The 144179-nt window shown below is 35.8% G+C and overlaps 10 protein-coding genes, 2 long non-coding RNA genes, 1 other non-coding gene and 4 pseudogenes across 18 annotated transcripts; 7 read left to right on the top strand and 10 right to left on the bottom strand.

Annotated features, from left to right (window-relative positions):
• Window positions 1–15715: 15715 nt before the first annotated feature.
• On the bottom strand, window positions 15716–19357 carry LOC146913505 (uncharacterized). The gene is made up of 4 exons (XM_085720942.1): window positions 18645–19357; window positions 16493–18497; window positions 15786–16228; window positions 15716–15726 (listed from the first exon to the last, which is right to left on the bottom strand). The coding sequence occupies exons 1-4, from the start codon at window positions 19270–19272 to the stop codon at window positions 15716–15718; spliced, it is 3087 nt and encodes a 1028-aa protein (XP_085577068.1). The 5' UTR covers window positions 19273–19357.
• Window positions 19358–20466: 1109 nt separating this feature from the next.
• On the bottom strand, window positions 20467–21903 carry LOC146913504 (uncharacterized). The gene has a single exon (XM_085720941.1). It carries the CDS (start codon window positions 21901–21903, stop codon window positions 20467–20469), a length of 1437 nt encoding a protein of 478 aa, XP_085577067.1.
• An 18158-nt stretch (window positions 21904–40061) lies between these two features.
• LOC146913503 (uncharacterized) lies at window positions 40062–41415 on the top strand. Its single transcript, XM_085720939.1, has 2 exons — window positions 40062–40541; window positions 40651–41415. The coding sequence occupies exons 1-2, from the start codon at window positions 40062–40064 to the stop codon at window positions 41413–41415; spliced, it is 1245 nt and encodes a 414-aa protein (XP_085577065.1).
• Window positions 41416–48422: 7007 nt separating this feature from the next.
• Window positions 48423–49029, bottom strand: LOC146913502 (uncharacterized). The gene is made up of 2 exons (XR_015013606.1): window positions 48814–49029; window positions 48423–48714 (listed from the first exon to the last, which is right to left on the bottom strand). It is a non-coding gene; the product is annotated as an uncharacterized LOC146913502 (long non-coding RNA).
• Window positions 49030–50019: 990 nt separating this feature from the next.
• LOC146913501 (uncharacterized) lies at window positions 50020–51866 on the bottom strand. The gene is made up of 4 exons (XR_015013607.1): window positions 51770–51866; window positions 51386–51476; window positions 51171–51293; window positions 50020–51002 (listed from the first exon to the last, which is right to left on the bottom strand). It is a non-coding gene; the product is annotated as an uncharacterized LOC146913501 (long non-coding RNA).
• Window positions 51867–56850: 4984 nt separating this feature from the next.
• LOC146913500 (small nucleolar RNA R71) lies at window positions 56851–56957 on the bottom strand. Its single transcript, XR_015017108.1, has one exon. It is a non-coding gene; the product is annotated as a small nucleolar RNA R71 (small nucleolar RNA).
• A 12962-nt stretch (window positions 56958–69919) lies between these two features.
• On the top strand, window positions 69920–70393 carry LOC146913499 (70 kDa peptidyl-prolyl isomerase pseudogene; annotated as a pseudogene).
• Window positions 70394–73168: 2775 nt separating this feature from the next.
• On the bottom strand, window positions 73169–73669 carry LOC146913498 (S-protein homolog 29-like). The gene has a single exon (XM_085720937.1). It carries the CDS (start codon window positions 73667–73669, stop codon window positions 73169–73171), a length of 501 nt encoding a protein of 166 aa, XP_085577063.1.
• A 15418-nt stretch (window positions 73670–89087) lies between these two features.
• LOC146913497 (uncharacterized) lies at window positions 89088–90702 on the top strand. Its single transcript, XM_085720936.1, has 2 exons — window positions 89088–89096; window positions 89573–90702. Exons 1-2 carry the CDS (start codon window positions 89088–89090, stop codon window positions 90110–90112), a joined length of 549 nt encoding a protein of 182 aa, XP_085577062.1. The 3' UTR covers window positions 90113–90702.
• Window positions 90703–92310: 1608 nt separating this feature from the next.
• LOC146913496 (peroxisomal acyl-coenzyme A oxidase 1-like) lies at window positions 92311–96182 on the bottom strand. 4 transcript variants are annotated; one of them, XR_015013610.1, is made up of 5 exons: window positions 95675–96177; window positions 94055–94116; window positions 93457–93588; window positions 92626–92734; window positions 92311–92549 (listed from the first exon to the last, which is right to left on the bottom strand). XR_015013610.1 is itself a non-coding variant. In XM_085716711.1 (4 exons), the coding sequence occupies exons 2-4, from the start codon at window positions 93990–93992 to the stop codon at window positions 92690–92692; spliced, it is 306 nt and encodes a 101-aa protein (XP_085572837.1). In that variant the 5' UTR covers window positions 93993–94116; window positions 95675–96182; the 3' UTR covers window positions 92311–92689. The 4 variants fall into 4 exon arrangements, 2 of the variants coding, with proteins under 2 accessions (XP_085572837.1, XP_085572836.1); XR_015013611.1 differs by having other exon boundaries at window positions 93864–94116; window positions 95675–96175; XM_085716711.1 differs by having other exon boundaries at window positions 92311–92734; window positions 93864–94116; window positions 95675–96182.
• Window positions 96183–99560: 3378 nt separating this feature from the next.
• Window positions 99561–105488, top strand: LOC146913495 (disease resistance protein RPV1-like; annotated as a pseudogene). Its single transcript, XR_015013608.1, has 6 exons — window positions 99561–100014; window positions 100105–100654; window positions 101519–102623; window positions 102836–103111; window positions 103567–104346; window positions 104779–105488. The product of XR_015013608.1 is annotated as a disease resistance protein RPV1-like (transcript).
• Window positions 105489–107492: 2004 nt separating this feature from the next.
• LOC146913494 (uncharacterized) lies at window positions 107493–107960 on the bottom strand. The gene has a single exon (XM_085720935.1). It carries the CDS (start codon window positions 107958–107960, stop codon window positions 107493–107495), a length of 468 nt encoding a protein of 155 aa, XP_085577061.1.
• A 1932-nt stretch (window positions 107961–109892) lies between these two features.
• LOC146913493 (uncharacterized) lies at window positions 109893–114780 on the top strand (annotated as a pseudogene).
• Window positions 114781–115346: 566 nt separating this feature from the next.
• Window positions 115347–117851, top strand: LOC146913492 (uncharacterized). Its single transcript, XM_085720934.1, has 2 exons — window positions 115347–117081; window positions 117163–117851. Exons 1-2 carry the CDS (start codon window positions 115347–115349, stop codon window positions 117849–117851), a joined length of 2424 nt encoding a protein of 807 aa, XP_085577060.1.
• Window positions 117852–123544: 5693 nt separating this feature from the next.
• Window positions 123545–124861, top strand: LOC146913491 (peptidyl-prolyl cis-trans isomerase FKBP65 pseudogene; annotated as a pseudogene). Its single transcript, XR_015013609.1, has one exon. The product of XR_015013609.1 is annotated as a peptidyl-prolyl cis-trans isomerase FKBP65 pseudogene (transcript).
• A 2360-nt stretch (window positions 124862–127221) lies between these two features.
• LOC146913490 (S-protein homolog 29-like) lies at window positions 127222–127722 on the bottom strand. Its single transcript, XM_085720933.1, has one exon. The coding sequence runs from the start codon at window positions 127720–127722 to the stop codon at window positions 127222–127224; it is 501 nt and encodes a 166-aa protein (XP_085577059.1).
• Window positions 127723–131765: 4043 nt separating this feature from the next.
• Window positions 131766–134614, bottom strand: LOC146913489 (chaperone protein dnaJ 72-like). The gene is made up of 3 exons (XM_085716709.1): window positions 134183–134614; window positions 132764–132830; window positions 131766–132168 (listed from the first exon to the last, which is right to left on the bottom strand). Exons 1-3 carry the CDS (start codon window positions 134611–134613, stop codon window positions 131914–131916), a joined length of 753 nt encoding a protein of 250 aa, XP_085572835.1. The 5' UTR covers window position 134614; the 3' UTR covers window positions 131766–131913.
• Between the last annotated feature and the right edge of the window lie 9565 nt (window positions 134615–144179).

The following is a 144179-nucleotide window of genomic DNA, read 5'->3' as shown; positions in this document are numbered from 1 at the left end:
CCAAAAAACCTCTAAAAACCACCCAACCCAAAGAAAAACATCCCTCCAAACCAAACTTCATCTTGTCATCACCATAACTGAGCCCACTTTGACACCCACCAATGTCCTTTTCCAACGCTTTTTCGGATTCCACTGATGAGCAATCGGTTTAATTAAAAACCTAAATTCGATTAGCGTAATTGCGCAATGACAAGTGTACCAGTCGTTTTTACCGAGTAATAAAGTTAGTAAGTAGAGTATCGTATCCACATGGATTTTCCTTTCTTGAGAACAATTCTAGTTACTTATTTTTGTAAGTTTGACGGTATAAAAGTGAGTTGCAATTTTTATTTGTTTGCAATAGAGCGAATTTACCTGTGTTTGGTTGCAGAAAAGTAAGCAGCGGTTAGGATTCTTCGAATCCCCTCTGTATATTCGCTGTTGGATAACAAGTAATACAAATGTCGCGTTTATTTATCTTAAGTAGACTTTACAAGTGATGAGGCCGTTGGGAGTTTCCTAAATAGGTAGGGCACCACCTGACCTAATGGGTTTTAGCCACTAGGTACCTAATTAGGCTTTTCCCTCTGATGGCTAACTGCACCTGTTGATCGCACGGTGATCCTTACGTGCAGGGTCTTGCTAATTCAAAGGTAATTGAAACATAAACTTAAATTGGCTTTCTAGTGTTTTCCAAGGTAATGAAGGCCAAGGTTCCCTTAGGTCTGCCCATCTATGAATCTTAGGATACTCATAGCACACTCTCTCTAAACTTGCTTAGTAGTTCTACAAACGGGCAGCCCTAATCTACGTCTACCTTACTAAGGGTTTCAAGAGAATGGTCTTACTAGGTTATAGCTTTAAGTCGAATAGCTAGGGACTTGTTTCCCTAATTACTAACCAGTTAATTCCTAGCTTCGGTAATGCACCACACGACCCAATGGGTTCTAGCCACTGGATACCTATGTCTAGGGTCAACAATTCCTATGGTATCTTTGGCTAATTCATAATCACTTACTTCTTATACAGATAGTTATTAGTAAAAGGATATAAATATAAAGATATAAGCATCCAGTTAGTAATATCAATATTAGGCCCTGTCACAACCTAAGTACCTAATCTAGGGTTGCCCCTCTCACAGAAATAAAACTATATCCTAATAAAACTTAATAGCGAACAAAAGCATAAATAAATAAAATAAACGACAAATTATATTAAATAAATATCCAACAAAAATATACAGAGGTTCATCTCAGAACTCTAACCTAAAAAGATTTGGCTTAATATATCGTTTGGTCCCTTAACTTATGTTTGGTTTTTCACTTTGGTCCCTTAACTATAAAGTGTCTCAGTTTAGTCCCATAAATCTTCTGTCGTTTACTATTTTGGTCCTCTCCGTTAGTATTTTAATGTATACTATTCTTGATATCATTTTAACCATTTGATTGCAGGTCTATAGTATTTTAGAGTGAACCATCAACACTTGATTTCTGCAGTTTTCTTCATCTTCTCTTTTCATCATTCTTTGGTTAAATCAAATTCCTCCATAAAACAACACAATAAACTACTTTGGCCAAATTAATTTCTCCCTTATTATTTGTCCAGAAACCATTAATACTTTACATCAATCTTTCACCATTAGAAAACCATCAGGTTATTTCTCCCTCATCATATGGTTAGATTTCGATTCACGTAGCCCATACAAACTGAACATAAACTCCATTCACGAAGCCTTTAATTTTTTTGGGAGAAGGGCTCTTTGGCGTTGAGGATTCTCTTCACCCTTTTTGATTTCTTCTGTACCTTCCTTTTTTTAATTCCTTAAAATGGATTTAATTCCATAGCACTGATTGTTATTATTCCACCTGTTATTTAGGTTGTTGTTGTTTTCATTTCACTCCACCCTTACACGTTACAGAGGCGCGGTGCAAATTTGAAGGAATGCAGAGGAGTCCGAATTTATGGAAAATGGGTTAGGGTGAATTTGACAAAGGGGCTTTGGAGGGTGAATTTATGAGAGGGAGAAGAATTGGAAAGGAAGGTGATTTTTGGATTTTGGATTTTAATTTTGGGATTTATGTGATGAAGGAGATGAAGGTGATTTTTGGATTTATGTAATTTTTAGAGAACTGTTGTTGTTGCTGCAGCTATTGTTGATAAAGTTGTTGTTATTGTTGGAATTGAGATTGTAGAGTTGGTGCTTATGAATGAGTTTTGTATTTTTGATTTTTTGGTTTTTTTTTTTCTTTCAAGTTGATGAATAAAGATGTGAGTTTTATTTGGGGATGAAGAAGAACATATGAAAGAAGATGAAAAAAAAAATTAGGTGTTTGTGCTTCATTATAAGCTACAATAGATCCCTCCATGATCCAACGGTCTCCATTTAAAAAAAAAAGATCAAACTGTTAAAAATAAAAGATTTAATAAGGTCTATGGTAGACCTTCTATAAAGTTGGTTCACCTTAAACATTTAAGGTTAAAAACTAACGGAGAGGACCAAAATAGTAAACGGCAGAAGATTTATGGGACCAAATTGAGACAATTTATAGTTAGGGGACCAAAGATAAAACCAAAAATAAATTAAGGGATCAAATGATGTATTAAGCCAAAATATTTAGTTACACATGGTAACTAAAAACAAATTACTAAAGATAAAAACATACCCTAGAAAATCAAGGAGAATATAGAAACTCTCCCGAAGCTCCAAAGTAGCCTTCCTCTTGAACTGCTCCAGTTTTGAACAAGAAATTATGAATGATGAAAGCTGATATTTATAGTGAGAGTTTCTACCTGGGATTGGGCTAAAAGTGCGGGCTTTACCCATTCTGGAAGCAGGAAAAGACAGTTGCGCCCCGACTTTTTGCATGCATTGGGCGTATAGTGCATTTCCCTGTGCATGCCCTAGGCGCATAGATGATAAGTGTTTAAAAGTGATATATTTCATATAGGAGTTTAGGCATTTTAGTGACTTGTTTTGCAAGATTCTCTATGGAAAACTCCAATTATTGTGTAAATATGTCATTTATGCTTTTGAGCCTTATTCTACCCTTTTTGTGCAGGAAAATACAAGCAAGGAGCAAGAAACGTCAAAGTTCAATGTCCTACGCTATTAGCGTGTCCTACGCTATTAGCGTGAGAAGAAATGGCCAAGGTCAGAGAGATACGCCATTAGCGTACCTGGGGCGTAGGTTTTGGAGAACTCTTGAAGAGTACGCTAATAGCGTATTCTGAGCTATGAGCGTACAAGCTCCAGAGAGCTACGCTATTGGCGCACCTGGAGCGTAGCTAGTCAAGAAGAACTACGCTATTGGCGTAAACTACGCTATTAGCGTAAATACTCCAGAGAGATACGCTATTGGCGTGGCTGGAGCGTAGCAGCAGGGCAAGGCCAACGTGGCACTCTCCTATTGGCCAGATTATAGGCCGCCTTACCACGCTATTAGCGTGAGTTGCGCTATTAGCGCAGGTGTAAAAATGCAGGCCCATTTAAATAGCATTCTTCCCTCTCTCTACTATTATTCACTATTCCATTGAAACATTTTATACATTTCTAGAGAGAGGTTAGAGCTATTTCAAAGAGAGAAACACAAAGCAAGTGATTAAGGAGTAGATTCAACCCTAGATTCATTGAGACATCAAGGATCTTGTCATGGAATCTTCATCTTTCCTTCCTTCCTTGCATTAGTTTACATGTCTATATGTAACTATCACCTTCTATGTAGTATTGAGGTAACAATCAAGCTATTATGTAATCTTTTGATCTTTTAATATATAAGGTTCTAGCTTAATGATTCAATATTGTTGTTATTCTTGCTTTTAATACTTTCAAAGAGATTCAAGATGATTTGGACACAAACCCTTGAATCTAGAACTAGAATAACAATCTATCTTATGTTATATCACTCTTGACAAGTTTGTAAACCGTTGATAATTACTTTTAATCAAGCTTTTAATGCTTTCGGATACTTAATCAGGCTGGACACGGTCGATTAAGTCATCCGATCGACTTTGTTATCGTTTAAGGAATTTGGACACGAATGTTTAAACGCTAACTTAGAAATAACGATGTCGCTTTGGACACGAAGGATGTTGTAGAAATGATTGTAATAATATTGGTTATAAAGCTAGAGTCTGTTAATCGATCGAGAGATTGCTGCTGTTATGCTTGTTCGTTATCTTATACCGCAAGCGAAATAGTTCAATCTCCTCTCGTTTTTACTTTTGTAATCTATGGATATAGTGTTACAAACAAACAAATTATATCCAAACCCTTAATGTGAACTATTGCGAAAATGCTTATAAATAAACGTAACTCCCTGTGGAAACGATCCTATATATACTCACGTGTACATAGTTATATGACATGTAGGAAAAATCTTACATCAAAATGGCGCCGTTGCCGGGGAGTAACGGAAATTTTATTATAAGTATGGAAACAATTTTGTCATGTTAAGTCAATTTTGCACAAAATTCTTTCATGCATATACTTATACACATATATCATTCATTATTTTTTTTATGCTAACCACTTGGTATAGTCTTGGTGAACTTTGTTTATGCGAGGTACCGTTGCTCACGAAGACCTACAATTTGATCCAGAGATTGAGAAAACTGCTAGGTTACTTAGAAAGCAAGCAAAGGAAGCTAGGAGATTAGCCAGGCTGGCTCAGCCGGAATCTTTACTTTTTATTCCTTCTCCGTCAGGTTCGGTGCATACTATTTCACTTAGTGATTCTCCACATTCTTCACCACATTCATCTCCGAAGAGTGAACCAGAAGTAGTCATGGCTCAAGAAAATGATAATGATGCTCTACCTATGTGGATTAGTCCGAGGAGGCTAGCTAATCTTGGCAATCGTAATGCCAAATCAATTGAGCTGAAGTTGGGGTTGATAAACTTGATAACTCATAACCAGTTTACCGGTATGGATCATGAGGATCCATATAAACACCTTACCAACTTCTATGTTACCGCCGGTACACTTGGTATGAAGGAAGATGAGGAAGAGGGTGTGTTTGTGCAATTGTTTCCTCATTCTTTGATCGGGAAGGCTAAGGAGTGGTATCTTGATCAACCAACTTCTTTGATGGAAAATTGGGGTGGGCTAGAGAAAGCATTTCAAGAAAGGTTCTTTCCGGAGGATAGGCATCTTGAGGCTAAAACTTCAATTACAACTTTTGCTCAAGGCCAAAGTGAGACTCTTTGTGAAGCTTGGGAGCGTTATAAATCATTGCTAAGGAATTGTCCAAAGCATGGTTTTGATAGCCAAATGCAACTATATCTTTTTCGTCAAGGGCTACAAGACATGTCCAAGACGATGCTAGATGCAAGTGCTGGAGGTTCTATTGCTTTGAAAAACCCAGCTGAAGCTGTCAAAATCATTAATCAAATGGCTCTCAACACAAGAAAATCCTCTCACAACCGGAATCCTAATCAAAGGAAAGTCGGTATTCTGGAACTAGAAGCAAATGATGCGGTCTTAGCTCAAAATAAGCTCCTCACTCAACAAATAGAAGCTATGCAAAAGGAGATGAGAGCTATGCCTAAACAAATTCTTGAATCTCTCAAGCAAGAAGGAGGAACCGCTCAAGTCAATACTTGTGGACTTTGTACGGGGGATCATCCAACCGGCTATTGTCCCGAACCCGGTTCTTTTGAAGAGGAAGAGGTCAACTATGTGGGAAACCAACAAAGGCCTAACCAACCACAACAAGCCGGAACCTCACAACAAAATCCGGGTACTTCCAACTTCCAAGGAAGGTATCCGGCCAACCAAAACCAACAAAGACCGTGGAGAGCACCTTACAACAATAACTACCAATATCCTCAATCAAATTTTTACCAACAACCTTTCCCCTAATTCCAACAACCCTTCAATAATCAATACCAATTCCCACCACCAAATAACCCCCAACAACCTAACAATTCCCAAAGCACCGAGGAGGTCTTGAAACAATTCATGCAAGTGTCCATGGCTAACCAGAAAAACACCGACGCGTCGATCAAAGGCCTTGAGACACAAGTTGGTCAGTTAGCACAACAAATGGCTCAAGGTCCTCCGCAATTGGGAGCTTTCACCGCTAACACTCAACCAAATCCTAAGGAGCACCACAAGGCATAACAGTCAAAAGCTATAGCTACAAGGAGTGGGAGAGTAGTAGGTAAAGGGGTAGGTGATGATATTGTTGTTGAAGAGAAGGATGATGAAGTTGTTAACGTGGAGGAAAAAGAGGAGTTCGAGGAGGATAGTGTAGAGATAGAGGAGGAAGTGTATATAAAGAATAAAGAAGCATTAGTTGAAAAAGAAAAAAATCAAAAAAGAGATCTTGAGGTACAAGTGGAGATGGAGAGGAAGAATAAAGATGTGGGGAAAGATAAAGGGAAGAAACAAGTGGTTGAGAAGCAAGTGGTGGCTCAACACTTACCATACCCACATGCTCCATCGAAGAAAGACAAAGAGCGGCAATACGCAAGGTTTCTTGAACTCTTCAAGAAGTTGCAAATTGATATACCATTCTCAGAAGCCTTGGAGCAAATGCCGGTCTATGCGAAGTTCATGAAAGATATCCTTTCCAAGAAAAGAAGAATCAATGATGAAGAGACGATCCAAATCGATGCCAATTGTAGTGCTATTATTCAAAGAACAATGCCAAAGAAAGAGCAAGATCCGGGAAGAGTCACTCTACCGGTAGCTATTGGCACAACACATGTAGGTAAAGCACTACTTGATCTTGGATCAAGCATCAATCTCATGCCTTTGTCCGTTGCCAAAAGAGTTGGTGACCTTTGTATAAAGCGGACTAGGATGATGTTGAAATTGGCCGACAAATCCTTTGCAAAACCATTAGGTATGGCCGAAGATGTTCTTGTAAAAGTGGACAAATTTATTTTTCCGGCTGATTTTGTGGTTATGGATGTCGAAGAAGATGAGGATGTGCCTATCTTAATGGGAAGGAATTTCATGCAAACGGCTCGGATGATGATTGATCTTGATGATAATATCATGAAGGTCAAGGTAAATGATGAAGAGGTTACCTTCAACATCCGAGAAGCTTTGAAGTACTCGAAAGACAAGGGTGCATGTTTCAAAATGGATGCAACCGAAGAAGTCATCTTGACTACTCGGAAGCAAGTGCACAATAGAACACCCCTTGAGAGTGCTTTGGTGGACGCACTCAATGCTATTGATGAAGACGAAGCAAGTGCCATTGAAGAGTGTTTGAAGGAGCTAGATTCCTTGAAGGAGGTTCTTCCTAATCAAGCCATTCTTGAAGATTTGAAAGAAGAATCCAAGGAAGAAGCGAAAGTTGATGACACCAAGGTAGAATTAAATGTTTTACCATCTAATTTGAAGTATGTTTTTCTTGAGAAAGATGGTACAAAACCGGTGATCATTAGTAGCTCCTTGTCCATCAATGATGAAACCAAGTTGGTAGAGGTTCTCAAGGCCAACAAAGAAGCAATAGGGTGGAAGTTATCCGACTTGAAAGGGATAAGTCTATCTTATTGTATGCACAATGTCGCGTCATTTTTTGGAGGTCAAGGCTATTTAATTAGCTTTTGACTCACTAATTATTTCACGACTGAACATTTAATTTTTAAATGAAAAGGGGAAAAAGTTCAAACACCCCACATTTTGAAAAGATTTAGGGTTCGGGGGTTAGTTACATAAAGGGAAGGTATTAGCACCCTTTATGTCCGTAGTACTCTACAGGAACCTCTTAGTTTCATTTAATTAATGTGCTATAACTTGCTTATTTTTTGAAGAAAAAAGAATTTGAAATGATTTAATAAAGGAGGACCTAATTATCTACATTTTATTGATTTGGAAGGACAAAGTCCTCTGCCTACGTACCCGTGAGGGATCAAAACCTCGTAGTTCGGGGTTAAAAAAACTGACGTTTGATTGGTTGTGTGTTTTTTATTAGTTTGAAAAAGGTTTTAAAATGGAACAGCCAAATGGCAAAAATGATTATGTTTGTGTTTTTTAATATTAAAGAAAATGGACTCGAAGATATAATTAGATTGATTGATATTTGATTAAGAAAAAAACATAAAAAGACGTCACTTGATTTAAGATCAAGGTTTATTTTAGAAAAAAATATTTTTGTGTTTTTTTGTTATTTGCTATGTTTTTGTTGTTTTCAAATGAAATTAACCTAACGGAGCATAAAGAAATAAAAGCGTAGGGACCCCATGGTGGTGTTGGACCACCACAAGGGCCATTAACCTAAACTAGAAGAGAGATAAAGGCATACACACACGCACGCACACATGCACCTAAGCTATTACATAAAACCTATTAATACATTCTACGGTCTGCGATAAAAATAAATAAATTACATTAAGACCTACTTTACATTCTAAATTTTGTGCAAGAAACGAAAATAAATAAATTACATAAAAGGCCTATATACATTCTAAAATCCATGCCATGAACTACAAACTAAATTAAAATGTAAAGTGCAAACAGAACAAGAAAATGCATGAATTAGCTACATCCCAACCTAATGTACAAGCTAAAGGCTATGTAATGAAATAAAATGACTAAAATAAAAATAAGTATGCAATGAACAATAATGGAAACAGAATGGTAAACCTAAATAAAATGCACGAGAATAGATATAAATAAAAAAGAAATAACGAAAGGAAAAGAGAACGAAAAAAATGCATGAAATACAGCAGGTGGGGTGCAAACAGTAATCAGGAGGGTGTAGAAATGAAAAAAAACGAATTGGGGCCTAGTTAAAACCGAACCGGGTCGGCTCTGAGTTGGGTCGGTTCTGCTAATGAAATGGGTTTGGGTCCTGGGTGGCATATATATGGACTGTGGCAGATTTTTATTTCATTTTTTACCCATCTTTCTCTCTCTTAAGCTCCTCTCCTTCCCTCAACATTCTCGCCTCTCTGTTCTCTCTCTGTTAAAGCTGCTCCCTCCTATGTTCTTCCCCCATGAATTTCCCGGCGGCGGTTAGCCGGCCAGGGTGGCGGCGCCGCCGCCGGTAACTGTCAAACACTCTCTTTTTTTAAAATTTTTTCGGGTTTCTTCCTATATTCTCCTACTTTCTTCTTTTCTCAAACCAAAATCTCAAAAAAAAGAACAATACAACCTTAATCTAAAGAGAAAGAAAAAAAAAACCTTTTTGAATTATTGTTTTGGACCGGCTTTCTTCTCCTACTCTTTTCATCCCTGTTTTCGGTTTCAAACAACCTAAACCCTCATGATCCAGACTAAACCTACAACCAAAAAGGAATTGTTAAAAGAAAATACCTTAGCGTATCTCTGATTCGTCTGTACTACGACTGGATTTGTATTTGAACGGCTTGTTGTGTGATGCGTTGGATTGTTGGCTTTTGCGGTTCCGTTACGGCTGCCGCGTGCGTCCGTTGGTATCGGTTTCGAATGTTTGAACGGCTTGAGTTGGTTGTGCTTGAACGCCGGTTGGAGTCGTTTGGTTCTGCGTCTCCCCCTGAAATTTTCTGTCCTCCTTTGCTTTGCAGGTTTGGTTATTTATAATGCTAGGTTTTGGAGCCACTTAGGGAGTTTGTTGTAGAGTTTTGCGGCTGGATTAGGATGAGGCCAGCGTGCTTCTGTTCCTGAGTTTGGGTTGAGATAAGGCGTGAAACTGGATTGGGATGGATGAGAGAAGACGCGCATGAACCTGGACCGTATTCGGATGGGAGGAACGCGTGACTGGATTGAGACGAGATGATCACGCGCGTGACAGGCTGGTGTTTTGAACTTGGACTCATTTTTGGACATTAAAATAAAAAAATATATACAATAATAAAAAGAAATAAACAAAGGATAAATATACACAATTTTGATGTTATCACCTATTTAATAAGTAAAATAAAAAGAAAATAAAACTTGGATTAAAAAAAGAAAAAAAACAGAAGAATTAAAAAGAAATAATGACTATTTTTTTTTTTTTTAAGAAAACTAACACTAAAATTAATTAATTAATAAAAATAATTAAAAACAAATTAAAAGATGGAAGTAATAATTAAAAAAAAGAAAGAGAAGCTGGCCCGACTCGGAACAAAAATATGAGGTATTTTAAAATACCTCTCCGCCGAAACTTTCACTGAAAATCGGAGATCGATCAGGGTCGAGCGACACGTGTCGGTGTATGAATGTAGGATCCTTAGGTCAAAAATTGGGGTATGACAGATGCCCCTATTTAAGTTTCTTCGTCCGGAGATTTGAAGATGGAATCTTTGATTCGATCGGAGCGAAGAGACTTAAATATAAAGTACACCAATTTTGGACCTAAGATGCTATGAATGCTTGTGAAATGCTTGTATGAATGCAGGACGACAAAGTTGATTTGACTGAGACGAGAAACAACGACGGGATACCCAAATTCATTGAAGAATGGGATCCGACTCCGCTAGGAGGAATGTAGTTTTACTGGGGAAAATGATTGTCTACTACCGTATCGGTTTGGAACGATAGCTTAATGAAGAAAGAACTTTTTAGCGATATCACTTGAACAGCTAAACTGGGGATGACATTGAAGAAAATAAAATGTGATTCCAAACTAAAACATGACGAAAGGTAGACTCAAGCTGTCCGTTGTTTAGGACTTGCCACTTGAAACAAGATAAAGATAGACTCAAGCTGTCCGTTGTTTAGGACTCGCCACCTGAAACAAGATAAAGATAGACTCAAGATGTCCGTTGTTTAGGACTCGCCACTTGAAATAAGATAAATGTAGACTCAAGCTGTCCGTTGTTTAGGACTTGCCACTTGAAACAAGATAAATGTAGACTCAAGCTGTCCGTTGTTTTGTTTAGGACTTGCCACTTGAAACAAGATAAAAGGTAAACTCAAGCTATCCGTTGTTTAGGACTTGCCACTTGACCCAAGATAAAATGTAGACTCAAGCTGTCCGTTGTTTAGGACTTGCCACTTGAAACAAGATAAAAACATAGACTCAAGCTGTCCGTTGTTTAGGACTTGCCACTTGACACAAGATAAAATGTAGACTCAAGCTGTCCGTTGTTTAGGACTTGCCACTTGACACAAGATAAAAACATAGACTCAAGCTGTCCGTTGTTTAGGACTTGCCACTTGAAATAAGATAAATGTAGACTCAAGCTGTCCGTTGTTTAGGACTTGCCACTTGAAACAAGATAAATGTAGACTCAAGCTGTCCGTTGTTTTGTTTAGGACTTGCCACTTGAAACAAGATAAAAGGTAAACTCAAGCTATCCGTTGTTTAGGACTTGCCACTTGACCCAAGATAAAATGTAGACTCAAGCTGTCCGTTGTTTAGGACTTGCCACTTGAAACAAGATAAAAACATAGACTCAAGCTGTCCGTTGTTTAGGACTTGCCACTTGACACAAGATAAAATGTAGACTCAAGCTGTCCGTTGTTTAGGACTTGCCACTTGACACTGATGGGTGACATCTCTGGACCAGACACACTGGGGATGACACTCTTGATACTGAGAAGGTAAATGTTAGATGTTCATGTGTAGAAACCTGCGGCTTGACACAATGATAAGTAGAGACAGAATTGAAAAGACATGACCGAAACAAGATTTTAGTGACTAATGCAATCATGTATGACTTGACATTGCGTATATGATGTATGTATGAATGTACGAATAAGTGAAAGTACTAATGTATGATTGTATGGTTGTATGAATGGATGAATGTATGAATGTAACTTGTGTGATTGTATGACAGACGACTCGATGAAATGAGACAGGACTGGTAAGGTGGAAAATGGACCATGCAGTACTGAACACTCGGCAAACTTCCTTGGAGATGACCTCATTGGGGACAAAGTAATAACTAATGCCTTATAGGGGGAAGAACCCATTACAAGCCTGGAAAGAAGTCGCCATTTTGTAAGCCGACACAGAATGCTCTTCTATTGGCGTTTTTAGTCGTCGTGCCTTTTCCTTGTTTTTTTTTTTTTAATCCCTAACTTTTGCCTGGATCGCCCTTTCGGGTTTTCAATCCACCGGGAATATATTCTTTTTTGGTGCCCCCTAATTTTTGCCTGGACCGCCCTTTCGGGTTTTCAGTCCACCGGGACGCTCTCTATTGCCTAAGTCGCCTTTTCAGGTTTTCGACTTAGCGAGCTCGATTTTTTTTTTTTTTTTTTTTTTTGAATGCTTCCCACAGTGTCTAGCCATGCCCGTTTTAGTAGGATTTAACCACTCTTGAGGATAGTGTCGAGGCGCACTTCTTTTACTCTCGAGCTCTATAATGCACTTATTCGTTTGTGCTTTTTTAGAGATGTGAAAAAGTTTTAAGAATTTTGCTTCAAAATATTATCATCAAAGAAATAGGAGAAAATTTGGGAAGACAAAATAAATGAGAATTCCAAGTAAAAGGGCACAGGCTCAAATTTTATTGATTGAATGGTGGCCTGCCAAGGGCGAGACTCCATAGATTATTTACAAAATTTTGAAAAAATGGTAATTTAAAATGGGAGAGATACTTTGAACTTCATAACCCTATCTTCCCTAACAACTTTGAATTCCGCCGCTTTTGACGCTTCAGATTGGAGATTTTTGATAGCAGGTATGCCCCAAGTGGATGTGCCAGATCGGATGCAGTTACTTTGTCTTTCTTTTAATCCTTAACTTTTGCATAGACCGCCCTTTCGGGTTTTCAGCCTATCAGGATAATGATTTTCTGTTTATTGTCTCTAATTTTTGCCTGGACCGCCCTTTCGGGTTTTCAGTCCACCGAGACGCTCATTTTTGCCTAAGCCGCCCTTTTCGGGTTTTCGACTTACCGAGCTGTTCTTATATCTTTTAGACAAAGTATTTCTTGACTGCATCCGTGTTTACAGTACGTGGAAGTTCTTCACCATCCATGGTTTGAAGAGTCATGGCACCACCGGAGAAGGCTCTTTTGACGACATATGGACCTTCATAATTAGGCGTCCACTTGCCCCTGGAGTCTGGTTGGAACGTAAAAATCTTTTTGAGCACGAGATCACCTTCTTTGAATTCGCGGGGACGAACTTTCTTGTCAAAAGCCTGCTTCATCCTCTTCTGATACAGTTGACCGTGACATAAGGCGGTCATGCGCCTTTCCTCAATCAGATTCAATTGATCATATCTGCTTTGAACCCATTCAGCCTCTGATAACTCAGCTTCCATCAGAACTCTCATTGAAGGAATCTCAACTTCTATGGGGAGTACAGCCTCCATGCCATATACCAAAGAGAAGGGGGTTGCCCCTGTCGACGTGCGTACGGAAGTACGATATCCGTGTAATGCAAAGGGAAGCATCTCATGCCAATCTTTATAAGTCACCACCATCTTCTGGACGATCTTCTTTATGTTCTTATTTGCAGCTTCGACAGCACCATTCATTTGAGGTCTGTAAGGCGAAGAATTATGATGCTCGATCTTGAAATCATCACACAACTCTTTCATCATCTTGTTGTTCAGATTCGTCCCATTGTCTGTAATGATCCGGTTAGGGACACCATAGCGGCAGATAATATGATTCTTGATAAACTTGACCACTACTTGCTTGGTCACATTAGCATATGATGCTGCTTCAACCCACTTGGTGAAATAGTCAATAGCCACTAGAATGAAGCGGTGCCCGTTTGACGCTTTTGGTTCAATCCTTCCAATCATGTCAATGCCCCACATAGAGAAAGGCCAGGGGGACGAAAGAACATTGAGTGCAGTTGGAGGCACATGAATCTTATCGGCATAGATCTGACACTTATGACATTTTCTGGCGTGTTTGTAACAATCAGCTTCCATCGTCATCCAGTAATAACCCGCTCTCAATAACTTCTTAGCCATTGCATGCCCGCTTGAATGAGTTCCGAAGGAGCCTTCATGTATTTCATGCATCAATAAATCTGCCTCGTTCTTGTCCACACATCTGAGTAACACCATGTCAAAGTTTCTTTTATACAAAACGTCCCCGTTCAGGAAGAAATTGCCAGACAGTCTTCTTAGTGTCTTCCTGTCTTTATTGGAAGCTCCGAGCGGATACTCTTGACTCTGAAGGAAACACTTGATATCATGGAACCATGGCTTATCATCAACAACTTCTTCAGTAGCAAATACATGAGCAGGTCTCTCAAGATGTCTGATACGGATCAATGGCACTTCATTCCAACGATTTACTTGGTACATGGAAGACAAGGTAGCTAGAGCATCTGCCATCTGGTTCTCATCACGAGGAATGTGGTGCAGCTCGACTTTGTTGAAGAAGGTCAATAATCGTCTTGCATAGTCTTTGTAGGGGATCAAGCCAGGGTGGCGAGTTTCCCATTCTCCTGTGATTTGATTAATTACGAGGGCTGAGTCACCATAAATGTCGAGGATCTTGATTCTCAGATCAATAGCTTCTTCGAGGCCCATGATGCATGCTTCGTACTCTGCCATATTGTTTGTACAGTCAAATGTCAGCCTGGCAGTGAAGGGGATATGTGCACCTTTAGGAGTAATGATGATCGCCCCAATTCCGCTACCATACACATTAACAGCTCCGTCAAATATGAGACCCCATCTTGATTCAGGATCTGGACCCTCTCCGAATAACGGTTCATCACAATCTTTCATTTTCAGATACATGATCTCTTCATCAGGAAAGTCAAACTTGATAGGCTGATAATCCTCAACTGGTTGGTGAGCTAAATGATCTGCAATGATACTCCCTTTGATTGCTTTCTGGGTACGATACTCGATGTCATATTCAGATAACAACATCTGCCACCGGGCGATTCTTCCTGTTACTGCAGCCTTCTCGAAGATGTACTTGATCGGATCCATTTTAGAAATCAACCAAGTAGTATGATTAATCATATAGTGACGAAGGCGTTTGGCAGCCCAAGCTAGAGCACAACATGTCTTTTCAAGCATGGAATATCGAGACTCACAATCAGTAAACTTCTTGCTTAAGTAATAAATAGCGTGCTCCTTCCTTCCAGTTTCATCTTGTTGCCCGAGTACACAACCCATAGAATCTTCTAACACAGTCAGGTACATGATCAGAGGTCTTCCTTCAACAGGAGGGATAAGGATTGGAGGTTCTAGCAAATATTCTTTGATGCTGTCAAAGGCTTTCTGGCACTCTTCTGTCCACACAATACCTTGCTCTTTGCGGAGTAGCTTGAATATCGGTCCACATGTTGCAGTCATATGAGAAATAAAACGGGAAATGTAGTTCAGTCGTCCGAGAAACCCCCTTACTTGTTTTTCTGTTTGCGGAGCGGGCATCTCTCTGATAGCTCTGACCTTATCGGGATCTACTTCAATACCTTTCTGGCTGACAATGAAGCCCAAAAGCTTTCCGGATCTGACACCAAAGGTGCACTTGTTAGGATTCAGACGGAGTCGATACTTTCTCAGTCGTTGGAACATCTTCAGCAGATGCTCGACATGCTCATCTTCAGTACCTGACTTGACAATCATATCATCCACATAAACCTCAATCTCTTTGTGCATCATGTCGTGGAAAAGAGTAGTCATACCTCTCTGATAAGTAGCCCCTGCGTTTATTAACCCAAACGGCATTACTCTGTAACAAAAAGTGCCCCAAGGGGTAATGAAAGATGTCTTCTCTCTATCTTCTGGTGCCATTTTGATCTGATTGTAACCGGAGAAACCATCCATGAAGGAGAAAACTTTGGACTTTGCAGTGTTGTCAACTAATACATCAATGTGAGGTAGTGGAAAATCATCTTTGGGACTAGCTTTGTTCAAATCACGGTAATCAACACACATTCTGACTTTACCATCCTTCTTCGGAACAGGCACAATGTTGGCAAGCCACTGCGGGTATTCTGATGTGACAAGAAAACCTGCATCAATCTGTTTCTGTACTTCTTCTTTAATCTTGAGGGCCATATCAGGACGGGCTCTTCTCAACTTCTGCTTGACTGGTGGACATTCGGGCTTCAATGGCAGACGGTGCACCACAATATCAGTATCCAGGCCTGGCATGTCTTTGTACGACCAAGCAAATATATCAACATATTCTCTGAGAAGTTCTATCACCCGCTTCTTGACACTTGCTTCAAGTGATGCCCCAATCTTGACCTCTTTCTTGTCTTCTTCAGTACCCAAGTTGATGACCTCTATTGCTTCCCCATAAGGCTGAATGGCTCTTCTTTCTCGTTCAAGTAGCCGAGAGATTTCGTCGGGAATCTCTTCATTCTCTTCCTCTTCCGCCTCATACACAGGGGATTCAAAGTTGGGAGAGATCATAGGGGTATGTTGTTCAAAGGGTTCATTGATGTTTAATCTGCACATATGATTGATGATTTTAGAAAATAAGTAAATGCAGATTTTTCGAAGGTGATCATATTTTTTTGGTTTTTTTGTATTACCATTTTTCAGAAAAAAACACAAAAGAAAAAATAAAACAAAAGTCGGGAACAAAACGACATTTTTATTTAATTGATGATAATTTTTTTTGAAGCAAATGGCCCTTGATAGATTCACTTTCGCTTGGGGCGAGGCGAAAGGATTTTTTTTTGAAAAAACATAAAACGAACAAATGTATTACTTAGGCAAGTGAGTAACAAAAGGAACATCTACAGCAACCCAATTGTGGCTAGTCCCTCCGTGAGTCACGAAATTTTGTGGTATCCCCTCAGAGCTGTCTTCTATGATAGCATTGGCTTCTGACAGGGCATTGATAAAGCCAGCGCTGTGGAAAGTACCTCTTGTTGGCACGACGACGTTCCAGGGAAAATCAGTTGACAGGGAGAAACCCAGTCCTTCTCGGCGCTTGTTCTCTGGCAATTCTATCAATTTTCCCCAACTTGCAGACCCTCCAGCTTGTATCACATTCTGAGCATCTTTTAGAGAGGAAATAGATGCCCCACTCTTCCTGGTATTCTCTTCTTCCACAGCGAGTCCTTGGAATGATGTCCCCTCAACATTGTCAGCCCCGATGAAAGAGAAAGACGACAAATGGCTCACTAGCAAAGCTTCCTCACCATTCACAGTTACTAGCTTTCCATTCTGCACAAATTTTAACTTTTGATGCAATGTGGAGGTTACTGCCCCAGCTTCATGAATCCAGGGCCGGCCCAACAGACAACTGTACGATGCTTGGATGTCCATCACTTGAAAGGTAATTTGGAAAACATGTGGACCAATTGTAATAGGCAGATCCACCACCCCATGAACATTCTTCCTTGAACCGTCGAAAGCTTTTACCATTACATCACTCCGTCTCAAAGGTGTACCCTTGTAAGAAAGTTGATCATAAGTTGTTTTGGCCATTACGTTTAAGGACGACCCAGTATCTACTAGCACATTTGACAAAGCATCTGTCTTGCAGTTCACAGATATATGGAGAGCCAGATTATGGTTCCTTCCTTCTTTCGGAAGCTCTTCATCACTGAAACTCAGATTGTTGCATGCAGTGATGTTCCCCACTATCCCTCCAAATTGACCAACAGTCACATCGTAGTCCACAAAAGCTTGTTCCAGGACCTTCATTAAAGCCTCCTTATGAGCATCAGAATTCAACAGTAGAGACATTATGGATATCTTTGATGGAGTCTGCATCAATTGATCAACCACTTTATACTCACTCTTCTTGATTAGCTTAAGAACCTCATCAATCTCAGAATTTGCATTGGTCCCACTAGACTGACCAATATCTTTGACTGCACTGGGATCTTTAGCTTGGGTCTCCTTGATTACCGGAGCACTAGCTTTCTTTGGGGGCACCACAGGAACAATACGCCCATTCCTTAGCACTCTACTGACTTCAGCGACATTTCCTACAGACGGCAAAGGTGGTATCGGAACTTCACGACCATCCTCTATCATAGTGGCATTGTACTTATAAGGAATGGCTTTCTCAGAGGCATAAGGCATCGGCCCAGGCAAACAGATCACTAAAGGAGCAGCAACTGACTTCCGACTGTCGTAGAATATCTCCAAAGGCTCCTCCGACGTTATAACACATACATCATCACACTTTCTTTCAACAACAAGTTCTCCTTGGTCTAAAAGTCCTTGGATATCATCTTTTACTTTCTGACAACCTTGAGGATCTAGAAGACACACTTCACAGGCGGCATGATCATGTTCAAAGAGAGTCGCTTGACACATCTTGGCATGTATAGGGACCAAAGGTGTCCGGATGTGTTGGACGTTCAGGATGAAATGAGTCTTCTGGCAGTCTTCGACCATGTTGACAGTTGCGGCACCATGGTTTGGCAACGGATTGGTTCGAACATTTGGTGCTGAGTCCGTAAAGGTTATCTTTTTTTCATTGATTTGCCTCTGAACTGCATTCTTCATGGCATAACAATCTTCAATACTATGACCTGGGGACCCTTGATGGAAAGCACAAGTCTGGTTAGGTTTATACCATGCTGGCGGTTTCTCTGGCACTGGAAGAGGTGCTCTAAGTTGAATCAAATTTTTACTGAGCAACCCTGGGAGTAACTCTGCATATGTCACGGGAATTGGGTCAATTTGCAATTTGGCATTCTGTGGTCGAGGCTGTTGTTGTTGATATGGTCGTTGTGGGTATTGTTGGTATGGTTGTTGGGGATATTGTAGGAATTGTTGTTGTTGAGGATATGGTTGTGGATGATGGTATTGTTGGGGATATGGTTGTTGAAGATATGGTTGTTGAGGATATGGTTGTTGAGGATATGGTTGAGGATGTTGTTGAGGGTGTTGTGGTTGATGATATTGTTGGAATTGGAGTTGGCTATTTGGTGGTTGGATGGTATTGGCAGCAGGTGTAATGGCAGCAACGTGTTGGTAGGGTAAATAATTTGATTGAGGCCTCCCATGAGCCACCATACTAACCTCTTGTTCTTTCTTTTTCGGGAGGTGGTTCCCAGACTTCTTGGTTCCACTTGCAGATGTCCCTTCTTTTACTAAACGTCCTTCTCGGACTCCTTCTTCCAACCGTACACCCGTAGCAACCATCTCAGCAAAGTTATTGGGAGTACTTCCGACCATGTTTACATAATAGAACTGACTGAGAGTTTTTAAGAAGAGCTTGGTCATCTCCTTCTCTTCTACGCGCGGGCTGACTTGGGCAGCAGCATCTCTCCATCGCTGGGCATACTCTTTGAATGTTTCCTTGTCCCCTTGAGTCATAGCCTGGAGATCACTTCGGTCTGGGGCCATATCCACATTGTAACTGTATTGTTCCACGAAAGCATCACACAGGTCACGGAAGGTTTGAATCTTTGTTTTGTCCAGGTTCATGTACCACTTTGAGGCAGGACTAGCCAAACTTTCTTGGAAGAAATAGATAAGGACTTTGTCATCTTTGGCATAGGCAGACATCCTTCTCACATACATTGTTAGATGCTCCTCAGGACAGGAGTTCCCTTTATACTTCTCGAAATCTGGTACCTTGAACTTGTGAGGTACTTGGACGTTCGGCACTAAACAGAGATCGTAAGCAGTCTTCCCAAACATCTTCCTTCCATGGAGAGCTCTCATCTCTCGTTGCATTTCATCGTATTTTTCTTGCAAGTCATTCACTTTGTCATAGTTCTCCATGTTCCCTGAATGGTATATGGGTTCTTCATCTTGTGGAATGGTATGCATCACCGGAGCCGAATAGGTCATAGCGGCTGGAGGAGCTCCTACCAGAGGTGGAGGAACATGAGTTGCACTTTGACGAGTAGGCATCGGAACTTCAGTCATGATAGGGCGGAATACTTCACTGAGGCAAACTGGCACACCCCAAGAACGACCTTCTGGCATAGAACTTGAAACTTCACACACAATGGGACGGAGTATTTCGCCGGCAGTGAAAGGCGAGAACCGAGGCGCAGAACGTTGCGGAGCAGAGTGTATCGGAGTATCTGCACATATTGTCCATCCAGGGGTAGAGGCGGCAGCAGAGGCGGATGTTTCGGCCTGAGTTCTGACTGGAGGAGGTGGCGGTGGTGCTTGTGCCTGAGCTTGTGCTAGTGCTTGAGCTTGTGATTGAGCCAGTGCTTGAGCTTGAGCTTGTGCTTGAGCTAGTGCTTGAGCTTGCGCTTCAGCTTGTGCTTGAGCTCGAACCTGTGCTTCCGCCATTGTCTTCATCACTTCAGCCATTTCGTCCATCTTAGTCTGCATGGTTGTTATTTCTCCACGGAGCACTTGGTTTTCTTGTTCGAGAAAATCCATCTTCTTTTTCACGTTTGCTCGAGTGTAGATAGTGCGGGTAGGCTTGTAGAGGATACGTGGGGCCACCTTTTGAAACGAGCTGACCTTTTTCTGGAAAAGAAAATTTGTGTGAGACTTTGGATTTGAGACTGTGAAATGCAAAATGATGCATGATGTTATGCAAAAATAGACACATTTTTATTTATCGAAGGACTTATAAAAGCAAATTTGTAAACATCATAACTGAAAATTTATTGAATAATTAGAGTACTAAAATAATTCCCTTTTAACAAAACCGAGCCAAGGGATAGACTCCAAAGTACATCACAAAAAAGCTAGGAAATAACATAAAGTGGTGAAACAACTAAAATACTCTTGAACTCCTATAGCAGACTACTCTTCGAAATCTGGATGTGGACCGTCAAACAAATCCATGGAATCCATGCGCTGCTTCTTAGTGATATGCTTTTTAAGCAGCCTGTCCTTCTCCTGGAGTAGATCATTTCTCTCGATCATCTGTTGCCCTAATTTGAGAATCACACTTTCCTGCTTCCTTATTTCTTCATTCTTATCTTCTATCATGAGCATAGCCTCGTCATATTTCCTTTTCCAAGTGGCAATTTCTCGGTCTTTATCAGCCAATCGTTCTTGGTGCTCTCCCAGAGTCTTAGAGGGTAAAGGTAATGATGAAGATGGAATTGTTGCGGATACGAGCCTCGGTACCGTGTAAGGCATCTGATTCTGGATAGCTTTACTGATGACCCACTGAGTGTAAGATCCATGCAGAAAATTGTCCCTTTTTCCCAGTTGGTTCCTGTTAAGTCTGTGAATACTCCGCCAAGCTTGCACAAATTCCTCCCTTTTACCCAGGTGATTACCGTCATTGCAGTAGAACTCATTGGTTAAAGCAAGGTTACTTGGTTGTGTCTTCATCGGGTATCCCAATTGATGTCGGGCAAGGACGGGATTGTAGCTAATTCCTCCCTCCATACCAATGAGAGGTACATTGGGATAGTCACCACATCTGATAATGACTGTCCCATCATCCCAGGTTGGATGGTACCAAACTATATCAGCTGTTGTCAAGGCCATGATTTTTTTAGACCAGGGAGTACCTTCAAGGTTGGTTATGAAAGAGCGGGGTTGAGGTAGATGAGAGATGAACCATTTGTAGAGTAAAGGTGCACAACAAAGGATAGCTCCACGAGTTGCAAGAGTTCGATCATGGATGGAATGGTAGGTGTTTGCTAGAAGAGTAGGGACGGGGTTTTTGGTAAGAAAAACTTGGATGGCACGGATGTCAACAAAATTAGGAATGTTCGGGAAAAGCACAAGACCATAGATAAGTAAGGCTAAGACAGAGTAAAAGGCATGGTTGGCGCCAGACTGTTCAAAAATGGAAGCCTGATCGTAGAGGAAATCGGTGGAGAAACCTGAGGGACCCCCTTTGGTTTGGACAATAAGATTATCTCTTACGATGGAGGCTTCAAGATGGAGGGCTTTAGCAATGGTTGTGGCTTTGGGATTGGGTTCAAGGCCGCTGAAAGGTACTTTGTTAAGCACGGTTATACCTATCAAATGAGAGTACTCTTCTAGTGTAGGGACAAGCTGATAGTCTGGGAAAGTAAAACAGTGACAATGACGGTCATAAAATTGAACCAAAGTCTCCAAGACGCCTTTTGTAACATCTACCTTGAGGATATCCAGCAGTTTCCCATGAAGTTCGCGAAAATCATCCTGGCTAGCTACCTTCCTCCCTAGCTCCCTTAATTTAGCCACATCTGGCTTCTGGAAAGTATACTTCCTAGTGTTTCTTGAAGGAATTTCCATCTATGATGTTTACAAAAGAAAAAAAGTTCATATAAGTCCTTCGATATTTTGATGATGAAAAAGAAAGTTTTATGAATGAATGCATGTATGCATGAATATGCTACACAAACGGTGAAAACACAGTGAGGTTAGGCCCATAATGATGGAGTCAAGGGAAAAAACGCCATTGGTGAGGACTATGGTTTTCAAATGTACCTGTATCACGGGTTCTACCAAGTTCCCAGAGTTATCAACCACTTCCGAACACTGTCAGGTTACGGAAATACTTCCGTTCCAATAATATTCGTAAGAAAGTCTCGTCTGAGTGTGGTATCGCGTGTCAACTAAACCAAGATTACTCATGATTAGCCACTGCACCACGTCCTAAAAGGCCAAGAGGGGTTAAAGGTAACTAAAGGTCCTCAACTTTCGACGGTCACTTGAAAATAACATGTCAAACACGAATACTCATGCCAACATAGTATACTTCCAAGATTCCTAAGTTGAGTGGGGTTATCACATGTGTCACAAACCAAAATTCACTCTTGGCAAGGCACTATGATTATACCACCGTCCTATCTTAAATTTCTCTCAAGTCCGGGTGTAGGACTTATCTCACCACTCACGTTAGAAAGGAGAAAGAAGAAGGATGAACAGATATACACGTATTTCCATCTTTTATTTTTGTTTTTCAAAGCAAGTTATAGCACAATAGTTAAATAAGACCAAGTTAGGCTCAACCCTCTTAGGACATTCCCCAGTGAAGTCGCCATTTCTGTCGCGTCATTTTTTGGAGGTCAAGGCTATTTAATTAGCTTTTGACTCACTAATTATTTCACGACTGAACATTTAATTTTTAAATGAAAAGGGGAAAAAGTTCAAACACCCCACATTTTGAAAAGATTTAGGGTTCGGGGGTTAGTTACATAAAGGGAAGGTATTAGCACCCTTTATGTCCGTAGTACTCTACAGGAACCTCTTAGTTTCATTTAATTAATGTGCTATAACTTGCTTATTTTTTGAAGAAAAAAGAATTTGAAATGATTTAATAAAGGAGGACCTAATTATCTACATTTTATTGATTTGGAAGGACAAAGTCCTCTGCCTACGTACCCGTGAGGGATCAAAACCTCGTAGTTCGGGGTTAAAAAAACTGACGTTTGATTGGTTGTGTGTTTTTTATTAGTTTGAAAAAGGTTTTAAAATGGAACAGCCAAATGGCAAAAATGATTATGTTTGTGTTTTTTAATATTAAAGAAAATGGACTCGAAGATATAATTAGATTGATTGATATTTGATTAAGAAAAAAACATAAAAAGACGTCACTTGATTTAAGATCAAGGTTTATTTTAGAAAAAAAATATTTTTGTGTTGTTTTGTTGTTTGCTATGTTTTTGTTGTTTTCAAATGAAATTAACCTAACGGAGCATAAAGAAATAAAAGCGTAGGGACCCCATGGTGGTGTTGGACCACCACAAGGGCCATTAACCTAAACTAGAAGAGAGATAAAGGCATACACACACGCACGCACACATGCACCTAAGCTATTACATAAAACCTATTAATACATTCTACGGTCTGCGATAAAAATAAATAAATTACATTAAGACCTACTTTACATTCTAAATTTTGTGCAAGAAACGAAAATAAATAAATTACATAAAAGGCCTATATACATTCTAAAATCCATGCCATGAACTACAAACTAAATTAAAATGTAAAGTGCAAACAGAACAAGAAAATGCATGAATTAGCTACATCCCAACCTAATGTACAAGCTAAAGGCTATGTAATGAAATAAAATGACTAAAATAAAAATAAGTATGCAATGAACAATAATGGAAACAGAATGGTAAACCTAAATAAAATGCACGAGAATAGATATAAATAAAAAAGAAATAACGAAAGGAAAAGAGAACGAAAAAAATGCATGAAATACAGCAGGTGGGGTGCAAACAGTAATCAGGAGGGTGTAGAAATGAAAAAAAACGAATTGGGGCCTAGTTAAAACCGAACCGGGTCGGCTCTGAGTTGGGTCGGTTCTGCTAATGAAATGGGTTTGGGTCCTGGGTGGCATATATATGGACTGTGGCAGATTTTTATTTCATTTTTTACCCATCTTTCTCTCTCTTAAGCTCCTCTCCTTCCCTCAACATTCTCGCCTCTCTGTTCTCTCTCTGTTAAAGCTGCTCCCTCCTATGTTCTTCCCCCATGAATTTCCCGGCGGCGGTTAGCCGGCCAGGGTGGCGGCGCCGCCGCCGGTAACTGTCAAACACTCTCTTTTTTTAAAATTTTTTCGGGTTTCTTCCTATATTCTCCTACTTTCTTCTTTTCTCAAACCAAAATCTCAAAAAAAAGAACAATACAACCTTAATCTAAAGAGAAAGAAAAAAAAAACCTTTTTGAATTATTGTTTTGGATCGGCTTTCTTCTCCTACTCTTTTCATCCCTGTTTTCGGTTTCAAACAACCTAAACCCTCATGATCCAGACTAAACCTACAACCAAAAAGGAATTGTTAAAAGAAAATACCTTAGCGTATCTCTGATTCGTCTGTACTACGACTGGATTTGTATTTGAACGGCTTGCTGTGTGATGCGTTGGATTGTTGGCTTTTGCGGTTCCGTTACGGCTGCCGCGTGCGTCCGTTGGTATCGGTTTCGAATGTTTGAACGGCTTGAGTTGGTTGTGCTTGAACGCCGGTTGGAGTCGTTTGGTTCTGCGTCTCCCCCTGAAATTTTCTGTCCTCCTTTGCTTTGCAGGTTTGGTTATTTATAATGCTAGGTTTTGGAGCCACTTAGGGAGTTTGTTGTAGAGTTTTGCGGCTGGATTAGGATGAGGCCAGCGTGCTTCTGTTCCTGAGTTTGGGTTGAGATAAGGCGTGAAACTGGATTGGGATGGATGAGAGAAGACGCGCATGAACCTGGACCGTATTCGGATGGGAGGAACGCGTGACTGGATTGAGACGAGATGATCACGCGCGTGACAGGCTGGTGTTTTGAACTTGGACTCATTTTTGGACATTAAAATAAAAAAATATATACAATAATAAAAAGAAATAAACAAAGGATAAATATACACAATTTTGATGTTATCACCTATTTAATAAGTAAAATAAAAAGAAAATAAAACTTGGATTAAAAAAAGAAAAAAAACAGAAGAATTAAAAAGAAATAATGACTATTTTTTTTTTTTTTAAGAAAACTAACACTAAAATTAATTAATTAATAAAAATAATTAAAAACAAATTAAAAGATGGAAGTAATAATTAAAAAAAAGAAAGAGAAGCTGGCCCGACTCGGAACAAAAATATGAGGTATTTTAAAATACCTCTCCGCCGAAACTTTCACTGAAAATCGGAGATCGATCAGGGTCGAGCGACACGTGTCGGTGTATGAATGTAGGATCCTTAGGTCAAAAATTGGGGTATGACACACAAGATTATGATGGAAGAAAACTTCAAGCCGGTAGCACAACCGCAACGCCGCTTAAATCCAAATATGAAAGAGGTGGTGCGAAAGGAAGTAGTGAAGTTGCTTGAAGCCGGCATGATCTATCCTATCTCGGATAGTGCTTGGGTAAGCCCGGTTCAAGTAGTTCCTAAGAAAGGAGGAATGACGGTGATCACTAATGATAAAGATGAGTTGATCCCAACTAGAACCGTCACCGGATGGAGGATGTGTATAGATTATATAAGACTCAATCAAGCAACAAGGAAGGATCACTTTCCCTTGCCCTTCATGGATCAAATGCTTGAAAGACTCTCCGGTCAATCCTTTTATTGCTTCCTAGATGGTTACTCCGGTTACAATCAAATCGCCATGAACCCAGATGATCACGAGAAGACGGCTTTCACTTGCCCCTTTGGTATTTTTGCTTATCGAAGAATGCCATTTGGCTTGTGTAATGCACCCGCAACTTTTCAACGGTGTGTTCAAGCAATCTTCTCCAAACTTATTGGAAAATACATGGAGGTGTTCATGGATGATTTCTCGGTTTTCGGTTCGTCATTTGATACGTGTTTGAATAGCTTGGATACCGTGCTGAAGCGGTGTATTGAAACTAGCTTGGTGCTCAATTGGGAGAAATGTCACTTCATGGTTACCGAGGGTATTGTCCTTGGTCATAAGATTTCTGCTAAGGGTATTGAGGTAGACCAAGCAAAGGTCGATGTCATAGGAAAGCTTCCTCCACCGGTAAATGTCAAAGGTGTTCGGAGTTTTCTTGGTCATGCCGGGTTCTACCGGAGATTCATCAAAGACTTCTCAAAGATTGCAAAGCCTATGAGCAACTTGCTCAACAAAGATAAGTCTTTTGTTTTTGATAATGAATGTCTTGATGCATTTGAATCTTTAAAAGAAAAGTTGACCACCGCACCAATAATCATTGCTCCTAATTGGGATTTAAATTTTGAATTAATGTGTGATGCAAGTGATTATGCTGTTGGTGCGGTCTTGGGTCAACGTAAGGATAAAAATTTTCATGCTATTCACTATGCAAGTAAGGTTTTAAATGAGGCACAAATCAATTATGCCACAACTGAAAAAGAGTTACTTGCAATAGTTTATGCAATGGAGAAATTTCGTTCTTACTTTGTAGGTTCCAAAATTGTTGTTTACACTGACCATGCAGCTATCAAGTATCTCCTTACTAAGTCCGACTCAAAGCCAAGGCTCATCCGTTGGATGTTGTTGCTTCAAGAGTTTGACTTAGAGATCAAGGATAAGAAAAGCACGGAGAATCTTGTAGCTGATCACCTTTCAAGGTTGACAAACAATGAGGTAACCAAGAATGAACCGGAGGTTCGTGAAGAATTTCCAGATGAACGGTTGCTAGCAATCAATGTGAGACCGTGGTTTGCCGACATGGTGAACTACAAAGCAACCGGGTTCATTCCGGAAGATTTTGAATGGCAACAACGCAAGAAGTTCCTTCATGATGCTAACCACTTTGTGTGGGATGAGCCTTATTTGTTCAAAATTGGAGCGGACAATCTCTTGCGTAGGTGTGTGGATGATGAAGAGGCAAAGAAGATCCTATGGCAATGTCATAATTCGCCCTATGGAGGTCACTTCAACGGGGAGAGAACAGCCGCAAAGGTACTTCAATCCGGGTTCTATTGGCCAACTTTATTCAAAGATGCCAATTTACATTGCAAGTATTGTGATGAATGCCAAAGAACCGGATCAATGTCAAAAAGAAATGAGATGCCTCTACAACTCATCCTTGAAGTGGAAGTGTTTGATTGTTGGGGTATAGATTTTGTTGGCCCTTTTCCTTCATCATATTCAAATGAGTACATCTTGGTAGCTGTTGATTATGTTTCAAAGTGGGTGGAAGCCGTAGCATCGCCTAAAGCCGATAGCAAGACGGTAGTGAAGTTCCTAAAAAAGAATATTTTCACCCGGTTTGGTACACCAAGAGTTCTCATTAGTGATGGAGGGTCACACTTTTGCAACACACAACTTGCCAAGGCCCTAGATCATTATGGAGTCAAGCACAAAGTAGCATCACCGTATCATCCGCAAACGAATGGACAAGCCGAAGTTTCTAACCGGGAGGTCAAACGCATACTTGAGAAGACGGTCTCTACATCTCGGAAGGATTGGTCGGCTAAACTTGATGAAGCTTTGTGGGCATATAGGACTGCATACAAGTCTCCTATAGGCCTCACTCCTTTCCAAATGGTTTATGGCAAATCTTGTCACTTACCGGTCGAGCTCGAACATAAAGCATTTTGGGCATTGAAGTTCCTCAACTTTGATCAAGAGAAAGCCGATGAAAGAAGAAAAGTTCAAATGCATGAGCTTGAAGAATTGAGAAATCAAGCTTATGAATCTTCAAAGCTCTACAAAGAAAGGACCAAGAAGTATCATGACAAGAGGATCATTCTGAGACAATTCATGCCGGGGCAAATGGTATTACTTTTTAATTCAAGACTGAGATTGTTTCCGGGCAAATTGAAGTCTAAGTGGTCCGGACCTTTCATGGTTAAAGAGGTCAAACCGTATGGAGCTGTTGAACTTGAGGACCCAGTCACCAAAGCCAACTGGACTGTTAATGGGCAAAGGCTTAAGCCCTACTTCGGTGGTGAAATTGATCGGTGTTTGACGACGATTTCACTAATCGAGCCATGATTTCTTCAAAATGCGTCAAGCTAAGGACGTAAAACAAGCTCTTGCTGGGAGGCACACCCAGTTTTGTAAGTATTTTTATGTTTATTGCATATAGTAGTAGTACATATACATTTACAAGCAGAAATGAAAGACTTTGAAAAACTGATCCTGAAGCCTCACGCCAATAGCGAAATTTGCGCTATTAGCGTGAGAGCTCCAGAGAGCCACGCTATTAGCGTGAGTTTGGCGTGAGGGAAAAATTTTTGTGGGCCCAAGGGGAGTAACTCCCCTTAACTGCCCACAACCCACTCCCCTTATTCCTTTTACGGTTTCATTCTTCCCTTTTTCACTCTCACCCACAAAAACTTCTCTCACTCACACACTAACCCTAAAAATCAAAACCCTTTTCTTTTGGGTTAATTGGTTCCAAGCATTCATCTTTGCATCATTCATTCTATTGCTTGCATTCAATCACTGCACTAACAGGTTTGATTCTCTTTCCTTTCCTTGTCTTGAATTGAAAAATACATGTTTTGACATGATTAGCAATGGTTAGGGTTAGGGTTAGAATTTTGATTTGTGAATAGAGATTGTTCTTCATTGATAATAGTTGGAAAAGGAATAATAATCATAACCCACATGCAACAAACATTCATCTTTTGATTTTGACCCATTTTGTAAATTTGAAAAATAAGGGTTTTGAATGATTTGTGTACCAATGTTGTGATTCTGATTCCTTTTCATGATTCTATTGTGTTTTAGAGACATAGGATGAAACCTAGGGTTGAAATTTGCTGGTTGGTGTTGTGAAATTGCAGGAACAAAGATTTTGAAAATTTGAAAATTGCAGGTACGAAGAACTACGCTAATAGCGAAATATACGCTAATAGCGCAACTTTTCCAGAAAAATTTCGCTAATAGCGTACCCTACGCTAATAGCGAAAGTTTTCCAGAAAAATTTCGCTATTAGCGTGGCTGGCGCTAATAGCGTAGATCTTCATACTTGCCCAGATTTTCAAAAAATTTTGATGTTTTTAAATAACCAATTCTGCTTTGTGCTAATATTTTCTATGCAATATGTTGGTGTTTCCTGGTTTTGTTGCAGATGGCACCGAAAAATGTTGAAAAAACTACCGGGACCAAACGTCCAAGAGGCAAAGGTGCCTCTACCTCTGCTGCACCTGCAATCCCAAACCGTTTCCCCACCCCTGCCCACTCTGCCAGGTTTAAGAAGATGGCACAGTACAAAACCTGGCACGAGAAAACCTTTGACATTCACCCTAGTGGTGAGCATGCTGATATGCTCCACATTTTCACTGGTCGCAAATGGACCAAACTCCTTGTGCCCGCAACTGAGATTAACACCGACCTAATTAGGGAGTTCTATTGTAATGTTGTCCCTGATGCCTCACCCGCTACCTTTGCTGAGACTTTCTCGTGGACTTCTTATGTCCGAGGAAAGCAAATCCCATTTGATAGGGATGCAATCAATGATTTCCTTGAAAATGCCTTAAACCTTGAACCATCTGAGGACCCCACAATGCCCACCTTGTGTACCTATGCTAAGAGAAACGCTCAAGGCAATTGGAAATTTCAGCAAATTGAGCGTGATATCATGAACAAGGGTAGGTGCTTTGTAAAGAATGACAAGGGAGAGATTAGGCATGCACTTACCAAGGAGATGACCACTACTGCCCGCTTAGTTTTCCAATTCCTTGTCCACAATGCCCTTCCTAGAGCCCATACATCCGATGCCCCAAAAGCCGTTCTACCACTCATCTGGTGCATATTGAAAGAAGTACCTGTTGATATTGCTCACATCATAGCCAATGAGATGAAGGCTGTGGCTTTGAAAGTTGCCACGGGTGCTAAGAAGGTGGCATTGTTCTACCCGGGTTTGATTATGGGATTGCTTAAGGCTTATGGAGTGCCCATTTCTGGACCCTATGATGAAGATATTGAAGGGGCCATTACTGACACTCATATTCGCACCTGGGAGAAATCAGAGCAGAGGGCAGCCCAATACCATTTCTCTGATGATGAAGGTGGCCCATCTGAGGGTGCTGGTTCTTTTGACTTTTCAGGTTTGCAGACCTTTATGCTGGAGCAGCAGATGCATAACCAGTACGTGAGGGACCAGAACAGCTTCTTAATGGATCAGAATGAGGCAATTTGGAGGAGCAACATGGGCATACACCAGGACCTTTACAATGCTCACATGCATCCGGGAAATGCTGAGTACCCGGTTATGACTCCTGAGCAGTACCAGGCTTATGTTCATTGGCTTGAGGGCAGGCCAAATCCTTATGTGGGGGTGGCTGATGCTGTTGATGATGAGGCGACACCTGATGATGCTGGAGTTGTGGGTGATGATGATGTGTACCAGGATCTTGATATGGATGATGCTGGAGAGGATGATCAGTGATCTGGGTTTTTAGTGATGTTTTTCTTTCTGCTTTCTAACTCTATGTTTTTATTTCATGTTGGAACAGTTGTTTAATTGGTTGTATTTTGTACTCTTCAAGCACTGTGGTTTTAGTGCTTGATTTGTTACTTTGTTACTTTATATTTAGTTTAATAACTTAGCTTTTTGGTTTAATAACTTATGCTTTGGATGAAATTTTTTGTTTACATCTTGCTTGTGTCTCTCAAAAGAAATTGCTCATGAACAATAAATGTTAAAGTGCTCCATGGAGCCATGTTTGAGCAAAAGCAGGTGAGTGATAATGATATTACTTGTGAGAAAGAGTAAGGCCAAGGTATTGGTTTCCTGTTATTCTAGGTTTTTAATAAGAATTTGAAACTTGTACTTTGCACAAAATATATATCATGTAAGTCTTTTCATAAACATAAATATCTTTGAACCACTTAGTACTTAACCTAAATGTGAGGTAGCTTCAATCTGTTGTATATATGCTGGAGACCGATAATCATCGTCTAACTTGTTTTAGTTATGTTAAATCTGATAATTATTTTGAATTGTTTGAAAGCATGGAAAGGATCAAGGCACTTTTTGAATTGAGAATAACCTACTTGACCACATAAAGCCTACCTGTGAGAAGAGCGAGTATCCGATACCCCAATCTGAGCCAAATGAATCAAGTCCTCAAACATGAACTGTCAATATTCATAAGCACAATGCTTGTTGAATTTGCCTGAAATTTTTCAAAAATCCAGTTCATGGTTGAATCTTATAGGACTTTGATAATTTTACTTTGTTGAACCCTTAACCTTTTTGTACTTTGTCCCTTGCCTTAGGATAGGGGAACATTCAATTAGAGTTTTGTTGTATTCAAGTTGGGGAGGAAAAGGAGGCATTATATGTTAAGTTATGGTGAAGTTGTAAAATAACCTGACAACATTGAATCAAAGAAAAAATTGTACATTTGAAAAAGAAAAGAAAAGAAAAAGAAAGAGAAAAATCAAAAATAGAATAAGTTGTCAAGGTTATAAGTTTGATTGTTAATCACCAAAGGTTTTAATTCTTGGTAGGGAAGTATATGGATTTCAAGTTGTGATACAAAAAAATGTTCCTCTTTGATAGGCTTTCTGATCAATTGCCCCACATATGACATTTCTTTTGTAGCCCGGCCAAGTTATAACCCTTGCAAGACCTTTTGATCCATGCTTTTATGCTTTTTGAGACGATATTTGGATGGACACCTAACTTAAATAGGATGTTAGCATGATTGTTGGATGTGTGTTCATTACCTCATTCATTGTTATCATTATATTGCATTTACTTTCAAAGAAGTGTGTTAGGTGTGGTTCATAGATAGATATGTTTATGTTTTGAAGTTTATGATGTATAGTTTGTGCTTAGGACATTTTTCGCATTCTTAGTTTGAACCTAGAGTAGCGGAGGACCTCATGCTTATCCACGCGATCATATTTGAATCACCATTTGTTTATTTTTGTTTTGAATTGTTTGACACCATGTTGAAAACCTTGTCCAAAGCCTTGTTAGTTTCCTTTTCAATTGATTTGTTTGAGGACAAACAAAAAGCCAAGTTGGGGAGAGTTTGATAAGTGTTTAAAAGTGATATATTTCATATAGGAGTTTAGGCATTTTAGTGACTTGTTTTGCAAGATTCTCTATGGAAAACTCCAATTATTGTGTAAATATGTCATTTATGCTTTTGAGCCTTATTCTACCCTTTTTGTGCAGGAAAATACAAGCAAGGAGCAAGAAACGTCAAAGTTCAATGTCCTACGCTATTAGCGTGTCCTACGCTATTAGCGTGAGAAGAAATGGCCAAGGTCAGAGAGATACGCCATTAGCGTACCTGGGGCGTAGGTTTTGGAGAACTCTTGAAGAGTACGCTAATAGCGTATTCTGAGCTATTAGCGTACAAGCTCCAGAGAGCTACGCTATTGGCGCACCTGGAGCGTAGCTAGTCAAGAAGAACTACGCTATTGGCGTAAACTACGCTATTAGCGTAAATACTCCAGAGAGATACGCTATTGGCGTGGCTGGAGCGTAGCAGCAGGGCAAGGCCAACGTGGCACTCTCCTATTGGCCAGATTATAGGCCGCCTTACCACGCTATTAGCGTGAGTTGCGCTATTAGCGCAGGTGTAAAAATGCAGGCCCATTTAAATAGCATTCTTCCCTCTCTCTACTATTATTCACTATTCCATTGAAACATTTTATACATTTCTAGAGAGAGGTTAGAGCTATTTCAAAGAGAGAAACACAAAGCAAGTGATTAAGGAGTAGATTCAACCCTAGATTCATTGAGACATCAAGGATCTTGGCATGGAATCTTCATCTTTCCTTCCTTCCTTGCATTAGTTTACATGTCTATATGTAACTATCACCTTCTATGTAGTATTGAGGTAACAATCAAGCTATTATGTAATCTTTTGATCTTTTAATATATAAGGTTCTAGCTTAATGATTCAATATTGTTGTTATTCTTGCTTTTAATACTTTCAAAGAGATTCAAGATGATTTGGACACAAACCCTTGAATCTAGAACTAGAATAACAATCTATCTTATGTTATATCACTCTTGACAAGTTTGTAAACCTTTGATAATTACTTTTAATCAAGCTTTTAATGCTTTCGGATACTTAATCAGGCTGGACACGGTCGATTAAGTCATCCGATCGACTTTGTTATCGTTTAAGGAATTTGGACACGAATGTTTAAACGCTAACTTAGAAATAACGATGTCGCTTTGGACACGAAGGATGTTGTAGAAATGATTGTAATAATATTGGTTATAAAGCTAGAGTCTGTTAATCGATCGAGAGATTGCTGCTGTTATGCTTGTTCGTTATCTTATACCGCAAGCGAAATAGTTCAATCTCCTCTCGTTTTTACTTTTGTAATCTATGGATATAGTGTTACAAACAAACAAATTATATCCAAACCCTTAATGTGAACTATTGCGAAAATGCTTATAAATAAACGTAACTCCCTGTGGAAACGATCCTATATATACTCACGTGTACATAGTTATATGACATGTAGGAAAAATCTTACATCAATAGACAATGCCCTAGGCGCATGAAATGAATTTTTCATGCCCTAGGCACATTCTGCCTTCCTTCCGGGCCCAATCTCCGATTTTCCATCGTTTTTAGGTCTTCGTTTTCAAATAACTTGCCTCGGTACTTTGGGAAAAGAATTCCTCCCACTTGTAAGTCTTCTGAGGCTTCTTGAATCTTTATTCATGTCTCTTGAATGTTCAAAATTCTTCGGTTGTTCTTGATTTTCAGATTTGCATGATTTCTTCGTGAATTACTTCAAAAACCTCCTCAAATTGCTATGTTTCAGGAAAACTAGAATTACAGACTCAAATGTAGAAAACATTACAAAAGTCCCGAAATCATAGGCAATCGTTCTAATACTCCTCCTTTTTACTGCTATTTCCTACTAAAATAAACTGAAAAACATGTTAAGAATAACGTAAGATGACCTGTTATCATTCACCACCACTCTACTTCAAGTCCACCGAAGAAAACACCATAAAAACCTAAAACAAACTTGAGTCAAAGACCGACTCCCGATCTCGAATCAAAAGTGATCGACCCACCAGCATTCATACCCAAATTAGTATGGTACCCCACACCTCCAAACCACCGGAGAAGACACCATAACTAGTCAACAAACCTGAAAGACATTCGAAAGTGGGACGATGGAGAAAAATGAAAACCAAGTCAGAAAAGGAAAAGGCTCAGCTGCCCATAGACGGGGCACCTAAACATAAAACAACCCAAAAACTCAACAAGAGCTAGCAACGGTGGATATGAACCCAAAGCAGAGGCGCCTAGAAACCGAAAAACCCCACTACAATAACTCACCACACCAAGAGCTCACAACCACCCAAAAAACATTCTTAACACACCCACAACCCTATCTAAACAACACTTGAACCCCTCTTAATCAACTCCACTCCACCAAGAGATCCGACGTCATATCTGTTGGAACAAAATGTGTTTAACAATGAACCTTAAAGAGTTTTGATGATAACAAGGTATTAAAAATTGTAAATTGGACTAGCTAATATTTGTTCAAGTGTACAGGACCATAATTATAGAGTTACATCATCATTGGTTCTGAATGAGCAAATAAAGAGCAAAAGAAAATGAAGCTTAGATGATTCTGAAGGCAAAGCGCTCCTGAAGAAATACTGCTCCTGAAGAATAGTGCTTCTGAAGACAAGAGGTCCAGAAGCCACATCATCAGAAGCTGAAGAAGCTGCACCATCAGAAGCTGCAGAAGCTGCTTCATCAGAAGCTGCATCATCAGAAGCTGCCTCATCAGAAGTCATTTCACCAGAAGCTGAAGATCAACTGGATTTGCAAAACATTCAAAGATTGAAGAATATACATTGCAAAAGTTGTCTATTGGTTTCGAAAACACAGCAGAAAATCAGTGGAACATTGCAACGGTCATTTCAAAGGTGTTTGAAGGCATGTGCTTGCAATTTGGACGAAAGCGTTGACATTGTACTATTGTACGAATTGTACAGCCACGTTCTCCACTACTCTGTTTTGTGTCCACGCTTCAAGACAAGAAAACAGCTCCAGAATACGGTCTCGCCTGCATATATGTTCCTTTGGATAAGGAATGGATTTCAAATTGGTTCTTCATAGGACAACAACCAAATCAGGCAAAAGATCATTGGTGAAAGATCAAGCTTCAACAACGACTCTTTGGTGTGCTGGCAATTTCACAACGTCTCTTTCACACCTCTATATAAAGGAGTGAAGACCTAAAGATTTGGTAATGCAAGAACGCTGAACGAAAGACTCACAAGATTTTCACAAGTACCAAACCTCTGCTGAAATTGTTCTGCATTCACTTAGAATTTCTGTGTCTGAAAGTCATATCTTAGAAATTCTTAAGTCCATTGAGTCTGTATCTGATTTGTATTGAGAGCACCTCTGATTGTATATCAAGTGTTCAACCTTAAACAATTTTCTGTGTAATTTTGTTTAGTTAGGAAGTCTCTTGATTGTGTTCTTGAGCAAAGGAAGTCTCTAGCTTGTGTGCTTGAGCAAAGGAAGTCTCTTGCTTGTGTGCTTGAGCATTTGTAATCAGATATTACTCATAGTGAAATCTCCTTGGAAGTGCAAGGGGGACTGGACTACTTCCGGATTGTGGAAGGAACCAGTATAATTGCTTTGTGTCGTTCTTCTTCTCTCCCTCTGTTTTATTCCGCTGCATTTAGATTCTGATTATCACTTCAGAAGTTGTCTCACTTAGCTTCTGATCAGTGTGTTCAGTTTTTAGGAGAAACGAAGAATTTTTCAAAACACAATTCAACCCCCCTTCTTGTGTTTTTCTCACCTTCAATATCTGAGTCCAGAAATTCCACCATGATATCATCCAAACCACACCTCTACAACCACATGAGTCCAGAAATCTCTGAAGCACCCTTAGTTTTATAACAATGAAAATAACCAGACTTCATTGAATACAATCACATTCATTGCTTGAGTTATAATTCAATCTTCAAGGGAATAAAGTCCACTTTGGCCAACACCTTTTTAATCTCTAAAACATACCGTAAGTAAATTCATGCAATAAAACATGTTTGAGTTTTCTTGTTTTGCCTCCTTTTAATAATTACATTTTTTTTGGTTAGATCATGCGTGTGCTCAAACTTTTGGTTGAGTTCAGCATTACCATGAAATTCAATCCTGTAATGACTTTGATAACCCTAATTTGTGATTTTCAAAAAGATGAAAATTATAGGAAGAATCATTGTACAATTAAGAAATATAATGGAGGATAAATGGTGAAAGAGAAGAACAAGTTGGACTTGGAGGAGAAGAACGTTGATACAAGAGAAGAGAAAGGAAGGGTCGGTGATGGAACTAACAAAAGGGATATAGGAGAAGAGATGAGATAAAATTGTGTGTGGAAAGATGTAGATGTTCTTAATTTTGTTTCCAACAAATATGATCCATTGATTAAATCCAACTGTAATTTCTTCGTGGTCCACCGGTGAGGGACTTAATTGATCCCTCACCCTAGAATCCACCCATTTATATATAATTATAATCTTACAAGTTCTCCCTCAATTTCCCTCCAAAAATTCCCTCCAAAACATTATTAATTTAGTTAATTAAATTAAATTAAAAAACAACTATTTTGTCTGAATTCCATTAAATTTAATTAACCTAAATAAAACCCACTGAAAACCATAACCTCCACCTTTCCCATTTTGTTACTCATTCTAATAAATTAATTTAATTAATTTTTTTGACAAAAATTTAATTTAATTAATTAAAAAAGAGCATATTTGTAACACATGTTGATTTTGACTCATAAGTCATATACCACATCCCACTACGAGAGGGAACAACCGTAATTACCTCATAAACCAAATCCCACTACCACATTACCCATAACCCACCATCCATATAACATTAGTCATATTTAAAAAAATCTTTGTCATATTCCAATTGCAGTAAACGTTATTATAAATAGCATTCTCCATTCTAGTTAATTCATAGAGAAAAATGACCCTATGAAAAACATGAGAGAGCTATGACACTTCTCCCTTACTATTATCATGATAAACAAAATTAAATAAATTCAGTTTTTTTTTTCTTTCTAATTTCTAACTTCTTCAATTTTTTTATTTCAGATGTGCTAATCAAAGAAAACCCTAGGGTCGTATCCAATTCAATAAATTGGTTTACCATAAACATTTTAGCGATTTCATCACCTAAATAGAGGTATCCATTTTTTTGAAATTTTGTTGTCTATATAACTAAATGTATTTTTGATTTATAGTTCGGTTTTAATTGTAGTTTGATTTATGCTTAGGATTTAGTATATTGTAATATTGGCTTGAAACTATCTATCTTACCATCAACAGTGAATATTAGCATTGAAATAGTTCCACTTAAGGAAAAAGTACGGTCAATTTCATGCATTTCTAAAACTATGGAATATGAACGTTTAAGAACACACACTTAGAGCTAAAACCATAAGACTGGTGTTGCATAAATCTACTATTATTTAGGTTCGGTGACTTTTTTAGGATCTTGAAAAAATTATCTAATTCAACTGATATTTGTTAAGGATGGTTTCAACTTATTTTCTTACATTGGATTGAAGGTGGAGATAAATAATTTCACTATGTAATATAGTTCATCAATTATATTATGTTCATGTTTAAAATAAACATACTAAATATTAGAAACATCTGTCTTTCTCATATCATACTTCAAAGGGACTATTTTACGTGTTTTTAATTGTGTTACTAATTTTTTTCTTCCTCATATCATACATGAAGAGATTTGTCATGTTTGAACATGCAAATCTATGAATTTGATAATGGATAATATTTAGTTGAAAAAAAATTGCATATCAGATCTTAATGTTTAGTCAAAATGTGTTTTTATTTAATTTTTTATGGAAATTATTTTTAGGTTCAAGGTCCCAGATTTCCATTCAAATTTCAAAAGACGCAACTTTATTTGATAATTTCATTCGCAATGACTATTAAAAAGAGTAATGTTTAAGACATGTTGTATGGTACGGAGTGTTGGGCGGTTAAGAGCCAACACGAGAGTAAAGTAAGTGTAGCAGAGATGAGGATGTTGCATTGGATGAGTGGTAAGACTAGACAAGATAGGATTAGGAATGACACCATTAGAGAGAGTGGGGGTGGCACCTATAGTAGAAAAGTTGGTAGGAAATAGACTTAGATGGTTTGGACATGTAGAGAGAAGACCTGTAGATGTCGTTGTAAGAAGAGTAGATCAAATGGAGGAGAGTTAGGTTAAAAGAAGTAGAGGATGACCTAAGAAAACCATTAGAAAAGATTTAGAGGTCAATGAGTTGGATCCAAATATGGTTTTTGATAGAACACTATGGCGTCATTTGATCCATGTAGACGACCCTACTTAGTGGGATAAGACTTGATTATTGTTGTTGTTGTTGTAAGACATGATGGAGTTTATATTCTGCAGATTGTGTTCTAACGTGGAGGGGATAAATTGTGAAGGGAATTTTTTTTATAGTTGTGGTTAGGGCCGGCTCAACAGATTATGAGGCTTAAAACAAAAACTTTAATGTGGCCTTTAAAATTATTTTTTTAATAGAATATTTATATAAAATCAATTTTGTGGAGACCAAAATTTGAATTCATGACGAAAATTAATTGAGGCTTTTTTGGTAATCAGTTAAGCTATGCAAATATCAGTAATTTATAGGTCATATAATATATTTATAACCAAATTATTTTTTTAGAGACCTTTTTTTCACCCAAAATTTTGAGGCCTAAAGACCTTTTTATAGTGGTGGTTCCAATTTGTTTTCCCTAGACGTGGGGATCGTGCATATTTAAGTAATTAATTTAGTGTGCTAGAGAGAATTAAAAATAAAAATTAATGAATAGTTTGATGGTGGCTACAAATGTTTTTTGGTTGAACATAGTGGATATAATTTTTTTCTAAGAACAACATAGTGGATATAGTGGAATTATTAATACCATATACCCCTCCTTCTCGGATGACACGAATGATTCGTCCTATTTTCAAGACAGAGCTATACTAGCACCAAAGAATCAAATTGTCCATGACATTGATGAGTATATATTGTCATTAATTCCCTTTGAAGAAAAAGTTTATATAAGCTTTGATACTCTATACTCGGTAAGTCCAAATATTGAGGAACCAAATGAGTTCCACACATCTGAATTTTTTAACACAATTGTTGCTTCCAACCTTCCAAATCATAAGTTGACACTAAAGGTTGGAGTGCCGGTAATGTTGTTGAGAAATATACACCAATCTTTTGGGTTGTTCAATGGAACTCGACTAATCATTACAAAAATGGGAAAATTTGTTCTTGAAGAAAATATTATATCAAGAACAAATGTTTGCAGCAAGGTTTTTATACCTAGATTGTCGTTAACACATTCTGATCCCAGAATTCCAACCAAATTTCAAAGGAGACAATTTGCTTTGGTAATTTCATTCGCAATGAGTATTAAAAGTCAAGGGACAACTATATGTTGCCATTTCAAAAGTAACATCAAGTAAGTGATTGAAACTCTTAATAACTGATAATGAAGGTCAACATACAAACACTACTTATAATGTAGTTTACAATATTAAATTTTATAATTTTAACTACCACATCATAACCCACTAACCACTAGCTACATGATATTTAAAAACTAACCACTTCATTCAATAGAAATAGGATTACCAATTGAAATCTTCAACATAACATTTCTTAATCACGTTGAGCAATACATCAATCTTCCTTTTCAAAAAAATAAAAATGACACTACAAAAATTCGGTGGACTTTGAAGTTTGGATATGTTCTTTTTTGGTTAAAAGGTATAAAATTTATTACAATAAATATTTAATTTTGTGATAATAATTGTTTACTCATTCTCACTTGGGTAGAGAGAAACTACGAAAACAATTCAATTTGTAGAGAAATAAATCAAGGTATATACATAGAGATTGTGAGAGAAGAAGTGGTTGGAAGGAGTTTAGTGGGAAGTTATAGAGAAATTTAGGAGATTGTAGAACAATTGTTATTAGGAGACGCGGGGTTTGAAAGTTTGATTATTATTCCGATGGGAGCAGACCGAGTTCTTTTGAGATCGGCAGGGGATTCCAATGTTCACTCTATTCTTTCTAGTGCAGCTGATTTTTTCAAATCTTTTTTTCATTCCACTGCGCCATGGAAACTAGAAGATATTAAAGTCGAAAGAGGTGTGTGGTTACGTCTTTATGGTGCGCCTTTGCACGCTTGGAATGATTATTTTTTCCGGTTATGTTCTATGGATGTGGGTCGTTTTCTAAGAGTTGATAATTGTACGGCGGACAAAGAAAGGTTGGATTATGCTAGAATTTTGGTGGCTACTCCATCACTGAATATTATTAATGATGATATTGAGATTCTGGTTGATGATATGGTGTTGACTGTTAAAATTGTTGAAGAATGGGGACTTTCCATAGGGGAAGATGTATGTTTATTTGAAGAGGAGTCAACTTGTGATGAGAGTGAGAGAATGGAGGTGCCAGGTGATTTAGGAGTTAATAATGATGTCGAGGTCCTTCTTAATGAGATCGAGCAGGATTTTTTGGTGCAGGAACAAGGTCGAATTATGGAAATAGAACAGCAACAAACTCTTAAAAGATGATACATTTTTGCGGGACCAGGCAGAGGCTATAGGAAGGGCAACTGATTGTGCTGGTGTTAATTCACTAAAGTCTGGTCAAAGTGTGAATGTTGAGATGGGAAGGGAGCCTTCTGATGGCTGTTCAGCTGTCGTGAAGGAGAAGGCTGCTACTTTGGCAGCATCTGATCCATTGAAGGGGTGCAGTTTTGGTAAAGGAAAGAAGAAAGTTCAACGCACATTGTCTTGTCCGCTGGGTCGTACGCGTTCCGTGCTTTCGGGACCCTGGAGTTTGGAGTGGCTAGGGGATCAAAATCATGGAGCAGCTGGAGTTATTTCTTCTTCTAAGAAACAATTTCAATCAACAAATTATCGGTCACAAGATCAAAAAGTGATTAGGAAAAAAGTGGAAACAGTTTTGAAGCATACGGTGGTTAGTTTGAAGAAAGTGGCTAGAATGCCGTCTAAGGATAGGACGGTGGTACTTAAAGAGCTGAGACGGCAGGTTCGAAAACGTTGTGGAGACTTTGTTAATAAAGGTGTTAAGGTTACTAATAATGGAGCAAGTAATGTGTCAGCTTATTCTGAGGACTCGGTTTCTAATGATTGGCGGAACTGGGTTGTTTTACGTGGTAACGAGGAGGTGGCAGTAGAGGATGTGTGGGGTATTGGTAAGGCGATTGGTGTGAAGTTCAATGGTGATAAGGCGAATTCGTTTAATGTCTTGTCGAACCGGGGAAGAAGAAGTGGGATTGGAGGAGTGAGCTCGGTTGGAGAGGGTGTTGTGGGGAGGAAAGATGGGAAGTAAGGGAGATGAGGGTGTGTGATGGGGTGGGTATGTAGGTGTAGGTGGTTTTAATGAAGATAGTTTCTTGGAATGTAAGGGGTCTCGGAGGTTTTGAGAAGCGGAAAGAGGTGGGGAACATGGTGTGTGAAAAAAGGCCGTTTATTGTTTGTCTTCAGGAAACCAAATTACTGCAGATAGATAATTTTGTGTGTTCTTCTTTGTGGGGAAACACATCTGTTGATTTTTCTTTTCGTCCATCTGTTGGAACGTCTGGCGGGTTACTTATTATGTGGGATGTGGAGGAGGTTGTGATTCATGCGTCATTTTCCTTTGATCATGTTGTTGCTGTTCAGGGTAAATTTTTAAAGTCTCAAGATGCTTTTGTGTTATTTAATGTGTATGCTCCTTGTGATGGGCGGAGCCAGGCAGTGTTGTGGGAGTCTTTATCTGCTCGTTTGTCTAACTTTACTGGTAGTAATATTTGTGTGTGTGTGGAGATTTTAATGTGGTGCGTGGTGTAGATGAAAGAAAGAGTGTGGCTTCTGCAGTTCGGTCACATTATGTTGCTTCTAGTGAAAAATTTAATGATTTTATTGACAGAGATGCTTTGGTAGATCTTCCGTTGATTGGCCGTCGTTTTACCTGGTACCGTGGGGATGGTCAATCGATGAGCCGCATTGATAGATTTTTATTATCCGAGGCTTGGTGTTTAAGATGGCCGAATTGTCTCCAAGTGGCCCAACTTCGAAGTTTATCAGATCATTGTGCGTTGGTTCTCTCTGTAGATGAGCAAAATTGGGGTCTGAAACCTTTCCGGATGTTGAAATGTTGGGTTAATGTCCCAGGTTACAAAGACTTTGTGCGTTCTAGATGGCGACAGTTGCAAGTGGATGGTTGGGGTGGATATGTTTTGAAGGAAAAGCTCAAATTGATTAAAGTGGCTCTTAGGGAATGGCACCAAACACATTCTCAAAATCTTCCAGGCAAAATAGATAAAATTAAAAGTCGTATGGCTGAATTGGATGAGAAAGGGGAACATTCATTTTTAGGGGAGGAGGAGGTGGAGGAGTTACATGATATTTCAGATGAGTTACATTCTCTATCTCGTATACACTCAAGCATTTGTTGGCAACAGTCGAGAACTAGGTGGCTGCGGGAGGGGGATGCAAACTCAAAATTTTTTCATGGCATTATGGCAACAAGACGTCGCATCAATAATATTTCCTTTTTAGAGGTGGGTGGCGCCCTAGTGGAAGGTGTAGATAATGTCCGTGCTGCGGTGTTTAATCGTTTTTCAGATCATTTTAAGGCTCCTTTGGTGGTGCGTCCTTCTGTGTCCGATTTACATTTCCGGAAGCTATCTGTTTGTGATGGGGCGGCTTTGGTGAAACCGTTTAGTATTGAAGAGTTGAAAATTGCGGTGTGGGACTGTGATAGTTACAAAAGTCCTGGACCGGATGGAGTTAATCTTGGTTTCATCAAAGATTTTTGGGAGGATATAAAAGAAGACCTGCTGCGTTTTGTCTCTGATTTTCATCGTAATGGGAAACTTCTTAAAGGTATCAATAGCACTTTTATTACTCTTATTCCTAAAAAAGAATGCCCTCAGTCGTTGAATGATTACCATCCTATCTCTTTGGTGGGAAGTTTATATAAAGTTTTGGCTAAGCTGTTGGCTAACCGTCTGAGGTCTATTATTGGAAGTGTTATATCTGATACACAGTCAGCATTTGTTAAAGGTAGACAGATCCTTGACGGTATTTTGGTGGCAAATGAGGTGGTAGATGAGGCTAAAAAATTAAATAAAAATTTACTCCTATTCAAGGTTGATTTTGAGAAAGCGTACGACTCTGTGGACTGGAATTATTTGGATGAAGTTATGGGTAAAATGTCTTTTCTAACTCTATGGAGGAAATGGATGAGAGAGTGTGTTACTACGGCAACAGCGGCCGTATTGGTAAATGGAAGTCCAACAGATGAATTCTCTTTGGCTAGGGGTTTGAGGCAAGGGGATCCTTTGTCGCCTTTCTTGTTTCTTTTGGCGGCAGAGGGTTTTCATGTGATGATGGAGGCTATGGTTACTAATAATATTTTTACTGGTTATAGGGTGGGTCGGGATCAAAGCCTTACGGTCTCTCATCTTCAGTTTGCCGATGATACATTGATTTTGGGTGAAAAGAGTTGGGCGAATGTCAGAGCAATGCGGGTGGTTTTGCATCTTTTTGGGGCTCTGTCTAGTCTTAAAGTGAACTTCCACAAGAGTGAGTTGGTAGGGGTGAATGTAAATCAGTCCTGGCTTATTGAAGCGGCAAGGATGTTGAATTGTAGAGTCACATCCTTGCATATTATGTACCTCGGCCTTCCGGTGGGGGGTGATTTTCGTCGGTTGAATTTTTGGGATCCTGTGATTGCTCACATTAAGGCACGTCTGTCCAGTTGGAAGAGTAAATATTTATCGTTTGGTGGTCGTCTCATTCTATTGAAGTCTATCCTGACCTCGTTACCTGTCTACGCTCTTTCCTTCTTCAAAGCTCCCTCAGGTATCATCTCTTTTATCGAATCTCTTTTTATTCGTTTCTTTTGGGGGGGGGGGGGGGGGGGGTGGGGTGAGGATAGTAGGAAAATATCTTGGATTGATTGGAATACTATCTGTTTGGAGAAGGAGGTTGGTGGTTTGGGGGTAAGGAGAATTAGGGAGTTTAATTTAGCTCTGTTGGGGAAGTGGGTTTGGAGGGTGGTGACGGAGAGAAAAAGGTTATGGTTTAATGTGTTGGCTTCTAGGTATGGCACAATGGGGGGGGTGCATACAGGCTGGGGGTAGGGATGGTTCGGCGTGGTGGAAGGAAATTGCTAATATGCGGGATGGGGTCGGGTCGGAAGTGGGGACTTGGTTTTCTAATAATGTTAGATTACAGGTTGGGAATGGTGTAGATACTTTATTTTCGTTTGATAGGTGGGTTGGGGAAGTCCCTTTACAAGTCCGCTTTCGTCGGTTATTTGACTTGTCTGATAATAAATTTCTAACCGTAGCTCAAATGTATCAATTGGGGTGGGGTGATGGAGGTGAGGCGTGGAAGTGGCGGAGGAGATTATGGGCCTGGGAGGAGGAGCTATTGGTGGAGTGTAGGCTGTTTTTATTGTCTGTTGAACGGCAGGTTAACAAAAATGATGCTTGGTCTTGGGTACCGGATCCAGTAGCAGGTTACACAGTGAAAGGAGCATATCCTTCTCTCTTGGCCGACTTTACTGTCATGCCTTCAGTATCTACAGCGATTATGCCTAGTATTTGGAGGAAAGATATTCCGCTTAAGGTGTCTGTGTTCGCTTGGTGTCTGTTTAGGGACAGGTTGCCTACAAGGGATAACCTATTGCGGAGGAATATTATTCAGGAAGATGCTCAAGGATGTGTTTCAAGTTGCGGTACAACTGAATCTGCAAACCATCTTTTTTTACATTGTGAGGTGTTTGGGCAGGTTTGGCCTCTTGTCCGTCATTGGTTAGGTGTTGCATCGGTAAACCCGGCAACAATATCAGATCATTATCATCAGTTTCGTACTTCTTCAGGTTTTTCTATATCTAGATGCTCTTTTATTTATTATGGTTTGCAAGCATTTGGGTAATATGGAAGGAAAGAAATGCTAGACTTTTTCAAGCTAAAGAAAGTAATTTGCATCAGCTGTTAGATAATATTAAGCTTCTTTCCTTCTCGTGGTTTAAAGCTAATTCTGTTTCTTGTATTTATAAATTCCATGATTGGAGCCAGAACCCTTTTCATTGTTTGGGTACTGGTTAGATCTATTGCGGTCTTATTATAGACCGTAGAACTTTGTTGTAATTATTGTCTATTTCACTGGCACACCTTGTGCTGGTGGGATAGTTCCGGTGTTATCCTTATTTATTAATTTTGTTACGTCTGCAGCAACTTAACCTAATTTTTTCCCGCTCATTTGCTTTATTAGGTTTGCAATTATTTAACCTAACAAATTCCATTTAAAAAAATGCATTGCACACCAATTTCATTCCTATCCGCTTGCCTTTTTTTTTTTGAAGAAAATATTTTCTACCATGTCAATGATCACGTATGATCCTTCTATTTTATAAATTTTTTTTTGTCAAGAATTTTACAATTTTTTTTTGGTTTTTTTTTAATTTCATGCCTTTTTTTTTTTACATCCTTATTTATTAATTTTGTTACGTCTGCAACAACTTAACCTAATTTTTTCCCGCTCATTTGCTTTATTAGGTTTTCAATTTTTTAACTTAACAAATTCAATCTAAAAAAAATGCATCGCACCAATTTCATTCATATCCTCTTGCCTTTTTTTTAAGAAAATATTTTCTACACTTATTTGATGTTGCACGTTTGTTCTAGAAACTATGAACATATCAATAATCATGTTTGATGCCTTCTATTTTATACTTTTTTTTCGGCTACCCTAATTTCCATGTAGACTTGGTTATATATACCTGAATTATTGATAGGATTACCGAATTTTCTTTTATAATATTTTCAGATTTCATACATTTTATGAAGTGTTTTATTTTGTCTACTATGGATTATCACGTGTTATTTTTTCACCGTTACCTATTATATATTGCATTTTATTATTCGTATGTCAATCCCTTTACAATAAACCCGAGCGGAGCACGGGTAAAAAATCTATTTTAACCTAATTTTTTCCCGCTCATTTTCTTTATTAGGTTTGCAATTATTTAACCTAACAAATCCCATCTAAAAAAATGCATCGCACCAATTTCAATCCTATCCTCTTGCCTTTTTTTTTTTTTTGAAAAAAATATTTTCTACACTTATTTGATGATGCACGTTTGTTCTAGAAACTATGAGCATATCAATGATCACGTTTGATGCCTTCTATTTTATACTTTTTTTTGGCTACCCTAATTTCCATGTAAACTTGGTTATATATACCTGAATTATTGATAGGATTACCGAATTTTCTTTTATAATATTTTCAGATTTCATACATTTTATGAAGTGTTTTATTTTGTCTACTATAGATTATCATCCGTTATTTTTTCACCGTTATATATTATTGTATATTGCATTTTATTATTTGTATGTCAATCCCTTTACAATAAACCCGAGCGGAGCACGGGTCAAAAATCTAGTTATATTCCATTTTGATGTCGATAATTATTTAGGAGTTTGAAATACAATGATAATTTCTAATATTATGCGAGTAATTAAGAATCAAAATTGCATAAACCCAAATTGTAAACACGTTCATTTAATTTTCATAAGGATATGAACGATCAAAATTCATTCATAAACTTCATCCCACTACCAAAACCACACGTTAAAAAAATTTCTCTTCATCTTATTCCCTTTTTTATTACTAAACATTCTTTTTCTTATAAACAGTATAGCATGCCATTGTTATTATTTATTCAACTTATTCAACTTAAATTATTATTTTTTCTTCCAATTTTCAAATTTTTATTCAAGTATTGCATTTTTCTTATTCCTATGCAATTGACATTGGATTCAATGAACAAATTGTTTCAATTTATAATTTTCAAATTGATGTTGATGTAATTCCTTTAAATTTCACGTTGAGGCTACCCAAACATCCAACAACAAAATTCAGAAGATTGCAAATATCCTCATCCTCTAAATTTATGGTTTTTCTTTTCTTTCTCCCATCTTATATCATCTAATTCACAACTATAAATTACCAACAATCCCCTCAAAAAACTATAGTTTCCAAGAATAATACAAAAAAAAAAAAAAAAAAACATACGTTCATCGCACACTTTCTAAATTGAACTCACAACTAATATCATAAATATTTCTACCAATATATTAAAAAACTATATTTTTTTTTAGCAAATATTAAAAAACTATATGTTTAAAGTATATCTACTATTAGAAATAACTCTACAATATTGCCGTGTGTCGCACGGGTAGAGGTCTAGTATTATATATTGATGGTTGCTTTTTTGACATCCAATGTTTTCTAGTTATAAGTCAGCGGTAGTTAACTACCGCTAAGGACATTTAAGTATTTTACATGTGTTTTTAGGAAGTTTTTGGTGTTAGAAAAACAATTTTCTTATATATTTATTTTTCGAAGGAGAAACCATAGATATATTGTTACCTTTTTTTTTGGACAGAAGATATTATTTTTACCTATACGGCTAATAAATAGGATATATGAATTTGTAGTAAAAAAAAGGGATATATGAACTTTTTGATATACCAAATTTACCTAATTAGATTTACTTTTAAATCTTTTACTTATAACTAGTAAAAGATTTGTGTTTTCCCACAAATTATGTAATATTGCGGTAATTATATAAATAATAATTAGATTTTTTTTTTGTAGTGAAATAATAATTAGATTGTTAATATGGTCGAATGTTTAAAAATATTAAATGAAAATTATCAGTATTAATATAATGTTTCTATTAAATTGTTTGCTCTTATATATTTAAAAATTGTTAATTAGTTGAATCGTGTTATGTATATATAAGAAAGTCGACATGATAAAATTTTGAAAACTCATGACTATTTTTAAAATATAAAAATTAATGTAGTGCTTCTATTAAATAACTTTTTATTGTATATGCAAAATATTTTTCAATGTTTGCACCTCATCCGTTGCAGATTTATGTGCTTATATATGCAGAAACAAATTTTATATCGAGTTTGTTATACTTTTTTTATTAATATTTGAATTTACTCTTATTTATTTGTTATATGCGCCATTGGTATTGAAAATTGAAGGTAATTTGGGAAAGAGAAAAAATCAAACTAAAAAGGGCTATTTTCTTTGTATATAGTATAGATATATATATGAGAAAATTGATATGATAAATTATTGGAAACTCACAACCCCGCAATTGCAACTGGTTGAATTGCAGGGATATTAAAATAAATTTCTACTGATTCATCACGGGGTTATATTCTACTTTATTAAATCCAAACATAATAATTAATTGAGTTAATTTTCAACAAAGATGGAGGGAGGATTCAAGGATTCCCTAATCATCCTTACACTTTTGAATCAACCAAAATATAATCTCGCATTGAACAAAACAATTAAGACCCTACAACCACCTTCAAATCTCTTATTTTATTTGCTTTTTAAACAAGTTCCCCTAATTACCGAGTTGAACGACAATACCTGTGAAGACAATAACTTAATACTCTATTACTTGGGTACGATTTGATGCACTTGCCAACTCATACTCCATCATAGGGTTTTAAAAAGTAGTGACAATAATTACTATAACACTTCATATATATAGGTCTTTTCACCGTTGGACAATCATCCAAAGTATTGCAACGAACATTAGCTGCATCGTGAAATAAGAAAAAATATGTCACTAAAAGTGATAAATATTGTGTAAATGAGAAAACTAGAAAAATTAAAAAGGTGTTAAAAAATGTCATACTCTTTTCCATTTCAACAAGAAATGAAGAAAGAAAGATCATCAAAACATAGATAAAGAAGAGAAATTGAGCCATATCTATCTTCCTTTGCATGCAATAAAGACAATTTTTAGATTGTTTTATAAGTAAAAAAAAATCATGCTCCGTCAACTTCAATTAAATGAATTTTCGCACTTAGGAATTATTATAAGTAAAAAAAATCATGCTCCGTTAACTTCAATTAAATGAATTTTAACACTTAAAAGTTATAAGAAGCCATTTATAAAATTTTAATTAATATTGAATGTGTCTAGTCAATACGTCGCATGTTTTCCTATACTTCATTATAATTTTTATTAAACTTCATTTCATTTTAGTATTTAGTAAAAGATAGTAACAAATGATGAAATAAATATGTGTCTAAATAATGCATCGAATAGGCGACAACATATTATTTTTTATTAATTGTGAAAACCATCGAATGATTTTGTTTTTTTCTAAAACATTTTATATCAAAGTTAATGCAAAATAAATGTGTAACTTGACATACATTATTTCAATCATTTTATCATCCAACCATACAATCATTCAATTAATTTTTTAAACCAAAAATAAATTATAACACTGGAAATTTAACACGCAAGAAATTATATAAATATGAAAATGTTATAAAAATGAAAATAAGTACTCCCTCTGATCCTATTTATAAGAGAACGTTAGGTCAATAAAAGTTAATGTATCTGGACTGAATTTTGAACCAGATACATCAACTTTTGTTGACCAATTTTCTCTTATAAATAGGACGGGGGGTAGTATGAGTTGAGAAAATGTTTTTGAATTAAAGTGGATTTTAGAACAATGTATTATAGATTTTGATGATAACAATGTATGAAAGAACAATTTGGTACTCTAATGTGTGTTTTAAAGGGCACATCAACAGTTTGGGTGACTCTTACAAGTTTTGTGATGGAATGTAGTTTTCAAGTTCTGATAGTTCTGTTTGTCTTCTTCCGACCATATGCAAAAACAAACAACTTTAATGACAAACGGAATGTAACAAATCATTCCATAAGAAGCAAATGATTCTCCTAGTACTTTTCAACGATGTTATCCATTTGAGGCAAAGTTTTTCAAATCTGATCAAAGCTTCTCAAGGACGATTTGATGAGTTGACAATCTTCAAACAACGGCTCTCTCATTTGACTCCTATATAAGGAACTGAGCAGTTTGAAGAAATTAAGAGACTTTACTTATGTCAAAACTCTGTCAAATTCAAAAGCGCACAAACACTTAGAAAATTCTTACAAACTTAAGATCTTAGAATTTCTTAGTGTCACAAGCTTCTTAACCTAAAAGTTAGTTTACCACTTTTTGAGTTCTAAAGTATAAACACATACAAATTCTTTTGTAAAACTATGATAATAGAAATCCTCTTGTTATCACAATAGTCACACACACAGTTGTCTATGGAAGATATAGAAAAGTAGGGTAGAGCGTCGGTCGGTTTCGGACGGTTTCGGTCCGGAAATGGTAGATCTGTGTCAAACCGATGAGCTGAAATATACACCCATTTCCGTCCAAGCAAACAAGCGGTTTAGTCGGGTGCAGGTTGTTCGGAGTGGCGGTTTACACGGGTCGGTTGTTTTGGTTTCCAACTTTCGTCTTTCTCGTCCATCTATTCCTCACAATTTGAAGCTCTGTTTTCTTCTTCTAAGGATCTGAAACTTTGTTCATTCATGAACTAATTGAAAAAAGGATGATCGTGTGGCTTGTGTTTTCTATGTCAAAACTGCTTTTCTGTTTATGCTAGTGGTTTTGAGAAAAGTGGTATTGTTATAACGCGTGTCACGTGGTGTTTGGATGAGACAAAGGTGGAATTTTATTTATGGTTTACAACTGTATCTTGTTAGACATGTGTTTTTTCTTTTTTAAAACTATTTTCCACACATATTATTATATTCTATAGCTATTTTACTGGTTTATCTCCTTCTGCTTCATCACAACAACTACCAACTCTGTAAATCTCCCATGCTACGGTCGGTTTCGGCCTTCGACAACTAGAAAATTTCAGAACCGCAGCCGTCCGCGATCAACCGCCCAAAACCACCTTTTGCGTTTCGACAAACCCGACATCCGTTTTGACCCGCCCGTTACACTTGATTTTGATGCGGTTACTTCGGTTTTTGGTCGGTTTGTTTTTTCTTGCTCAGTCCTATAGAAAAGCAATACCATGTCAACTTCAGATCTTATCAAATAAGAATTAAAATTGTATATACAATTGACTCGAAGTACAAAATGTTAATTTATATATCATATTATAATAAACAGAACTTAAATTAACTTGTGAAGTGAATTATTATTAAGCAAGAAGATGAAAGACCTCCGTGAGTTGCATAATCTTATTTAGTGGTAGAACATTTGAGATTACGAAGATGGGCTAAACATTTGAGATTGAACACTTAGTTGCTGACTCTCTGACAATGTTGGGTCATCAAGAGGCAACCTAAAACAATTGAACAAAGAGAAGTTAATAAACAGGAAGAATAAGTACTTTGTTTAAGATAATTGAATGACTATATAGTAAATAGTAATTACCCTTGTTTGAATTGAAGGACCTCTGGGATTTCAGGATTGATAAATAGCTTTGTAGCATTCCATGCATTAGAGACCCCGAGTTCATACTTATCTATACAATGAAAATTTGTATTGAAAAAAAGCAATTATGTAATGAATTAGTATATTATTAATAATTAACTGCTTAATTATTAATAACTTGTGGCTTCCTTAATTTTAGCATTGTGAAGAAGAATGATAGTTGGTCCAAAATTAGATTTGGACTTGGTATAATTTAGGAATTGAAGACCGAAGTCTTCCCACAATACAACTTAATAATGTTCCCCTGTACATAGATAGATGAATAAAACTTTGTCATTAAACCACAAGGACTTGTAATTTGATTATAGGACTAAGAATGTGTACTTTAGGTCTTTCATCCAAAAGTTGATCTGTATTTTCCTAGATCCAGGTACAGTTTGAGTGTATCCTAATTCATGAAAGGCTCCAATGACATCTATCAACCATATAACATATGTTAACTAAATATGTATACTATCATTTATCCAAACTGCATGAAACCTATTATTGAAGAAAGTATGATAATTTACCTATAAGGAACATCTGGTCTTACTACTCCCTTCTTGATCTCATCAAACTCCTTGAAGCTGCAGGATGGTTTGGGTATGTCATGTTTGTCAATGTTGTCAATACTTGTTCCACCATTAAACACCAACCTAAATTGATGATCAGTTTCTTTGATGGTCATCTCATTTTTCTCTACCTTAAAGTTTTGTAGAGTAAAAGTAGTGTTCTTAGCAATTCTACCCTTAAACTAATTTTTGAATTCAGTTGGCAAAATTACTTGAATACGATCACCTTGAAAAAAACCCAAGTACACATTAAAACAATGTACATTTTGAAAGAAAAAAAAATTTGGCATGAAAGAATGATCGTTTCAAGTGGTTTTATGAATAAAAGCATGAACTTCAAAACAACAAAACAGGATTCAATGAAATTTGCAGTAAAAACATTGTAACAAACGATCCAAAGATAGCAATCTACCGAAGAAACGGATATAAATTTTTACCAATAAGAAGAATGCTTGAGAGTAACCTGCAAATGAAAAAAAAAATTCAAAATGAAATGAGAGATTCAACAACAAATGGTTGAGATATGAATGGAAAGCGAAATGGAATAAAGGTAGAGAATAATAGAGAGAGAGAGAGAGAGAGAGAGAGAGAGAGAGAGAGCTGCCTGATTTTGAGTTTTGAAGAGAGAGAGAGTCTTGGAAGTGTATTGATTTGAGTTTGCAAGATAGAGAACTTGAAAATAGGGTTTTTCTGCAGAAGTACAACCCTTTTCCCAACTGAAGTGACATATGCTTTTTTCAAAACCTTTTCCAAATCTTTCATCTGATTTCCCTCCCTGCTTTCCCTCCTCACGACAGAAGTATACTTTTATCATTTGGAAGTAAATTGTCAAAACTCAACTGAAAACGTGCCACATAGCGGTGCTAACCACTTGTCAAGCAAAGCCGCTGCCAAATGGCGCACATATAAGCAGCCAGATGTCAAGCTACTATTGAGCGTGCACTACTTTCTTATATTATAAGAGATATAATAATATCCATACATTTCATTTAGAACAATGAAAAATCGCTTGTTGTTATTGAATTGGTTGACTACATGAAAACCAAAACAAGAGGTAATGATCGGAGTGTAGCACTAAAACTAGACATTAGCATGGCTTATGATCGAATTGATTGGTCTTATTTGAAGGATGTTATGTGTAAAATGGGCTTCTTGGATAGGTGGGTTGACTAGATCATGATGTGTGTGGAAACGGTGGATTATTCCGTCATCGTTAACAAAGATATGGTTGGTCAAATTATATCAGGTCGTGGTTTAAGGCAGTGTGATCCTTTATCGCCTTATCTCTTTATTCTTGTGCAGAAGGGCTTTCGGATCTAATTCGAGATGCTGAAGTAAAAGATGAACTCTGAGGTGTTCGTATTTGTAGAATTGCCCCGGTGGTGTCCCATTTACTCTTTGCAGATGATTGTTTTTTTATTTTTTCAGGCTGAGGAAAGTCAAGAGCAAGTGGTGAAGAGAATTATGAATACTTATGAGGAAGCTTCAGGGCAAGCTATAAGTCTCCTAAAATCTGAGATATTTTTGTAGTCAAAATGTCCAGCAGCAGCTCCAACAAAATATAACCCATATTCTCGGAGTACAAGCGGTGATGGGTACCGGTAGATACTTGGGTCTGCCGTCTATGGTAGGACACAGTAAAAAGGAAACTTTTAGCTTCATTAAAGACAGAGTTTGGCAAAGAATTAATAGTTGGAGTAGCAAGTGTTTGTCTAGATCCAGAAGGGAGGTTATGATTAAATTCGTCCTTCAGTCAATTACCTCGTATGTGATGAGCATTTTCCAGCTTCTTAACTCCCTGCTAGACGAAATTGAGAAGATGTTAAATGCCTTTTGGTGGGGGCATGGCGGTGCAAGTAATAAAGGAATTCACTGGTTAGCATGGGATAAATTGTCGGTTCACAAAGTACGTGGTGGAATGGGATTCAAAGATCTTGCGGCTTTCAATGTAGCAATGCTAGGAAAGCAAGGGTGGAAATTCCAAACTGAACCAGACACCCTAGTTTCCAAGGTTTTCAAGGCAAGGTATTTTCCTCATGGCATTTATCTCGAGTCAAAATTAGGACATAATCCGAGTTTTGTGAGGCGAAGCAATTTCAGCGCAAAACTGGTTGTGAGGCATGGAGCAAGATGGAAGGTAGGATCAGGTTATGACATTCCTATTTTAGGGGAACCTTGGCTCGGTGTTGGCACTAGTACTCTTCCAGTGAATCCGGCATAACAGATGGCTTTGCAAGGTTATTCCGTTGGCCACTTTGATTCATCAAGAAGTTAAGTGTTAGAATAGAATGAAGATCTTGTGAGACATGTTTTTGAAGAAGGAACATCACAACAAACTTTAAATACACCACTGTTTCCACAAGTTAATGATGACAGACTGGTGTGGAAAGCTGAAAAGAACGGACAGTATTCGGTAAGAAGCGAATATCGTTTGTGTCTGTAAGACATAGTGAATAACTCTCATCTTCGGAAGAATGGTCATTGGAGTGGCATATGGAGATTGAAAGTGCCTCCCAAAGTTAAAAGCATGGTTTGGAGAGTGTTTAGGGAATGTTTACGTACGCGTGTAAGACTAAATCGTAGAGGTGTTATGTGTCTGTCGTTGTGTGTCAAGTGTGATGATCCGCATGAAGACAACTACCACATTTTCTTCCACTGCTGTACAATAGTAGGCGTGTGGAGAGCTGCTAGTTTATGGTCTGTTATTGAGCTGTTGCTGTACAGGTTTGATGATGCACCAGACATTATTTTTTTTGTGTTACAACATGCGACAGTAGCGCAACAAGAACTATTTGCTACGATTCTATAGAGCATTTGGTAGAGCAGAAATCTCAAATTATGGCAGCATGAGAGTGAGATCAATCACATCATTATTGAAAGAGCAAAGCACTTGTTGGAGGGATGGAGATCTGCCAACAGAAAGAGGCAAGTGACGCAGAAAACTGTTATAACAGCTGCTATCACGCTGCCATCTGTTGTGCAGTATGCGAACAGCAGCACTGTGATGAGTCAATAATTAGCTAGTTTTAATATAATATTTAGTGTCGTTTTAATTAGATTTGAGTTTATTTTATTTTAATATTATTTCCTTGTTGAGCTATTTTACTTCAATTGCATATTATTATATTTCAGGAATAAATATTTGATGGATTGAGTCTTGGAGCAAAAGAAAGGAGTCTTGAGCTGATTCGGAGCTAAAATACGAAGATTCGGAGACAAAAATATGTCTCCCCCAAGTCAGAAGCTTGGCACGACCCGTGCTAAGGTTGGCACGGCCGTGCCACCTCCCAGGATGGCCTTTTGCTGCTTTTGCTTAGGATTTAAGCTACTCTATTATGGTTTTGACCAAAAAGCCCTTTGTTGCTTGTGGAACATTCAATTGATGTAATTGCTTAGATTTTAAGTCGAATGTATCCTATAAATAGAGTAGCTAGTCATCACAAACAAAATCATCTTTATTCTTGGAATTCAATAAGTGACAATTGTCTTTCTTAATAAAGTTCTTCTTTTATTCCTTTACTTTCTTGTTATTTATTTTATGCTTTTCTTCTTCTTCTTCTCTATGTCTACAATGAGCATGAGTGAGTAGACTTCTTTGTCTTGGGATTGTTGGATAAGTCTAATGACGTAATCCGAATCAAACCAAGCCTTAAACCTTAATTCTATGTAACCCTAATTTATAATCTAAATTGACCGTTTTAACATGAATTAACCATTATCAAACTGTGGAAGCAAACGCGGAGGGTTTGATAATTGTTAATTCATCATCTCAAATATCAATTCATAAAGCGAACGCGGAGCTTTGATATTGGAACAAGTGAATTTAGACAAGGATTGCGAAACATGAGAATAGTCTAGCAAACCTTGAGACATAAAGTTTTGAGCTTCAAGGATTCCAAAGGCAATCACCCATGAGAATAGGTGTGGTTGTTGGAGGAACATACTCACTGACTTTGAGAGAAGCTTTGATATGCTAAAGAGAAACTTGTCTTTAGAAATTAGGACTAACGTAAAGTTATAAGTTTAAGGGTTTGTTTGTGAAGGATTCGTCATTACGATGAACCAATAATCCCAAGGCTCTTTTTATTATTGTATTTCTTTTCAATCAACTGAAACCCTCTACTTTATAATCTTTCTTCTCCTCTAATCATTCTCTAAAAGTTAATTAAATTGAACAACTCCCTGTCGGCACGATACTCTCTTTTATTACTACTTCGATAGACCGTGCACTTGTGGTTTGTCCTATCAAGTTTTTGGCGCCGTTGCCAGGGAGTTAACTAATTTGATTAACTTTTTCTTTTTAATTAGAATTCTCTTTTTTTCTTTTTCTTTCTTTTCTTCTACTTCTTCCTTTCTGTTACCATTAACTTTTTGGGTTCTCAACCTTTTATGCGAAAAACCAGAAATCTTGTTGAATTCATTCCCGAGAAAAGGTTTTTACATAAAAGATAGAGAGACGCACAAAATAATACCTCCATGGCTGATCACACTCTCAAAGAGTATGCAACGCCGTCTACGGCTGAGCCATAAGCTATTATTGTGTACCCAACGGTTGAGGGTGACAACTTTGAAATCAAGCCTGCCCTACTTAACTTGGTGCAGCAAAATCAGTTTTCGGGATCCCCCCCCCCCCCCCCCCCCCCCGAGGATCCCAATCTTCACATCTCTATTTTCCTAAGAATTAGCGGAACCATAAAAGAGAACCAAGAAGCCGTAAGACTTCATCTCTTTCCCTTTTCCTTAAGGGATAGAGCTAGCACTTGGTTCCATTCCCTTGAAGTCGGTTCCATTACTTCATTGGATCAAATGAGGCAAGCATTCCTTGCCCAGTTCTTCCCCCCCTCTAAAACTGCTAAACTAAGGGACCAAATCACACGGTTCAATAAAAAAGATGGGGAGTCTCTTTATGATGCGTGGGAGCGTTTCATGGAAGTACTTAGACTTTGTCCCCACCATGGTTTAGAGAAGTGGCTCATAGTCCACACTTTTTATAATGGCTTGTCTTATACCACTAAGATGTCTGTTGATGTAGCTGCAGGTGGAGCTCTAATGAACAAGAACTACATAGAAGCATACGCCTTGATTGAAGATATGGCTCAAAATCACTACAAGTGGACCGACGAGAGAGCCATCACCAATTCTTCACCCTCCAAAAAGGAGGCAGGTATGTACGAAGTCTCTAACTATGATCATCTTGCTGCTAAGATTGATGCACTAACTCAAAAATTTGAAAAACTAAATGTTAGTGCTATCACTTCTGCTCCTGCTTCTCCTTCTTGTGAAATCTGTGGTATATCTGGTCATATTGGTGTTGATTGCCAACTAGGTAGTGCTATTAATGGTGTTGAGAAAATGAACTATGCTCAATACAACCAAGGGATGAGGCAAAACCAAAACTTTTATAAAAACCCTCAAAATCCCTATGGACAAGTAGCACCACCTGGCTATGCAATCAATCAGAGAGTCGCTCAGAAATCAAATTTGGAAATTTTAATAGAGAATACTATTGCAAATCAATCTAAACAGCTTCAAGAACTCAAAAACCAAACCGGATTTCTAACTGGTTCTCTTTCCAAACTCAATACCAAAGTTGATTCTATTGCTACTCATTCTAAAATGCTTGAAACCCAAATCTCCCAAGTGGCCCAACAAGTAGCCACCCTTTCTCAAACACCGGGGGTCTTTCCTGGTCAAACCGAAGCCAATCCCAGAGCCCATTTTAATGCTATTTCTTTTGGGGGTAGTAAGTTAGGAGAAACTATTGCTAAGGTTAAAAACATTGAGAAAGAGAGTGTCAAGCTTTTAGGTGATAAAACAGTGATAGAAATTGAGAAGTCGCTTGATGAGACCAAAGCTCCTTCCCCTTTAAAACTTGCTAATCTCAACTTGGAGGGTAAATTTAATAAATTTGTTAACATACTTAAGAAAATTTGCATTAAAATTCCCTTTGCGGAAACTTTGTCTCGGGTGCCTCTATATGCTAAGTTTTTAAAGAAAATCTTTTCAAAGAAAAAGACTATAGAGCATCATGAGACAATAGCTTTGGCTCGGGAAAGTAGTGCAATCATCCAAAAGACACCCCCTAAGCTTAGAGATCCAGGTAGTTTTGCCATACCTTGTATGATTGGGAGTGAGGCCGTTGACAAAGCCTTGTGCGACTTAGGAGCTAGTGTTAGTTTGTTGTCTATGTCCCTCTTTAAGAGGATGGGGATAGGAGAATTGAAACCTACCGAGTTGGTCTTGAAATTAGCTGATCGCTCTACTATAAATTTAGTCGGTTTTGTTGAAGACATACCTGTTAAGATAGAAGGGATATGCATCCCGGATGATTTTGTGGTAGTTGACATTGAAGAGGACGATGACGTCCCTATAATCCTAGGTAGACCTTTCCTCGCCACTGCGGGAGCTCTTGTTGATGTTAAAAATGGTAGGATTGTCTTTCAAGTGAGTGATAAAATGGTAGGATTTGAGTTGGAAAATGTTATGAAAAGTCCCGCTCTTTACTCTTGTTGCATGCTTAAAGATCATGATGTGAAAGAACACTTCATAGCGTCATCTACACAATATAGTTGGGATGTCGTCGCTTCCCCTTGATGTCTGTCATTGCTCCTTGCTTAGAAAAAAAAAACTTTTTTGGTGTAGCCTATGGATATTGGAGAAAAATGAGAGTATATAGATTTGTGAAAATGACGCTTCTAATATGAACTCTCAAAAAATGGTTCAATGATGGACTTTAACCATTTTTGCTTTAGCCTACTACACAGATATGACAAAAATAAAATAAAATTATTTGCAGTATAAAATGCTATCACGGTTATTACAACTAGTTAAATCACTATTATTGAACAATTCCTATTTTCTAATTGAAATCACTTGTAGAGGAAGAAAGGGAGACATTACCACGTATGTATTTAAAGTTTAATGAAAAAATTATCATTCAAATTTATGAACAATTCCTATTTTCTAATTGAAATCACTTGTAGAGGAAGAAAGGGAGACATTACCACGTATGTATTTAAAGTTTAATGAAAAAATAATCATTCAAAATTTATGAATAATAATAATATTCATTGTACAAAACGCATAACTAAAAGAGAACGGTTCACTCATATTTTTCTGGCAATAAACTACAATGCTCCTTATTCTTGCATACGACCAACATTTGAATAAATGCTTCTCCTCTTTCTTTCTTTGTTTCACACTTTCATGTGTGCCCATTTTAATTTTCCATATCCTACCAGATCAATTATTTGGATTATAAAATGCTTCCAAATATTACAAAAACATATGTAAGAGAAAAATGATTGACATGCATATAAGCATTACGAAGGACAAGCACAAGGAAGCATTACTTTTTTATGGATATTAGTTTATAACTTTTCCTCCGACTTTTTATTTTCTATACCTCCTATTGGTTTTCACAATATATTGTTGGTGCAAACTCCTTGCTTACACTCACTGATGAGAGAAAAGAGAGAGTTTAGAACGTTCTGTTCTATATTAAGAATAGAGAGGATGACGAGAGTTTTTGTTTATGGTGAATTCTAGAAATAAATTGTATTGCATTGTGATTATGATACAAGATCTATGAGTTATATCAACTGAATACAAAACAAGTACTTATAGGCTAAGTTGAGTAACTTGCACTACAAGCCACTACAAGCCAGCTTCTATATGTTTACTTCTGCCATGTAGAACTGGCTTGTTAACTAAGTTGATGGCACACTTGTTGTCTTGTTGTCTAGTTGCCTTCCTGGCTTGAATCTTCAACTCACTCAACACATATTCAATCCAAATAGCTTGGCATGCAGCATAAGAGCCTGTAATATACTATGCCTCACATGAGGCAAATGCCACCACTAGTTGTTTTCTAGAGTACCATGAAATTGGTGCACCAAAAACTTTGAAGAAGTAACCTGTTGTGCTTCTTTTGTCAGATTTATGGGGGGTTTATATAGCAAAGTTCACTAAAAGTCCCAAAATATTGACATGATGAAGGTATGGGCTCAAGTCTGTTAATGTTTTAGGCCATTTTGTCAAGATTTCCTATATACACCCTCGCATAACACAGATTTTGATATACACCCTCCCTACAAAAAAAATTGGTTTTTCTTAATAATGTGGCAAAAAATTTATTATCGAAGAAATTGGCGATATTTGTATGGGCCCTTTGTTGCCTCACTAATATTAAAAATATTGGTGATGATATTTATTATCCAAGAAATTTGGATAATTGAGCGCAGCCCATTCTTGTTTATTGTTCTTGAAAGAAAACCCTATAATTGAAATTGAAATAAACAATATTTCGAGAGTCTCTCTGTCTCTCTCTCTCCCTCTCTCTCTCTCTCTCTCTCTCTCTCTCTCTCTCTCCCTCTCTCTCTCTCTCTCTCGATTGTTTTCGTAAATGGAGATGGTTGAATCAAATGTCGAAATCGATTCCTCGCAATCCGCCTTCCACGATGGTTATCCCGGAAATTGCATTGTACCGAAATCTGAAGTTGTGGAAGAGGATATATGTAAGGATGGAGGTTTGTTAAAGCGCATACTCGAAGAGGGAGAGGGTTGTGAATCCCCTCAGGATCTTGATCGAGTTTGTGTTACGTACGAAGCATGTCTTCTTGACACAGGAAGGCCTGTAAAAAAATCTGACTTTGGAATCTGGTTCAAAGTCAAGGATGGTCATTTTTGTCCTGCATTCTCAATGGTTGTTAAGACCATGAAAAAGGGAGAGAAAGCCATTTTCACTGTCAAGCCCCAATATGGATTTGGTGTAGAGGGCAAGCGTGATTATACCTACAGACGTGGTTATTATTTTTCAGTTCCGTCTAATGCAACATTGCAGATTACTCTCGAGTTACTTACTTTTAAAGCCCATAGATTATCATTACTATATTATTTTCCACATTTTGTACTGCTTGTTGTATGGGTAAAGCCCATAGGTTGCATTCCCCTTCCTCTGAAACTGTTTATACCTACCCTCTTCAACTTGTTTTTAGTGACCTTTGGGGTCCTTCACCTAATGTCTCATCTATGGGTTATCATTACTATATTACCTTTGTTGATGCTTTCTCTAGGTTCACTTGGATTTACCTTTTAAAATCTAAGTCTGATGCTTTTATTATTTTCAAACAGTTCAAAGCTATGGCTGAACTGCAGTTAGGTTATCCTCTTAAGTCCTTACAGACTGATTGGGGAGGTGAATACAGGTCTTTTACTAAATATCTCACTGATCTGGGCATTACTCATAGGCTTATTTGTCCTCATACACATCACCAAAATGGTGTTGTTGAAAGGAAGCACAGACACATAGTAGATCTTGGTCTCACATTACTCACTCAAGCTTCTCTTCCCTTAACATACTGGGATCATGCTTTTCTTACCTCTGTCTATCTCATTAATAGGTTACCTACAGCTTCTCTAAATTTTCAAATCCCCTATCAAACTCTCTATCAACAAAAACCTGATTACAATTTTTTAAAAGTTTTTGGTTGTGCTTGTTTCCCACTTTTTAGACCTTACAATTCTCACAAGTTTGATTTTAGGTCACATGAGTGTGTATTTCTTGGTTATTCTTCCTCCCATAAGGGATATAAATGTTTATCTCCTAGTGGTCGTATTTTTGTTTCTAAAGATGTTCTTTTCAATGAAACTCGTTTTCCTTATCTCACCTTATTCACCACTACTGCTCATGATCCTCTAAATCCTGTGAAGGATGTCTCTCTGTCATCACTGTAACACCCCGTTTTCCCAACGTAAAAATTTCATAATTAAAAATCAGAGTAATTCAACTTTAAACGGAATGCTACACTTCTTAAAAATTCATAAACTGAATAAATAACAATTTATTCTTCAAAATCATTTAACATAAGTAATTCAAAACTTCGCAGCGGAATTAGTTCATTCAACATAAAAAGTCTTTGGCACGCATGCCTCAACATAAAAATCTCATAAGTCTTGTTCAACATTTATTCATAAAAATTCATAAGTAATACGTAAGGAATAGAAATAGAAGACATAATCCCATCCCATTACGTATCAGAGCACCTAAGACACACTTGTGAGGAGTCCACTCACGACCACAACTAATCCTGGTTACCTGCAAGTTACCCATACGAAGAGCAACATTTCCAAGCAGAGGGGTGAGATTTCTCAAACAATAATATTAAGCATATAAATCATATAAAGTACATTCAACAACTTAAACATCTTATAATTCATTAATCATATCTAACAACTTAAAATTTCCTTAACTAGTGTCACTATTCTTCCTATATTAGTCATATACTTCGTATCATATCATCATATAAATATCATCACATATCTACAAATATTGGTCATAAGCATTATCATATATCCTTTTAATCATAGTATCATACATCATCTTAATCATAGACACAAACATCATCATATAACATCAAGTACTAATCATAACCATAATCATCAAATCATAATCATCAACTCATAAACAAACATCATCATCAAAACAATCATGAACATCAACAACAATAATCATTTAGCATCTTATAATCATCATAACAACTTCTTAATCAAACTCATAATCGACTTCATAATCATAGTCATAAACAACTTCATGATTGACTCGACTCTTGACTTGACAATGCGACTCAACTCGACTATGCAACTCTTATCATCTTAAATCATCTTGAGTCATCATGAAAATGCAAATGCATGTGGTACCAACCTAGGGCATAAGCCCTCGTCGCTTATGAGCATAAATATACTTCTAGAGCATAAGCCCTCATCACTATTGAGCATAAATATACTCCTAGGGCATAAGCCCTCGTCGCTATTTGAGCAAAAGCTCCTAGGGCATGAGCCCTCGTCTCTGGTTGAGCATAAGCTCCATCGTCGTGGTTGAGCAAAAGCTCCAGGGCATGAGCCCTCATCTTTAAATGAGTATGCATGGACTCAACATCTTACGTCTTAGAAACTTCATGAACATCTATGACTCGACGACTTCATAACGACTCGACGACTTAACAATCTTCATATCATCTTAACGTCTTAACATCTTAACATCTTAGCATCATGACAACATATGGATCACATAAATAATTCATGTCATATCATTATATAACAATATCAAATGATAATAAACAACATCTTAAAACATCATATTCATCAATCATAAACAACATCATATAACATCATATTTAAACATCAACAATAATTCACTATGTATCTTTGTAAAAACATAATAAATTATCCACAACATATTTTCATGTCAAACCAAAGCTACTGGAAAGTTATCACAAATATCAACAACTTTCATGTTTACAACAAAGATCAATTCAAAACAGAAACTTATGAACAAAACGCAAAAACATGAAACAGAGAATGCTGTCACCGTACAATTTTGCTAAGACCTCCCTGTAGTATTTTCATCATAACTCAAAGACCAAACATCATTTTCACGTCAAACCAAAACCACTAGAAATCTAACAAAATTATCTAAAACTTTCATGTTTACGCCTAAGACCAATTCTGTACCGATCAATACCAGTTTTCATTTTAAATTCGGAAAAGTTGTGCTGAAAGTCCATAAAAATTCACTGTGACCTACATGCAGTAATTTGACCATAACTCAAGTTCTATAAATCCTATTGACGTGAGACCAACGGCATTAGAAAGCTAACATCCATACCTACAACTTTCGTGTTTACACCTAAGACCAATTCCGCACCGATCAATACGGGTTTTAATATCAAAATTCGGGCAGAATGCAGATTTTCTCCACGTTTCACCTAATCTCATGGTTCTAACCTCAAACTACTTCCAATAATCATCATATGAATTATCTAAGGTATGTACACAATTTCTACATCAATTCAACAAGTTTTCATCATCTAATCATCAAATCTCTCTCAAAACCCTAATTCTCAAATTCTCACAAACTCTCCCCAACTTGTTAGATGTAATCTAATGATTTAACAACTTAATATTAATGCAAGATGGTCTCACCCTCACCTTAGATTAATTCCTGAATCAGCAGCAGCGTTCTTCTTTCCTAAGGTATTCTCCTCTTCTCTTGACTTTTCTCTTCTCTTCTCTTCTTTCTTGTTCTCCTCTTTTCCAAAAAGCGGTTTAGGGTAAACTCTTTCCAACCTAAGCTTCTCTATTTATAATACTAAAATATTCTTCCCAAATCTATTTAGGCCCAACAACTTATTCTTCTTTCTATTCTAACCCCCAATTCCACTCACACTAATAATCCTCATAATCTTATTTATTTCTAAATTAAATATATCTCTCACAAATAACAAATATATTTCTACACCAAATAACAAATATATCTCTAACAAATAACAAATATATTTCTACACCAAATAACAAATATACCTCTAACAAATAACAAATACCAACATATAACATAACAAAATACCACTCATCAAAATAAATCGACTAAATCATAAAAAGAAATTTAATCTCAAAACTACCTCCAAATCTACTTACTCTAATAATTCTCATATTCTTATAAATAATAGAATAATGCCACTTAATAAAATACCAACACCTCACATATTTAAATAAATCACACAAATAGACTCTAACTTAATAAAAATAATTAAATAAAAAGGAGGGCGTTACAACTCTCCCTAACTTAAAAGAATTTCGTCCTCGAAATTCAAAGCGCAAGAGAAAATAAATTTAGTTATCGCTTCTTCAAACAAAACACAAAACCATATCAAGGTTAGTCATGAAACATAACTACTAACTAGAAAACACGACGACACGACACAACGACTCATCTACTTGGCCGGACGGACCGACCTGCTCTGATACCAAATGTAACACCCCGTTTTCCCAACGTAAAAATTTCATAATTAAAAATCAGAGTAATTCAACTTTAAACGGAATGCTACACTTCTTAAAAATTCATAAACTGAATAAATAACAATTTATTCTTCAAAATCATTTAACATAAGTAATTCAAAACTTCGCAGCGGAATTAGTTCATTCAACATAAAAAGTCTTTGGCACGCATGCCTCAACATAAAAATCTCATAAGTCTTGTTCAACATTTATTCATAAAAATTCATAAGTAATACGTAAGGAATAGAAATAGAAGACATAATCCCATCCCATTACGTATCAGAGCACCTAAGACACACTTGTGAGGAGTCCACTCACGACCACAACTAATCCTGGTTACCTGCAAGTTACCCATACGAAGAGCAACATTTCCAAGCAGAGGGGTGAGATTTCTCAAACAATAATATTAAGCATATAAATCATATAAAGTACATTCAACAACTTAAACATCTTATAATTCATTAATCATATCTAACAACTTAAAATTTCCTTAACTAGTGTCACTATTCTTCCTATATTAGTCATATACTTCGTATCATATCATCATATAAATATCATCACATATCTACAAATATTGGTCATAAGCATTATCATATATCCTTTTAATCATAGTATCATACATCATCTTAATCATAGACACAAACATCATCATATAACATCAAGTACTAATCATAACCATAATCATCAAATCATAATCATCAACTCATAAACAAACATCATCATCAAAACAATCATGAACATCAACAACAATAATCATTTAGCATCTTATAATCATCATAACAACTTCTTAATCAAACTCATAATCGACTTCATAATCATAGTCATAAACAACTTCATGATTGACTCGACTCTTGACTTGACAATGCGACTCAACTCGACTATGCAACTCTTATCATCTTAAATCATCTTGAGTCATCATGAAAATGCAAATGCATGTGGTACCAATCTAGGGCATAAGCCCTCGTCGCTTGTGAGCATAAATATACTCCTAGAGCATAAGCCCTCGTCGCTATTTGAGCAAAAGCTCCTAGGACATGAGCCCTCGTCTCTGGTTGAGCATAAGCTCCATCGTCGTGGTTGAGCAAAAGCTCCAGGGCATGAGCCCTCATCTTTAAATGAGTATGCATGGACTCAACATCTTACGTCTTAGAAACTTAATGAACATCTATGACTCGACGACTTCATAACGACTCGACGACTTAACAATCTTCATATCATCTTAACGTCTTAACATCTTAACATCTTAGCATCATGACAACATATGGATCACATAAATAATTCATGTCATATCATAATATAACAATATCAAATGATAATAAACAACATCTTAAAACATCATATTCATCAATCATAAACAACATCATATTTAAACATCAACAATAATTCACTATGTATCTTTGTAAAAACATAATAAATTATCCACAACATATTTTCATGTCAAACCAAAGCTACTGGAAAGTTATCACAAATATCAACAACTTTCATGTATACAACAAAGATCAATTCAAAACAGAAACTTATGAACAAAACGCAAAAACATGAAACAGAGAATGCTGTCACCGTACAATTTTGCTAAGACCTCCCTGTAGTATTTTCATCATAACTCAAAGACCAAACATCATTTTCACGTCAAACCAAAACCACTAGAAAGCTAACAAAATTATCTAAAACTTTCATGTTTACGCCTAAGACCAATTCTGTACCGATCAATACCAGTTTTCATTTTAAATTCGGAAAAGTTGTGCTGAAAGTCCATAAAAATTCACTGTGACCTACGTGCAGTAATTTGACCATAACTCAAGTTTTATAAATCCTATTGACGTGAGACCAACGGCATTAGAAAGCTAACATCCATACCTACAACTTTCGTGTTTACACCTAAGATCAATTCCGCACCGATCAATACAGGTTTTAATATCAAAATTCGGGCAGAATGCAGATTTTCTCCAAGTTTCACCTAATCTCATGGTTCTAACCTCAAACTACTTCCAATAATCATCATATGAATTATCTAAGGTATGTACACAATTTCTACATCAATTCAACAAGTTTTCATCATCTAATCATCAAATCTCTCTCAAAACCCTAATTCTCAAATTCTCACAAACTCTCCCCAACTTGTTAGATGTAATCTAATGATTTAACAACTTAATATTAATGCAAGATAGTCTCACCCTCACCTTAGATTAATTCCTGAATCAGCAGCAGCGTTCTTCTTTCCTAAGGTATTCTCCTCTTCTCTTGACTTTTCTCTTCTCTTCTCTTCTTTCTTGTTCTCCTCTTTTCCAAAAAGCGGTTTAGGGTAAACTCTTTCCAAGCTAAGCTTCTCTATTTATAATACTAAAATATTCTTCCCAAATCTATTTAGGCCCAACAACTTATTCTTCTTTCTATTCTAACCCCCAATTCCACTCACACTAATAATCCTCATAATCTTATTTATTTCTAAATTAAATATATCTCTCACAAATAACAAATATATTTCTACACCAAATAACAAATATATCTCTAACAAATAACAAATATATTTCTACACCAAATAACAAATATACCTCTAACAAATAACAAATACCAACATATAACATAACAAAATACCACTCATCAAAATAAATTGACTAAATCATAAAAAGAAATTTAATCTCAAAACTACCTCCAAATCTACTTACTCTAATATTTCTCATATTCTTATAAATAATAGAATAATGCCACTTAATAAAATACCAACACCTCACATATTTAAATAAATCACATAAATAGACTCTAACTTAATAAAAATAATTAAATAAAAAGGAGGGCGTTACAATCACTCCCTTTACATACTCCTCCTACCAGCCTTCCCCAACCTGTCCCTACACCAGTTTCATCATCCTCACAATCCCTATCCCCTTCTTCTCCCGCTGATATTGTTACTACATCAGCTACACAACAATCTGCCTCTCCCCAGTCAGTCTCTATATCCTCTCCTCCTTCTTCTGTTAACACTCATCCTATGAAAACCAGATCCAAATCTGGCATTGCTTTGCCTCGTGTCCACCCCACCCTTTTGTTGACACACTCTGAACCTAAGAATGTTAAACAAGCTTTGGCTAATCCTCAATGGAAGGCTGCTATGCAGGAAGAGTTCACTGCTCTTCAGAAAAATCACACTTGGTCGCTTGTATCTCTGCCACCTAACAGAAAAGCTATTGGCTGTAAGTGGGTGTTTAGAGTAAAAGAGAATTCTGATGGCACTATAAATAGATACAAGGCACGTTTAGTTGCTAAAGGCTTTCACCAGATTCATGGGTTTGATTTTACTGAGACATTCTCTCATGTGGTTAAGCCTATTACCATCAGATTAATTCTCACTCTTGCTGTCTCATATAAGTGGCCTATTCAACAGCTGGATATCAATAATGCCTTCTTAAATGGTGTTCTTGAGGAAGAGGTCTATATGGAACAACCTCAGGGTTTTAAAAGTGGTGATTCTCACTTGGTTTGCAAGCTTCATAAGGTTTTGTATGGCCTCAAGCAAGCCCCTAGGCAGTGGTTTGACCGGTTAAATACCACACTCACTCAATTTGGTTTTCAAGCAAGCAAGTGTGATCCTTCTCTCTTTACATATGCAAAACAAAAACAAGTTGTTTACCTTCTTGTGTATGTTGATAATATAATCATCACATGGAGTTCTTCCTCTCTTATAACATCTCTGATATCTCAGTTGCATGCTGTTTTTAGCTTAAAGCAACTTGGCCAATTACACTATTTTCTTGGTATAGAGGTTCAGCACCTCTCTGATCACATACTTTTGCTCACTCAAACCAAGTATATTAAGGATCTTTTATCTAAAACTAATATGCTTGCTTGCAATTCTATTACCACTCCTATGATGTCAAGTTGTAAACTGTCTAAACTTCAGATACTTTTCATGATGTTTCACTCAATAGATCTGTTGTTGGGTCCCTGCAATATGCTACTATTACAAGGCCAGAAATTGCTTATGCTGTTAATAAAGTGTGTCAATTCATGTCCCACCCTCTTGAATCTCATTGGGTTGCTGTCAAGAGAATTCTTAGGTACCTTAAAGGTACTCTTCACTATGGTCTGAAGCTGTTTCCTGCTCCAACTCATAAGCCTCTATCTCTGCAAGTGTTTTGTGATGCTGACTGGGCAGCAGATCCTGATGATAGAAGGTCAACCTCTGGTGCTGCTATATTTTTTGGACCTAATGTTATCTCTTGGTGGTCTAGGAAACAACCTGTTGTTGCAAGGTCCAGCACAGAGGCAGAATATAAGGCATTAGCTCAGGCTACTGCTGATGCCCTTTGGGTTCAGACACTATTGAAGGAACTCACTGTCCCCTTCTCTTCTCCAGTAATTTTCTGTGATAATCAGTCAGCAGTACTTTTAGCTCATAACCCTATTCTACACTCTAGAACAAAGCACATGGAGATTGACTTGTTTTTTGTTAGGGAAAAGGTTATGGCTAAGCAACTGTCTGTTATTCATATTCCTGGGACTGATCAGTGGGCAGATATCCTTACAAAACCAGTATCTACAGCAAAATTTCTTCTTATGCGCTCCAAACTCAATGTTTCTGAAGCTCCACCTTGAGTTTGAGGGGGGTGTATAAGTGTATAAGATAGGTTAGCCTTGAGTAGCTTGTATCTAGGGTTAATCTTGTAATAGAGCCAGCTATTCACAGCTGGCATCTGTACTGGCATGTGCCAGTTTAGATTCAGGTTAACCTGCTATAGCAGGTAACCTCTCAGGCTCATATATAAAGCCCATTGTAACTGTTCCTAATTCATTCAATGAAAAACAAAGTTTGAGATTCAGAAGTTAGTTACAATGCTCTCAGTTTCTCTATAGTTTAACATGGTATCAGAGCTAAGATGAAAGTACCTTTTTCTAAGACTGTCCTCAAGGTAGGAGAAGGATATGAGCTTCCAAATAAGGGAGCTGTTGTCAAAGTGAAACTAACTGGTAAGCTGCAAGATGACAGTACTGTATTTTTTACCAAAGGACATGGTGGTGATGATGATCAAGCGGAGCCATTTGAATTTAAAACAAATGAGAAGCAAGTGGCAAAGGGGCTTGATAAAGCGTAATGACCATGAAGAAGGGTGAGGTAGCTCGGTTGACTATTGGGCCTAAATATGCTTTTGGTTCTCAGCCTAAATCGGCCTTGGTTCCTCCTAATTCAACCGTGCTTTATGAGGTTGAGCTAGTATCATTCGTAAAGGGTAAGGAGCTGATCTCGGACATGAACAATAAAGAGAAGATAGAAGCTGCTCTTAAGAAGAAAGAAAAAGGGGAATCATTGCGCCGACGTCGTGAATTTGCAAGAGCTTCTAAAAGATTTGAGAAGGCTCTAAAGTTCATAGAGAATGATATTTCCTTCAGTGATGAGGAGAAGAGATATGTCAAGGACTTGAAGGTTTATATTGATTTGGGAATTGATAGATGCAATAGGGCATTAAATGAGAATGATGAACGAAAAAATCAAATTTGTGAGATGCTGAAGAAGCGGATGTCGTGCGTTCATTGCAGGGGTAATTCTATGGGGATACATATGATGTAGTACATTCTCGCTTCAATGCAATACATTGTCAAGTTCTAGACGGTGCATATGATGTCAAGTTGAAGTCAAAGCTATTCGGATTTTGACGGAGAGGTCTCCTCTTCTTAATCTTGGATTTGTAGTGTAAGCCAATTTTATTTTCTCCATGTTAAAGCTTAATTACATGCTTATACTATACCCATTGTTTATTGTGTAAGTGCTTATGTATAATCTATTTCTATAACAAAATATAAAATGAAGTCAAAATATTCTCAAATAAAGTGCAAGTCATTTTCATATGCTATCACATTCAGAGAAAGCTTATAGTAATAAGTTCGAAACAACTAGTTGACAGTCATAAGTTGTTTCTGTAAGTTTTTCAAATAATCTCACAAGTCTTTCAATTATGTTTGTAGATAAACTTATTTTTAAGTTTGTTGGTGATTCGATTATAATGAACTTTGTTACAATATTTTTTATTTTTTTTTTGTAATGGGTAGAGTCTGTAGTTTGTATATAAGCTGATGTATCTCTTATATAGATAGCAGAGTGATATTTCAAAGAATTATTGATCGAGGGAGGAAGAAAATTGTACATGGGAGGGGGGGGTTTTATGATCATGTACGTTGTTTTCATAAGTACTTCTAAACAGTCTCATCGTGCTTATGCTAGTGTATAAACTCAAATAACGCAAGCAAACGTGCCCATCTTTAGTTAGTTTAGCCTTATTGTGAAGTCAATGGATGATTTAGTTATAACCTCTGAAGAACTGCACTTCTAGTTGAAGGCGTGCCACGTGTTCGACATTGATATGATACTGACACATTAATGATTACATTCAATTTATTAATTTTCTTAAATTATTATCGGCGTTGACGTCGTAGTGTCATGTCTAGTGTTCAGTAAATTTTCTGCAATTAATTATTTTTCTCCCTAATAGGATCCTGAATTTTTATGGTTCAAGAGGATCGTATGCAATGTGTTCCGGAAAGGGATGTAGCCGAGCTGTTGCACTCCGGTCTTTTAAACCTCAAGATATTAATGGGAACCTCGAAGGTTTGGACGATTCAAAACTCGCATTTTTAGATAAGTATCCAAAATTTCACTTGACACTTAACCATTGTTTCCTAGCATTTTCTCCACTGAAATATTTTTGCATTAATATTTTAACCTTGAGCAACCCAAAATTTCTTTACAAAGAAATGTGATTTGGTATGATTCCTTTTTCGTGACAAACAATATGTGGACTATGATCTTTGTTATCCCCTTTATTATGAAAAGAATGCTTTTTATATGGCATTTTTAAGGGCTTATCAAAATATTTATCTTTGATAAAGAACTCTTTCAAAAAAAAAAAAAACTTTGATAACGAATTCATTTTTGGCTTTGAAGCATGTTGTAATTTGAAATTAAGAGATGAAATTTCCTCATACAAAATTAGGACAATGAGTGTTTTTTATTTGGGAACAAATAAATATTTCTTACTCTCCGAATCAATTTAGATGTATAAATATATAAAAAAAATAATTACAATTACTCTACTATTGGAAGTGTATTCTTGAACATATTATGTCGTAGGAGGAGTAAGTTGTCCGCTTCTTATTTTATTTTATTTTGGTAGATAGTCAGAGTGACAATAACTACTTGAAAACTCATAAACTTCGATTCTTATGTTCAGTTGTTCAATACATTTAATTTCAGTGACTAGTGATACACTTGAAAGAAAGATTGAAAGACTATCGATTTAGTTGACAAAAAATTATTACTTTAAGGCAAAAGTTTTATTAATTAAATTGACATTATTGGTCATTTTCAATTTATGCTCAACTGAAATTTAAACGAGTACCGTGAAATTATAAGGCTAAACTCTTAGGGTCCGTTTGATGGTCAGGATATGATAGAGATAGGATATGATATGAAATTGGATAAAGACAGGATATGATATAGAGAGGATAAATACTTATCATATCATGTGTTTGATACACATATGATAATAAACATGATAACATTTTTATTATAATTAAATGACAAAAATACCATTATAATCAATTTCCCTTAAATACAATTAAATTGATATTAATTATATATAATTTCCTTTATTAATCATCTTCTTCCTTGGTCAGCTACAATACTTCGTCCATTACCAACCGTTTTTGTAAATTACAAGAGTAAATGGGAAAGCAACATTGCACACCTTATAACTACAACCAACAATCAATTAAAACTTCCACCTGCATATGTTAGACAATTGATAAAAAATAAACTCAAAATTTTCTTATTAATCGAACACCTATTTACATCTTAAAAGAATTTGTTTCAATTTTTTTTTTACGTTAACAAAAGAAAAATTATTTTCAATTTGACTTCAATGCAATATATATAACCAAAAAGGAGGGAAAATTGAGAATTAAGCATGCTGAGGAAAAAAGGATTGTACCGATGAATTGGGATTATATCCGTAACACATGGAAGAAATGGTGTTGAAGAGTTATGGAAGAAGAGGTAGAGAAACAGAGAGAAGAGACGATGGGGAGAGAGAGGGGAGTGGGGGTGAGGGCAAAATAAAGATTTTAGTTGTTACTTTTGATAGGATAATTCTAACCCAGCTTAAACTTAGGATATAAATTACAAAGAAGTGATAGGATAGGATAAATAAATAAATGGAATAAATTATCATATCCTATCGGTGCATCAAACAAAAGATTACAACAGGATATGATATACTTATCATATCCTGGCTCTCCATCCTGACCATCAAACGCACCCTTATAACTAATACATATTGAAATATATAATTTAAAATGTTGGAGGGTGGGCATGTCCAATTTCTTCCAACCCTTTCTTCTGCATCCACTTTGAAGTGTTATATTCATCGATTAACTCAACATCTTTCCAAAAACCACACTTATGATCGTTCAAACAACCTCCACTTACATTTATATGCCATGTACAATCATTGCAATTGTCATGTTTGTAGTCGTAAACGTCAAGATAATGACGATAGGGGTTTTCAGGCCATGTAAAACCGCAGAAAAATAATGTATTTCTTGTAAGAAACTTTGGCTTGAATGAAAACACATAACTTCCTCCAAACAATAGTGTATGAAATCCAAGATCGTCATCTTGGGATTTGCAATGAACAGTAATGGTTTTGAGATCTGGGGCGATTACTTCATTGATAATAGTAACTGTTACCCTACCAAAAGGATTATAAGCTATAGTTTCTCTAACCTTACATGAGAGTAGTATAGTTAGAAGAATAGAAAATTTTAAGGTCATTGAATTTTGAGCTGCCATTGTTGTATGCACAATGCCTATAAACCCTACAACAATCTTAATTTATAGAACATTAAACAAGTCAACAATGTGCCTCCAACAAAGGAAATTATTTGCAAATTTAAAGACCTGGTTGACCTGTTAATTAGTCAATTATGAAATTAGCTTAATTTTGGTCAGCAAATTCAAAGGGTAATACACGTGGCATGAAAAGAGGGATTTGTTCATTGACTTTTCTCATTTTGGACAGCAAGAATAAATTGACTTAATTTTGAGCAAAAACATTTGAATTATTTCCCAATTTGTGATATTGCTAGACATGGCCATTAAAGCATGTGATTGTGGGAGGAAGAGTGAGTTGTTTGAAATTGAATGAGAAAAGCATGCGATCCAATTAATTATCTAATCAACTTTAGATTTATTAAATATTCATTATCTTGTATAAAATTGATGGATTGACTAAAATTATAGACATTTTATTTTGAATGAACAAATCTTTTATTATTTTTTAATTTAAATTGTTCTTGATCGTTTGATTTTTGTTAAGCGTGTCATAACCATTGGATAATGTTAGTGACCAACACGTTGGCCTAATCATATTGTTCAAATGTCGTAAAATAAAGTTATAGTCAGGGGCGTTTCTACCGCCCAGATAGCCTGGGCACATGCCTGGGCTCAACCGATACTTTCTTCGTATCTCTACAAGAATTTTGCAAGAAATTTGACTTATAGTGACAGCCAAAATCCGTCACTATAGGACAAGTTTTCGTAGCTAAATCTGTCTATCATTGCTAAATGGTTGTCACTACATGTTTTCCACATTTACCTATGGAAAAAACGTAGGTAATTCTAAGGAGACCATTTTAAAATACATTATGGACCTCTACCTACGGTTCGGCTGTCACTAAAACTTATCATTGTTTTTTTTTTCTTTTTATATTTTCTATTTTACTATAAATTCTAAAGATGAGTAATTCATAAAATTACCACTAAAATTAATTTAATCAATATAATAAAATATTATAATCAGTATCATTGGAATTTGAAATCGATTACTATAATCAACGATGTCTGGTTCAATGACTTGATGATATGTTTCATCGAGAGGGAGATAATCAAGTCACTTGATGATGTTGATATTATTCAAACATTCATTGCAAAGAGGTCTCGGAAATGGCATTTACCTCCTAATTTTATTTAGCACACTATTGACAAGTTATGTTTCATCTCTCTTATTTCAAATTGTACTTTTATCGACAAAATAACGAGCCTCTTTTATTTCGATTTATGACTATTTATATATTATGTCGCATGTGAATTTGCGGTTAAAACTTTGCCCAGGCTCGATAAGATAGCTCCGACACTGGTTATAGTCTTTTTAACACGACCTAGTCGTTTTAACCTATTTTCTTAAGTCAAGTCAAATAAATCATTGCCAAATGCATTCCTCCAATTTACAGATCCTAGTTACAGTTGATATTGTTTTGTAGAAATTTCACGATCTTTGTTGAGACAAATTTATATAAATATTATTACTTGATGACAATTTAGTACACGTGCTATATCCTTCATCAATGCTCACTTACTATATTACTATATACTTGACAAGTCAGTTTAATCAAAGAGTGGAAAGATACATGAGATACTTTATTTGGAGTGCAAAGTTAAATACTACAAAACTTGACATTGTTTCATGGAACAAATTTTGTTATCACATATAGCTTAAGGTGGCCATCGAATTATATCTATATATTCTTAATGAAACTTTGTTGGGAAATGATAGAGTCCAACACTCAATGGTCTGACATCAAACATTGTTGAATCTTGTTTGATACTTGGTGGTGGGAAGAAGACCAATTTTTTTTTTTTTTGAAACAACAAGACCAATTTTTTTAATCATAACTGGAGTTGAACTCCTCTTATCCATCTGACGAATATCACATATCACATTCACAAAATTTCGAATTCTAATGTTTGTAATTATCTTATTGGATGACGATGGCATATTCCAATGAATTGAAACATGCTTACCCTCGATCAAGTAGTCTTCCTCTTGATGTTAGGAAAGACAAATTTATTTGGTTGCACTCTTCTGATGGTAACTTGTTCCTCAAGGAAGCTTGCATTTTCCACAGACAAATCCTTGCTAATTTGGATGCTCATTAATTCATAATAAAATTCCAATAGATGGTTATCTCATGTTAACAAGATTGCTAAACTCCCTCAATACATTCCTTCTACAATAAGGAATCTGAATCTTCTCACTTATTTATCAAGTGCCCATTTGCTTTATGCTTTTGGATTTGGCTTTTTCAATGACTAACACCAATCTAAATTTCAATTAAATCCTTTATATTATGGAGATTGGTAACAAAAGTTGGAGTAATCAATGCAGATTGGTGACCATTGTGTGTTCTCATTTTTCCCCTTTTCTCCTACAGCCCTTATTGAGAAAGTAAAAACTGTAACAGAAAAGAGAGAGAAAAAAGAAATATTGAAGAAAATGGAGAATATTATTGAATTGAATTGTGAAGACAATGCTTACAGTTATTTATAGCTCAACTACATGAGTACCATACTAAGCTAGCATGTACATCACACATATGATTGTACCCTAAGCTCTAACTAACTTGTAGTTTGTTACAGTTGTGAAAACTAGCCTAGGGTTTAGTTAGCTTGCGCTGCAAGTAACTGTTGTGTAGTGTGTTCCTCTTCCTTATCTTTGATCATCTGTGTTTCTATACTTTCCATGTTATTCTTCAATATCCTCCCACAAGCTGGAGCATGATAGATATTGATCATGCCAAGCTTGGAAACAAAAGAGTGAAACTTTGGAGGTGGCAAAGGTTTGGTGAGGAAATCTGCAAGCTGTTCTTCAGTAGGTATAGGAAGCAACCTGAGTATCCCTTTTTGCACCTTTTCTCTGACAAGATGGCAGTCTATTTCCAAATGTTTAGTCCTCTCATGAAACACTGGATTGGAGACTATATGAATTGCACTCTGACTGTCACAATATAACACAGGTTGTTTGGTACAAGTGATTTGTAAATCCTTCAAAAGATAGAGAAGCCACTGTAATTCACATGTCCCAGTGGAAAGTGCTCTATACTCTGCCTCTGAAGATGACCTGGAAACAGTTGCCTGTTTCTTTGCACGCCATGAAATCAAGGATGAACCCAAGAAGAAACAGAAGCCTGTTGTTGATCTTCTAGAGTCAATACACCCAGCCCAGTCAGCATCAACATAACCAAGGATTTGTAGTTCAGATTGTCTAGGAAAGAATAATCCAAGTCCAGGATTTTGTTTTAAATATCTGATGACTCTACAAGCAGCTTTGTAGTGTGAAACAGTGGGAGCATGCAAAAACTGACTCAGTTGTTGGGTTGCTAGTGTGATATCTGGTCTGGTACTGTTAAGGTAAAGGAGTCTTCCAATGAGTCTCCTGTAACAAGACACATCAGCAAAAGGTTTGCTATTGTCTTGGTGCAATTTGATTGAGGTGTCCAAAGGTGTGGTAGCAGGTTTAGAAGCTAGAAGACCAGAAGAATCCAATAGATCAAGACAGTATTTCCTTTGTGAAATAGAGATTCCCTTTTTGGAGTGAGCAACCTCTAAACCTAAGAAATACTTTAGAGTTCCCAAATCTTTGATCTTGAAATGAGTGTCAAGTATGGTTTTGATTCTAGTGAATTCTGTGATAGATGAACCAGCAAGAATGATGTCATCTACATAAACTAACAAAGCAGTAAAATCAGAACCCTGCTGAAGAGTGAAGAGGGAGTAATCTGATGGTGACTGTGTGTAACCTTCTGCTATCAACAAAGAGGTCAGCTTCTCATACCACTTCCTACTTGCTTGCTTCAAACCATAGAGACTCTTATGTAGCTTACAAACCTTATTTGGTTCACTAGAGACACCTTCAGGTATGGTCATGTAAACATGCTCTTGTAAGTCTCCATGTAGAAAAGCATTGTTTACATCTAATTGATGTAAATTCCAGTTCTTTATTGAAGCTATGGCAAGTAAAATTCTCACTGTGGTAAGTTTTGCTACTGGGGAGAAAGTGTCAAAAAAATCAATACCTTCAACTTGATTGTACCCCTTGGCCACCAATCTGGCTTTGTATCTTTCTACACTGCCATCTGCTTTGTGTTTGACTTTGTAAACCCACTTGCTACCAATAGGCTTCACATTGTTGGGAAGATCAACAATGGACCATGTTCCATTCTTAGCTAATGCATCTAGTTCAGATTCCATAGCTTTTAACCAACATTCAGACTGACAAGCTTCTTTGTAGGTTTTTGGCTCAGTACATTGAGTGACAGACATGGAAAAAGACTTATGTGATGGTGATAAATGTGCATAAGAGTGAAAGGATGCAATAGGGTAAAGAATACCTGAAGATTTTGGTGATGGTGCAGAAGAAGTTGATGAATTACATACATAATCTGCCAGATAAGCAGGTGTCTTCCTAATTCTAGTATTTGTTGGTGATGATGATGAAGGGGCATGTTTAGGGTCAGGGATGGATTGAGTATCATCATCTATGTTTAGTGGTGTTTGTGTAGGAGAAGTATGGAGAGAATTTTGGTCAGAAGAGGTAAGATTATCATGAATAGAAGGATTAAGATTTTGGTTTTGATTTGAAGATGTAGGAGAAGTATTAGGATAGTACTTCCATAAAGATGGTGAAGAAACAGGTTGATAAGGGAAAATATTTTCATGATGTGTAATATTTCTGGAAACAAAAATTTCCTTATTGTGAATGTCAAGTAAAACTACTCCTTTCATGCCATGTTTATATCCCAAAAAAACACATTTTCTTGCTCTAGAAGCAAGTTTATTTCTGTTTGCTTGTAAAGTGGAAGAAAAAACCAAAGAACCAAAAACTTTCAATTGATTTAGGTCAGGTGACTGTTTATGTAAAAGAAAATAAGGAGTGTTATTGTCAATTATAGGACTGGTCACTCTATTCATGATGAAAACAGCATGAATAGCAGCATAAGACCAAAAATGTTTTGGAAGATTTGATTGAAAAAGTAAAGCCCTCACTATGTTTAAAATGTGTTGATGCTTCCTCTCCATTCTAGCATTTTGATGAGGAGTCTCCACACAACTTCTTTGATGTAAAATTCCTTTAGAGGAGTAAAATTTTGGCATGAGAAATTCAGGGCCATTATCACTTCTTATGATTTTAACTTGACAGGAAAACTGATTTTCAATGAGAGTAATAAAATCAATAACATGTTGTCTAGTTTCAGCTTTTGTTTTCATCAAAGTTAACCAGGTATATCTACTAAAATCATCTACTGCAGTAAGAAAATATGAGTGACCATGTATGGATTTAACAGAAATGGGACCCCAAATATCAAAGTGTATTAGCTCAAAAGGCTGTTTAGCTTTATTACAACTGGGAATAAAAGGGAGTTTTCTATGCTTAGCAAAATGGCATACATCACAAGTAGCTTTGCTATCAACATTTACAAAGGGAAATTTAGAATGTAAAGCATTCATTCTAGAAAAAGAAAGGTGACCTAGTCTGAAATGCCACAGGGCACTATCATGTAAAGTAGTGAAAGGTTTATCAATGGTACTTGAACTGCAAACAACCTTATCTGGTAGAGTCAAGTAGTATAATTCATCCCTCCTTTCACCAGAACCAATCATCTTCTGAGTATTCTTTTCCTGAATAACACATGTGGAACCATCAAAAATAACAATGCAATTTAGTGAATCAGATATCTTTGACACAGACAACAAATTAAACTGAAATTCAGGAACATAGAGCACATGTTTAATGGAAAAATCTGAACTAAACTTAATGGTTCCAGCATGTTTAACTATTGCATAGTGGCCAGTAGGCAGTTTTATATGCATGGGAGTGATTTCATTGTAAGAATGAAACCATTGAACATTTCCACAAATATGATCACTAGCTCCTGAATCAATGATCCAGGAGTTCAGAGCAAAACTATGACAAGTTAAGGAAAAAATGGAACTAGTACTGTGCTTACCATTTGATGTATGACCAGATGGCATGGAAAAAACCTGATTCGCAGAAGCTTGTGCAGGCACTGAATCTTGTTTAGAAGATGAAACCTGAAGTAAACTCATTAACCTCTCATACTGCTCAGGTGTAATAGATGTAGAAGCAACTCTCCCAGTCTCATCAGGAGTGGAACCTTCAGTCTCTAAGGATGCAACATGATTAGCATACGAAGAATGAAGGTGAGAAAAACACAAGAAGGGGGGTTGAATTGTGTTTTGAAAAATTCTTCGTTTCTCCTAAAAACTGAACACACTGATCAGAAGCTAGGTGAGACAGCTTCTGAAGTGATAATCAGAATCTAAATGCAGCGGAATAAAACAGAGAGAGAGAAGAAGAACGACACAAAGCAATTATACTGGTTCCTTCCACAATCCGGAAGTAGTCCAGTCCCCCTTGCACTTCCAAGGAGATTTCACTATGAGTAATATCTGATTACAAATGCTCAAGCACACAAGCAAGAGACTTCCAATGCTCAAGCACACAAGCAAGAGACTTCCTTTGCTCAAGAACACAATCAAGAGACTTCCTGCTCAAGCACAACTGCAAGAGACTTCCTAACTAAACAAAATTACACAGAAAATTGTTTAAGGTTGAACACTTGATATACAATCAGAGGTGCTCACAATACAAATCAGATACAGACTCAATGGACTTAAGAATTTCTAAGATATGACTTTGAGACACAGAAATTCTAAGTGAATGCAGAACAATTTCAGCAGAGGTTTGGTACTTGTGAAAATCTTATGAGTCTTTCGTTCAGCGTTCTTGCATTACCAAATCTCTAGGTCTTCACTCCTTTATATAGAGGTGTGAAAGAGACGTTGTGAAATTGCCAGCACACCAAAGAGTCGTTACCCAGAAGTGTCTTACCAATGCTTCGTATGTTGGTCCATTCAACATCTTGAAGTAATGCATAAGTTCCTGCTCTTCATAGTAGCTTCTGATCCAACACTCATGGAAGGCGAGTGATTCAAAATCCACCGGATTTTCTATTTGAACCTGTAGTTCCCATTCTTCCAATTTCATGCTTCTTCCTTTGTAGTCAAATTCAGGGACCATCCGTGAAGTAGATTCTGAAACTTTTGAGCTTGATGATGCCATTTGATGATTGACGAAGATTTGAAGAAGATGAAGATTTTAGGGTTCTAAGTTTTGAGAGAATGCGCTTACTTTGCAAGAGGTTTGAGAGCAAATGTGTTTGTTGTGAGTGAGTAGTGTGTGAATTGTCAAAGTGTTAAAAGTAAAACGATTGCAATTCAAAAGACACAAACAAACATAACATTAATGACAAAATTGGGGGCGCGTGAAAAGTACTTTCAAAGCTATTAAATCATCATTGCCCTTTTAGTTATACACCAACACATACAGGCCACGTAAGAAGTTCACAGAGTAACTACCAAATTAGTGGGCCAGAAGTTACTTTAAAAAGTAACTCCTAACGTTTCCACTAATTCAACTATTCAGAAGCAATAAATCCAGCTTCTGGACTTCAGATGCTGACGTCATCAGAAGCGAGTTTTCCTCCGAACCTCAATAAAGAGCTTCTGATGGACTACTGCTTCTGAACTAACTTCAGAACCTAAAATCCTATTCAGGAGCAAGCAAACATCTAATCAGACACATAATGCATGTTCAAATTTTTCTTTATGAAATCAAATCTTTCAACAGTTAAAGGCTTAGTAAATATATCAGCCCATTGATTTTCAGTATCAATGAATTGTATATCTAAAATTCCTTTTTGAACATAATCTCTGATAAAATGGTGTTTGATTTCAATGTGCTTAGCTCTTGAATGCAAAATTGGATTTTTAGACAAACAAATAGCAGCAGTATTATCACAATAAATGGGAATACTGTTAGCAGTTATCTGATAATCTTCCAACTGATGTTTCATCCAAAGTAGTTGTGTACAACAACTTGCAGCTGAAATGTATTCTGCTTCTGCTGTAGACATAGCAATAGTTGTTTGTCTTTTGCTAGCCCAGGATATAAGATTATCACCCAGAAATTGACAATTGCCACTGGTTGACTTTCTTTCAATCCTATCACCAGCATAATCAGCATCACAGAATCCAATTAGCTTATAATCTAAGGATTTCCTATAAAGGAGTCCAAGATTAGTTGTTCCTTTCAAATACCTGAAGATTCTCTTGACAGCAGTCATATGAGATTCTCTAGGATCTGATTGGAATCTTGCACACAAGCATACACTGAATAAAATATCTGGCCTAGATGCAGTGAGGTATAACAAAGAACCAATCATACCTCTATACAGCTTCTGATCTACTTTAGCTCCTTCATCTTCTTTGCTTAAGGTGCACGTAGGGTGCATTGGAGTGTTCATCACTTTACAATCTTCAAGTTTGAACTTCTTCAGAAGCTCCTTTGTGTACTTTGATTGATGAGCATAGACTCCATCTTTGCATTGATTGATTTGAATGCCCAGGAAGAATTTCAGCTCTCCCATCATGCTCATTTCAAATTCATCCTGCATTAACTCAGAAAATTCCTTGCAAAGAGATGCATTAGTAGAACCAAATATTATATCATCAACATATATTTGCACAACAAGAATATCTTTCTCAAGGGTCCTTCTGAAGAGTGTAGTATCAACCTGTCCTCTTTTAAAATCATTTTTGATTAAGAAATTACTTAGTCTATCATACCAAGCTCTGGGAGCTTGTTTCAAGCCATATAGTGATTTCTTCAGTTTAAAAACATGGTCAGGATATTTAATATCCTCAAATCCAGGAGGTTGCTTGACATACACTTCTTCTTCTATGACACCATTTAGAAATGCACTCTTGACATCTATTTGATATAATATAATGCCATGATTAACTGCATAGGAAAGAAGTAACCTGATTGCTTCCAATCTTGCAACTGGAGCAAACGTTTCAGTGTAATCAATGCCTTCTTGTTGACTATACCCTTGTGCAACAAGCCTGGCTTTGTTTCTTGTTACTTCACCTTGCTCATTCAGCTTGTTTCTGAATACCCATTTTGTTCCAATAATGTTCTTGTGCTGAGGTTTGGGTACCAGATCCCACACATCATTTCTTTGAAATTGATTCAACTCTTCTTGCATAGCTAGGATCCATCCATCATCTGAAAGTGCTTCATCAACTGTTGTAGGTTCAGTCATTGAGATTAGTCCAATCATTGACTCTTCTTGTCTGAAATGTGATCTTGTTCTTCTTGGACTATCTTTGTTTCCAATGATTAGCTCCTCAGGATGTGAAGACTTATGTTTGAATGTGTTTCTGGGAGGATCTGCTTGATGTGAGCCATCTTGTGCTTCATCAGAAGCAGCTTCATCTTGTGCTTCTGATGTGGGTTCAACTTCTGGACTATCTTCAGATTCAGCTATCTGATCAGGTTCTGGAGTAGCTTCAGGAACCTGTATCTCTGCAGAACTTTCACCTTGCTTTGAAGTTTTATCTTCAAGCTCCTTGTCATCAAATTTAACGTGCATAGATTCTTCAACACAAAGTGTTTCTGAATTATACACTCTGTATGCCTTTGACCTTTCAGAGTAACCTAAAAAGATTCCTCTTTGGGCCTTGGCATCAAATTTCTTTAGGTAGAGCTTGTTGTTCAGAATGTAACATGTACATCCAAATTGATGAAAGTAGGAGATATTGGGTTTTCTTCCTTTAAAGAGTTCATATGCTGTTTTCTCCAAAATAGGTCTAATATAGATCCTGTTTTGAACATAGCATGTTGTATTCACTGCTTCTGCCCAAAAATGTTTTGGTAAATTGTTTTCATGAATCATGGTTCTGGCCATTTCTTGTAAAGTTCTATTCTTTCTCTCTACAACCCCATTTTGTTGTGGTGTTCTAGGAGAAGAGAACTCATGGAAAATTCCATGTTTTTCACAAAAAGCTTCAAATGGCTCATTTTCAAATTCTCCACCATGATCACTTCTGACTTTCAAAATTTTTGATTCTTTTTCAGATTGAATTTGAGTGCAGAAGCTACTGAATACATCACACGCAACATCTTTACTCTTTATGAATTTCACCCAAGTCCATCTGTTGTAATCATCAACAATGACTAATCCATATCTACTTCCATATAGGGATGCAGTACTCACTGGTCCAAATAAATCAATATGGAGTAATTCTAAAGGTCTTGAGGTTGAAACAATGTCTTTGGTTTTAAAAGATGATTTCACAATTTTCCCTCTCTGACATGCACCACAGAGTGCATCTGAATGATAGTCAATGTCTGGTAGCCCTTTCACAAGTTGTAACTTACTAAGCTTAGAGATTAACCTCCAGTTAGCATGTCCCAACCTTCTGTGCCACATCCATTTCTTATCATTCACTGATAGTAGGCAAACCACCTTCTGATCAGCCAGTTCAGAAAAATTGATTTTATAGACATTGTCAACTCTCTTTCCCTTGAACACAATGGATTTATCTTTCTTGTTGATTCCTGTACAGTTGGGTTTTTCAAAAAGCACATCATAACCATTATCACAAAATTGACTAATGCTCAAAAGGTTATGTTTAAGACCATCTACCAACCATACATTATTAATTGAGGTAGAGGAATTACCAATAGTTCCTGTACCTATGATCTTGCCTGACTGGTTGCCTCCAAATTTCACATTTCCTCCCTCTTTCATTGTTAGGCTGAGGAACATGGACTTGTCTCCTGTCATGTGTCTTGAGCAACCGCTGTCTAGGTACCATGATCTTTGCTTTGGCACTGCTCTTAGGCATACCTGCATCATTGACATTTTTAGATTTAGGTACCCATTGTTCTATGGGTCCTGGAAGGTTAGTACTTAAGGCTTTACTCTTCACTTCTTGTACCTTGTGCTGTGAGTTGGGTTGCTTCTGATTAACCATCACCTTAGGTTTTGGTACTTCAGAAGCAGTAACTATCTTCTTCTGAAACTTAGACTTCAGAACCCCAGATTTTGGTTTCACCAGACTCTGAGGAATAGGTTCTGATCTTTTCAGGATCCTGACCTTTGAAGTCTTGGAATCAGATTTGATCATAGCCTTTGACTTCGAGTTCTTTGGCTTTGAAGTAATTTTAGCCTTAGAACTAGAAGCTTCAGGTTCTGATTGAACAACAGTTTCCAACTCAGCCCCTTCTGGTACAAAGAATGTTTTCAGACCTTCCTTGATGCATTCACAACAAGATTTTAGATTGGTTCTCTCAAGTTTAACTTCTGGAAAACCAATTCCTCTGCCGTTGTTCTTGTAAATGCTATAAATCATAGAAGCCACTCTGCTTCTGTCAATGCCAGATATAATAAAATCTTCAAGAGCAATTTCATGGTTACTTAAAGGTTTTTCATTACACTTTTCTTGTAGCTTCTGACATAAGAACCTGAGCTGATCTTCATATGTTTTACACATGAAGTCAAAGCCCCTAAGTCCTTGTTCAGAAGCTTTCAGATCCAATAGAGTTGATTTTTGCTGTTGTACCAAATCAGCATATTTTTCTTTTAAATCCTTCAACTCATTGGTTCTTACTTCAAAATGTGTAAGAAGTTCTTTAAGTGACTCAACAAGTTCATCTCTGGGAATTTTGGAATATACCTCGTTTTCATCTTCTGAGTCTGAATCTGATCCAGCTTCTGAAGTTGCTGTTGCTACCAACCCAACAGCTACCTTTGCATCTTCATCAGCTTCCTCTTTATCAGATCCAGATTCACTACCCAAATCATCCCAGGTTGCCATTAAACTCTGCTTAATCTGCTTCTTGAGTTTGCTTGGTTTGAATGTAGACCTCTTTGACTTGTCCTTTGACTTTTCTCTTTGAAGATCAGGGCATTCAGCAATGAAGTGTCCAGGCTTCTTACAGTTGAAGCATCCCTTCTGATCTTCTTTCTTTGAGCTTCTGGAGTTACCCCTTCTAGAGAGAAACTTTCTGTTCTTCTTGGCCAGATATTGAAGTCTGTTTGAGAGCATGGCCATTTCAGCAGCATCTGGTTCAGAATCTGAACTTGACTGTTCTTCCTCTTCAGATTCAATCACTTTGAGAGCTTTTGATGACTTGCCTTTGGATGGAAGAGCTATTGATTTACTCTTCTTAGTAGACTCATGTTCATTAAGACTTAACTCATGAACTTTGAGAGAACTAACAAGATCTTCGACACTTAAAGTGTTTAAATCTTTAGCTTCCTCAATGGCAGTCACTTTTGGTCTCCATCTGGCGGGTAAGCTTCTGAGTATCTTGCTTACATGATCAGAAGCAACATAGCTCTTCTTTAGAATCTGTAGCCCAGAAACTAAGGTTTGAAACCTTGAGTACATCTCCTCAATAGTTTCATCATCCTTCATCTTGAATAACTCATACTGATGTACAAGCAGGAGAGCCTTTGCTTCTTTGACCTTCTTGCTCCCTTCATAATTTGAACAGAGAGAAGCAAACATAGCTTTAGCAGTGGATTTGTCACTCATCTTCATATACTCTGCTTTGGGTATGGCAGTGACAAGGGCTCCTCTGATAATATGATGCTTCTTGTAAAGTTTCCTCAGTTCTGGAGTATGTTTCTTTCTATCCACAGCAGCTCCTTCTTCATCAAGGACTATATCACCAACACCATCTTCCAGAATATCCCATAATTCTTCATCCAGGCTCATGATGTAACTGTAAAAGTTGGACTTCCACCAAGAGAACTCTTCAGCATCTCCATTGAACTTAGGAACTTTTCCAACACTGGTTTTCTTACTATCACTATAATCATGTGAGACATGTTTATAGCTAGTTTCACCAGAACCAGTAGGAGGAGGAGTAGACATGTTTTTCTCAGATCTTTGACTGTTGCACGGTTAAGTGATACACAACAGACCAAGGCTCTAGATACCAATTGAAGGTGAGAAAAACACAAGAAGGGGGGTTGAATTGTGTTTTGAAAAATTCTTCGTTTCTCCTAAAAACTGAACACACTGATCAGAAGCTAGGTGAGACAGCTTCTGAAGTGATAATCAGAATCTAAATGCAGCGGAATAAAACAGAGAGAGAGAAGAAGAACGACACAAAGCAATTATACTGGTTCCTTCCACAATCCGGAAGTAGTCCAGTCCCCCTTGCACTTCCAAGGAGATTTCACTATGAGTAATATCTGATTACAAATGCTCAAGCACACAAGCAAGAGACTTCCAATGCTCAAGCACACAAGCAAGAGACTTCCTTTGCTCAAGAACACAATCAAGAGACTTCCTGCTCAAGCACAACTGCAAGAGACTTCCTAACTAAACAAAATTACACAGAAAATTGTTTAAGGTTGAACACTTGATATACAATCAGAGGTGCTCACAATACAAATCAGATACAGACTCAATGGACTTAAGAATTTCTAAGATATGACTTTGAGACACAGAAATTCTAAGTGAATGCAGAACAATTTCAGCAGAGGTTTGGTACTTGTGAAAATCTTATGAGTCTTTCGTTCAGCGTTCTTGCATTACCAAATCTCTAGGTCTTCACTCCTTTATATAGAGGTGTGAAAGAGACGTTGTGAAATTGCCAGCACACCAAAGAGTCGTTAGTTGAAGCTTGATCTTTCACCAATGATCTTTTGCCTGATTTGGTTGTTGTCCTATGAAGAACCAATTTGAAATCCATTCCTTATCCAAAGGAACATATATGCAGGCGAGACCGTATTCTGGAGCTGTTTTCTTGTCTTGAAGCGTGGACATAAAACAGAGTAGTGGAGAACGTGGCTGTACAATTCGTACAATAGTACAATGTCAACGCTTTCGTCCAAAATGCAAGCACAAGCCTTCAAACACCTTTGAAATGACCGTTGCAAAATTCCACTAATCCTTTGTTTGTGTTTTCGAATCCAATGGACAGCTTTTGCATTGATAATTCTTCAATTCTTGAATCTTTTGCAAATCCAGTTGAGATTCGGCTTCTGGTGAAATAGCTTCTGATGAGGCAGCTTCTGAGGATGCAGCTTCTGATGATATGACTTCTGCAGCTTCTGATGACGCAGCTTCTGATGATGTGGCTTCTGGACCTCTTGTCTTCAGAAGCATTATTCTTCAGGAGCAGCTTTACTTCAGGAGCGGTATTTCTTCAGGAGCAGCTTGACTTCAGGAGCGCTTTGCCTTCAGAATCATCTAAGCTTCATTTTCTTTTGCTCTTTATTTGCTCATTCAGAACCAATGATGATGTAACTTTATAATTATGGTCCTGTACACTTGAACAAATATTAGCTAGTCCAATTTACAATTTTTAATACCTTGTTATCATCAAAACTCTTTAAGGTTCATTGTTAAACACATTTTGTTCCAACAAAGAATTATTAAAATTTCTTTGAAGATGAGGAGGGTATCCATGCTTCTTGTAGCATGTTTCTATGGTATGATTGCTTCTACCACAGAATGTGCAAACCCTATTCTTGTTGAAAGTAGAACCTTGATTGGTATTCTTGTACACATTTCCTGAATTACCATGCTTAGGTTTACCAGAATTCACAGCATTGATAGAGGGTAAAGAATCTTCAACAACTTGTACAAAATTACCCTGCCTTTCATGCTGCAACACCATGGAAAATATCCTATTCATTGGAGGAAGAGGATCCATGAGAAGGATCTGAGACTTAACCATGTTGAAATTGTCATTGAGACCAGTAAGAAAGCGCATAGCATACAACAAAATGTGATTTTTCCTAGCTGTGCGCATAGCCTCACAAGAACACTGAACTCTGCAACTACAACTAGGCATAGGCAAGTATATCTCTAGTTCTTCCCATAACACTTTCAATTCAGAGTAAAATGTAGTAACTGATTTAGAATCTTGTTGTAAAGAATAGATTTCTTGCACGAGTTCAGAAATTCGTACCAAATCACCTTGAGCAAAACGTTCCTTGAGATCATTCCACACATCCATGGCGTTTTCCATGAAAACAATAGATTGAGAAATTGAAGGATCTACTGAATTCAAGATCCATGAGTGAATCAACATGTTGCACCGATTCCATGCTCGAAAAGAAGGATCAAACGGATCTGTAACTGGAGGAATGGTGCCATCAACAAACTCATACTTCATTTTTCCCCCAAGAGCTCTACGCATCGAACGAGCCCAAGAATGATAGTTCGAACCATTCAACAATGGCGTAACCGTTACAGAGGATGGACCATCACTAGGGTGAACAAAATACGGGCTGGTTTGATCAAGAGCAACCTCATATGAAGGACTTGCACCATTGTTGTTGCGAGGTGCCATGGAAGCAGAAAACAGAGGAAAAAAACGAAGAAGAAGAAGAGAAAAAACGAAGCGGAAGAAGAAGTTCTCTTGAATCAAGAGGCTCGTGATACCATATTGAGAAAGTAAAAACTGTAACAGAAAAGAAAGAGAAAAAAGAAATATTGAAGAAAATGGAGAATATTATTGAATTGAATTGTGAAGACAATGCTTACAGTTATTTATAGCTCAACTACATGAGTACCATACTAAGCTAGCATGTACATCACACATATGATTGTACCCTAAGCTCTAACTAACTTGTAGTTTGTTACAGTTGTGAAAACTAGCCTAGGGTTTAGTTAGCTTGCGCTGCAAGTAACTGTTGTGTAGTGTGTTCCTCTTCCTTATCTTTGATCATCTGTGTTTCTATACTTTCCATGTTATTCTTCAATATAATTTGTCATTATTGTTAATTGTTATCTTCCCTCACTATTATTTTGGTTGGTATGTAACATTAAAGTGTCACTTATTTCGATGTAACTTGAAAAAAATTTAGCAGGCAAAATATGATTGATTACCGTATGAGAAAAATGATATCTTTATTATTATTATTTTTTTTTTTACAAATATATCTTTATTTGTTTGATAAATGATAAGGTGATAATAATATACTTGTCAATTAAATTTTGAGTTTATCTTTACTTTCACAGAATATGGATGTCAATGGGACTGGTGGTTGTTTCCTCCCCGGTGATAGTTATCCAAACTGGTTAAGTTTTAGTTCAGAAGGTTCTTCTGTAACTTTTAAAGTCCCTCAAGTGAAAGGGTGTAGGTTGAAGATGATGATGTGCATTGTCTATTTTTTAACCCCAGATAACATAACAATGGATGGCCTTAAAACCGTATTAGTGAAAAATTATACAAAGGCCACTATTCAGCTCTACAAGAGAGAGGCATTAGTCTCCTTTGAAGAAGAGGAAGGGCAGCGAGTAGTATCAAGTATGGATCCTGGTAATAAAGTGGAGGTCGTCATTGTTTTTAAGAACAATTTTATTGTGAAGAAGACATTCGTCTATCTTGTATATGATAAACCAGTTGGAGAAAAATGGGAGGTATATCATTTACCAGATTCGAATGTCATTGCTAGTAATGGTGATGAAAATGAATGCATTGGCAAGAGGATCTCTACTCGAGAGGAGTCTGCTGATTACTTCAATCATAACATAAAGAAGAAAAATCGAATGAAATAAATCAATGAAAAATGGCAAAACAATAGTTTGGTAAAAATCAATTTTCATGGTGCCTGCATACCTTTGTATTGGAAATAATGGTTTTCCATTTTCAACTAAGTTTTTGGATTTTATATGTGATGTTGCTTCGTGCAATTGTTATGAAGATTCTTCGTTTGTCCATCCCTCGATCTGGACTACGACTAGTTTCTTCTTCATGACCTAGCTAGGTGTATCCATGTTGGTACGTCTATGGTTGGTTTGGCCCGAAATGGCGTTTGTTGATGATTCGAAGGGAGTTGTTGAAACTTGGATTGTTTCTGTGTTGTCTGATGATTCATATGCCTACTTAGATACTCTGAACACTCACTCCACGTTTTTTACAATTCAGTTTCGCGTTCATATGTTGGTTTGCTGGATTGTCTGTGTTAATACTGGTTGTTTTGGGTTTTGTTCTATAGTCATTTTGGGTTGTTTCTATTTTTTGTACCACTATTGTATCAAATTGTTTGTATCACCATTCGGGTTTGTATCTGTGCTTTACTGAGCTAGGTCACTTTTTTTTGGTTACAAATGCAAAACAGCTAGGTCATTTGCCCTCGGTCTTGTTCTTCCCTTTCATTTTCATTTAATTTCTATTTTGCTTAAAAAAATTACAGTTTTTTCTTCCAACTCTTCCATGTCATATCTACGTTTTGTTAGGCGATTCTAATTGTATTACTGACTTTGGATTCTCAGGTGATAAAGTAAAAGTTGATTTTCCTTCATAGCAAACAAACAATAAAGGGTTTCTTACTTTCGTCCCAACATAATATTCTCTAATTCCTTCAAAAAAAAAAAAAAAATCTCTAATAAAAAACAAAATGAATACATTTGTTTTTTTTTTTAAGGAAAATTTTAATTAATACATTTGTATTTCCTTCAAAAAAAAAATAAACATTTGTATTTAACTAATATAATATTTTTTTAATTTAATTAATTTACAAATAAGTACAAATATCTATTGATATCTACAAGTATGAATACCATTACATTCGCCAATAGTAATTAACTAGTAAAAGATCAGTGTGACGCACACGTGTCTCATACCATCGCGATAATGATATAAAACAAATAATTATATTAGTATTAATGTGAAATATTTAAATATATTAAATGAAAATGATCAGCACTAGTGTAACGTTTCTAATAAGTATTTTTTCTTTTATATGCAAATTAAAATTCATAAATTACTAGCACCGCGTATGTTGTGAATTTTATTTGTTTATATCTGCGAAAGCAAATTTTTATATATCAATATGAGAAAGTTGATATGATAAAATTTTGAAAACACGTGATTATATTCAAAATATCAAATTAATGGTGTTTTTACTAAAAGAATTCAAAATGTCAAAATCATTGATTTCTGTATAAAATAATACTCCCTCCGGTCCTATTTATAAGAAACATTTAACTTTTTTGATTCATTGCATAAATAATGTATTTGGTTTACATTCTAGACAAGATACATCAATTACTCAATGAATCTAAAAAGTCAAATTTTTCTTATAAATAGGACCGGATGGAGTATCTAATTGTTCCACTTTTTTGTGACACAAAAACAAATTGCTCCTCTATCACTACAAGAAAAACTGCATTTTGCGACTTTTAAAAACGCTGATTGCGACTGTTAAAAGTGTCGCAAATGTACATTTGCGACTGTTCCCCAACAGTCACATTTGTTGGGGTCGCAACTGTCTTTTGCGACCCTTCGTGGAACAGACGCACCAACAGCCGCAAAAGGTGCTGCGACAGTTGCGAACAGTCGCAAATGAGGAGATTCATATGGAATTTAAGGGACTTGCGACATTTGCTAACAGTCGCAAATGTCTAATTTAAAAATTATTTTATCATGCCTGCGACTGTTTGAACAGCCGCAAATGTCTAATTTAAAAATTATTTTATATGCCTGCGACTGTTTGAACAGCCGCAAATGTCTAATTTAAAAATTATTTTATATGCCTGCGACTGTTTGAACAGCCGCAAATGTCTAAATTAAAAATTATTTTAATATGCCTGCGACTGTTTGAACAGCCGCAAATGTCTAATTTAAAAATTATTTTATTATGCATGCGACTGTATTTATTTACAGTGTATCTTGCTGTCAATTAAGAATAGAAGAGGAAAAGAAAAGCAAGGAACAATCAGCAAACAACCCCCAGTATTAAATAGCATAGTAATTGCAGTAAGAAAACTTGATTTAGCATGCAGGGAACATTGAATTCAACAAAAACAGTTTCAACTCAAAACAGGGCCATTTAGGCATTTTAATATAAGCTATGACAATATACTATGAATATAAAAATATAATTTCAGTACCTATGCTGGCATACTTTACATTCAGGTTTTGATCAGATCGAAGAGTAACTAGAGCAGGCAAAACATGAGTTGAAGCAGCCTTTGCATCAATATATGGAACCTAATAATTAGCAAGTTGTCTTAGTTTAGGCATTTGTATGAGATGCATCTAGAAACTACGAAAACAACACTCTTACAATAACTTTCAGCAGCTGGGCTGCAGTTATTTTCATGCCCATGTTATCAACTGAGAAATAACCTTCATGATCCCAACTGAGAAATAACCTTCATGAGATGTCTTGCAACCTACAAGAAATTTTCTGGAAGTTATCAAACAACTCTACACCACTCTCAATTAAAAATACATTTGATTTCCGGAAGTTATACAATAAATCTCCCAAATCCAACTGCACCAGGGCATACGAAACACAGAAACCTAGAAAGATTACATGGGAATATTGTTTAAAGTATGAAGAGTACAGTCACATAAGAATAGGCAAGAATAACTAATGATGATTATTTTACTTATTTCTATCCTTTTGGAACTTCTTTCCATTATAAATACTATAAACAGCCCTGAACTCGTAAACTACAAACAAAATCAGCACGTAATTTTATCGGAATCCAATATAAAAAAAACAAAGGTCTTACTCCAAAACAAGCAAGCAGCTATACTGCAAACAAGAAATAACACACAATGTGATGCAATAAAGTACAACCTCCGTCCCTAATTATAAGATCCCCTTGAGTAAATTACGGAAATTAAGAAAGGTGGTTGTTGTATTAAACTTATTGATAATTTGTATCGTTTTAACAAGTTTATCCTTTAGGAGAGAGAATCAGTTAATGTTTGCATACGGATATTTATTACGGAGCATAGCAAAAGATGCAACACAATCAAGGGTATATTGGTGAAGAAATAATTAATACACTTGAACATTTTAAAGGGATCTAATAAAAAGGGACAAAGAAAAAACTCAAGAGTGTCATATATTTAGAGACGGGTAGTATATTCAAGATATATAAACCTGTAAAAGCAGCACAATGTTGTCTCCTTCATATGTGCAGGTCGGAACATAGACTGCAAATAACTCGGGGAGACCACTGCTACAAAGGTAACCATGTCCACCACATAGTTTGCGGCATTCCTCAATTCCATCCTGAAAAATAAAGGGAATTTAACTTAATTTGAACTTCAAAGAATTTAAATATTTTGTGAAGTGAACACCATGTATTAGGACATTTAAATGGTGATAAAAATAAGTACAATGATAACATTAGAGACACTCGGACCATTTTATATGCTTAATCACCTTTTTATTGCATTTCACATTCTTTTTAATTTAAAGAAAACCCCAGAAGCATCTGTTTTGATAAAATAAGACTGTCCAGCAGCAACTAATAATGTGTATCGACAAGGGCTTGCACAAATCACCTGTGATTCAAGACTTCCATTATTTCCCCCAAACTGTCTTCGAACAGCACTGTATCTTGCAGCAATGCAAACAGCTCTCGACAAAGCAGTCGACGCATCGGAGACAATTGTTTGTCTCACATATACCATATACCAGAGTACCGTAAACTAATTGTCTCGGAACATTCGGTACACTATAGATACGGTCTAACCTGTAAAGCCTTGCAAAAGCCTCTGTTACAGCCTTAGTTCTCTTGTCATCCATTGTGAAGCACTGAAAAGAGAGATTGAGACTTAGAACGCAGATACATAAGTGCCCGTATTACAGATCTATTATACCAAGTGACAATGCATTTTTGGAATTACATTAACATTGACATGGGGAAGTCAATAACATTAACATTGGATTGAATGACAATAAATTGATCTCAACATATGCATGAGTAGTAAATAATAATCCCATGCTTCAGATACAAATTCATTGACTAAGTTTCTACATAAACCGGAAGTTCAAATGATTGCAAGTTTTATACAGTATTTGTAGGGAAACTAACTAGAAAGGCTTCACTTTGAGTAAAAACAGATATCTTTTGGTATCTAAATGTCAAAACCTATTCAAAGAAAGTGGTACCTAAATGTCAAAACATGTTCAAAGACATAAGAAAAGATTTTCATAAGGAAAAAAGAGCACATTGACATGGTTCTAATGTTCTTTTGGAAGAATCATAAATATCACATGTCTGTTTGCTTATCCATTTAATAAGAATAATAAAAGAAAACACCACTTCATTATAAGAAGACATATAAACCTCATCCATCTACTTCATGATCGTAAACTTCTTGTCACAAATAACGAACAAGTTTGATGTGATAAGTAATAACACACATAACCTTACTCACACCGAAAAAATCTTATAACTAGCACCATGTACTTCCTTTAGTCCATAATATTCACACTAGATATGTGCTTAAATTGGATATTCAATATTCTTTAAAAAAAAAAAATGACATCACAATAGTATTCTATAACATATAACAGAAGAAGATTATTATTAATGCAGAGACAGCAAGAGTCCCATATCAGCTGAGTGTGAAACAACTCCCATTTTAAGCATAGCAGCCCCTCTTATTAGCCCAATATGTATGTATGAACTCTCCGATTCACCATCTTTCATTTGAAAACTGACAGAACAATCAAATTGATTATCGCTACAGCACCGACATTTCTGATCGAAGGCTATTTCGTTATCGACACGAGTCAGTGTTCAATACAAACACATGTCATTACATTCAATTCTACCATTTTCTCAAATTATTACTTATGTTACGTGTAAGTGTCTCATGTCTGCGTTGGTGCTTCATCACCTCCAAAAACATTCATCCACAGATCGCTCAATGTACATCATTTCAACTTATGGATATTTTTTCACATAAATTTCCATATAACCACACAAGGAACAAGCAAAAATTTCATCAAATAACACTAAAAGAATTGTCTCGTCATATCATAAAAAAATATCTCAGCTTATTAAAATATTAAAATTATTTGATTTTGTTGTATTCAAATTCAATGTCCATACAAAATCACATTGAAATAAATACAGAGAGAAGAATGAAATAAAAAACAAGAATAGAATTTCTCAATGAATTTCTCAGCATATTAACAACAATAATCACTGAAATCAACAAAAAAAAACTAAAAATTCTTTAAAAAATAAAAACAGAAATTATCGAGAAGATTTGGTGGAGAAATCATAGAATGAGTATCATATTCAAACTTTGAAATTAATCATCTCAATGCATAAAATCCAAAAATAGTATCAGAATCTTACCGAAAGTTCCGCCGTAGTCAAGTTCTTGCAAACCCTAAACCTTGCGCGTGATGAGATTGCAAGAGAAGATACCTTTGACCTTGAATAGTTTGAAGCCCCGAACTCGTTTAGATCTAGATCGTTTGGTTGAATCTCAATCTCACCTTGAATCGTGCAGATTTTCATGGATTGAGAGGGTTTGTGAGATTAGGAATTTGGGGGTTTTGTTAATGAGAGGGAAATTTTGGGGTTTTAACTACGATATATGGGGGATTTTTTTTTTTTTTTGAGATTTGGGGGATTTTTGATAATGAGAATGAAACTTTAGATTAGATCTGTGTGCGCCTGCATAACAAAGGAGAAGGAGGGAGCTATACGATATATGATATGATAAGAAAAAACAATGTCATAAGTAAAAAAATGATGCGGCTGTTGTAAAAAAAGGTCGTATGAACCGTCGCAGATATTAAATTGCGACTGTTTTCTTTGAACTGTCGCAAATGTAGTGTCGCAAAATAACAAATTTCTTGTAGTGTATCTACTAATCTACTATAACCCTTTTTCTTTAAATAAGTTTGTTATCGATTTTTAAGAATCTTGTATTGCAAATGACCATGTAACCTATTAAATTAAGGACATTAAAAAATGGTTTTTTTTTTTGAATGGCAAAATATATATATATATATATATATATATATATATATATATATATATATATATATATATATATATATATAGATAAATAGTGATAGAAACAACCGCAATAGAATGTAACAATATACACAAGGGGAGCCAACAAATGACTCTACACCCAACCTCCGCAAAGGCAACAGCGCAAAACCCCACAGGCGGGGCCAGGCCGAACCCACAGGGAGAAAGCCCCAAAAAAAAAAAAAAAAGCATCAAAAGGACCAAAAACACCAAAAGCCAAGCGCCCACCAAAGCAGCAAGCCAAGCAAACACCTGCAAGCACAAAGAACATCAAGAAAGAGCCCAAAAGGCCACACCAGAAAGGAAGGGGAGATACAACCCCACCCAACCCAACCGGCAGCCCCAAGCAACCAACCACCACAAAACCCTACCGACTCAAACACAGGATGGGTTGCACCTCCCACTCAAAGAGAGAGCAGGGACTAGCCGGGCACTTAGCCTGGAACCACTTCCAAGCTAAGAGTTTAACTCTATCCACCACAGGCTCCTCACGGAGTAAACCACCAGCAAAAATCCGGTCGTCGTTCCGGGACGCCCAAATGGTCCAAATAACAGCATGCCAAACAAGAAGCAGACCTAACCTAACTTTCCTCCCCCCTCCTAACCCAGTAAACGCCTGAAACTGCTGGGGTAGCCCCAGAGGCGACACAAACTCCCAACATTAAAAAATGGGTTAATAGGCCTTTACCTCTCTGTAATATAGATCACTTTTGGTTTTGCCCCCTGTAAAAAAAAATTGGATTCGGTCCTTGTAAAAATTTTTTGTTTTGGAAAACCCCCCTAGCCCAGCTGACTGTACATTTTTGCTGATGTAGCATGCTGCGTCACCTTTGTCGGATGACGTGGCGCGCTGACTGTATAATTATTTTTTTATTTTTTATATGGGGTACACGTGGCATTTATATTTTTTTTAAAATTAAAAAAATTCTGGAAAAATGAAAAATAATGAAAAGATAAAAAAAAGAACGGAAAAATTAATAAAAATGATTAAAAAAACTTAAAAAACAAAAATAATTATGGAAAATTTAATTAAAAAAATCTGGTATAATGAAAAATAATGAAATAATCAAGAAAATTTAATAAAAAAATCTGGGAAAATTTAAAAAATCTGGTAAAATCTAGAAAATTTAATAATAAAAATCTGGAGAAATATAAAAAATTAATATATATCAAAATTTCAAAAAAATTAAAAAAATCTGAATCAAATTAAAATTATAAAAAATTGAAAATATATTATTATATAATTATTTTGATTTTGAAAATTAATTTCTAGAATTTTATTTTATTCGAAAATATAATCTAGATGAATAACAGGATACAATTGATATTGATTGACACCGGTATATAAGTCATGTTATACTATTGAATAACAAGCCCTTAATTATACTCATCATGATCTAATGTTATGGTTTTTTAATTATGAAAATACTTTCCAATATTTTGATTTTTTTTATAAAAAATAAAAAAAAACAAACTTTTAAATTTCGAAAGAAAAATCTGAACTTTCATGTTTAATTCTATTCTTATTATATTTATAAATTTCAAAATATTTTGAGTTCCTGAATTTTTCATTTTTTTATAAATAAAACTTCTTACTTTCGAAAAAAAATATGAATTGTTTTCATTTTTTCAGAATTTTTAATTTTTTCCGCTATCGAAAATAATATGGAAATATGAATTTTTTTCATTTTTTTAAATTATTCCAGATTTTTTTTACTAAATTTTCTAGATTTTTTCATTTTTATTAATTTTTCCATAATTATTTTCGTTTTTTTAATCATTTTTATTAATATTTTTATTTTTCAAGAATTTATTTCATTTTTTTGTAATATTTTTTCGTTTTTTAAATTTTTTTTAATAATTTTTTTAATTTTTTTAAAAAAAATCATAAATGGCACGTGTACCCCATAAAAAAATAAAAAATAAAAAAATTATATAGTCAGCGCGCCACGTCATCCGACAAAGGTGACGCAACATGCCACATCAGCAAAAATATACAGTCAGCTGCCCTAGGGGGGTTTTCCAAAACAAATTTTTTTTACAAGGACCGAATCCAAAAATAAAAATTTACAAGGGGCAAAACCGAAAGTGGCCTATATTACAGGGGGGTAAATGCCTATTAACCCTTAAAAAATTGACGATAGATTAGTAAAATTGTTGAACATTAATTTTAATATAGTATCAGTAGACTAGTTTTTTAGTTGAAAGAATAGTATTAGTAGATAGATAATCAGCCCCCGTGAATTTAACTCAGTTGATATAAGAACAATGCATAATATATTGAAGGTGCAATGTTCAAATTCCGGACACCACACCAAACCAAAAAAAGATTGATAATCAAAGTTGAACTAAGGTAGCATTTTTGAAGTTGAGATTATGATGTCCACCGCAAATGTTGACCCAAGACACTAAACCTGACTACTTTAAGTTCGCACGTACCGCCAACTGCTTGTCACTCTCCATTATTTTTTTGAGTGGACCACATGTATCCATTAGCTTCTTTTTTTTGACAAAATATCCATTAACTCTTCTTGTAAGTATGTAATCATTAGTCGTCTTTGGAAAAGCCTTAACATCATAAATTACATGTATAAACTAAAAAAAATTCCATAGGTTGCTGGTTTATACTTTCTTTCAATTTTAAATATAAAAAAATTTCTTTTTTTAGATTTATTCAATAAATAAGTAATTAATTATATTATTTATTCAATGAATCTAAAAAAATATTTTTCTCTTTATTTAAGACTTAAGGAGTAATATAGACCAGATATATCAATTATCCAATAAATTTACAAAGTCAAATATTTCTTTATAAATAGAATTGGAGGGACTACTTCAAAAATAGTCAAAAGAAGAATTAGATATTTTGGAGTGGAGATTATGATGTCCACAGCTGCTTGCTTCTCACTCTCAATTTTTTATTATTTTTTCTGATTTTTTTAATTTTTTTAATTTATTTAATTTGGAAATGATTATGTGGCATTTTAATTTTTAAAAAAATTAGTAATTACACACGTGGTCTGCCACGCATGCGTTGACCAGGTCAAAATTGATCAAAAGGATCAAAGTTGCAAAGGGACTAAAAGTTAAGGGGCCAAAATTGTAGTTTTCATACTTGGGGGACCAAAATCGCAACCTTTTGAAAGATAGGGGGCCAAAGTTGCACTTTAGCCTTATTTTTAATACCTTTTTGGATTTTTACTCCGTTGTTAGAAAGGTCTCACTCTCACCATTTCATTCATACTTTTCCGCCATTATCAGATCCAAAAAAAAAATAATGGAGAACAAAAAACCTTCCTCATCTTTATCATACAACTTTAAACGTTCCCCATCGCCACCACCGGTAACAGACGGTGAATATATTTCAAAGACCTCTGTTTCTGCACCCGGAGAGCAGGTGTTTGTGGTGGATCATTTGAGTGGCGAGAGTGGTGGTGGTAAGGTGGTTTCCCCTTCACTGGATTCACTACCTGGGATCACTCTTCGCAGAATATTAAGATGGAAACGGAGGGCGACAGCGAAGGTGTCAAGATCTTTCCATTACCCCACCCCTGTGGAAATGGAGGAAATGGAAAGGTGGAAGAGAATTTCAGATTCTAGATATCCTCCTAAGTCTACCATTAAATGGCCATGGCTAACTCAGGAAGGAGGTGAATACACTATTCTCTTTTACTTATATTACATTAATATATTTTATTTTGAAGCCACACATTTTTATTGATTTCTCTCTTTTTTATCAGAGTCTCCGCCACGGCGTAATAGGCCAAAACCGGTAAGGATTCATGACGTGTTCTTAAGTTTTAGAGGGGAAGATACCCGTTCTTCCTTCACTTCACATCTCTATGCTTCTCTTCAAAATGCTGGAATTAATGTTTTTAGGGATGACGATTCGCTTCAGAGAGGAGAACCAATTTCAATATCACTTCTGCAAACAATTGAAAAGTCTCAAATCTCTGTGATTGTTTTTTCAAGAAATTATGCAGATTCGCAATGGTGTCTAAATGAGTTGGTGAAAATAATGGAGTGCCGTAAAACCATAGGGCAGGTAGTTTTGCCAGTGTTCTATGATGTAGATCCATCTGAAGTACGTCACCAAACTGGTATGTTTGGAAAATCATTTCAAAGTCTCTTTAATAAGATTTCAGAGGTGAAGGAGGAAGATAAGCAGCTGAAATCGGAGCGGTTTCAAAGTTTCTTGGAGAAAGATAAGCTGCTGAAATCGGAGCGGATATGGAGAGTTGCGCTTAAAGAGGCAGCTGGCCTTGCAGGATGTGTAGTTCTAAATTTTAGGTAATTTGACTAATTCAACCATTATATACTTTTGATTGTGGAACTAAGTTGGACTTGCTTTCTTGACCAAAACACAAAAAATTGGACTTGCTTAAACCTAGTGGTTAACTAGCTTTAGCAAAGAACGATCTGACTTTTCAAAATGAAAAATGCTAAATATAGCGAAGATTTTTATCCCGAAGCATCACGATGTAGCATTGCTTCTATCTGCACATGTGATCTCTCTTGTCCAAAACTTCTCTGTTCCATTTTCTTTATTTTAATTTTTAATTTTCATCTCTCTTCAACCTCACCATCCATTTCCTCTTCTTCACTAAACATTTATCAAAGTATTTCACTATAAAGCTACTATTTTTTCTTATCTGGTAATCTCATTTTCCAACACATTACTTTGGCAACTTAATATCACAAAATGACAAGAAGAATCCAGCGTTGAATAGTTTGCATCAGTTGTGGGTAGCATGTGACAATCGGTTACTTTTTATCCAAACCTCTTTTTTCATTTTGATAAAAATTTAAATGTATAGCAAAATGGCTGCAATCGTGAAAAATTCGCGAGAAATATCTCGCAAGATATAGCATGGCTCTTTCAAAATATATACCAACCAAACTCCTAATTACAATGGGTCCCCTTTCGATGGATACCAGGATGGAGTTCATTTAACATAAAGTTTAATTACTTTCTATTCAAAGAGTGCAAATAATAAATAACTTACATAAATTAAAATAGTGTAACTACTGCAAATTATATTTTAATGTTTAAAACAGATTTCTTATTTTATGTTTTTAATGTTCAGAAACACTCCTTTGTTCCTTTTTAATTGTATTTGTATCTTCAACTTTTCCTTGGCCCACGTTCTCTAGGAATGAAAGTGAGGCAATCAAGGACATTGTGGAAAATGTTACACGTGTGCTTCACAAGGGAGACTTGTTCATTGCTGATAATCCAGTGGGACTCGAATCTCGAGTACAAGATGTGATTCAATTGCTAGACATTCAACGTTCAAATGATGTTCTGCTACTAGGGATCTGGGGTATGGGAGGTATTGGTAAAACAACCTTAGCCAAAGCCATTTACAATGAAATTGGTCGCAATTTTGAGGGTAGGAGCTTCCTTGAAAATGTTAGGGAAGTTTGGGAGCAAAATGTTGGACCGATTTCTTTACAAAAGCAAATTCTCTTTGATATTTGCGGAGAAAGGAAAACTAAGATACAAAACATTGAGTCAGGGAAAAGTATACTAAAGGATAGACTCTTCTATAAAAGAGTACTTCTAGTACTTGATGATGTGAATACATTTGACCAACTGAATGCTTTGTGTGGAAGGAGTATATGGCTTGGTTCAGGGAGCAGAATAATCATTACAACTAGAAATATGAAAATACTTAGAGGTAATAGAGTTGACCAAGTTTACAAAATGAAAATAATGGATGAAAGAGAATCAATGGAGCTCTTTAGTTGGCATGCATTCAATCAAGCAAGTCCAACAGAAGATTTTGCTGGAATTTCAAAAAATGTAGTTGAGTATTCTGGGGGATTGCCACTGGCTCTGGAAGTCCTTGGATCGTATTTGTTTGATATGGGGGTCGAAGAGTGGAAGTGTGCATTAGAAAAACTCAAAAGAATTCCTAATGATCAAGTACAAAAGAAGTTAAGAATAAGCTACGATGCTCTAAGTGATGACACCGAGAAAGATATATTCCTTGACATAGCTTGTTTCTTTATTGGCATGGACAGGAATGATGTTATACATATATTAAATGGTAGTGAACTTTTTGCAGAGATTGGAGTAAGTGTCCTTGTTGAGCGAAGCCTTGTGACTGTTGATGATAGGAACAGACTTGCAATGCATGATTTAGTACGAGATATGGGAAGAGAAATCATTCGTGAGAATTCACCAAAGGAGCCTGAGAAGCGTAGCAGGTTGTGGTTTAATAAGGATGTGCTTGACGTATTATCAGAGCAAACCGTAAGAATTCATATATGTTTTGTTGATTCTCACAAGAACTTTCGAACATTAGTGCGATTGAGATTTGAAAATATTTAGTTTAGCTATGAATCATTTTGTGCTTCCCAACCTCTAATGACATGATCAATTTAATGACATTTTTTACTTTATGTCTTGTATCTTTAATATTTATTATGTGCATATTTTAATTATTTTCCCATCATATTTCATAGGGAACAAAAGCTGTTGAGGGATTAGCTTTGAAATTGGGAACAGCAAATGGAAAATGCTTTAGTACCAAAGCATTCAAGGAGATGAAAAAACTCAGACTGCTTCAACTTGCTGGTGTACAACTTGATGGGGACTTTGAATATCTTTCAAGAAATCTGATATGGCTTTCTTGGAATGGATTTCCTTTGAAATGCATTCCTTCGAGTTTTTATCAAGAAAATTTAGTTTCCATTGAGTTAGTAAACAGCAATGTCAAACATGTGTGGGAAGAGCCCCAGGTATTATTTTTTTATGTAGTTAAAAGAAGGGAAATCATGGATTCCAATCTTTAATATTTAGTTAAATAGGTTTTGAATTTAAATTTCAAACTAATACATCATGTTAAACCAATGTATATTGCTATTAAAAACAACTGATGTTGCAATAAATTAAATAGTTTAATTTCCATTATCAAGGTTACTGATACATTGTAATTTCTTGCATTTATTTCTTGAGAAATGATATTTGAACATCCATTTTTTTTTACAACTTTTGTGACAACTTTTTCTTTCATACTCATATTATTTTTTACTTTATCTCTTTATTGTTTTGATTTTCGTGCAAATACTACTTTTTCCTTGTAAATTATGGTTGTCCCGTAAGTTGTCAACCAAATGGTTTGTTCAAATAACACTCCTCTTATTTTTTTATGTTTCATCTATAAGTTTCCTTTATAACATTTATATTCTTGCAGAGGATGGAGAAGCTGAAAATTCTCAATCTTAGTCATTCTCATTATCTGACAAAGAGCCCAGACTTTTCAAACATGCCTAATCTTGAACAGTTAATACTCGCAGATTGTCCAAAGTTGTCTGAAGTTTCTCACAATATTGAAGATCTCAATAAAATTATTCTGATAAATTTGGAAGATTGTATTAAGCTTCAAAGCCTTCCAAGAAGTATCTATAAGTTGAAATCATTGAACACTCTTATTCTTTCCGGGTGTTTAATGATTGACAAATTGGAAGAAGATTTGGAACAAATGGAATCTTTAACCACCCTGCTTGCAAATAACACTGCAATAACTAGAGTGCCGTTTTCATTAGTAAGGTCCAAAAGCATTGCATATATTTCCTTGTGTGGCTATGAAGGATTCTCACATGATGTGTTTCCAGCGATCATTTGGTCTTGGATGTCACCAACAAATAATCTCCCATCCCCATTTCAAACATCTCTTGTTCCTCTAGATGCTTAAAATAGTGGTTTCCATGACCTAGCATCTATGTACAAGTACCTTCCATGGCTTCGATGTCTTTGGGTTGAGTGTGGCTCAGAACGTCAACTTTCTCAAGACACAGAAAGAATTTTGGATGCCTTATATGCTACCAATTCTAAAGAATTAGAATCATCCTCTACTTCTCAAGGTTGCAGTCGAGTTCACATTTCAGGATCAAAAACTTCTCTGAAATCTCTATTTATTCAAATTGGAATGAATTGCCAAGTCACCAATATTCTGAAAGATATCATTTTACAGGTTTCACATAGAACTCTCTACGTCTTACATTTATATAATAATTGCAATTGTCATATTTTTATAGCACATCGTTTTTGTCATACCTGATGATTCCATTTGTTTTTCAAATTAAGAACAAATACCTATTTCAAATTAACATTAAAAACTTTCAGCCCATAAGTAAGAACATTGTATTTTATTGTTATTTACTGCTTTTAGTTTATAAACTAAAAGTCTGTTTTATAGTGGTAAAATTTGTTACTATCATTATCTTCCCTCACTATTATTTTGATTGGTATGGAGTTTTTCAGTTGGACTGATTGTCTGTTTTATGAATCCAAGCAAATATTTCCCTGTAGCATCGAAATATGATTAATTACCTTATGAGAAAAATTATATCTCCAACTGTAGAATAAATGACTAGATCGATGTTAATATTTTGAACCTTCACAGAATATGGATGTCAATGAGAGTGGTGGTTATTTCCTCCCTGGTGATAGTTATCCAAATTGGTTAACCTTTAATTCTGAAGGTTCATCTGTAACTTTTGAAGTCCCCCTAGTGGAAGGACGTAACTTGAAGACAATGATGCTCATTGTCTATACATTAACTCCACATGATGTAACATCAAGTGGCCTTAAAAACATGCTAGTGAAAAATTACACAAAGGCTACCATTCAGCTCTATAAGAGTGAGGCATTAGTCTCCTTTGAAGATGAAGAGGGTCAGAGGGTAGTATCAAGCATAGAACCTGGTAACAAAGTGGAGGTCATGTTTGTTTTTGAAAACAGTTTCATTGTGAAGAAGACAGCAATTTATCTGGTATATGATGAACAAGATTTGAATCTCTTTGCTTGTAGAGGTGATGAAAGTGGATGCTCTGTAAAGAGATTCTCTGCTGAAGACGAACCCACTGATGACTTCAATCAGAACAGAAAGAAGAAAAACCGAGTGGAATGAGTCAATCAAACCAATTCTTATGCTGCATGCATACCTTTGTATAGGCAACAATTGTTTTCCATTTTTGTCTGAAGTTTATAGATTTTATCCAATGCTAAGTTTTTGTAATCCTATAGGGATGTCAATTTAAGTTACAAACCTCCCATGATATATCTAGGTTTTGGCATGTGGCTCTAATTCTATTAGTACTCATTTTTGAATTATTATTGAAACATCTTCGTCGAATTTATTTGTGTGTTTGGATTCTCAGGTGAGAGAATGAAAGTTGATTTTCCCTCATAGAAAAAGTGATTTAAAATAAAAATCTAAATAAAAAAAAAATTGAATTGATGCTCTATAAGAGAATGTGGTAGACAGTTGTATATATGGTGAAAGATTTGTTTAACAGCAAATAGATGATTTCAATTAATAGAAAGAAAATCAATACATAAAGCTTGTTGAATTTGAGTTGGAGAATTTTCCTGGTTGAAGTTCTAAATGCTGAATGATTAGCTATTCTAACCATACCATCAGCTATAGCATTTAAACGTGATTTAACAATTTGAACAGAACTGTTTTCATTTTCAACCTTGCTTAGAAAACTTCTGTAGTCCTAAATGATATAGGATATATGGATGTCATTGATAACTTTATAAAACATTAATATGTTTTTGATCATCTTGCAGCCAGGGGGATATGGTTGAGTGGTCTGATTTCATAATTTTGGGGTTGCTTGATTGAACTAAATGCACTTTCGGATGACATAAATTTCTTTGAACACAAAATTAATGGTTTTTCCTTATGTGTACATCCGAACTCATGTTGAGAGGTAGGGAATGCTTTTCACAGAGATATTGGATCAGAAACTTGTTTGCTGAAGATACCATTGTTTATACCACATCAGATTTTTCAAAGGTGCTGAATATTTGGCTTGCATATGAGTCATTACATGTAAGTCAATCTAGCTGCCAATTATTCAGATAAGTACTGCTTGTGGGATGAACAACAATTGTGAAGAGAACCAGGCCAGCTATTACTTGTACTGTGAATAAATAGGTGAACTTCTCTTTCAACATCCTGCCAACAAAATGGGCACAATAGCTTCCCCTTGACTCCCTTTCTTACTAAAGTATCCTTACATAAGACTAAGAGGGTGGATGACTCAACTGGTTTAAATTAAAGACTAAAAAAGTCAATTAGTTAAAAAACCAGGTCCCGGCCACAAAAATATATATCCTTCCGCGAAAAAAATTAATCCCTAAAAATAATTGTGACCAATTTAAGAGATTGACGAGTAACAAACATATATTAATCCCTAAAATATAGATCTCTTAACATATATCTTTTTAATTCACATATCTGACATGTAACAAACATAGACTGTATATTTCTATAATTTTATTCCCAGAAATCTACGAATATAACTTGAAACAAACGCACCCTTACTTAAATAATTCCACAAAATTTTACTTAAATAATTCTCCACCCTACAAATAAAAAAGGAGAGAGCGTTAATCGAGATTATTAGTTCAATGTTAAATCAAACACAACATTGCGCATGTGTATTGATCCCTTCTAGATAGTCTGTTGCTTTAATGTTAAACTTTTACTTAAATAAATCTCTATCCTTTTTTCTTTGGTACCATCTGAAACTTTTCGGTGTATCCACTTATTTTGGTAAGTTGGTGCCATAGTACTGCTAATTCTAAACACGTTTATTGATGTTCAAATGTTATTATTTCATATGGCTGTGGTGGACCTAAAACTCCACTGGTGGTGACCACAACCAAATGATCAATTTCCTTATCTTTGTATGTCTGTACTACTTTCTTTATGTACTACTTTCTCCACAAATTAACTTAGAAAGTGAAAATAATATTAATATTAATAACAGATGATCATCTACTAAACATACAAAGTCAAAAGTGGAACGACCTAAAACTCCTTCACACTCTCCATTATTATATATTTTGGCTAAATTACTGTTTTTTAATTGTGATAAGTTAGTTTAAGTTTTTTTCGTACCATTTAGGTCCTTTATGTTTAATTAATTGTAACAAATTGATTTTAAGTTTTTTCGTACCAATAGGGATAAGCATAGAGTGGTAGACCTCTTTGTAGATTCTCTCACGTCTTGCATTCAGTGGAGTGAAGTTGTCTGGGTAATAAGGTCTTCTGTTTTGTCGTTTAAAAGCTCCTCTATCTTTTGTTGGTGGTGGATGGTAATTTCATTTTTCTGTACTGGTGTTACCTCGTTCCTTGGCATCTTTGGCTTTCTTCTCTACGTTGCTTTCCTCTCCCTTGATGTAGCATTCAACCCTTGAAATGATTTCTTCCATAGAATCTGCGGGTTTCTGGGCCAAAGATTCATTGGATGGTCCTACACGCAGCCTGTTCTTAAAAGCGCCTACGAACAACTCTTGGTTGGGATGGACCACTTTAATAGTGGTGTCGTTGTAACGGGCGAGGTAGTTCCTCAGAGTTTCATTCGACTCCTGACGGGCATTGAAAAGGCTGGTAGTGGAGACTTTGCGGTGTCGGCTCGCTGAGAATTGATAGATGAGTTTCCTCATCATGTCTTGATACCCAATGATAAAGAACCTGGGCTGGTTCATGTACCAACTAAGGGAGGCATCACTGAATGTTTCCGCCAGGAGTTTGCACTTGAGAGAGTCAGGGGCCCCGATGACGGCCATGCGAGTGTTGAATGATGTGATGTGTTCCACATGATTTTGTTGAGGCAAAATCCCTAATTAATTTTAAAGATAATAAACTTTAAATGATTAAAGGATTAAATGGACTTTGATTAATTCCTTGGTATTTAACTTGTGCTCTTGAGTGTTTTACTAAGACAGGAACATGTTTAAATCATACCAAATCAAAGGACATTTAAACTCATGAACTAAATCTGAGTTCAGAAAGTTAGTTCAGAAGGTTGTTCAGAATGTTGATCAGAAAGCTGAACGTTCTGATGGAAACCCAAAAGGGTGTTCATAAGCAAACCCAGGTTCATCAAGAACGTGAAGAACATGCTAGTACATTTGACATAAATGAAAGGTCCAGAAAAGTACATTTGCATGGGCCTATCAACAAATAAAGGCATGAACAAGGAATCATGTGAAAAGGATCTTTAATGTTCATCCAAGACTATGAACATTAAAGTACTAGGAATATTTCAATGTGAATTTAATCCTAGATATTGCATTCACTGCACTTCAGTTATGTCCTTACTATTAGGATTGATTACATTAAAAGCTAGTCTTACAAATCATCCTAAAGTAAGCACAAATGGAACATTCTGATGGTCAGAATGTTCATGTCTGCGCATGCTTCAGCCAATGAACAATGTAGTTGGTGAAAAGTTAGCAAGCAAAGCAAAAGAGATCTTGCATCAGAGATAACCTGACCTCTGAACTGTAAACAAGCAGATTTCTTTGAAGCATGGGCCTGAAGTTGCAGATCCACTGCTCTCTCTCTCTCCTGCACAAAGTCCAAGACAGATTTGGTGTACTTTATCCCACCTTTTCCAGCAAAACTGGATGCATATGGAAAGACTACTTTTTGGAGGATAAAACTCATACATATCTCATACCACGTGCTGGGCAAGCCCAGATATTCATCCAACATTCATCCATGATGAACCCAGATGAAGAACATCATGAATATCCAACATTCTGATGAAGAACACAGCAACATTCTGATGTTCATCCTGGGAACTCAACAACATTCTGATGGTCAGAATGTTCACCCAGATTTTCAAGTAAAAGCTTGTGGGGCCCAGGACACGTGGCATAACACCATTGGTCACCTTACAATGGCTATATGAGCCCAAAAACTCTATAAATAGAGATCAAAGGCTCATCATTACTTGCACCATTGCAAAGCATACAAGAAAACAACTTAATTTGTTTGAAGCTCTTGCAATTCAATTGATCATCACTGAAGGCTTTCTTCTTACCTTCTTTATAGTGTACATCAATTTTCTTTCTCCCTCTTTGTTATCTTATTCACAGATAACTTCTTCCTTCCTCTCTTCTTCTGTTTGTCTGATTCACATTCAAACTTTCACACAAATTGTAACAAAGTCTGATCTAGCTTTAGGGGTTCTAAAGTGTTAGCTTGAGCAAGAATTGTAAAAGTCTAAGTGGGTAACTTAGCAACAAGGTGCAAGCCTGCTGAGGCTTAGAGAATACAGGTTGTAAGTGTTCAGGTGAACACAGTTTGTAAGGTGCAGGAGTTGAGAAGTTATCTCAAGCACCATAGTGGAAAACTCTCACAAGATTGTGAGGAGAGGACTAGCCCACATTGGGTGAACCTCTATAAATCTCTGTGTGTTCTTTCTTTCTTCCTTATACTCTTTAATTTCAGTATACACAACACACACCAACACATTTACTTCATTAATCAGTTTCTGTGTATGAACTTCAGAACGTTCTGAGTTCAGAAAGTTAACTTAACCATTCCAAGAATTTTCTTGAGAATTATTTTTAAGTTACAGGTTATTTTTAAAGGGTCACAATTCAAACCCCCCCTTTCTTGTGACTATTTTATCTACTTCAATTGGCACCAGAGCCTGGATCTAAGGGTTTGAACACTTAAACAAGTGTTAGAGAAAAGATTTAGGAAGTATGTCTAAAGTCAAGTACATAGCTGAAGGAGGATCATCAAACATACCACCTCTTTTTGATGGCTCAAACTACTACTTCTGGAAAGGCAAAATGGAGCTCTTTCTCAGATCTCAAGACAATGATATGTGGCAAGTCATCACAGATGGAGACTTTGTTCCAACAACCAAAGAAGGAGCTGTCAAAGAAAAGAGTTCATGGTCAACAGATGAAAAGGCTCAGGTAATGTTAAACTCTAAAGCTAGACTCTTTTTATCAGGTGCACTAACCATGGAAGAAAGTGAAAGAGTTGATGAATGTAAGAATGCTAAAGAGGTATGGGATACTCTGAGAATACATTATGAAGGTACATCTCATGTCAAAGAAACTAGAATTGACATTGGTGTCAGAAAGTTTGAAGTCTTTGAAATGAGTGAAAATGAAACCATTGATGAGATGTATGCTAGATTTACTACAATAGTAAATGAAATGAGATCTCTTGGAAAGGCATATTCCACTCATGATAGGATCAGAAAAATCCTACGATGTCTTCCTAGTGTGTGGAGACCTATGGTCACTGCAATCACTCAGGCCAAGGATTTAAAAACCATGAACCTAGAAGATCTCATTGGTTCACTGAGGGCTCATGAAGTTGTACTTCAAGGAGACAAACCAGTAAAGAAGGTAAAGACACTTGCCTTGAAAGCATCTCAGCAAACTCCATCAGTAGCTGATGATGATGTGCAAGAACCACAAGAATTAGAAGAAGTTCATGAAGAGGAAGCTGAAGATGAACTTGCTCTAATCTCCAAAAGAATTCAAAGAATGATGTTAAGAAGAAATCAGATCAGAAAGAAGTTTCCAAACACCAACAACAGCACAAGAACTGAAGCTGACAAAAGCCAAGTCACTTGTTATGGCTGCAACAAAACTGGACACTACAAGAGTGAATGTCCTGACATCAAGAAAGTGCAAAGGAAACCTCCCTTCAAGAAGAAGGCAATGACCACTTGGGATGACTTGGAAGAATCAGAACCTCAAGAAGATGAAGAAGCCAACATGGGATTGATGGCTCAGTCAGATGATGAAGAAGAGGTAATTATCTATAAAACTGATTCTTTTTACAAAGATCTTGAAAGTAAAATAGATAGTCTTTTATATGACTCAAACTTCTTAACTAATAGATGTCATTCTTTAATCAAAGAACTTTCTGAGATAAAGGCAGAAAAAAGAAACACTTCAAAACAAGTATGATGAATCTAGAAAAACCATACAAGTTTTGCAAGATTCCCATTTTGAAATGTTAGAAAGACAAAAAGAATTAAACAAGAAACAAAAAGGCATTTTATCTATACCTTCTGAAATGCAAAAGGAAAATAAACTTTTGAAAAAGGAAGTTGAAAGATTAAAAAATGATCTTACATGTTTTATAAAATCTACAGAAACATTTCAAAACATTTTGGGATCTCAAAGTAACATTGCTGAAAAATCTGGTTTAGGTTTTAAAAATCCTAGCAAAATCATTGAAAGTTTTGTACCTAAGAAAACTGAGATTAAAATGAAATGTTCTTATTGTAATAAGCCAGGACATAATGAATCAGTATGTCATGCTAAGAAGAGATTTATCAGAAAAAATATGATTAATCTTAGTTCAGAACGTTCTCATCTCAATAGATCAGAAAGTTCACAAAAGGCTGAGAAGGCTAAGAAGATATGTTCCTACTGTAACAAATCTGACCCTACAAGACAGAATGTTACAATAAGGAAAGATCTCTTAGAAGAACTAACCCTCAAGGACCCAACATTACATGGGTACCTAAAGTTTTTATCTTGTCAAATGTAGGTCCTGCCTCAGGGTGCTAGAACAAAGCCATGGTACCTGGATAGTGGTTGTTCTAGGCACATGACAGGTGACAGGAACTGTTTTCTGACCTTTGAAAAGAAGGATGGAGGACTGGTAACATTTGGAAATAATGACAAAGGTAAGATCAGAGGTAAAGGTACTATAGGTAAGCCTAACTCTGCTAAAATAGAAAATGTTCAGTATGTAGAAGGTTTAAAACACAATCTACTTAGCATAAGTCAGTTGTGTGATAGTGGATTTGAAGTGATTTTTAAACCTAACATATGTGAAATAAGACAAACCTCCTCTAACAAACTGTTTTTCTCTGGATCAAGAAGAAAAAATTTGTATGTTTTAGAACTAAATGATATGCCTGCTGAATCCTGTTTCATGTCTCTTGAAAAAGACAAATGGATCTGGCACAAAAGGGCTGGTCATATAAGCATGAAAACCATTGCTAAACTTTCTCAACTTGATCTGGTTAGAGGATTGCCTAAGATTAGCTTTGAAAAGGACAAGATCTGTGAAGCTTGTGTTAAAGGTAAACAAGTAAAAAGCAGTTTTAAAACCATTGAGCTTATTTCAACTCAGAAACCTTTAGAGCTTCTTCACATTGATCTCTTTGGTCTAGTTCAAACTGCAAGTCTAACAGGCAAAAGATATGGTTTTGTTATTGTTGATGATTTTTCCAGATTTACATGGGTTCTGTTTTTAAAACACAAAGATGAATCTTTTGAAGCATTTCAAAACTTTTGTAAAAGAGTTCAAAATGAAAAAGATTCTAATATCATTACAGTTAGGAGTGATCATGGAGGAGAATTTGAAAATGCATCCTTCAAAACATTCTTTGATGAAAATGGTATTAAACATAATATTTCTTGTGCAAGAACTCCACAACAAAATGGAGTTGTTGAAAGGAAAAATAGGACTTTGCAAGAAATGACTAGAACAATGTTAAATGAATCTAATGTTGAAAATTATTTTTGGGCAGAAGCCATTAACACATCTTGCTACATTTTGAACAGAGTTTCAATAAGAAAGGTTCTTAATAAAACCCCATATGAACTCTGGAAAAACATTAAACCTAGCATATCTTATTTTCACATATTTGGCTGCTATTGCTACATTCTGAACAACAAAGAAAAATTGGGTAAGTTTGATCCTAAATCAGATAAAGCTATCTTTTTAGGATACTCTACAACTTCTAAAGGTTATAGAGTGTACAATCTAAAAACCCAGACAGTTGAAATTAGTATGCATGTCATATTTGATGAATATGATGAACATTCTCAACCAAAAGAAAGTGAAGACACAGAAGTGCCAGCACTTCAGAATGTTCCCAGTCAGAACACTGAAACTTCAACAGAGAAAGAAGATGATCAGAATGTTCAAGATCAAACCTTCCAAAGTCCACCCAGAAGTTGGAGAATGGTAGGAGATCATCCTGTAGATCAAATCATTGGAAGCACAACTGATGGTGTAAGAACCAGATTGTCCTTTCAAGATGCCAACATGGCAATGATCTCTCAAATGGAACCCAAGTCAATCAATGAAGCTATTATTGATGACTCTTGGATTGAGGCCATGAAGGAAGAACTTTCTCAGTTTGAAAGAAACAAAGTTTGGAACCTAGTTCCAAATAATCAAGAGAAAACCATCATTGGAACAAGATGGGTTTTCAGAAACAAGCTTGATGAAAATGGTAAGGTTGTCAGAAACAAAGCAAGGTTAGTTGCTCAAGGTTACAACCAACAAGAAGGTATTGACTATGATGAGACCTTTGCACCAGTGGCAAGGTTAGAAGCCATCAGAATTCTTCTTGCATATGCTGCACATAAAAGCATTAAACTTTTTCAAATGGATGTTAAAAGTGCATTTTTAAATGGATTTTTAAATGAGGAAGTTTATGTAAGCCAACCTCCTGGCTTCATAAATGAAGAAAAACCAAATCATGTTTTCAAACTCACTAAAGCACTCTATGGTCTTAAACAAGCTCCTAGAGCTTGGTATGACAGACTTAGCACATTTTTGATTGCAAATGGTTTTTCAAGAGGAAAAATTGATACCACACTTTTTAGAAAAACACATAACTCTGATTTACTAACTGTTCAAGTTTATGTGGATGATATTATTTTTGGTGCTACCAAAGAAAAAATGTGTGAAGAGTTTTCCAACCTTATGCAAAGTGAATTTGAGATGAGCATGATGGGTGAACTTGGTTTCTTCCTTGGTTTACAAATCAAACAACATCCAAATGGAATTTTCATTAGTCAAGAAAAGTATGTCAAAGACATTCTTAAAAAATATAAAATGAATGAGGCAAAAATCATGGTCACCCCTATGCATCCATCTTCAAGTTTAGATAAGGATGAGAGTGGAAAATCTATTTCTGAAAAAGAATATAGAGGCATGATAGGTTCATTATTATATTTGACTGCTAGCAGACCTGACATAGTGTTTGCAGTAGGATTATGTGCTAGATTTCAAACATGTGCAAAAGAATATCATTTAACTGCAGTTAAAAGGATTTTTAGATATCTAGTAGGTACTACTGATCTTGGCCTTTGGTATAGAAAAGGTTCTAGTTTTGATCTTGTAGCATATTGTGATGCTGACTATGCTGGAGACAAAGTTGAGAGGAAGAGTACAAGTGGCTCCTGTCAATTCTTGGGAGAAGCTTTGATTGGATGGTCTTGCAGAAAGCAAAACACCATTGCACTCTCCACAACTGAAGCTGAGTATGTATCTGCAGCTAGTTGCTGCTCTCAAATGTTATGGGTAAGAAATCAGTTGGAAGATTACTCATTAAGGTACACAAATGTTCCTATTTTTTGTGATAATACAAGTGCAATTAATCTGTCTAAAAATCCTATTCAGCATTCTAGGTCTAAGCATATTGAAATTAAGCATCATTTCATTAGAGACCATGTTCAGAAAAAGAATATTGCATTAAGCTTTGTTGATACAGAAAATCAACTAGCTGACATTTTCACAAAACCCCTTGTTGAGGATAGATTTAATTTTCTCAAAGAGAAATTACAAATCATTAAAAATCCCAATAAAGATTGATCATTAAATCACTAAGGGCCTAAAACTTACCCCCTTGATGTTATCTGATTTAAATCAGTAAGATCAATCTTAATCTGACCATTCATCAGAATGTTCAAGAGTTCAGAATGTTCATCAGAATGTTCATACAATCAGAATGTTCATCAGAATGTTCATCTGATAGTTCAGGTCAGAATGTTCATAAGGTTCAGAATATTCAATCTTAGATTCTGGGTAAAAATCCTGTACGCAGGAAATCATGGGATTTAATCCAGTAATCTTCTCAAAATCTCTAGCATTTAATGCTTGATTAAGGGTTGTTGTGCTAAAGCTATGTCCATTAGACAAAAGCTTAAAAATTATTTCAACCACTCCCCTTCCATCTTGTCAAACGGCTAGTTCTTTCTCTCTCCCACAACTTTTCAGTTTTCATCTTTCCCAATAAAACTGCCAACACTCCTTCATTTCCTCTTTCCACTCTTACACGTTGGTCTATAAATCATTAAACCAACTCCAAACCTTTCATCACATCTTCAAACATTCTTTTTTCTCTCAAAAATTCTCAACACTCTGTTTTTCTAACAAAAATGGCGAGAACCAAAACCACCTCACGCTCTCACTCCCAATCACCACCACACGCTGTTGATCAACGCTCTGATCATTCTCCACTCAACGAAACTGCTGTTCATACCATTCTTCCTGATGAGATCATTCCTCTATTTGACTCTCCTAAACCTAAATCTTCTAAAAAATCTGCCAAACCAAAACCTAAGGCTACTAGAAGATCAACAAGAATGAAAAGAGGATCTTCATCAACACCAACCACTTCTCACATGGACCTAGTCTCTGATGATGAGAAGAAAGAAAAGGAAACAGCTTCTGAGGAAGGAACACACTCTGAAAAGGACGAGTCTGACAAAACAGAGAAAGTTGAGGAAGAACTTTCTGATAAGGGAAAAGAAATTGCTCAAGAGGAAGCAAATTCTGAAGAAACTGGTGAAACTCTTCTTCAAATGGCTAAAACTGCTAAGAAGGTTTACCAAAGGAGGAAGAAAACTGCTGCTGATGCTCTGCCTCTAGAGAAAACTGCTTCTCCATCTCTGGAAAATGAAGAAGTTGGAAAAGAAGAGAATGTTGAGGAAGAAGCCCCTTCCTTGAGAAGAGGAAAAGGCAAAGACATTGCCATTCTTGCCTCTGCTTTGAAGGTTCAGAACTTGGAGAAAATGGCAGCTAGGCCATTAAGCAGAGCAAAGTTCTTTGATTTTGAAAGTCTCAAAACAAAGGGCTGGAACTTGGAAGTTTTCACAGATCCTCAAGGATGGTCAGGATTTGTCTCTACACAAGAACCAACCTTTGAGGACTTGGTGAAAGAGTTTTATGCATCAATGAGATTCAAGGAAGAAAAAGGAGAAAAATTCCTAGAGTCCACAGTCAAAGGAGTAAAGTTCCAAGTCACTCAAGACTCTCTCTCAAACATTCTGAACATTCCCAATCAAGGTAAACAACTCTTTAACACTTGGTTTTCTTGCTCAGATGTGACACGTGAGCAACTCATCCTAGAGTATACCAAACCAAACCTTGATTTCACCTCCACAAACCTCAAAGATGCTCCCAAAATCCTTCATAACATGATTAGGCACACCATCTTACCTAGATGTGGAACCTTTGATGCAATCACAGACCTAGACCTTTGCATCCTTTATCATCTTATGAACAAGACTCCCCTAAATCTCTGCTATATCATGATTCAATACATGATTGACCAATGCTTCTCCTTCAAGCAAAAAGTTGCTGGTTTGCCATATGGGATGCATCTGACACCCATCTTCAAAGCTGTTGGTGTGTCTCTGGATGGAGAAGAAAGTCTGGATACTTTCATGAAGTTCACAGCTAAAACCATAAGTCAACTACGCCTCACTTCCTCCAACATGCCCATTCCTCAAAAGACTGAATCAGTAAAAAGAACTGATGATCAGAATGTTCAAGAAGTCAGAAAGAAACAAAGGTCTGACAAGCATACCAAGAAGGTCATTGGATCAAGTTCTCACAATAATGAGAAAGGAAAACCCACTCCAGCTCAAGAAGTATTTGCTCATATTGCTGAACATGCAAGAGAGCTGGTTGAAGCAAGCACTCAACAGTTTGAAGCTATGCTTGCTAGGAAAGCTGTTGAGAATGTTGGAGAATCTGCTGAAGGTCAGCAGAAAGTTGAAGCACCTTCTGGAGATTTAAGAGTTGAAGAAAATACTGAGCAAGATGCTCAGAATGTTGATAATGATACACAGGAAGTTGCTACAATCCTGGCATCAAACACTCTTGGAAGTGAGAATCAACAAATGGAAGTTGATGATTAAGTTCAAGTGAATGTTGGAACACATTCTGACTTTGATCTCAACATTGAAGATACTACAAATGATCTCTATAATGAGATCTTTCAAGATGCTCAAGAAGAAGACATTCAGCCAAATGATCAGAATGTTCAAAACAATATTGATCAGAATGTTCAGGAAGCTGGAGATCAGAATGTTCCCACTGAGCAGCTGTCAGCAGATCCAAATCCACTGGATTCAGGATCTTTGCCCTCTATGGAAGTTCAGCATCTTATTCAACCTAATCAGAATGTTCAGGTTAATCAGAATGTTCCCTCTGATCAGAACATGGAACATGCTCAGTTTGTGAACTTGTTAACATCAACTATGGGGTCTACTGCTGGAATTAGCCAATACTTGGTGTCCTCTCTACCAACACCAAACACCATTCCATCATCCACACCACCACCTCCTCAATCCAGAACCACTCAAAAGATTCCAAACATGTCTGCCCTGTTTGACTCTTTGAACACTTTTGTTACAGCCAATAGAGAGAAATCTGAACCTTCTCATGCTGTTGAACCTGCTAAGCCTTCAAAGGCTGATAAGTTAGCTGTTAGGGCTCTCAAGGTTTCAACAAAAACCCACAAGATTGTCTGTGCACTTGCTGATTGGACTAAGAATGTTCATGCTCCTGGTCTGGCCATTGATCCACCAATCTTTGATGATCCATCTGTCTTTGAGTCTGAACCATCCTCAGATTCTGGGGATTCAACTCCCTGAATCATTTCTGGTCCTACTCCCTATCCTTTTTGCAGATGGCTAAAGGGGGAGAAGCTTTAGGATATTATGTCTTAAGTTTTCTAAGTATTAGGCCCTAAGTAGGCTAAGTGATCAATAGTTATTGAAGTCTTATAAAACTTCATTTTTGCATGATCATATGTACTTTGAATTTCTTTTTTGTTTTTGAACCATGTTCATCATATAATTGTACTTCATGAATGATAAGTAATGAATGAATATTGATGTTGGTTCAAATCTGCATATTTTTATTTATGCTATGGATTATAAAAATGAGGGGGAGCTTTTATAACTTCTAAAAACTCATAATGGATTATAAAAATGAGGGGGAGCATTAAGATAAATTTTCTTTTAAGCTCTGAAATTCTTCATATATAATCAAAATCCATAATCCTAAATCATAAGTTTATCATCTTCAAAACGGGGGAGATTGTTGAGGCAAAATCCCTAATTAATTTTAAAGATAATAAACTTTAAATGATTAAAGGATTAAATGGACTTTGATTAATTCCTTGGTATTTAACTTGTGCTCTTGAGTGTTTTACTAAGACAGGAACAGGTTTAAATCATACCAAATCAAAGGACATTTAAACTCATGAACTAAATCTGAGTTCAGAAAGTTAGTTCAGAAGGTTGTTCAGAATGTTGATCAGAAAGCTGAACGTTCTGATGGAAACCCAGAAGGGTGTTCATAAGCAAACCCAGGTTCATCAAGAACGTGAAGAACATGCTAGTACATTTGACATAAATGAAAGGTCCAGAAAAGTACATTTGCATGGGCCTATCAACAAATAAAGGCATGAACAAGGAATCATGTGAAAAGGATCTTTAATGTTCATCCAAGACTATGAACATTAAAGTACTAGGAACATTCCAATGTGAATTTAATCCTAGATATTGCATTCACTGCACTTCAGTTATGTCCTTACTATTAGGATTGATTACATTAAAAGCTAGTCTTACAAATCATCCTAAAGTAAGCACAAATGGAACATTCTGATGGTCAGAATGTTCATGTCTGCGCATGCTTCAGCCAATGAACAGTGTAGTTGGTGAAAAGTTAGCAAGCAAAGCAAAAGAGATCTTGCATCAGAGATAACCTGACCTCTGAGCTGTAAACAAGCAGATTTCTTTGAAGCATGGGCCTGAAGTTGCAGATCCACTGCTCTCTCTCTCTCCTGCACAAAGTCCAAGACAGATTTGGTGTACTTTATCCCACCTTTTCCAGCAAAACTGGATGCATATGGAAAGGCTACTTTTTGGAGGATAAAACTCATACATATCTCATACCACGTGCTGGGCAAGCCCATATATTCATCCAACATTCATCCATGATGAACCCAGATGAAGAACATCATGAATATCCAACATTCTGATGAAGAACACAACAACATTCTGATGTTCATCCTGTGAACTCAACAACATTCTGATGGTCAGAATGTTCACCCAGATTTTCAAGTAAAAGCTTGTGGGGCCCAGGACACGTGGCATAACACCATTGGTCACCTTACAACGGCTATATGAGCCCAAAAACTCTATAAATAGAGATTAAAGGCTCAGCATTACTTGCACCATTGCAAAGCATACAAGAAAACAACTTAATTTGTTTGAAGCTCTTGCAATTCAATTGATCATCACTGAAGGCTTTCTTCTTACCTTCTTTATAGTGTACATCAATTTTTTTTCTCCCTCTTTGTTATCTTATTCACAGATAACTTCTTCCTTCCTCTCTTCTTCTGTTTGTCTGATTCACATTCAAACTTTCACACAAATTGTAACAAAGTCTCATCTAGCTTTAGGGGTTCTAAAGTGTTAGCTTGAGCAAGAATTGTAAAAGTCTAAGTGGGTAACTTAGCAACAAGGTGCAAGCCTGCTGAGGCTTAGAGAATACAGGTTGTAAGTGTTCAGGTGAACACAGTTTGTAAGGTGCAGGAGTTGAGAAGTTATCTCAAGCACCATAGTGGAAAACTCTCACAAGATTGTGAGGAGAGGACTAGCCCACATTGGGTGAACCTCTATAAATCTCTGTGTGTTCTTTCTTTCTTCCTTATACTCTTTAATTTCAGTATACACAACACACACCAACACATTTACTTCATTAATCAGTTTCTGTGTATGAACTTTAGAACGTTCTGAGTTCAGAAAGTTAACTTAACCATTCCAAGAATTTTCTTGAGAATTATTTTTAAGTTGCAGGTTATTTTTAAAGGGTCACAATTCAAACCCCCCCTTTCTTGTGACTATTTTATCTACTTCAGATTTCCCTTGCCATCAAAGGAAGACAGAGACGGGGATTTGAAACCTTCCGGGACAGGCGTGTTCCAAATCTCTGTTGCAAGTGGTTGAGGATGTAACGCCCTCCTTTTTATTTAATTATTTTAATTAGTTTTAGAATATATTTATATATTTATATGATGTATATGAGGGATATATGATTTGTTGGGATTAAATGTGTTTTTATAATTTAGTTAATATATTTTGTTGAGTGATATTTTGTTATGTTATATGTTGGTATTTACTAGCATAATATATTTGTTAATTGTTATAGATATATATTTGTTATTTGGTGTATTATTATATATTTAGTAGAGAAATATTATTTATTAGAATATGAGGATTATTAGTGTGAGTGGATTTGGGGGTTAGAATAGAAAGAAGAATAAGTTGTTGGGCCTAAATAGATTTGGGAAGAATATTTTAGTATTATAAATAGAGAAGCTTAGGTTGGAAAGAGTTTACCTTAAACCGCTTTTTGGAAAAGAGCAGAACAAGAAAGAAGAGAAGAGAAGAGAAAAGTCAAGAGAAGAGGAGAATACCTTAGGAAAGAAGAACGCTGCTGCTGATTCAGGAATTAATCTAAGGTGAGGGTGAGACTATCTTGCATTAATATTAAGTTGTTAAATCATTAGATTACACCTAACAAGTTGGGGAGAGTTTGTGAGAATTTGAGAATTAGGGTTTTGAGAGAGATTTAATGATTAGATGATGAAAACTTGTTGAATTGATGTAGAAATTGTGTACAGACCTTAGATAATCTATAGGATGATTATTGGAAGTAGTTTTGAGGTTAGCACCATGAGATTAGGTGAAACTTGAAGAAAATCTGCATTCTGCCCGAATTTTGATATTAAAACTGGTATTGATCGGTGCGGAATTGGTCTTAGGTGTAAACACGAAAGTTGTAGGTATGGATGTTAGCTTTCTAATGTCGTTTGGTCTCACGTCAAAATTATTTATAGAACTTGAGTTATGGTCAAATTACTACACGTAGGTCACAGTAAATTTTTATGGACTTTCAGCACAACTTTTCCGAATTTAAAATGAAAACTGGTATTGATCGGTACAGAATTGATCTTAGGCGTAAACATGAAAGTTTTAGATAATTTTGTTAGCTTTCTAGTGGCTTTGGTTTGACGTAAAAATGATGTTTGATCTTTGAGTTATGATGAAAATACTACATGGAGGTCTTAGCAAAATTGTACGGTGACAACATTCTCTGTTTCATGTTTTTGCGTTTTGTTCATATGTTTCTGTTTTGAATTGATCTTTGTTGTAAACATGAAAGTTGTTGATATTTGTGATATCTTTCCAGTAGCTTTGGTTTGACATGAAAATATGTTGTGGATAATTTATTATGTTTTTACAAAGATACATAGTGAATTATTGACGATGTTTAAATACGATGTTATATGAAGTTGTTTATGATTGATGAATATGATGTTTTAAGATGTTGTTTATTATCATTTGATATTGTTATATTATGATATGACATGAATTATTTATGTGATCCATATGTTGTCAAGATGCTAAGATGTTAAGACGTTAAGATGATAAGAGTTGTTAAGTCGTCGAGTCGTTATGAAGTCATCAAGTTGTTAAGATGTTATGTTGTCAAGATGTCAAGATGTTAGGATGTCATAGATGTTCATGAAGTTGTCTAAGTGGTACGAAAGTTATGTCGTTGCATTAGAGTTGTGTCGTTGCATAGTCAGAGATGGAGGCTTAATGCTCGACAGGTCCTTTATGACCTTAGAGATGGGGGCTCAATGCCCGACAGGTCCTTTATGACCTTAGAGAAGAGGGCTTAATGTCCTGGTGGTACCACATGCATAATGAAGATGTCTAAGATGATTTGAGAAGTTGAAGTTGCATAGTCGAGTCGAAGTTGTTAAGATGTCAAGTTGATAAGTTATTAATGAAGTACTATGATGAATGAAGACGAATGATTTATGATAAACGTGAGTTATAATTATGTTGATATATGAAGTTGATTACAAATTTGATTATGAAGTTGCTTTCGGTAATGCTATGTTTTGATGATGATACTTATGTAAAATTCCTATGATGCTTAAGAATAGAGAGGATGACGAGAGTTTTTGTTTATGGTGAATTCTAAAAATAAATTGTATTGCATTGTGATTATGATACAAGATCTATGAGTTATATCAACTGAATAAAAAACAAGTACTTAAAGGCTAAGTTGAGTTACTTGCACTACAAGCCAGCTTCTATATGTTTACTTCTGCCATGTAGAACTGGCTTGTTAACTAAGTTGATGGCACACTTGTTGTCTTGCTGTCTAGTTGCCTTCCTGACTTGAATCTTCAACTCACTCAACACATATTCAATCCAAATAGCTTGGCATGCAGCATAAGAGCATCTAATATACTATGCCTCACATGAGGCAAATGCCACCACTAGTTGTTTTCTAGAGCAGCATGAAATTGGTGCACCAAAAACTTTGAAGAAGTAACCTGTTGTGCTTCTTTTGTCAGATTTGTCTCCACACCAACATGTTTATGATTAACAAGTAACTGCATCATTATCTTCGGAACTTGCAGGAAAGAAAATGCCATAATTGACTGTGCCATTTAGATATATGAGAATTCTTCTTGCAACTTTCATATGAGAGATTCTAGGATCATCCATATGTCTACTCACTAAACAAACTAAGAAGCCTATGTCTAGTATGTTGTTAAATAGGTATCTTAATGAGCCTACTATCTATTTAGACAAGGTTGCATCAGTCTTCTCTTCCTCAAGTTTCAAATTTGCTTCAACAGGTGATGTTGCAGGATTAGATTCAAACATTCCAAACCTTTTCAGAACCTCTCTATTATACATTCTCTAATGAACTATGATACCTTTCTCAATTCTTATAAATTCCATGCCTAAGAAATAAGACAAATTTCTTAAATATGTCATCTTAAATTCTTTCATCATCAATTGCTTGAACTCAGGGTTGGCCCTAGGCATAGGCCGGGGGTGCGACGACCTATGGCCCATGCCGTTAGGGGGTCCTAAAAAAAATTATCGTGGGGGTTTACATAGAAATATTTGGTTTATGGGGGGTTGATATAGCAAAGTTCACTAAAAGTCCCAAAATATTGACATGATGAAGGTATGGGCTCAGGTTTGTTAATGTTTTAGGCCCTTTTGTCAAGATTTCCTATATACACCCTCATATAACACAGATTTCGATATACACCCTCCCTACAAAAAAAAAATTGGTTTTTCTTAATAATGTGGCAAAAAATTTATTATCGAGGAAATTGGCGATATTTGTATGGGCCCTTTGTTCCTAATAATGTGCCTCACTAATATTAAAAATATTGGTGATATTTATTATCCAGGAAATTTGGATAATTGAGCGCAGCCCTTTCTTGTTTATTGTTCTTGAAAGAAAACCCTAGAATTGAAATTGAAAAAAACAATATTTCGAGAGTCTCTCTCTCTCTGTCTCTCTCTCTCTCTCTCGATTGTTTTCGTAAATGGAGATGGTTGAATCAAATGTCGAAATCGATTCCTCGCAATCCGCCTTCCACGATGGTTATCCCGAAAATTGCATTGTACCGAAATCTGAAGTTGTGGAAGAGGATATATGTAAGGATGGAGGTTTGTTAAAGTGCATACTCGAACAGGAAGAGGGTTGTGAATCCCCTCAGGATCTTGATCGAGTTTGTGTTACGTACGAAGCATGTCTTCTTGACACAGGAAGGCCTGTAAAAAAATCTGACTTTGGAATCTGGTTCAAAGTCAAGGATGGTCATTTTTGTCCTGCATTCTCAATGGCTGTTAAGACCATGAAGAAGGGAGAGAAAGCCATTTTTACTGTCAAGCCCCAATATGGATTTGGTGTAGAGGGCAAGCGTGATTATACCTACAGACGTGGTTATTATTTATCAGTTCCGTCTAATGCAACATTGCAGATTACTCTCGAGTTACTTACTTTTAAGATGAAAGTACCTTTTTCTAAGACTGTCCTCAAGGTAGGAGAAGGATATGAGCTTCCAAATAAGGGAGCTGTTGTCAAAGTGAAACTAACTGGTAAGCTGCAAGATGACAGTACTGTATTTTTTACCAAAGGACATGGTGGTGATGATGATCAAGCGGAGCCGTTTGAATTTAAAACAAATGAGAAGCAAGTGGCAAAGGGGCTTGATAAAGCTGTAATGACCATGAAGAAGGGTGAGGTAGCTCGGTTGACTATTGGGCCTAAATATGCTTTTGGTTCTCAGCCTAAATCGGCCTTGGTTCCTCCTAATTCAGCTGTGCTTTATGAGGTTGAGCTAGTATCATTCGTAAAGGGTAAGGAGCTGATCTCGGACATGAACAATAAAGAGAAGATAGAAGCTGCTCTTAAGAAGAAAGAAAAAGGGGAATCATTGCGCCGACGTCGTGAATTTGCAAGAGCTTCTAAAAGATTTGAGAAGGCTCTAAAGTTCATAGAGAATGATATTTCCTTCAGTGATGAGGAGAAGAGATATGTCAAGGACTTGAAGGTTTATATTGATCTGGGAATTGATAGATGCAATAGGGCATTAAATGAGAATGATGAACGAAAAAATCAAATTTGTGAGATGCTGAAGAAGCGGATGTCGTGCGTTCATTGCAGGGGTAATTCTATGGGGATACATATGATGTAGTACATTCTCGCTTCAATGCAATACATTGTCAAGTTCTAGACGGTGCATATGATGTCAAGTTGAAGTCAAAGCTATTCGGATTTTGACGGAGAGGTCTCCTCTTCTTAATCTTGGATTTGTAGTGTAAGCCAATTTTATTTTCTCCATGTTAAAGCTTAATTACATGCTTATACTATTCCCATTGTTTATTGTGTAAGTGCTTATGTATAATCTATTTCTATAACAAAATATAAAATGAAGTCAAAATATTCTCAAATAAAGTGCAAGTCATTTTCATATGCTATCACATTCAGAGAAAGCTTATAGTAATAAGTTCGAAACAACTAGTGGACAGTCATAAGTTGTTTCTGTAAGTTTTTCAAATAATCTCACAAGTCTTTCAATTATGTTTGTAGATAAACTTATTTTTAAGTTTGTTGGTGATTCGATTATAATGAACTTTGTTACAATATTTTTTTTTTGTTTTTGTAATGGGTAGAGTCTGTAGTTTGTATATAAGCTGATGTATCTCTTATATAGATAGCAGAGTGATATTTCAAAGAATTATTGATCGAGGGAGGAAGAAAATTGTACATGGGAGGGGGGGTTTTATGATCATGTACGTTGTTTTCATAAGTACTTCTAAACAGTCTCATCGTGCTTATGCTAGTGTATAAACTCAAATAACGCAAGCAAACGTGCCCATCTTTAGTTAGTTTAGCCTTATTGTGAAGTCAATGGATGATTTAGTTATAACCTCTGAAGAACTGCACTTCTAGTTGAAGGCGTGCCATGTGTTGACGTCGTAGTGTCATGTCTAGTCATTAATGATTACATTCAATTTATTAATTTTCTTAAATTATTATCGGCGTTGACGTCGTAGTGTCATGTCTAGTGTTCAGTAAATTTTCTTCAATTAATTATTTTTCTCCCTAATAGGATCCTGAATTTTTATGGTTCAAGAGGATCGTATGCAATGTGTTCCGGAAAGGGATGTAGCCGAGCTGTTGCACTCCGGTCTTTTAAACCTCAAGATATTAATGGGAACCTCGAAGGTTTGGACGATTCAAAACTCGCATTTTTAGATAAGTATCCAAAAGTTGGTCAGCTTGTTCTTTTTTTTGGTAACTGGTCAGCTTGCTCCAGAACAATGAACTCAGCAAATTCAGCATCGTCAAGAAGATATTTTGAAATTAAACTTTCACATGACAAAGTTTGTTTGAAATTTTGACTTGAGAAAAATACACCGTAATCGAGGGAGTACTGTGTTGTCAAATTGCACTGCTATGCATAGCGGAATTTTAACAAATTGATATTATTCTATGATACGTTGTTTAGTACAAAGTATTACGGAGCTAAAAGGGGAAGAGTCATTTAATTCTACATTTGAAAATATGATTTATGCGATCAAAATATGATTTAGTACAAAGCGGATTTGTACACACAATTGCATCAAAAACAGACATAAAAAAATCAAAGACAAACATGGAAAACAAAATGCAAATCAACATTCTTATGTATGTATGCTATGCTAATGAAGTGCACATATATCAGCTTCACAAATAGCTTGACCCAAAAACAAAAACACATTTACTGCATAAACAGTAAAAAAAAAAAAAAGAGCAATTAACTTAGACCGAGTTCAATATAATAATATCGTAAAAAAACATAAAAATTTCACTTGACACTTAACCATTGTTTCCTAGCATTTTCTCCACTGAAATATTTTTGCATTAATATTTTAACCTTGAGCAACCCGAAATTTCTTTACAAAGAAATGTGATTTGGTATGATTCCTTTTTCGTGACAAACAATATGTGGACTATGATCTTTGTTATCCCCTTTATTATGAAAAGAATGCTTTTTATATGGCATTTTTAAGGGCTTATCAAAATATTTATCTTTGATAAAGAACTCTTTCAAAAAAAAAAAAAACTTTGATAACGAATTCATTTTTGGCTTTGAAGCATGTTGTAATTTGAAATTAAGAGATGAAATTTCCTCATACAAAATTAGGACAATGAGTGTTTTTTATTTGGGAACAAATAAATATTTCTTACTCTCCGAATCAATTTAGATGTATAAATATATAAAAAAAATAATTACAATTACTCTACTATTGGAAGTGTATTCTTGAACATATTATGTCGTAGGAGGAGTAAGTTGTCCGCTTCTTATTTTATTTTATTTTATATTGGTAGATAGTCAGAGTGACAATAACTACTTGAAAACTCATAAACTTCGATTCTTATGTTCAGTTGTTCAATACATTTAATTTCAGTGACTAGTGATACACTTGACAAAAAATTATTACTTTAAGGCAAAAGTTTTATTAATTAAATTGAAATTATTGGTCATTTTCAATTTATGCTCAACTGAAATTTAAACGTGTACCTTGAAATTATAAGGCTAAACTCTTATAACTAATACACATTGAAATATATAATTTAAAATGTTGGAGGGTGGGCATGTCCAATTTCATCTAACCCTTTCTTCTGCATCCACTTTGAAGTGTTATATTCATCGATTAACTCGACATCTTTCCAAAAGCCGCACTTATGATCGTTCAAACAACCTCCACTTACATTTATATGCCATGTGCAATCATTGCAATTGTCATGTTTGTAGTCGTAAACGTCAAGATAATGACGATAGGGGTTTTCAGGCCATGTAAAACCGCAGAAAAATAATGTATTTCTTGTAAGAAACTTTGGCTTGAATGAAAACACATAACTTCCTCCAAACAATAGTGTATGAAATCCAAGATCGTCATCTTGGGATTTGCAATGAACAGTAATGGTTTTGAGATCTGGGGCGATTACTTCATTGATAATAGTAACTGTTACCCTACCAAAAGGATTATAAGCTATAGTTTCTCTAACCTTACATGAGAGTAGTATAGTTAGAAGAATAGAAAATTTTAAGGTCATTGAATTTTGAGCTGCCATTGTTGTATGCACAATGCCTATAAACCGTACAACAATCTTAATTTATAGAACATTAAACAACTCAACAGTGTGCCTCCAACAAAGGAAATTATTTGCAAATTTAAAGACCTTGTTGACCTATTAATTAGTCAATTATGAAATTACCTTAATTTTGGTCAGCAAATTCAAAGGGTAATACACGTGGCATGAAAAGAGGGATTTGTTCATTGACTTTTCTCATTTTGGTCAGCAAGAATAAATTGACTTAATTTTGTTCAAAAACATTTGAATTATTTCCCATTTTGTGATATTGCTAGACATGGCCATTAAAGCATGTGAAAGTGGGAGGAAGAGTGAGTTGTTTGAAATTGAATGCGAAAAGCTTGTGATCCAATCAATTATATAATCAATTTTAGATTTATCAAATATTCATTATTTTGTTTACTATTTAGTGTAATATTTAATTTGACAACATCATTGATTAAAATTATACATGTTATCATGATAGAGATTATGATAATGAGACACAAAGTCTTTTATAATTTTGTTATTCTAAATTGTTCTGGATCGTTTGATTTTTGTGAAGTGTGCCATAACAATTGGATAATGTTAGTGACCACCACGTTGGCCTAATCATATTGTTCAAATGTCGTAAAATAAAGTTATAGTCTTTATAATGCTTAGTTACCAAATAATTTAGAGAAAAGAATCTGACATGACCTAGCCGTTTTAACCTATTTTCTTAAGTCTAAGTCAAATAAATCATTGCCAAATGCATCTCTCCAATTTATCCTAGTTACAGTTGATATTGTTTTATAGAAATTTCACAATTTTTGTAGAATTTTTTAAAAATAAATATTATTACTTGATGACAATTTAGTATACGTGCTAAATCCTACATCAATGCTCACTTACGATATAACTATATACTCTTGACAAGTCAATTTAATCAAAGAGGTGGAAAGATACATGAGATACTTTATTTGGAGTGCAAAGTTAAATACTAGAAAACATGACATTTTTTAATAGAATTTTTTTTGTTATCCCATATAGCTTAAGGTGGCCTTCTAATATATCTTTATACATTCTTGATGAAGCTTGTAATCTGAAGATTTGTTGGGAAATGGTCTGAGTTTTTTAGAAGCAGGGTTCTAAAGAAGAATAAGTCATTTGTCAACCATATTTACCCTTCTCAAGTTAGAGTGGCATCAAACATCATCCTCACTAACACACCAATCTAAATTTCAATTAAATCCTTTATATTATGGAGATTGGTAACAAAAGTTGGAGTAATCAGTGCAGATTGGATATCTTTGCAGCAGTGATCAAAATTGTGAATGTAATCAAGTTCTGCAGAAATAATCAGAGATTCAACAATAGAAGACCTATTTGCAGTTTAGTTTTAGCAATGTTAATAATAATTTTACTTTGTGTGCCAGTGAAAAAATTTAGCAAGTGTACTAAACTGTCGTCAAGTAATAATATTTATAAGTTCGTTTCCTAAGGAATTGTGAATCTCTACTTAATTAACAACTACTATCATGTTTAGGATGTAAGTACTAAATCATATAAAACAATTTACTTCATTTTTTATTTCCTTTTCTTTCACTGCTTAGCAACTGGGTCTAGAGTCTACAATTGGTTACTTTAGTTTCATGATGTTTTCACAAAATAGTGAAGTCCAATATATTGGTACTTTACCAGTTTCTCCAATTACAACCCCATAATGTCTTAGGTGAATTTGCAACTTTTGCAGGTTTCGATGAACGTTAAAACTCTTGTCTTGAAGGCGTAAATAGAATATGTCTAAAGCTACTATAGATTGAATGATTATAATTAAGGCAAGCCCTAGATCGATTTATGAACATCCGTAAACGCATAAAAAACAATAAGGGTAAACATTAACCAAATAAACTAACCAAACCAATTGGAATCAAAGACAGCTCATCAAAATACATGGTTCAAGCATTTACATAAAATGCCATCTACTCATGATTACTAAACATAAACAATTGAATATGTAAAGAAATACATGAATTAAGGATCATTAGTTGATGAATCCTTGCCTCCCGAAAGCTTCTGGTCGCTCCCAGCTGGTTGAAATCGCACTCTGTTGTTTTCTTGATCGTCAAAAGATAATTTTTTACTAACATATATAGGGCGCCTCTATATATAGGAGAGAAAAAACCCAATCCATCAAGTATAGTTCTATTCACTTTTTATCTCCAAGTGATTGTTCACTTATGTTTTGTTTGTACTTATGGCATTTTGTTTTGTTTGATTTTGCATGTCTAAATTTTGCATGACATTTTATTTTATATTATTTTTCTCGTGAATTTTATGGATTGTGTTGCATCTATTTAAAATTGAAGATGCAGGCCCATGATCAGCAGGAGAGGAAAGGAAAATTAACCAGGTATTCATGGTTTAATGCTGCACTTGCTTTTTTCTTGGCATGATAAAATATGATTCCTAATTTTGGTAGGTACATTCCTGACTCTGCTGATGCAGTAAACAGTGTTTCAGAAGAACTGACTCAGTTACCTGCATCAAAAAAGATTCATTATGCGTGCGATGATAAAGAAATTCAGAGCAAAGTCTCTGAAGAAACTTCTCTGAAGAAATATGATTCATTAGGTGACTTTTAGGATTGTGTTATCATTACCTTACGCAGAAACAAAGCGAATCGGATGTGCATGAATTTTGAATTTGTTGATGAGATTTTGTAATCTGTATCTGCAGGTAGCAGACAATGAAATGGCTTTCCCTTGCAAGCTGTGGAATGGTGATTCATGCAGAAAGTTCAGGCACATAATGGAAAGTTCCAAAGATGTGATAAGAGGATATATATGGCCCCAATCTATCTTTAATTGCTTTGTTATTTGCATATGTAATTTCCTTTTAATGTGTAGCTTTAAGAGCACGCGTTTAATTTGGTTCATAAAATTAGGTTCCTTAAATAAATGAGCTGAACTTTAGTTGTATATAGTTCTTTATATCGTTCGACTCGATTGATTCTGATATCATCTTTGTAATCATGTTGATGGTGTTGGATTGCTCTCATAAGTTTGTTTTTATCACAAGTTAATTTGCGACAATATTTTTAAAAAAAAATAGCAACTACATAATTTTTTATAACAAAATGTCAAAAAAATCTTTTTGTTTGACGGGTTGAGCTGTCAACTCGTCAGTCCGCAACTAAATGGGGCGGGATGGAATTTTGGACTCGGCCCGTCTCATCCGGTTTTAGATGGGCTTAAGCAGGGCGGGTCTAACGGGGCAGTCTAGTCCGCTTTACAATCCCTAGTTTCAGCGATAGGTTATAACCAATTAACTTAAAAATAAAGCTTATAGGCAAAATTAACTAAGGGCATGTTTGGTTGACTTATTTGAACTTATATACTACCATAAACACTGAGACTCTTTGAAGAAGCTTATGAAAACAGTTTAAATATTCATAAATCGTTTTCAGCTTGCTAATTTCCATAAACTCTCAATGCTAGGTTAATTATGAAAACAACGTATTGCTTATTTGAATCAAAATTGACTTGATTTTATCTTTTGTCACATAAATAGAAATATCATATACATAAACACTTACATGATACACGCTTATCTTATATACCTAAAAAAAGCGATTATACTATAACTTATACTCCCTTCTATCAGTTATATGTATTTACTTAAATATAATGGTCTGGTAAGCCTAAAAAACTTTTTATGACTTTTGATCTATGCTTGTTAGCTAAATAGGGTAGGCTTATAAAAAAGCCTTAACATTCTTTATTTTAAAAAAAAAAAAAAAAAATTGCTGAAACATAGTGCTTTGTAAAGATAAAATTGCTGAAAATGCAAAGTACAATGACAAGAATTTAAAAGGGGAGAGAAAGTATACTTTAGTTAAGAAAAGCTTGAGTGAGTCCATTTCTGGTTACGAGTAAGCTTCAAAAACTAAGTATCCGATCTTTTTGTCTTTGTGAGAACTCTTATTTTTAGAGAAAGAAAACTAAGTAACTGTCACTTCAGTGACAGTCCACGATCATGATAGTTACTTTGTTGAGCCAGTCTCAACAGATCGTGTCGTAGGTTGACACACTTCCAAAATTTGTTCTTCGTCAGTTGATATTCCGTAAAATTTAAGTCTTAATATAACACGTGTTTGAAAGATCCATTTTCATTCAAAGGTGTCTCCAAAAAAACGTGTCTCATAAGTCATCTTCTCCGTCGATATCCAAATCCTCGTCGATTCCTCCTATAGTTTATAAGGAAAGTTGGACTTTCTCTCGACTCTTTGTCAGCTCCGACCTTCTGGTTTCTATGTAAAGTTGGACTTTTTGTTGACTCTCGGTCCGCTTCATGGTTTCTTCGGGAATTTGGACTTGATGTTGACTCTCGACCTGCTTCGACCTTCTGGTCCACTTCAAGCGACGATAACACCTGCCTAATATATCTATGGAAAAGAAGGCTCTGGAGAAAAATCTTCCATTAGTTTATCAACAAAATATTTTTAACATCAGAAGCTAAACACTTGATATTTTAACATCATCAGAAGCAAAATCTTCCATCGGTTTATCCGACCTAGTTACAGATTAATGCTGACAGAAAAAATGTATGGTTTTGTGTTACATAATTCACACTATTCTCTCATAGTTAAACTAAGGGTCTATCAATGTACTGTCTCAATATTTTGCATTATAATTATATCTCTCTATAAATTCAAGGGTTAAATATATGTTTACTCCCTCAAAATATACTAACTTTCATTATTTTAGATCCACTTAGAGTTTCATTTAAAGCTCAATCACCTATTGGTTTGAGATTCGAAGTGCTTGCAGACCCTCGTTGGGGAATTTGCACTGCCGACTTACACCACGCTCTCAATGCTCCGACCAGCACTAAAAGTCCACCTTAGAACAAGTTTCGTACTAGAGGATTTACCGAACTCGGTTTGTTACGGGTTATAATATTTGTTACAGGTTATATATAATATCAACTTACAAAATTGATTGGTATAAGAAAATGAAGCAAAGGCTACTTTTAAACAATAAAGTCAAAAACATACCTCAGGATCTGGCATCTTCCATGATTCTCTGCTTGAATAAATTACAGCTACCCCGCCTAATAAAGCTCTGGATGAAAATCTTCCATCAGTTTATCAGCTAAATATGAATTTGGACGACGTTATATATGAACTCTATTCGATACAGATTCATGTATAAAGATTAAGCAAATATAAAACGGGAAGAGAAACAAAAGATTGCAGAAAGTAAAGACTTGAACACGCATGACTTATCGAGGTTCGGAGATTGTTCTACATTTTCACTGAGGTCGATTCCAATATTCCATCACTATAAACACGCTGAAGACAACAAAATGTTTACAAGACTTTACAAGAAACCAAAATCACAGTTCCTCACTTGTACTCTCTATTTTCTTTCTATCAATGATTCTATGAAATGTTACTCTACTGTTATTACAAAGATACATAAACTTGTAATATAAGCACTTATAGTAAAACCTATGAAGCAGTCAGACATTGGACACAACACTGAGACATCAACATCGTTGACAATCTGAGAAAATTAATTAATTGAATGTAATCAACAATCACATTTATCAATGTCGTATCAATAAGTAAATCATTATCAGGCCGAACCAACTAAAGGCCCATTGGATTGACTTATATGAGTTTATATATTAGCATAAACACTATGAGACTGTACGGAAGATCTTATGAAAACAACTTACATGTTCAAAAACTGTTTTCAACTTATTTCCATAAACTCTCTCTGATAGATTATGAAAACGGCTTATAGTTTATTCAAAAAGAATTGACTTTATTTTATGTTTAGTTATAGAAATATCTTATACATAAGCATTTATAACGAAGATACATCCCCCTCGCTTGTACAATATGTGTCCTCCCTTGATCAATTATTCTGTAAAATGACACCCTGCTATACCTATACAAAGATATATCAGCTTATACAAATAGTTACGAAGTTAGTTATAATCGAATCACCGACAAATTTAACAATAAGATCATCAGGCCATGCTTATTAACTGCTGGCTATGCTCGGGATGGCTTATTTGAGTTTATCCACTAACATAAACACTTGTGAGATTTTCTGAAAAACATACTTATGACGTATCCACGAGTTGTTTTCAACTTATTTTCGAAAATGACTTACACATTATTTGAAAATATTTTGACTTCGTTTTATATTTTGTTATAGAGATAGAATATGCATAAGCACTTACACAATAAACACACTTATATAAGCATTTAATTAAGCTGTTCTTTTAATGGTATGTTAGTAATTAGTCGTTAGGTTAATATTTTTCCCCTTAACTCAAACCAATTGACCTACTCAACGTCCTGATTAGGCTGTTCTTCCAGACAAATCATACCTCAGCGAAGATCCATTTGAAATAACAAATATTAATTACGATAAACATGGAGAAAATAGAATTGGCTTACGCTGCATATCCAAGATTACGAAGGGAAGACCTTGTCGTCAAATTCCGAATAGCAGCTCCAAATTTATCCCCAAAACCACCTCCACCGCCGCCACCACCACCATTAAACCCACTAGACCTAGTTTTATCTCCATAACCACTCCCTCTTCTACCATATCCATACTTTGAATAATACTCGGTGCACTGGCACCGGCACGGGCCTCCACCACCGGCCTGTGACCGGTAATTATATTTGGCACGTTTGTGATCATCCATGAGAAATTCAAAAGCTTCAGAAACCTGCTTGAATCGAAGTTTGGCGTTGTGTTGAACGTATTTCGGTGACTTAGAATGCTTATCTGGATGACATTGAAGCGCGAGTTTCTTGAATGCAGCTTTGATTTCTTCTTTGGTTGCTGTTTTTTTTAACCCTAGAACCTTGTAGTGATCCATGGGAGAGATTTCGATGTTTGTGTTTATGTGTGTGAAAATATTTTCTTTTTAAGGTGTTCTTTCCATATATATATGTGACCATGCATAACTTTCTCTTCAAGTTGCCTAACAAACTGGATTCTCATGCAAGTTAACTCCAAACGATAAGTCCTCCCAAAAGAATTTAAGATTGGAAAATGTTTAATGTACATCTCATTGACATGTATACACTTTGAGATAAAGAGAGAGAGAGAGAGAGAGAAAAAAATAATGACGTATTAGATGTAATAAATTGATGATTTGATAGGAAGAAAGGAATAAAAATAAAATGCATAGTTGAATGTGTGTAGAAAAATAAATGGTGTCTATATATTGTTTTTATTTAAGATTTAAGTCTAACAAGTAGTCTATTATGAGTTAATTTTTAAGATTTGAGTTTTGGTTTTCAAAAGTATGATATGGTTGCGTAGAAAAAAAGTATGATATGGTTTGTTAACTTGTTTAAAAATATATGTCATGTACACATATTTATATAAATAATATGTTTTTTAGGGGAATTTAGTAATATGTTCTATGTCCCTTAAAAATGTATTATGTTTAAATAGACTGATGAATTAATATATTGATGAGATTAAACCCTCTTTTGATTTTTAACCTAACATTTTAAAAAAGTTGACTATATATATATTATCATATTTCATTTTTAGTTTATAGAAGAAATACATTTAAATATGTGAAAAATATTAATGTAGACTAATAGGCCAAAACTACCGCAGAAAGTTAACAATTTTTTTTTGAAGCAAAGTACAAAAAATTATATCATAATAATGCAATACAAAATATTATTTATATATACTAGCGAAAAGACGGGCACTCACATGTCCGTCTTTCCACTCTTTTTATTGCGCTAACGTTTAAAAATTATGAATGTTATTTTTTTTATAAAATTTTAATTTTGATTAAAAGTAAAAATATAAATGTTTTTTGCATTCAAGTTATAACAAATCAAACTAATCATGATTATCTATTTCAATGAAACCAACAATATAACAAAAAAATATAATCTAAATTCTTATTTTTTCAATGACACCAACAACAATCTTTATTATAGAAAAAATTGTTGTTTTAGGGTATAATTGGAATAATGAAAAAGTAAGTATAGATACATTCATCTAGTTTGTTACACTTTTTAAATGATAAAGGAAAAAACTGTACATTTGTGTTGTTACACTTTTATTTTAATATTTAAATTTATTTTTAGCTCTTTGTTACATGTGTTATTTGTATTGAAAATTGAGAGAATTTTTGGAAAGAGAAAAGCCATCCCAAAAGAGATGAAAGAGGTTATTTTCTTTATATATACTCCCTCCGTTCCTTTTTAAGTGTCTTTTTAGGGTGAATTTTTTGTTCCTATTTAACTGTCTTTTTGGTATTTTAACGGTACGATTTGTCCATTATACCCTTTGTCAATTACTTTTATCCTTTTTAATAAAACTAATTAATGTTATTTATTTGGAAAACTAAAGTTTGTTTTTTTTAAAACAAAGTTTGTTTGGTTTTTTTAAACAAAGTTTGTTTCTTATTATCTTCAAATTTTAAAAAAAATTTGTTCCAAACAATGGTTCCAAGAAGAGTTAAAATTCTATAAATAAGATAAGTAACTGATGAAGTAGTTTTACATGAAACAAGATAAGTATTTGTGTATCGTCTCCACAGGGAATAGTGTGTTATCAAGGACAGTTTAACATCAATTATCATTCCAAGTATTAAGAGTACTTGTTTGTTTGAATTGTAACTAGCTAAACTAAATTACAAAAGTAAAAGTTGAGATAAATAAGGATTGAAACTTGTTAGGAGTAGAGTTCCTTAACCAAGCATCACACATAACCTAACGATCCATACGAATTCTAGCTTTATAAACAATATTATCACAATCAATTCTACACTATCCTTCGTGTCCAAAGCGATATAATTAACTCTAAGGTATCGTTTAAACATTCGTGTCCAAATCCCTTAAACGTTCACAAAGACGATCGGATAACTTAATCGACCGTGTCCAGCCTGACTAAGTGTCCGAAAGCATTAAACTCTTGATTATGGTGATTATCAAAGATTAACAAAGATGTCAAGTAAGTTAACCTAAGATATATTGCTACTCTAGGTCTAGATTCAAGAGTTCGTGTCCAAATCATCTTGAATCTCATTGAAAGCATTAACAACAAGAATAACAACAATATTGAATATAAATTGCTAGAACCATATATAAGCTTAAATCAAAGGATTACATGTTAGCAAGGATCAAGTTCCCAACAAAGGGTATTTAGCTACACATCATCATGTAAGCCTTGCAAGGATGGATTGAAAAGGAAAGATTCATTACACCTTGTGATGTCTCAACAAAGGATGAAAGATCGAACTTCCAAAATCACTCTCACTCTATATGATCAACCCTATTTCTCTCTATAAAATATCTATATCTAAAAACTAAGAGAAAAACTAAGAAATATCAAGCTCTAAGATCTGCTCTTCAAAGAATAGCAAGGGGCTATTTATAGAATTCCTGCTTTGCTTGAGCTCGCCTAGCGAGCAGTCTTACTCGCCATGGCGAGTGATGCTTCCTTCACCATTAAGATTCTGCCACGTCACCTTTGGAGGGTCAAACCGCCCTTACTCGCAACGGCGAGTAGCTTTGCTCGCCTCGCGAGCAAGAGGATGCTTACGGCCCTTTTGCTTTGTTTTGATGCTCGCCACTGCGAGCTTATGTGCTCGCCTCGCGAGCAATGGGGTACATGCGGCCCTTTTGCACTTTTCCTGATTTTTTTCATCTTTGCTTAGTGTCTTGAGGTCAAATCCTGCGCAATTGGGTAAAGTAAGGCAATTAAAGCGTAATAAGGCAATTATCACTTTTATCTCGGCTTTTCCCTAAATAACTTGCAAAACAAGTAACAAAAGTGCTTAAAATATAACATGAAAGTATCACTTCCTAGCACTTATCAGTAACAATTGTTAAAAATTTCAAGTGTGACTCTAGCATTGGTTGAAGTCATAGTTGAAGCCTTAACTTTACTTAAAGGAGTTGGAAGAAAGTTAATTTTTTCTTAACTTTTGATTAATGTGAAGTTTGAATAATTTTTATATTGACTTAGAATAATTAAAAAGATGTGCACGATATTTAAAAAATTGACAATTGTTTGTTATGAGGGAGAGAGTGCGCAAAAAAGAAAAGGAATTTGTTGGAGAAAAAGATAATAACTGACAATTGTTTGTTACATGAGAAAGATAACATATTAAATTTATTGGAAAGATAAAGTGTGTGCAAAAACATAGGAAATTATTGGTTGATTAAAATGAGGGTATAATAGGAAGAAAATGTGAAAAAATACACATCGCTATTTTGGTGTAAATTTTCTAAAAAGACACTTAAAAAGGAACAGAGGGAGTAGTATAGAATAGAAGATTAGCGTTTAGAAGGGCATCCCGTGTCAGTTGTCCGCTTTTCTTATTGTGTTAATGCGCATAAATTACTAACAGTAGCTTTTATAAAGTTTTGATTAAAATTATACGTATAGATAATAAATATTTTGCACTTTCATACTCATACTGTAACAAATTATAACAATTTTCAATGATACCAACAATATAAAAAATATAATATATTTCATGAAAACATATAACAAATATAATATATATATTCTTATTTTTTTAAATGACACCAACAAAATAACATTCATATATATGGTCAAATTTGTTTAAAGGTATAATTGGAATGAGAAAAAGTCATCCCAAAATAAAACACTTTCCTTATATATAGTATAGATTTACTTATATAGAATAGTTTGAGTGGCCTAAAAAAAATTTAGGCTTATAAAAAAGCCTTAGCATTCTTTATTTTAAAAAAAAAAAAAAAGGCCAGGTCCTGACTTAGGCTAGGATGTAGGTCCCCGTCAGCTAATCTGACCTATTTCCAACCCTACCGTCCAGCTAATACACTTGAAGGGAAATAAATGTAAATACATTTGGTCTTCCTTACCTTGAATTGGGGTATCATCCGCTCACCGGGAAATAAATGCATTTGTAAGTACTCTTTGCACACACTAAGGTCTTTTTTACCTTGAATTGGGGTATCATCCACTCACCCAAAAAATTTCTTCAACAAAAGAAAAATTAAAGATATTAAAAACTCATACGTTATTCAACTTTTTATAAGCTATTCTTAGATTTTATATTAGACCTAGCTCATCCTTACAAAACCGGCTTGTGGGAGTGAGGGTTGTCCATGATCTATAAACACTACACATGCTATATCTCAAAGCGATGTGGGAATGAATCCACCCCTTCAAACCTAACACAATGAAGGTGTTGGAGGATGCAATGAACCAACTAGGGCGGACCGAGGCAGAATTTTCAACAGCTATCTACCTTAACTGTTTGTAAATCACATGGTTTTTGAATTTTGAGCTTGGCAAGAAGCTTAGTGCTGTCTCTGGGCCTGATTTTCAACGGAATCAAGTGGCAAAGGTTCCAGTTCAGTAGGTCATGAACTGTGCATGAAGGGCTCCTAAGTCAATGTCTTTGTAGCAGTGATCAATAACCACCAATATGATCTTAGAAAAAGGAAAAAAAAACACTTAACCTCTTCAGATTCTTAACAATTGGGAGAGAGATAAAGATCAGTGATAGGTAACTACTAATGTGTAGAAAAGTTAAACAAATGATAAAGATACTTGGTTTTCACTAAATGCCATTTGATTAATTGCTTTGTTTTTGCTAAAGATACTTGGTTTTTCTAATGATAATATGCCTTGCTAGATTCTTACTCTTTGTCTGCTCAAAAGTTGGAAAAGTTGCTTGCAGAAGTTCTATAATGCTATATGATTTGTCGGATGTTCTATCATTTTAGAGCGTTCATTCTATGGTTAGGATACACGCTCTTGTTAGAGGGTATATATAGTTTGAAAAAGGGCTGCTGCAACTCTTCATAGTATGCAGGCTCTAAGCGTTTACTGTTTATGCAGTAAACGTGTTTTCGGGTTAAGCTATTCGTGAAGCTGGTTTGTGCGCTTTGTTAGCATAGCATGCGTACACAATGAGTTCTTTTATGTCTATTCTTGAAACAAAAATGCCTCTACAGTTGTACAGTGGTCTATTCTTTTCGTGTCTTTTGTTAGGCATGCAAAAAGTATGAAAAATCCGAGCACGGAAACACTCAATGAGTTTGACAAACAATTTGTTAGCATGGTTGAGATGTGTCTTGAGATGTTTGTTCAAATAAGATTAAAATGGTTAGTGAACACATCATAAACTCGATTTTTAGTGTAATAAATTTTTCTATTATATCATGACATAAATAAATCTAATATAAGCAATTTATATACACTATCAATTGAAATACAGTGTTACTCATCTAGGATATCTCATGTCAAATCATATTTAAGCACCAAAATATAAGAGAACTTGTGCAAACTTAAACCCATAGTTTGAGGGACTAAAAGAAAAATAAAAATAATCATTTTCTCAAAGAATAGAGGAGCTAGGTCAGGAAATGTTTTTGATCTGCAGTTACATATTTTTTTCCTTCATCATCTGATATTCCACTGATGTGCTTGAAAAATCTACTTTCTCCTCCGCTACCGTATTATCAAGAGGTGCGCTGAAGCTCGTCATGTTATACAAATGTATCTGACAAGTCCCAGTACAACCCGACGAGCATAACTCTGCAGAAAGATCATCCATCAGTTTAATTATCAACAAAATATTGTTAGCATCAGTAGCAAAACACTTGATATATTTTTAACATATCATCAGTTTATCCCGCCTAGATACAGATTAAAGATGGTATAAAAAAATGTACGGTTTAGTGTATCAGTATTCTAGAAAACCACGCAACAGATCGATAACTATGGAGCTTGAGTTCCATATGCATTTAGACTTTCTATTCTATAACAAAACTATGTTATGCCGACGCAAGGTTGTTGTCGGAGTGATCCAATTGACCATAAGCCAGGCCATTGTTACAAACTTATTCACATTTCAAATCGGTAATTAGCACAAATATGAGAATATTACTTTGATAGGTACCAAAATTTCTGCTCAAACAATATGGAGCACAACTCCATAAAATTTGCTCAGAACCTACCGACTTATAGAGTCTGCAACCCTTCTCTCCTCCCTCCCACTATTTATAACCCTCGCATATTTTTCTTCTAATTTATCTGCCACGTGGCATTTCCAACAATAAGGCTTCAAATTAAGGTAAATTCTAACAAATGTCGTGACTTGTATTTTCAAGACTAATGATTCTTTAAACAGTGTCTATAGGACACAGACACTTGTTAACATGACCGTTAAATGAATCATCGACCATAAGGTATTGTCCGTCATAGATATGCATGCCTACACGGTTTTGTCCTTAATTAAAAGTCGCCCCAATGAGTTGACGAGAGTGAGATTAATAAACTACTCTTAATCTCAACCCCATGCAGTGTCACAATTTAAGAGTCTTCAAGAACAAGAGTTGAGGCTAACGAGCTAAGGGATCGTCAATCCAACCCCGTGTGTGGCTTAGCTAGGCTCTCCTTCTACATCAATGTTCAAACCAAAAAACTATTGCTTGAAGTTATTATAAACTACCTCTATCTCAATCCAAACTAATTAAGTAAAACATTTTGGTTTACTAGAGCAAAAATCTTCACAAAAATCCATAATTTGAAAGTAACAACAATCAATCAAACTTTATCCTACGAAGTGGGGTCAACTACATGAATCAATCACAATGGAACTATTGCTTGTAATGTATAATAACTTAACTTCTTGTTGTTTAATTTTATCATAATTTCTTAATGTAATTATTTACATAATTTCGTAATCAATTTGTTTCTTCTTCTAAGAGACAAGATCATAATAAAACCAACTCATACAATAAATTTGGTTCCTACCATTTGCCGAGGCCGTAAAGGCCTTTAGTACTATGTTAAACAGAAAGAAAGATGTTAATAATCACCACCTATACCACGGTAATAAACCCATATTTAAAACCTTGCCGAAAAAGTGACAATGAGAAAACATAGATTGACTTACATTGAAAATCCAAGATTAAGAAGAAAAGATCTCGAAATCCGAATATCAATCCGACCAGACCTACTTTTATACTCATAATATTCATTCTGCGAATTATAATTCCACCCATTCCTAGCACCAGCACTAGAACCAGTGGCACTTCTTCTGCCGGCACCGGCATTTTCTTTACTGGCACCGGCATTTTCTTTACCGGCACCACCGGCACTTCCTCCACCGGCATTTGTCTGCTGCCGGTAATTATACTGAGCGCGTTTTCGATCATCCATGAGAACTTCATACGCTTCAGAAACCTGTTTGAATCGACGTGTAGCGTTGTCTTGAACGGATTTGGGTGATTGATAATACTTATCTGGATGGCATTGAAACGCGATTTTCTTGAATGCTGCTTTGATTTCTTGTTTTGATGCTGTTTTCTTTAACCCTAGAACCTTGTAATAATGATTCATGATCAGATTTTGGTGTGTGTGAAAATTGTTTGATTTGCGATAAAATTTTGTTTTTAGGGTTTTCTTTTGGTATTATATCAACATGCATGGAAAACTTGCTCTTCAAGTTGGTAACAAACTTAGATTCTCATGCAAGTTAACTCCAAACGTTAGGTATAGTATTATAAAAAGATATGTCCTCTCAAAAGAATTTAAGAATTAAGCTTTGGCTACAGATTTATTTTGTAGTCCTAGGTTTTTAAAAATATGATACTGTTTTTTTCTTTGAGCAATCGGTTAACCTATTTAAAAGCATATTTCATATTAACATATTATTTATTTAAATAGGTAATTTAAATATATAAAATATATAAAAAATAATAATATGTTGTGTTTAAATAGATTGACTATATAGTATCCTTTTAAATAATTTAAATATGTTATTTAAATATATTAACGTACTTAAATAAGTAATATATTTTATTTTTAAATAGATTGACGAACTAGTACACTGATGAGATTCCTTTAGATAACCATAATGCCACCCATGTGCTACCCGATTTAGTACCCTAATTAACGATAAGGTCCTCTTGAAAGAATTTAAGATTGCAAAATGTTTAATGTACCCCTGATTTTGACGTGTATATACCTTGAGATAAAAAGAAAAAAAAAGAATATGATGTATTAAATGTAATAAATTGAAGATTTGATAGGAAAAAATGAATAAAAATAAAATGCGGTGTTGAATGTGTGTAGAAAAATAACTCCAAAGGTTTGGTGTAGTGGTAAAATGACAAGTCTTGAATCCGATAGAACCCGGGTTCAAGCCCCGCTAGTGCCTTTAGAGGGAGGTAAATGTAAATACTTTTGTAAGTGCTCTTTGAGCCCGAAGGTCTTCCCTGCCTTGGACTGGGGCACCATCCCCTCACCCTAAAATTTTGTAACCAGAATGTGTGTAGAAAAATAAAAGGTGTTTAAATATCATTCTTATTTAAGATTTAAGTCCTCATTTAATCTTTTAGATTTGAGTGTGGGTTTTCAAAAGTTTGATATGGTCCGTTAATTTTCTTAAAAGTCTATTTCATATAAATATATTTAAATAAATATTTCCCTAAAAAAAGATCCCGAAGGTCTTCCCTGCCTTGGACTAGGGCACCATCCCCTCACCCTAAAATTTTGTAACCAGAATGTGTGTAGAAAAATAAAAGGTGTTTAAATATCATTCTTATTTAAGATTTAAGTCCTCATTTAATCTTTTAGATTTGAGTGTGGGTTTTCAAAAGTTTGATATGGTCCGTTAATTTTCTTAAAAGTCTATTTCATATAAATATATTTAAATAAATATTTCCCTAAAAAAAATTAAATAAATAGTATTTTCTTTTAGGAGAAATAAATAACGTGTTCTATCCTTCAAAAAAAATTGTTCTATATCACTTCAAAAAAATATGTTTTATGTTTAAATAGATTGACGAATTAATACATTAATGAGATTAAACTATTTTTTTTTATTTTTAACCTGACATTATAATGAATTTGACTATATATATTATCATATATTTCATATTTACTATATATAAAGAAAACAACTCTTGTACCCAAAAAAAAAAAAACAACTCCTTGTCCCCGTGAGTTTAGCTCAGTTGGCAAGGACATGCATTATTATATGCAGAGGTCGGGGTTCGAACCCCGAACACCCCACTTATAAAAAAGGTTCTAGCCACTAGGCTACTTGGCAAAAAAAAAAAACTCCTTTCAACTCTTTTGGGTTGCCTTTTTCTTTCAAAAAATGTCCTTTATTTTCAATACAAATAATATATGTAACAAATAGATAAAAATAAATTTAAATATCAAAATAAAAGTGTAACAAACACAAATGTCCAATTTTTTCCTTTATCATTTAAAAAGTGTAACAAACTAGACGAGTGTATCTATACTTGCTTTTTCATTATCCCAATTATACCCTTAAACAACAACTTTTACTATAATAAAGATCGTTATTCGTGTCATTAAAAAAATAAGAATTTAGATTATATTTTTTTGTTATATCGTTTGTTTCATTGAAATAGATAATTGTGGTTAGTTTGA

This window comes from Medicago sativa, chromosome 6 (assembly GCF_051527215.1).
Source record: "Medicago sativa cultivar Bolivia chromosome 6, Bolivia_mono, whole genome shotgun sequence".
In the NCBI taxonomy this organism is placed as follows: Eukaryota; Viridiplantae; Streptophyta; class Magnoliopsida; order Fabales; family Fabaceae; genus Medicago; species Medicago sativa.
Note: the sequence above shows the minus strand (reverse complement) of the source record. Positions and strands in the feature narration are given on the sequence as shown.

Excerpts from the sequence above, each read along its gene's own strand:
- LOC146913505 (XM_085720942.1), bottom strand. The coding sequence starts at position 19,272 with ATGTATGTGAGAAGGATGTCTGCCTATGCCAAAGATGACAAAGTCCTT. Across the intron at positions 18,498-18,644 it reads ACTCCAATTCCAACAATATC|AACCATACCAACAATACCCA; the intron begins ATCAACCACAAC and ends AATATCCCCAAC. Across the intron at positions 16,229-16,492 it reads TTTGTTACTCACTTGCCTAA|ATTAAACATCAATGAACCCT; the intron begins GTAATACATTTG and ends TCATATGTGCAG.
- LOC146913494 (XM_085720935.1), bottom strand. The coding sequence starts at position 107,960 with ATGGCCGTCATCGGGGCCCCTGACTCTCTCAAGTGCAAACTCCTGGCG.
- LOC146913496 (XM_085716710.1), bottom strand. The coding sequence starts at position 95,839 with ATGAAAATCTGCACGATTCAAGGTGAGATTGAGATTCAACCAAACGAT. Across the intron at positions 94,117-95,674 it reads TGACTACGGCGGAACTTTCG|TGCTTCACAATGGATGACAA; the intron begins GTAAGATTCTGA and ends CTCTCTTTTCAG. Across the intron at positions 93,589-94,054 it reads GCTTTTGCAAGGCTTTACAG|GATGGAATTGAGGAATGCCG; the intron begins GTTAGACCGTAT and ends TTTATTTTTCAG.
- LOC146913503 (XM_085720939.1), top strand. The coding sequence starts at position 40,062 with ATGGGAGCAGACCGAGTTCTTTTGAGATCGGCAGGGGATTCCAATGTT. Across the intron at positions 40,542-40,650 it reads GAGTTAATAATGATGTCGAG|GCAGAGGCTATAGGAAGGGC; the intron begins GTCCTTCTTAAT and ends TTGCGGGACCAG.
- LOC146913490 (XM_085720933.1), bottom strand. The coding sequence starts at position 127,722 with ATGGCAGCTCAAAATTCAATGACCTTAAAATTTTCTATTCTTCTAACT.
- LOC146913489 (XM_085716709.1), bottom strand. The coding sequence starts at position 134,613 with ATGGATCACTACAAGGTTCTAGGGTTAAAAAAAACAGCAACCAAAGAA. Across the intron at positions 132,831-134,182 it reads CGTAATCTTGGATATGCAGC|AGCTTTATTAGGCGGGGTAG; the intron begins GTAAGCCAATTC and ends ATTTTCATCCAG. Across the intron at positions 132,169-132,763 it reads GGAAGATGCCAGATCCTGAG|AGCCTTCTTTTCCATAGATA; the intron begins GTATGTTTTTGA and ends ATTTTTCTCCAG.
- LOC146913498 (XM_085720937.1), bottom strand. The coding sequence starts at position 73,669 with ATGGCAGCTCAAAATTCAATGACCTTAAAATTTTCTATTCTTCTAACT.
- LOC146913492 (XM_085720934.1), top strand. The coding sequence starts at position 115,347 with ATGGCGAGAACCAAAACCACCTCACGCTCTCACTCCCAATCACCACCA. Across the intron at positions 117,082-117,162 it reads GGCATCAAACACTCTTGGAA|ATACTACAAATGATCTCTAT; the intron begins GTGAGAATCAAC and ends TCAACATTGAAG.
- LOC146913504 (XM_085720941.1), bottom strand. The coding sequence starts at position 21,903 with ATGGAAATTCCTTCAAGAAACACTAGGAAGTATACTTTCCAGAAGCCA.